Consider the following 144179-nt stretch of genomic DNA (forward strand, 5'->3'; position numbering starts at 1 on the left):
TGCACGCGCGCCGTGTCTTGAGACGGATTTTTAGCAGCAACGTGCTATTTAAGCTCGCACATCGTAAGCAACGCTACCCTGCATTACTGAAGTCATTTCCCATCCCAAGTGGTTTCTGCGTGCTTCTAATGAGAGGCGTGAGCGGCCCTGAGCTCCTGGCACACGATCCGCGATCCACGGGGAAGGTTGGCCAGGGTGGGGGCCGAGGGAGGAGGTAATGCCGAAGGCCGGCCCCTCCCCCACTGCTCCCCGCTCACTCCCCTCTGCTCATTTCGTCGTTCATCGGCCTCCGGTTTCTCAGTCTGCGAATACTCCCCTCCCCACGTGCTCTGAAGTGCCCAGGCGGGGACGTGACTGTGCCCTGTCGCTTGGGTCTTGGTTAGAAGCCTCGGACCCCGGAGAAAGTGCCCATGTGATGATTCAGCTCCTGCGGGAAGTCCAGGCTGTGAGGCCTCTGCCTCCCGCGCCTCTTGCCCTGAATGCTACTGTTGCGGCTGAGGATGTAACGTCTGAAGTTTCAGGTTACCTACTAGCCTAAGCCCAGCAGTCCCCGAAACCGCAGGCGCCGGGCACCCTGCGCCGATTCTCGATTCTCACGGGCGAGGCTTGGGAGAGGCCCGCGCTCTCTGCCTGCAGGCGGATGGGGCCCCCAGCCTTGAGGACCCCACGGAACTAATGTGATGCACAGCGACAGCCGTGTCCCCGCGTGGCACACGGGACATCCGAGATGGCGACCGCGGTCCTGGGGGAGCAGCAGATGACAGGACAAACACTGGGGGAGAAAAAAGGTCACGAGCGTGGCTTGGGTAAGTATCGACGACGACAGCAGGACAACTTGACGGGCGGCTGGCACCGGGGATGTCTGGAGTCCACGGCTGGGAAAGGTGCTTGGGGTCGAAGTGGGTTTGCCGTTTCACAGCCCTTCGCCCGGCTCGCCTGAGCGGCAGGGGCCCGTCTGTGGTTGCGGCCGTGGGTGCTTCTTCACCCGGAAGCCCGGGGGTCAATGCGGTCGCCCCGGCTGTCGCCTGCTCCCTTTCTCTCTGACAGCAACAGGCGCTGTAATGAAGTCCAGACGCAGTGAGCGTCTGAATTGCGCAGAACCTTCCAAAGTAACGCCGTGTGTCTTAGCAGTCGCTTTTGCCAGCAAGTTCTGAGGCCTGCCGTTCTCCACCTATCACAGTCCTAGGCCTGATGCAGAGGCGGTCTCTTCTGCGGAGATTTCCACGTGCTCCCCTCCCCCCACGAAGCTGGGCTTTGCCCTCTATTCCATAGCCCGTTTGTCATAGGCTGAATAATGGTCCGAAAGACGTCCGTGTGCTAGCCGACCCCAGGGGACTCCATGCAATCAAAGGGCACTTGTCAGTGGGATGCGGAAGATCGAAGCGAGCCGCCCACCGTGCGACCTAGAAGCAAAAGGCTGCAGCGATATAAGGAACAGGATCACAGGCACAAGAAAAGGCAAGGACACAGATTTTGCCCGGAAGCCTGCGGAAGAAATGCAGCCCCACCAACCCCGGACCTCCACAGCTGTAGGCGGATATATTTGTATGGATTGAAGCTACGAAGTTTGTGGTGAACGTGTTATGGCAGCAGCAGGAGACAAATACAACATATTAAATCATTATTTACACCCATCTAGGGTATTACCACAATACTGACTGTGAGCCACTCAGTCTGGGCTAGTACAGCGGGGGGGTCCCACCGTGTTTACCATTCTCTGTAGACTAAGCACATTTTCTAGTGCCCCCTGGTCCCAAAGTTGCCTTTTCAGTACTGAAAAAGTAAATCAGTGTTTATTTGGTAAGATCACCTCTAATTACTTGTGGGCACCACCGGATCGTGTCCAAGGCCAGATAATTCAATGGGAGATATAACTGGCACAGAATACCCTCGCTCTAAGTCCCGAGTGGTTAGAAACCACAGTAGGTTGTAAGACTGATAAACTTACGATCCTAGTTTTCTGCACAGACTCGTGACAGAGACTCCTTCGAGTTTTGTTATTTGATCCTCAACCAATATACACTTTTGCAGCAAGAAGGGCAGGAAAGGAACTCCAGTGCCGTAACTAATGTTTTCTTTCGTGCTAAAAATGCACCTGAAATGGTAGAGAGGAAATTAACTATATTTGATGAGACCATCATTCGTTCCCTGTCTTACTTTTCAAAAATGTAATTTAACTGATCTTCATATAGGACTTGGCATTCTGAGTAAGAAGTACCATTCTATTCTAAATTAAAAGAATCTCTTTCTATATCTCCATTCAATTCTATATTAAATCATAAAATAAATTATGACTTCATAGAACAGTCGTGTTCCAGCTGGTTTTGGAATAGCAGTGATGGAAGAAACACTTGAGAGCTTTATTTTAGAAAGGTTTCAAAAGCTTCTAAGACAAAGATATAGACACAGAGACAGAGAGACAGAGAAAGAGCAACAGTCCAAATCGTGAAGGCTTTCTCTTGTGGCCACAAATATCACAGGACAATTTAGAATGCATATAGGCGTGCATTAAGTGCACCTTAATGCATATAGATGTGCATTAAAACACAGAGCCAAAAAAAATTAGACACAGCCATATAACGCATATTGTATTCATATCATAGTGGAAGAATATGAAATTATTATTATAGCCCCTCTTCCGCAGGAATGTCAATGAAATAACCTCTTCAAAGTTCTACTGATGTAGGACTTCTTGTTGTTCCCATCATCAAGAGACAAAACAAAGTGGATTTGAATATGAAAAAAAATTACAAAGTATGAAAAAATAGATACATGCTGCTGTACTTTTAAATTAGGCCTCTGGGGCACCTGGGTGGCTCAGTCGGTTTAGCAGCCGACTTCTGCTCCGGTCCTGATCTCTGTGTTCCTGAGTTCGAGCCTCACATCAGGCTCTGTGCTGACAGCTCGGAGCCTGGAGCCTGCTTCGGATTCTGTGTCTCCCTCTCTCTGTGCCTCTCCCCTGCTAGTGCTCACACTCTCTCTCTCTCTCTCTCTCTCTCTCTCTCTCTCTCTCAAAAATAAATAAACATTCAAAAAAATGTTTGTAATTTTTCAAAACCCCAACTACTTTCTTGGAAAAGGTTGGATTTTTCTACTTTTTAAATTACCTGTAAATGTTACTTCTATTTTAAGAAAAATATAAGTTTGGAGTTTCCTTTTCTCATATTACATCAAAATACATTTTTTTCAATAATGAAGAAATGACGTTTTTGGCATTATTGCCAAATTGAATATGATCTTCAGACTCATTCCCTAAAGACAGACTATTCTGGACCCTTAAAAAGTAAGCATCACAGGAGAGAAGACAATGTGTATTTATATCAGAAGGTCTTCCGGGATTCCTATTAGAAAAATCAATAATTTTAGAAGGTGACCTCCTGTAAAATGAACTATTACTGTATTTGTCTTAGACACGGGTAGAAACAGAATCTTTAAAGCGAAGCCTGAATCTTTCCATCTGACAGCATAGGAAATGAATCCCCTTTACCTGAACACCTATGAGGCACACTCAAATTCCATTTCTTTGAATTGTTTGTGCAAGAACTTTTCCATTTAGGAATAACAAAATGCATGTGTTTTTTTTTAGCATTTATTTATTTTCCAGAGAGAGAGAGACAGAGAGAAAAACAGAGTGTGAGTGGGGGAGGGGCAGAGAGAGAGGGAGACACAGAATCCGAAGCAGGCTCCAGGCTCCGAGCTGTCAGCACAGAGCCCGCCGTGGGGCTTGAACTCACAAACTGCAAGATCATGACCTGAGCTGAAGTCAGACTGAGCCACCAAGGCTCCCCTAAGATGCATGTGTTTTTGTTAAGTAACAAGACTCTTGAACAAAGACTGTGAGGAATTTAGATCTGGGGCATCGGAGAACAAAGTTACATTTCCCAAATGAGTTGCCTAATACTGTCAGTGAACAAACCCCTACGGAATGTTCCAGAGTTGAGCCCTACTTCAGACAGATAACATCTTTATCTTCAAAGGGGAAATCTTGGACACCGTATTAGCTCCAAGTTGAATTGGTCCCCTAATTGTCCCTTTTCGCAAAAAGTCACGGAGGAGTAAAGGCCTTAATTGCATTCTGTGTAGCTCTGGGATGCTCAAAGGAGAGAATATAGACTAGAGCATAGAGCCTACACTTATGTACATCATGGAGTAGGTGACGTACTAGATAGACACATTTAGCTCTCATAACTGTGTATGAGGTCACGGCCATGAATTAGTAACCAAGTCAATCAACAGCGTCTCAAGTGAAATTCTCTCTGGCCCCCTACATATATACAATTCATGAGAAACATATCTTTGCCTTCTGAACATAAAAAGTTTGGCATATTAAGCATGTGACTCTTTCCAAATAAAATATAGGAAAGATAACGGGTAAAAAGGAGAGTTTCAGTTCAGTGGATATAAAGTTTCTGTTTTGTGACAAAAATATTCTAGCTTTGTTGCACAGCAGTGTGTATGTAGTACAATCCACTTGAAATCATTAAAATAGAACATTTTAGCTTATGTGTTTTTGATTACGGTAAAAAAAAAAAAAAGATAATAAAAGTACAGAGAATATTTAGCAAATACCCAGGTAGCTGTTAGCCAGATGTAGCAAATGTTACAAATGTCCCTTTTGTGGATTTCAGTTTTTCTAAAGAAGCAAAATGCAATCGAAGTTCCTGAATCCCCTCTGCTCTCCAATAGCATTTCCTTTTCACCTTCCTCAGAGGTGAATACAGTCCCAAAGCACATATCAATATTTTCATCCGTGTTCTTATAGTTTGATTCTAAATGTGCATAAGCCTAAGTACTAAATGAGACATGCATTATACAGTATTTCCTAATTTTTTAAAAAATTATTCCATAACACTTTTGAAGAAAAAAAAAAACTTCCAATTATAAATTATGAGGAAATGTTGCCCTAATTTTCTAGAGTTTTGAGCTGTCTTTTGCCCTTTCCAGGATAATCGCCATGTTATTTCTCTGTAGACTTCTCGGCCAGTGTGTTAGTTCCCTAGGGCTGCGGTAACACAACATCACAAACCGGGGTGGGGGTGGGGGGTCGGGGAGAGCAAGAGCTACTTATTGCCTCCCGGCTCTGCATGTCCGTAGTTGGGGTTGAAGTTGTGGGCAGTGCGGGTTCCTTCCCAGGACCCCGAGGGAGATTCTGCTCTGTGCCCGGCTCCCAGATCCCGGTGGTCGTCAGAAATCGTAGGTGTCCCTCATAGGTGCTCCTCAGCCTGTAGATGTGCCCCTTGGTCTCAGCCTTCATTTCCACATGACCTGCTCTCTCTGTCCCCTGCACACCACCTTCCGTCTGCACATGTCCACCTCCGTGTCCAAATGCCCCCTTTTGTAAGGACAGCAGTCCCATGTGGGGCCTCCTCTAGTGACCTCACTTTCCCTGGGCTACCTCTGTAAGCCCTCTTTCCAAGTGAGGTCACGTTCTGAGATCCTGGGGTTGGGTTTCAACACATTCCGCTCCTAACAGCCCATACGGACTTGTCCATAATTACGTAGGAGAAATCAACCCAGGGCTGACCCTTCACGGGTTAGGTATCAAACACTAAGGCATATGGCCTTAAGGAGGACCATCTTTAAATGTCACCAAAGTTCTGTGCCTGCCACAGGCCGTTTACATGTTTGCAAAGGGCGTTTTCTAACCCATCACCATCCATCCAGAAGATCTTTCTGAAGCAGAGCACAGTTTAAGACATGTTTTCTCCCCTGGAGGGGCAGGGACTGCACACGCTGGCCAGGATGGGGGGAGCATGGAACGTAGGATCACTTCCACCGAACCTCTCGTCTTCCGGACTCTTACACGTGTCAGGAATTACTGGGGCAGTAAAACTGGAGGGGCAATCGAGAGCCCCGCAATTTACGATCCGTTGGTCAATACAGAACCACTAGTTAAGGAACGCAGCCCTAAATTCAATTCAGTTGTGCATTAAAGTAATAATTATCCAAGAAATTAACATCAAAAGCTTTTAAACTGTGAAAACTGAATAGGCTTTTAAAACGTCACTTTTTAAAATTAAGGCATAAAACTTTTTATGTCAGAATCATATTTTCTGTATTTCTCCCATGTGTCAAACGCTGAAGTCTATCTAGGAATGCAGTTTTCACACATGATCTTGTACAAGTTAAGAGACTATGTCCGATTGTGGAAAGCTCTCACCGAGTTGCTAAAAAAGCATTGTGCCTGGAGGAATTCTCATACAAATGGCAATTTTGATCTCACTTAGGTAATTTTATGTAATTTACTTCCTAAAAGGTTTTACTAAAGGTTTTTATAAAATGTCAGATTTTAGAGGCATGGCCAGGTTCTTTGACAATGAACCAAGTTATAAAACCCTACACAGATATTGTCACAGAGGTGAATATAATTAAATTGAAATTATTTTATTATAATCGATAATAATCACCAGTAGCTATCCATTCTTATATGGCAATTAAATTATAGCTCCTTGATGTAACTAAAATGGATCCTTCCCAAATTTAGTGACATTGTGTCTCACTAGCTTGCACATCACAGGAAACAGAGATGCCCGCAAGATGAGGCTATGATTTCAGTGGTGACCTTGGACTTGAATCCTGATCATTCTAAGGCAAAGACAGACTGTCTATTTGTAAATAGAAGCAATTGAGCCTACGGATATCTAACTCACTCGCAATCCTGTTTAGGGAAAGCCTGACTCCCAGGTTATATTCATTCAGCTTCATTCACCTGTCCAACCAGCTAGCCATCCTTCCATCCATCCCTTGACTCATTCATCAAAAATTTAAATTATTACTATGTGTCAGGCTCTGTGCGAGAGGCCAGAAATAAAATTTTGAACACTCCAAATGGCGTCCCTTCCATAAGAACACAGGCTTGGGGTTTTATCATTTCACTGCTTCTCCAGTAGTCAGACCACCGATTGCATCGGCAATCTGTTCCAGCAACAAATGGAAAATCATTGCTTCAAATTTACGTTGGAGTTTAGGCACTGCCCTCTCCTAACACCTGCTTTGCTCAAGAAATTTGTAATGGTTTTGAGGTCAAAGCAATGCTGCTTTCAATGACAACCCTCATCACTTACTGTTGCTATTTTAACATCGCTCCACGGGATGCCTGGATTCCCCACTCTCTCCTCACTTCACACAGTCATGTTTGATTACCTTGCACACCCCTCTTTGCCTGTTGCCCCCCTCTTGTACACAGGATGCCCTTGATTTTGGAATCTCTAAGTCTTTGGGCCCCATTTCAGGTACTGCCTGACCCCACGGTGCTGTGATCAGTCCTGTTGTCTCTGCTCTGTTCAAGCACCCTGTAAACAATCACGAGCCCGGATGTAATGCTTTTCTTTTTGTTAGCCCGTCCGGTCAGTCAGGTAACCTGCTCAAGGTAATACCAGAGGTATGATTATTAATGAGCAAACTTTTAATCTTGATCCATCGCTGAAGTGATATAAAGCAGCCAAAGTGAGAATATTCTCCAAAACTCAGATAACCCACTCACAGACTATGAAGAATGAGGTCACTTTTGGCTTAATGTGTCCAGTCATTATTTGTATCAATCAGGTTGGATTCTGTTCAGCCTCGCACTCCATTACGCGGGGGCATAAATACGGACCAAGTGGCCTAAGTGTTCCAGAACCAAAGACATCGCAAGGCCTTTAAAAATTAGGCTGCATTAATGGTTTTATCTAGAACTTGGTTGTTAAGAGCCAGAAAATTCTGTTTTTAATTTTTTTTCCTCCAGTGATGACTATGTCAGTGATTTGGGGAAGTTACCATAATTTTCTGACGGTCGGTTTCTTTATCTGTAAAATAGGGGCAGACGCACTTAGTTCATAAAGTTATTTTCACAAATCCACGGGCCACCGTTTTCGGATCTCTCATCAGAGGGCTCAGGAACGTTCAGGCCATGTCATCAGTGGGCACTCTGAGTTTACAACTTTAGGGATTCATTTTTCTTTAGCTCTTCACTTTGAAGCAAGGGTCAGCAAACCATGGGCTGCAGGCCAAATCCAGCCACCCACCTGTTTTGGAAATGTTCTATTGGAACACAGCCGTTCTCTTTGTTTGGATATATTCTGGCTGCATTGGCACTACAATGGCAGAGTTGAGTAGCTGTGACGGAGACCTGACAGCCAAAATATTTACTACCTGATGTTTTCAGAAAGTTTCAGAAAAAAGGAGTAGAAAAAGGAGTTTCCAAAATAAACTTTGAGGTCAGCCTAATAGCATCAGTGACCAGGAAGGCTAAAAACCCCACAGTCCGTTTCTGAGGCGAATAACCAGAGGTAACATCTCTTTGAATATACTGATGGATCAGAAGTGAATTTTTTGATTACTGATATTGATAGGCCTTACCTTCTATAAACAAGCAGGATTACTTCTCAACATGTATTATTAAATTGTCTCTTTTTCAAGAGAAAGAGTACAAATGGAAAAAGTTACATATGCTAGGGACTTTGATGTTTGCTGGGAAATATGACCATGGAGGCGACAAGTATGTATCTGTTACAGAAGAAGTGGTTCTGAATTAATTCAAGAGGGAAAAATATCCTTTTGGATTGTAACTCAAGTGTTAAATGAAACTGTTCATTTTTATGTCCGGGAAGAGGAGCCAAGTTACACGTTTTCATTAAGTCACTTTCCCTCTCCATGTCTGCTGGGCACACCTGTTACAGGAAAGGGGTGTGCTCAATGGGTTCTATGCATCCTTCAACTTCGGAGGTTTTAAAATGCTGTTCTATTTTTTTTTTAATTTTTTTTTAACGTTTATTTTTGAGACAGAGAGAGACAAAGCATGAATGGGGGAGGGTCAGAGAGAGGGAGACACAGAATCCAAAACAGGCTCCAGGCTCTGAGCTGTCAACACAGAGCCCGACGAGGGGCTCGAACTCGCGGATGGCAATATCATGACCCGAGCCAAAGTCAGCTGCTTAACCGACTGAGCCACCCAGGCGCCCCCTATTTTTTATAATTTCTATTTCAATGATTTTACTGAAGTACAACAGACGTTATAATAAACCATATATTTTTAATTATAAATGTAATAAGTTTTGACATCTGCACACATGGGTGAAATCATCACCACGATCAAGATATACAACATATTGGTCACCCAAAAAAGTTTCCCCGTACAACTGTGAACTTCCTCCTTCCTGCCTTCCACTTCCTTCCAGGTCTGTTTTCTGTCACCATAGAATAGCGTGCCTCTTCTAGAACTCTTAAAAAATTGAAATATACAGTATGTACTTTTTTCCCCTTTTAGTTTCCTTAACTCTGAATAATTACTGAGAACCAACCCCCCTCTGTGTCATGTACTGATGGTACATTCCCATTTATCGCCAGGTAGCATTCCATTCCAGGAATGAGTTGTGGTACGTCTATTCCTACAGTGACGGACATTTGGATTATCGCAAATTACAGTTCTGATTATTATACAAGTCCCTCTGTATACGTATAACTTCATTTCTCTTGGGTAAACGTCCAGGAATGGAATGTTCAAATTTGTAAGGTCACTGCAACACTACATATTCCGATCAGCACTGCATGAGTGTCCCAGCTCATCCATAAGCTCATAGAAACTGGGCATAACAAGTCTTTTGTTTTTAGTGGTTCTAATAGGTATGTAGGTGTATTTCAGTGTGGTTTTAATTCACATTTATTTAACAAGTATTGTGTCGAGCATCTTTTCATGCACTGATTTGATGGGTGTATGCTCAGTTAAATGTCCAAATCCTTTGTTTTATTATTAACCCTTTATATTTATTAATTATTAATAATTTATTATTATTTTTATTATTATTTTGATCGTATATTATGGGTACAAGTTCTATATCGGACATATGATTTTCAAACGTTTTTAGTAGGTTCATGTATTCTGTGGCTTTAATTTTTATTCACTTAAGAGTATTTTTTTTAAGTTTATCACTTTGATGAAGTCCAATTTATCAATTTGTTATTTTATGAATCATGCTCTTGCTTCTAGGACATTTTTGCCTTATTCAAGTTCACAGAAGTCTTAGTCTCCTTTAAAAAATGTATTTGCTTTAAGTTTTATATTTAGGTGTGTGTTCTAGCTTAGGTTACTTTTAACATGAAGTGTGAAAGATGCATTAAGGTTACTATTTGTCCACGGATTTTTTATGAACATTTTCCATAACCAATTTTGCCAGAACGATTTATAAAAGGCTAATTCTGTCTACACTGAGTTGCTTTTCAATCTTTGTCAAACATGAGTTGTCCATACACAACTTAGTCTATTTCTGGATTCTCTACTATGTTCCATTGATTTACCTTATGTTAGGTCTACACCTTCTTGATTGTTCCTAATAAATCTTAAAGTCAGGTGTTGTTAGTCTTCTGAATTTGTTCTTTTTATCTAAAATGTCTTGCTTGTCTAGGTCCTTTGAATCGCCATTGGAATTATAGAATCACTTTGTAGATATCTACCGTAAAAATCACACTGGTGTTTTGATGGGATTTAACTTATTCAAACACTTTTGGGAAAACAGATGCCCTCATAGTACTTACTGTTGCAATCTGTGAACATGGTCTCCATTTCTTTAAGCTATTTTTAAAGTCTCTCAGCAATAATTTGTACTCCTATTGCGTGTTTCTTTTATGTTTTTTAAAGTTTTAACTGAAATTTCGGTTATTAACCTACAGGGTAAAATTAGTTTCAGGTGTACAATGTAGTGACTCGACACCATCACGCAACACCCAGGGCTCACCACAAGAGTACTTTTAATCCCCATCACCTATTTCACTCATCCCTCCACTCACCTCCCTTCTGGTAACCATCAGTTCATGCTCTGCAATGAAGAGTCTGTTTCTTGGTTTGGGTCTCTCTCTTTCTCCCCCATTGCTTGTTTTGTTTCTAAAATTCCACATATGAGTGAAACCATATGGTACATGTCTTTTCTCTGACTGACTTATTTTGCTTAGCGTAATACTCCCTAGGTCCATCCACGTTGTTTCAAATGGCAAGATTTTGTTTTTTGGGTTGTTTTTTTTTTTTAATAGCTGAGTAAAATTCCATTGTGTGTATATGTATACATCTTTACCCATTCATCTATTGATAGACACTTGAGCTATTTCCATAATTTGGCTATTACAGATAAACCTGCAATAAACATCAGAGTGCATGTACCCCTTGGAGTCAGTATTTTTGTATTTTGGGGGTAAATATTTAGTAGTGCAATTGCCAGATCTTGGGAAATAATAGTCAACCTTTTGAAGAACCTCCCTACTATTTTCCAGAATGGCTGCACCAGTTTGCATTTCCACCAACAGTTCAAGAGGGTCCCCCTTTCTCTACATCCTTCCCAACACCTGTTGTTTCTTGTGTGTTAATGTTAGTCATTCTGACAGGTGTGAGGTGGTATCTCATTGCGGTTTTGATTTGCGTTCCCCTGATGATGAGTGATGCTGAGCATCTCTTCATGTGTTTGTTGCCCCCTGTATGTCTTCTTTGGAAAAATATCTATTCACGTCTTCTGCCCATTTTTAAGTGGATTGTTTGGGCTTTCAGTGTTAAGTTGTATAAGTTCTTTATAGACTTTGATTACCAACACGTTATCAGATATGTTATTTGCAAATATCTTCTCCCATTCTGTTGGTTGCCCTTTAGTTTTGTGGATTGATTCCCTCACTGTGCAGAAGCTTTTTATTTTGATGAAGTCCCAATAGTTTCTTTTTGCTTTTGTTTCCCTTGCCTAGGAGACTTGTCTAGAAATAAGTTGTTACAGCTGAGGTCAGAGAGTTTACTGGCTGTGTTCTCCCCTAGAATTTTGATGGTTTCCTGTCTCACATTTAGGTCTTTCATCCATTTAGAATTTATTTTTGTGTATGGTGTGATAAAGTGGTCCAGTTTCATTCTGTTGCATGTTGTTGTCCAGTTTTCCCAGCACCATTTGTTGAAGAGACCGTCTCTTTCCCATTGCCTGTTCTTTTCTGCTTTGTCGAAGATTAATCGACCATACAATTGGGGGTTCCTTTCTGGGTTTTATGTTCTATTCTATTGATCTATGTGTCTATTTTTGTGCCAGTCCCACACTGTTTGATCACTAAGGTTTGTGATATAACTTGAAGTCCAGATTTGTGATGCCTCCAGCTTTGCTTTACTTTTTCAACATTGCTTTGGCTCTTTGGTTTCTTTTGTGGTTCCATACAAATGTTAGGATTCTTTGTTCTAGCTATACGAAAAATGCTGTTGGTATTTTGATAGGGATTGCTTTAAATCTGTAGATTTATAGGAATTTAATATAATATATTAGACATATAATATAGACATTTTAACAATATTTGTTCTTCCAATCCTTGAACATGGAATGTCTTTCCATTTCTTTTTGTCGTTTTCAGTTTCTTTCATCTGTGTTTTATAATTTTCAGAGCACAGGTAGCTCACCTGTTTAGCTAGGGTTATTCCTAGATATATAATTGTTTTTGTCCAATTTTAAATGGAATTGGTTCCTTAATTCTTCTTTCTGCTGTTTCATAACTGGTGTATAGAAACGTGACGTTACTGAATTGATGCATCCTAGCAATTTTTTGGTGGTGTCTTTCGAGTTTTCAATACAGGATATCATGTCATCTACAAAGTGTGCAATTTGTATTTCTTCCTTACTGATTTGGATGCCTTTTATTTCGTTCAAAATACAGAACGCTTCATGAATTTGCATGTCATTCCTGTGCAGGGGCCATGCCAATCTCTGTATCATTCCAATTTTAGTATCTGTGCTGCTGAAGTGAGCACTATTTATCTTCCAGTGAGCTTGGTAATGAGTATCTTTCAAGGAGTTTATCAATTTTATATATAAACATTTTTAATGTATTGGTATAAAGGTTTTTATAATATCCCCTTAAACTTATCCTGTCGGTATATTTTCTAGTGGTGTCTCCTTGCTCATTCCTGATTATCGGTTAAGATTGTCTTCTCTGTTTTGCTGATCAAAGTGGGTAAAGATTTGTCAACTTGACGCATCGTCTCAAATACTAGGCATTTAGTTTCACTGACTTTCTCTACTATTTTTCTGTCACATTTAACTTATTTCCACTTTGATCTTCACTGCTTCTATTCGTCTTGGCTTCAATTTGCTCATCCTTTTCCAGTTCCTTAGAAGAGGAATCTACGAGCCTTGATTTGAGACCTATCTTTTCTAGAATTAACATTTAATTCTACATTTGCCTCCAAAGTGTCACTTTAGCAACATTGCACACATTTTCATATGCCACGTGTCCATTTTTACTAAGCTCAAATACGGTTTTAACTTAATCTTTGAATGTTTTCAGTGGACAGTGAGTTATTTCGAGTTGTGCTATTTAATTTCCCAATTTGGGAGATTGGCCACAAGTCTTTCAGTTATTGATTTCTAATTCGGTTCTACTGTTTAATAGAAGGGTACTTTCCATGGCCTTAAATCTTTTTCCATTTTATAGACGCTTGTTTGAGGGCACAGAATCTGATCTATCTTGAATGATGTCCTGTGTGTACTCGGAATACGGTAGTAATAAGGGTTTTAATGTGATTGATAATCATAACATCTGTGTCACTTTTGATAGACACATTTTCTCTTTTTATGGTTTCACTTTCCTCCTTCCTGGCAGCTTAGTAATTTTTAATAGGATGCCAGTCACTGGGAATTGTATCGTGCTCATTGCTGAACATTTTAGAAAGATACTCTCAGTTCGTTTTCAGACATAGTTATGCCAGTTTTCCTCTAGAGTCTTGCTTCTAAGATTTGCAGGGAAGGCTGGAGCTGTTTTCTGTCTAGGGCTAATCACTCCCTTTACTAAGGCCAGACCTTTCTTTACACCCTAGCCACTGCCTGCTGGATCAAGAGGTTTTCTAGACTAACAGTTGGGAAGAGGCCCTACTCCAAGCCCTGCACCTCTGGGGGTTTACACCTTTATTCCTTTTTGGTGGTTCTTTCCACCACCTTGAGGGCTTTCATTTAATGAACATGTTAATCAATACTTCACAAAACACCTGAGGGTGTTTCTGGAGATCTCTGGAAGTCTATCTTTATACTTCTTTCTCAGTTACTTTGTTGTGGAAACCCTGGTTGTCCGATCCCCCCGCCCCCAACCAGACTCTTGGCTCTGAGTTCTCAACTCAAGGAACATACTGGATTCACCTGGGTCCCTTGCCCATACGCCTGGGCAATGATAAAGCTCACCTCGTTTTTATCTCTCATCTCTCGAGAAACACTGTCCTTTGTTTCCTGATAGACAGCATCCTGAGAAGCATCAGTTCATATACTTTGCAGTTTTTCAGCAGCCCAGTAAATTCCGACGCTAATCGCCTACCTTGCCCAGAAGTGAAAGTCATACATCTTATTTGTCAATGCTTGAGGTTGAGATAAACTGTTGAAATGATTCCATTTAAAGTGTGAAAACATTGAGAGAAGCTTCACTCTAAAAATATTTAGTACAGTAGCTTCCCTTATTCCACTGTAGGGAATACTGTAAGGGGTAGGAGGAGGGAATTAATCTAATGAGTTAATATGTTTCTATTTCCAAGTGCTCAACTGTATTAATCTTGCAATGCATGTGAAAGAAATCATGTATTTTACAAGTACTTGGTGCTATACAGTTAGATGCATTCTTGACAATATGCCAAGTTACAAAAATCTGGTGTGTTTCCTACCTGAACGCATCTTTACATAGCCTGAAAACTTTGTAGAAAGCAATTATTGTATGTTAATTGTATTCAATTAAATAAGGTATAATTATCTATTTCTAATTTGTATCATTTATATTAAAATAATATACGGATGATGCTTTTTAATTGTTTCTTGACTTGATGTCTATGTATGTTATTGCTAGAATAATTACGAGTATTCAGATGTGGGTAAAGATGTTAAAATATACCGAATGAATTCAGATGTTGAAGCAATTAATGGTAATCCAATTATTTCCTTTAAAAACTGAAAAGATCAGATCCAAATAAATAAAATGTATCCTTTTTAAAACTGCAGTTGCCTAGTTTTCCCATTGCATCTTACTGGATATTATGAATGTTCTTTTGAGGAAGTCAGTGCGATTTCCAGTAACATGAGACATCAAACCAGAGGAAAAGGGAATCATCTTTGTTTCTCGAGCTTTTGTTGATGTTGTCGCTGCCGTTTTGCGTATTTCTGTTATATGCCAGGGGACTCAGCCAAATAGCTGCCTCAGCTGAAAAGGGGAAATGCAAACGGTTCAGCCTTGGTAAGAAAACTGAAATCCCACAGCACAATCGACCCTCTATCTTCCCGTGTATGGACGGCGAGTAGGTCATCTCTAAAAGCTACAAAGAATCATGGGGACTATTAATAAGCCTTAGTAGATGGGGGGGGGGGATCATATAAACTTATGCAAATAAATAACAACTTAAGTAAATACTGAAGTGTGGTTTTAGTTGGCAACATGGAGTATTATTTCCTTTCTGAATACTCATAACTTGAATCTGAAGCATCTAAAACTGTTTAGCTCTTGAATATCAACCTACCGGCGCTCTTGAAAAAAACCAACTTTGGCATTAAAAAATTAAATGAACATATGTATAAACTTGTGACTGTGTGGTCAATTCTGAGAGCTCAGTCCTTGGCTATAGTTGTACCTATCTATTCCTGCCTTGCATGTAGATCATGTTGGTGTTTGGAGTTTTATGCTATAATTAAGTCAAAAATATATATGATTGTTTAAAAAGGCTTTCCTGAAAAGAAAATAATTTTGTATCCCAAGAATAATATAATGAATAAATTCATTCAACAATTGTTTTCTGGAGCTTAATATGATTTCACATATTGCATATTAATTAATTCTACTATTTCCTATGAATAGCTTAACATGCCATCTAAAGTGCTTATTTAGAAGTATGTCAAAACTACTATATTTAGATATTCTCACCTCTCTTCATATAAATTTTTTTATTATCTTTAGCCAAAATACCTACCATTTACTAAGTGCCTAATATATGTCAGAAGATTTTATCTTTACCTCAATTCATCTTTAAAATGAAACATCTTACAGAAGAGGAAAGAGAATAAGAATCTGTCTCCACTGGATGCCCTAGGAGGCACCCTGGGGGAGATCATCCCATTCCAAGAACAGCTCACTGCATCATCAAACTGCCTCACTAATGCCTGAGGACAAGGAGAGGACAACGTGGGGACCAAGAGAGGACGATGTGGGGACCAGGAGAGGACGATGCAGGGACCAGGGGAGGACGACGTGGGGACCAGGAGGGGATGACAGACGTGGGGACCAGGAGAGGACAACGTGGGGACCAGAGAAGGACGACGTGGGGACCAGGAGAGGACAACACGGGGACCAGGAGAGGACGACGGACGTGGGGACCAGGAGAGGACGACATGGGGACCAGGAGAGGACGATGGACGTGGGGACCAGGAGAGGACGACATGGGGACCAGGAGAGGATGACACGGGGACCAGGAGAGGACAATGTGGGGACCAGAGGAGGACGACGTGGGGACCAGGAGAGGACGACAGACGTGGGGACCAGGAGAGGACGACACGGGGACCAGGAGAGGACGACACGGGGACCAGGAGAGGACGACGGACGTGGGGACCAGGAGAGGACGACATGGGGACCAGGAGAGGACGACGGATGTGGGGACCAGGAGAGGACGACATGGGGACCAGGAGAGGACGACGGACGTGGGGACCAGGAGAGGACGACATGGGGACCAGGAGAGGATGACACGGGGACCAGGAGAGGACAATGTGGGGACCAGAGGAGGACGACGTGGGGACCAGAGGAGGACGACGTGGGGACCAGGAGAGGACGACAGACGTGGGGACCAGGAGAGGACGACATGGGGACCAGGAGAGGACGACGGACGTGGGGACCAGGAGAGGACGACATGGGGACCAGGAGAGGACGACGGACGTGGGGACCAGGAGAGGACGACATGGGGACCAGGAGAGGACGATGGACGTGGGGACCAGGAGAGGACGACATGGGGACCAGGAGAGGACGACACGGGGACCAGGAGAGGACAATGTGGGGACCAGAGGAGGACGACGTGGGGACCAGAGGAGGACGACGTGGGGACCAGGAGAGGACGACAGACGTGGGGACCAGGAGAGGACGACACGGGGACCAGGAGAGGACGACACGGGGACCAGGAGAGGACGACGGACGTGGGGACCAGGAGAGGACGACATGGGGACCAGGAGAGGATGACACGGGGACCAGGAGAGGACAATGTGGGGACCAGAGGAGGACGACGTGGGGACCAGAGGAGGACGACGTGGGGACCAGGAGAGGACGACAGACGTGGGGACCAGGAGAGGACGACATGGGGACCAGGAGAGGATGACGCGGGGACCAGGAGAGGACGACGGAGGTGGGGACCAGGAGAGGACGACATGGGGACCAGGAGAGGACGACGGACGTGGGGACCAGGAGAGGACGACATGGGGACCAGGAGAGGATGACACGGGGACCAGGAGAGGACAATGTGGGGACCAGAGGAGGACGACGTGGGGACCAGAGGAGGACGACGTGGGGACCAGAGGAGGACGACGGACGTGGGGACCAGGAGATGACGACGCGGGGACCAGGAGAGGATGACGCGGGGACCAGGGGAGGACGACGCGGGGACCAGGAGGGGATGACAGACGTGGGGACCAGGAGAGGACAACGTGGGGACCAGAGGAGGACGACGTGGGGACCAGGAGAGGACAACACGGGGGCCAGGAGAGGACGACGGACGTGGGGACCAGGAGAGGATGACATGGGGACCAGGAGAGAATGACACGAGGACCAGAAGAGAATGACATGAGGACCAGGAGGGTGACGTGAGGACCAGGAGAGGGTCAGCTCACTGTGGAATAGCTTCTGCCATTCTCACAATTATTTTTCATAAACACGAAATAAAACACTGTGACAGACACACGTCAACAGTGAACTGTCAAGTAAATGGGTACCCCCGTGCTTCTGGGGAGGTAATTTTTACCTAAGAAGGAGATAGGCGAGGACTTCCGACTCTATCCTTGCCAAGCCGTCTCCCCGAGATGCATGTTTCGACACGAGTCAGCACCGCTGTGGCATCCAAGCTGCTAGGTGCAAAGTCCCCTGCTTTGGGCCGGGCTGGGGCTCTACGGCACAGCCAAGCTTCCTGATTCCCAGGGTGTCCCCGAGATTGTGGCCACTTCCGTGAATGTGCTCTGCCGTCTGTTTCTTTACCTCTGCCCCCGGGCTCCACGTGCCCAGCATGATGTACCCGTGCTGCAGTGTGACCTGCTAGTGAGGGGGTGGTGAAGGATCTAAGAATTATTTTCTCTCACTGTCGATTTTATTTCTCCCACTCAGGATTAATATGGTGTCGAGTACTATACTGAGCAACATGAAGCCATGATCGCATTCGTTCCTCATGTCTTTAATCATATAGTGACGATCACAACCCATATCTTATGACTGAGCAAACTGAGGATGGATGGACTCAGTCACTTACATCAGGTACGTGGCTGAAAATGCCGGAGCAGGTTTTGAATAGGAACCTCGGACTCCAATGTCAAGCTCTTAAAGTTGACATATTGCTTCAAATTTTCCACGATACTCGCTGGTATTTTCTTAAGTACAGTCCAAACTTATGCGTCTATGATTGCCAGGAATAAGAAGTTCCATAAAAACCCTATCCTAAAGGACATCTTTAATTTTGCAGTATATAATACAGTCCAGTCAAGTTGTTGCGGATGGCGGGATTTCCCTTTCTTACGGCTGAATCATATTCCACCTCATCTGGTACACTGTTAGCTGCTCATCCTCTGACAGACTCTTCAGTTGTTTCTTCATCTTGGCTGTTGTGATTAATGTGGCAATAAACATGGGAATACAGATATCTTCTCCAAACACTGGTTTTATTTCCTTTGGATATATACCCAGAAGTTGGATTGGTGGGATAGACAGTAGTTCTGTTTTCAATTTCTTGAGGAATCTCCACACTGTTTTCCATAGTAACTGAACCAGTTTACATTCCTACCAACAAGGAACAAGTTTCCTTTTTCTCTACATCCACACCAACACGTTAACCTCTTTTCTAACGACAGTCATTCTGACAGGTGTGAGGTGACACCTCGTTGTGGTTTTGATTTGCATTTCCCTGACGATCAGTGACGTGTAGCATCTTTTCATGTGTCTGGTGGCCATCTGGACGTCTTCTTTGGAGAAATGTCTATTCGGTTTCTCTGCCAATTTTTTAATCAAATTTTTTCTTGAGTTGTAGGAGTTCCTTACATATTGGGGATATTAACCGCACGTCAGATCTATCATTCGCAAATACTGTCTCATTCTGTACGTTGCTTTTTCATTTGGTCAGCGGTTTCCTTTGCTATGTAGAAGCTTTTGGGACTGATGTAGTCCCACTTGTCCATTTCTGCCCTTGCTCCTTATGCTTTTGGTGTCATAGCCAGGATATCACTGCCAAGACCAATGCCAAGGAGCTTTTCCCCTGTTTTCTTCTAGCAGGTTTATGGTTTCAGGTCTTACATGTATGTCTTTTAATCCCTTTTGAGATAACTTTTGTGGGTGATGTAAGATAGACACTAGATTTCAAATGTTCTCACCACAAAAAGAAATGATAGCTACCTAAGATGATGGAGGTGTTAGGGAACCCTACACTGGTAATCACATTGCAACATACACATGTATCAAATCAATACCTTGTGCACCTTAAACTTACATAATGTTACATGTCAATTATAGATCAATTTGAAAAAGACATCATCAGCTCAATAATCTTACCTCATTTCTTAGACTTAGGGCCTCAATTTTTCGTTTTGTAAAAAAATCAGTTCCTTATTAATTTATATTAACCTCTGGTGGAGTTAACATCTCATATTTTAATAGCAACAGTAGATAAAAACCACTGACTATTTTTGAAATATGGGAAATTTTAAGTTAAATTTAAATCTCAGGTATCCTCTGCTGTCACAAATGAGTACTACATGTATCTTAATTGTGAAGCCTGACAAATGATTCTGAATTCGAAGAGTCTCTAGCAGTTTGTTTCTAACTCAACCGGGCACAAGAGCTTACTTGAGCCAACTGAAAGTCAACATTACATTATTGGAATAATTGTAGCCGCGTATCCATAATAACAGTTTTGCACAGAAGATAACACTATAAATATCCAAGAGCTTTGTATATTTTTGTTGCATATGACAGCAGTGTTGCCTTATAAACAAATCATGAAATAGCTGAGCTTCGGAGTAAAGATCAAAGCACCCTCATACTTGATCGTCTCTCTCCTTCGATTCTCCATTATGAACATTATGTAGAACCACATGCATGCAGTTAATTCCTTTTTTTTTTCCTTGATGTTGCTTTTATCTCAACTTCAGTAAACATCATTAGGAAAATTTACCCTACGGAAATGGGTATTGACTAGATGAAGACCGCAGGGATAGAAACATGTATCAGGTGTGGCTAGACTGAAAGATGTCGCAACTAGCAGTTCACCTGTAAGGAAGGTAAAGCTCAAGCGAGGACAAGCTCAGTGATGAGTCAGGCTGAGACAAAAAGCCTTCTGCTCCTCCTCCCGGGTTACGAGGACGAGGACGGCCCTGCTGTCAACAGAGAAAGGGGAGACTCTTCCTCAACCCACCCATTGTTTCCATTCCTACACAAGCTGAGGAAATGTCACTAAGAGAGTTAATGGTCTCAATGTCTTAAAACAACTCAAATGTTAAAGGAACTTGGCAAGTATCGCTGGGCAACTATAAGGGGGGACTGGAAGATACACAATGGGTGTGAAGAACATGGGTGTCTTCAAATTATGGAGGAATTTTCCTCTTTGTGACTCTTGAAGACAGAGGTAGACTCTGTTAGTTGTATGAACCTATATGGAAGCTATTTTTGAGACCAAATAAAAAAGCCCTCTGATTTTTACTTTCATTTTCTCTATGCACTTTACTGGCGCATATAAATATGACATTTAATACTCAAACAGGTCCATAGATATATTTTTTCATATTTTTTATGGACAAGAAGAATGTAGTTCAGACAGGCTAAGTAAACTGCCAAAAGTCACACAGCCTTTAATCATTGTTAGTGAGTTTGTACTACCTGTGTCCCGTTTCTTTCATTACACGAACTGCCCTCTGGTAGAGTATGTTATACTCTGATGAATATTGTATGGATATTGCTTTCCTTTTAGGTTCATAAGAAAAATCAAAAGGTTTTGGTTTCTTTTCTTAAAAAAAATTTTTCCTAATGTTTAATTATTTTTGAGAGAGAGACAGAGTGAGCACAAGCGGGGAAGGGGCAGAGAGAGACAGAATCTGAAGCAGGCTCCAGGCTCCAAGCTGTCAGCACAGAGCCTGGCATGGGGCTTGAACTCACGAACCACAAGATCATGACCTGAGCCAAAGTCAGATGCTTAAACCACTGAGCCACCCAGGCGCCCCAAAACCCTTCGATTTCAATAAGCTCCTTCTGCACCTAATTTAGCTGTTTGAAAATATCTTCCAAGTATACATATTCTTATATCAAAATTTAAGAATTTTGAAAAAGTCCTCAAATTTCCTCACAATGAATAGGATTTTCTTTTGAAAGAGATAAATTCAGAGACTCTTTGAACTCTCTTATACACTGTCCACTTCTACACTGGGTATTAGGTTTCTTTAAATTAGGTTCGTAAGACAAATGAATTAAGTCAAAGAATAACTATTTAGTCCTGTTGTTGAATATAATGAATTTATGTTTATTTCTATAACTTTCTCTCTCTAAATAGATGGCTTAAGACATAATGTACTTTGTTTTCATATGTTCTAGGTTACAAAATCTGAGTTAATTCCTCTGCCTACTTTAATTCAGTCTTTAAGCTAACCCTAGGGACTGACTACAACAGTTTATACAAATTCTACAGCCAATATTTGCTCAAATAAACAAAAAAATGAAGTCCCATACCCAATACAACATGCGTCACTGGCTGTTCTCCAAGGTCTCTGATTCTTTTCAAAAATTAATTGTTATATGCAATATGATGTGTGTATGTGTTGTGTGTGCATGTAAAATAGGGTAAAAAAAAGTAAAAGGAAGACAAGATTAGAATTGTTTTGACCAAAGAAGAAAAACTAAGTCAATATTAGGCAACCACGTTCATTTTGCAATTGTTCCTGCTGACTGATTTTAATTGGTTGGTTCTTTGTAAAAGGCCGGCTAGATTTGCAAACAATGACTATTTTAAACAGATGACTTTCTAAACACCCTCTTCCACTTGATAATTTAGAGCAAGCTCAAGTTGCTAATTTGGCCATTTACTTGATTGAGGAGAGAAGAGACTACTGTAAAAACTCTCATGCAATTCTAATTTTTTTAAATGTTTTTCTTTGAGAGAGAGGGAGAGAGCGAGCGAGCAGGGGAGGGGCAGAGAGAGAGGGAGACACAGGATCTGAAGCAGCTCCAGGCTCCTGCAAACCGCAGGATCATGACCTGAGCCGAAGTCCAACACTGAACCAACTGAGCCCCCCAGGCGCCCCTCCGGTGATTCTAACTAAAACAACACGACGTGGCATCCCTGCATAGCTCTGATCTAAAATGTCTGGGAGAAAAGGCTAACCTGAAGGTAAACTAACTGAATGATGTATGACTATAGAGTTCAGAACACGGACGGACGTTGGGTTTGCTTCTGAAACCCGAAGCTGCCAGAGATCGGCACTATACCCCAACGGCACCCTCGTGTTATGTAATGTACGTTCTATGCACTTCCTGTTCTGCACAAGGCGTTCCTAAAGGGCAGGGCACCTCCGGCAACAAAACACACTGCGTGTTCCATCTGAAAACAGTCACGTATTCCAGCTATCCTGCCAGTCACATAGACTAAGCCACGGTTTATACTTGAGATTGTGAATACATAGTACCTATATTCAGAACTGTGAATCTACTAGGTTGTGTTATGCAAATGAAAATTATTTATGCACCATGGGGCGACTGGGTGGCTCAGTTGGTTAAGCATCCAACTTGGACTCAGGTCATGATCTTGCAGTTCAGGAGTTTGAGCTCTGCGTCGGGTTCTGTGCTGACGGCTCAGAGCCTGGAGCCTGTTTTGGAATCTGTGTCTCCCTCTCTCTCTGCCCCTCTCCTGCTCATGTTCTGTCTCTGTCTCTCAAAAATGAATAAACGTTAAAAAAATCTTTTTAAAGATAGCAGCCATCAAGAATAAATTCATAAAAGCCTCTATAGTGTAAAAAACCAATTTTGTGTTTATGTCAGTATATGCTATACTAAATGTGAATCCGTAGCAAATCTTGAAATAGCCTGTTATAATTACTATGACAGCATACTTATACAATCAAAAATATTCTTGGAAAATCACTGGTTGTTTAACTTTAGTTATCTTTACACCTAAATTAACCATCTATGGAACAGAGGTTGGCATAGTGACAAATTTGATTGTGATAGACAGAATTCTAAAACGGCTCTGCCCCCTGGTATTTTTCCGGGGTTATATTATATCACAGCATAGAAAGCATTTTCCAGATGGAACTAGGGTCATTTATCAGTTGATCTTAAAAAAGAGAGAGTGTCTGGGTAGTGCTAACCTATCACATGATCCCTTTCAAAGCAAAGACTTTCGCCTGGCTGGTAGCGGGTGAGGAAGTTTGAGATTCTAGGCCTGAGACGGATTCGATGTTTTGTCTTTGCTGCCGAGATGGAGGAGGCCAGGCCAGGGATCTACAAGCAGCCTCTAGGAGCTGAATGGGGTCCCCAGCTCACAGCCCGCAAGAAAAGGGGGGTGGGGACTTCCATCCTAGGACGTCAAGGAACTGAATTCTGCCAACAGCTTAAATGAGATTGACAGGGGGCTCTTCCCCGGAGCCTACAGACATGAGCCCAGCCTAGCCAAAACGTTGCTTTGGGCTTCTGGTATCCCGAACAGACACCACGGCCACACCATGCTGGCTAGCTGACCTACAGAACTGTGCACTAATAAATACGTGCTGTTTACAGCCACTTTTGTAGTGACGCTCTGTTATGCACCGATAGAACACTAACTCGTTGGCCCATATTGATTCTCAATTAATTGTAATATAATGTGTACCTTGCACCTGATTATCTGAAAAGCTCTACATAGACACACAAAAACCAAAAAGTCAGAAGAAAACACTTGTTTTGGAAACCTGACTCTTGCAATTCCAAGATCCTCACGAGATTTTGTTCATCCATCCATCTATTCTCTCAAAATATTATGGGGAATTCTAATCGTCTCTACAAATTCAATGCTGAACAACATCACAGAGACATTGCCTGCCCTTACTGTAATTTGTAAATAACTTAAAGGGCACCTTTGAAATATATGAACTAAGGACACTTTAATAGTCTAATATCTCTCTGTACTGCAGAAAATTAAGAACGTAAGAGTGGAATCTTCAAAATGTTTTTCAGAATTTGAAATTTGACATATTATTCCTGGATTCTTGGAGAAGGGAAGAGCAAATAGGGGATACTGTGATGTGATAACGGAAATCTATTTTGAGAGGAGAACAAGATTCTAGGAAGCATAAAACCACTTGCTGGAAGATACCAAAAAGTTCTCACTGACACAATGTGCCTGCTCATATTGCCAGCGCACCTCACCTGATATAAATGGTAAGAACCAAGCACAAAAGATCATAAGATGGTGAAGAAGAGGAGGAAGACCAAGTAAGTAATGCTATTTATTATTTTTTGGAGATTCTTTTATGTGCCAAGACCCCTGGCAAGAACAATATATGTTTTGTTTTTATTCCTCACTACGTTAACAGCGAGTTAAGAAAGTTATCCCTATTTTAGAAATGTTCCTATTTTATAAATCAGCAGTATAACTATTGAAGAGCTTAAACAATCTGTCCTGCTTTTGAGTAAAAGCATTTCAACAAGGGATCTGAACAAAGGACCATGCTAACATCTACGCTTGTAACCAGTTTCAAAGAGATTCCCCCAAAAAACAATAACCATGAAATTCCGTCTTCCAGAGCCACCTCTCTGTGCAGACCCATCCAGATTGCCTAGGTCAACTTTGTGAGAATGGAAAGGTCTCCAGCTCTGTTGACAGGGGACAGAAACTTGAGCAGACCAGCTTCGTGTGGGATGAAAGTCTGTGGCACTGACATCCCAGACCCAACTGCAGCCTTCTCTTCCTTTTGGGGGATCTCTGTTTGTAGGACCACTTTGTTTCAGACTTGTACATTCCACTACGTACCAAAGATCTCCCCCTAAGTTTACAAGGTGTCCGCGGAAAGTACCACTTTCCTCCTTTATCTTTGCTTCACCACATTTATGCTCTGTCTCTTCATAAACACAGTAATGCAGTTTCCCAGGCAGCTACGTGGGCTCCTTCTACCAACTTCTCCTATCTTGCCCCATCCTTCCCATCTGCCGCCCAGCCAGGCCTAATCGTTTCTTCCCTAAGCTCCTCCAGGAGGCTTCTGATGCACTCTCTTTCCCCCACCCCCTGGAACTAGGACCCACACTGATTCCATGATGGCCCTATTGGAACATGTGTCCAGTCCTCTGCATAAGACCTCTCCATGTGGAGCATGGCTCTCACGAGATTCAAAGATGTGTGCTTATGGCACGGCACAGTTCAGATCGCCTTTCATTCTCTTTAGACTCTCTCCCATCATCCCTGCAAACTCACTGTTTCCTCCCATTGTACCTTAGATCCGAGTTTGGGGAAGATGTTATCTGTTTTACAACTTTGTTTTTTGAACCATTTGCTCCTTTGTCTGCCATGGTCCTTAGTCTCCTATACTCTAGACATCGGCTTACTTACTTCTCTCTGCCAGTGGATCCTGAGTCTCTCGAGGTTAAACTAGCACCAAGCAGTTTGATATATGTGGTTACTTATCAAATATTTGAAGAGTCAAGAAAAGAAGAAAAAACAGTATTTACATTGAGCTTTCTATTATACCAAGTGTTTTCAATTTGCATAATTGGTACTTTGAAAGAGAGATTCAAGCAAAGTATCATTACAGTTCTGAAACAGAAACAAAGATGCTAGAATAACATTCATGAGAGTGGTAGACAGTGACTTAACACCAAAGAAGAATTTTTAGTAGTGTGAGTGATATTGTAGGGCATAGGCAAAGGTCTTGTGAGGAAAGCATAGACTGTGGTCAGAAATACAAATCTAAATTCTATTTTACTGGGCATTTACACATTGTTTGGGGCAACAATGGTAGAAAGCTTAGGCCATGACATAAAACACTTTTAGAAACAAGTGATTGCTGAGGCTAGGACTTCCAACACTATGTTAAACAGCAGCGGTGAGAGTAGACATTCCTGTCGTGTTCCTGATCTCAGGGGGAAAGCTCTCAGTTTTTCCCCATGGAGGATGGAAAATCTATAACTAATTCTGAAAGCAATAGGGAGTTAGTAAAGATTACTTCTGATTTCTCTGAGACCTAATTAAATCTCTATTCAAGAGGATCATGGAAAGTTCTATGACTCAAAAATGAGATTTATCAATATCCAAACTCCCAATCTTATTTAAAAGAAAGAATATTTCAAATTATTACTATCACACAAATATATAAAATAGTTGTATGTTTACTTATTCCCACTAATAAATTATAAGCAAGCTGGATGAGAAAAGTACCTTAACTTTTTCTCCAAATCACAAAGTACCTTGTTATGTACAGAAAAGATAGCTAATAAATGCTTGCAGCATTAAACAGTCCTCAAAATATTGGCATTCAACAAAATATAGTTAACCCAGAAAAGAACCTAAATCTAGTTTATTCCTCTTTTTAAATTTCTCAAGACACTCTGCAGTCATCTATATAATCATTGTAAAGATCAATTCTCACTCTTTAGAATTAAAAAAAAAAATGCATTATGTGAGATATTTTTTCCCGTGTTCTTTTTTTTTTTAATGTTTTTTTTTTAAATGTTTATTTATTTTTGAGACAGAGAGAGACAGAGCATGAACAGGGGAGGGTCAGAGAGAGGGAGACAGACACAGAATCCGAAACAGGCTCCAGGCTCTGAGCTGTCAGCACAGAGCCCGACGCGGGGCTCGAACTCGCGGACCGCGAGATGGTGACCTGAGCCGCTCAACTGACTGAGCCACCCAGGCGCCCCTCCCGTGTCCAATTCTTAATACACTCAGTGCCTGGTAGTAAATGTTTGTTCAGGATCCGCCTCAAGTCAGACCTGTACTTACCAAACATCTCCATTCAGATTTACCTTATTATACCACATATGTAATCCATTTAAGAAGCTTTCAGTGTATTTATTATTGCACTAGACAATTCAAAGAGTTTTCTGTTGAAAGCACCAGCTTCCGTGTTATTTAGAAGATATTTCCTATACTGTCATATTCTGTTATTCCGTAAGTATTTTTGTACTTGTTCTTCTGCGCATTGTTGTTCCTCGCTGTTAGGAGGCTGAAGAAGGAGATATATACATTTGCATCACAGCTACACAGGAACTCGGTAGCTATTTTACAGTTAACATAATTCTTATAATTTCAAATCTTCTGTGTTCTTGGCTGTATTGGACACAGGATGATACAAGGGGACACAGAGTCTACAAAAGACAAGACCGAATATGATCACTTGATACGATCCAAAACACTCAAATAGTTCTCCACGTGCAGATTATATGATCTTCCAGGGGGGTCAGTGTTGCTTCGTTAACTGGCTTCCTTACATAATCGCCATCAACTAATTAAATTTAAAAAAATTTATTGAGCACCTTTTATTGTGCAAATTACTTTCCTGGGCATCGGGAGTGAGATCTGTTTTCAAACAGGGAGTGAATATACTCTCTCCTTTGTTTTAGCTACAATTATTTTCAAAAGATCACTATTATGTCTTTAAGTCTCTTTACACATTTGCACATTTTCTTGTGGCCAAAGCTTGGGTATTTGAGAAAGTCCAGCTTAGTTTGTTGAGGATGTAACAGGGCAAAAAAGTTGACAGGTGGACTTTTTCTTTTCCTGTCCAACCATCCGCTGTGCCTCCAGCACTTTGTTAACAGGCCGACGAGTTGAGTGAAATTCCCAAGACGACACGTGGAGCATGTTGCCTAGTGCCGGGCGACATCACAGGAAGCCCATGAAGCTGTCCATACTCTCAAGGCGACTGCCATTACTTGTGACTACAATGGAGCACTTAATTCGGGGTTATGCATTACTTGAGTGAACTAGGTGCCATTGGGACCCACATCCCCATGTTATAGATGCTATAACGCCCTCCCCTTTATAGATGGGAGTGTTCTGGAAGTAAACGTGTAAAGGGCAGGCTGCTAGACCTCAAGTTTCTAGCTTAGACTCCAGCTCTGTGCTCGGCTTCTGGTAACATACTTGCTTCTGAGTCTGGAGCCAGAAGAAAATGAGCTGGGGGTCCCACAGTGCCCAGATACCCTATTCACAGTACATCGTGTTAGACACACACACACACACACACACACACATGCACACGCACACGCACACACACACACATACAAAATCTATTCTTTACCCACTCGAACATGAAATAGTTCAAGGAAAATCGAATCAAAGTATACTGTGTGTGATATAAGAGCTATTGTCAGAGAACAGCCTGGAGAGTTTGGGGAAGAGTGTAGTTTCCTTCCTGACCTGAATTCCAGCAGAACTATCTGGCAGCTGTAACAATATCCCTACGAGAAATACTGGATGTCTGCATGGCATTTAGCCTGAACTCAGTGAAAATGAAACTCCTGGAAAGACGTGTCTCTGTCGTGTGTCGAGGCCCAGCGGTGACAGAGTCTGATATGATCCGAACCGTTAGAAGAGCTTGCTGTGCTGAGGATTTCCGTACCGAGTTAACTTACTGCCGTCATCTGCTTCCTACGCTCATTTGCAGTAACCAGCTTTGACGGGGAGTTCTTACATTTAACACCAGGAAACATGCATCTGGAAGCCAGATTTCTTGTAGTTTTTATAGACATCAATAATACACTATTAGAAAGGAGAGAAGCCGTTCAGTTTTAGTTGTACAATTGAGTCACAATATTTATTATGGATTTATTTTACGTGTATGTTTATGTATTGCTTCACAATGTTTATTATGGATTTATTGTGTGTATGTTTGTATATGTGTATGTACATGCGTGTACATATAACTTTAGTTTCAGATGGCCTCTCCAACCCATAATTCATAATTTTTCATTGGTCCTAAATTATAGTCAGTGAATTTTTTCCATTTTTTTTTTAACATTTATTCATTTTTGAGAGACAGAGAGAGAGCATGAGTGGGAAAGGGGCAGAGGGAGGGAGACACAGAATCCAAAGCGGGCTCCAGGCACCGAGCCATCAGCACAGAGCCGGACACGGGGCTTGAAGATCTCACGAGCCGTGAGATCACGACCTGAGCGAAAGTCGGACGCTCAACGACTGAGCCACCCGGGCGCCCAGATATAGTCAGTGAATTAAAAAAAAAAAAGATAGAGATTGCTATAAGTGACTGTAATATAGTTTATATATTGATAGGCTTCTGTTATCTGGTAATGAGTTCATCAGTAGCTGTGAATTTTCTATATAATGGAAAGCAAAATCTTTAATGGCCACTACAACAATTTAACTTTTTCAATGAAAAATACATTATAATAGATTCTTGGTGTTCTTAAGGGAAAAGATCCCGGTAACATTGTTAACCTTACATTTTGTTAACACTTTGATAAGTAGTTAGCCGATCCAATGGGGTAAGGTATATTCTGAATCACTCTACACTTACCAACCCAAGAAAAACAAGGTGACACTGAGTTGTGGGTGGGACGAGTGGGCTTAATCTCTTGCTGTGCCTCCTCCTTGAAATATTAATCTTGCTTAGGTTTTGTGTTTCAGGGAAATGCCAAACACTTACATAGTATTAAGCTTCAAATTAAGCCTTGAATCATAAATTCTACATCTATTAAACCCAAAAGAATTACTCTGGCTGTTTCTCTTCTCTTTTCAATTATTTCTTATTTTTGAACCATGACCTACAAGTTTTAAGTTATGATGGCATAATCTTTAAGTAAGTAAAATGTTGTTACTCTAAACACATTACAGACTGAAAATCGTCAGTTGGGCCATTTGTGAAAAAGAAGGGCTGAGGAATACAGTACTGTACATACATCCTTAAAAATACAGCCTGCTTTAAAGAAATTCAGTACAAGATAATCTGAGAGGCACGTGTATTACTTAAATTATGATGATCTAAAACAGTATTTCTGAGTATTCCATAAAAGAAAAAAATTAGTTTAAAAATGATTGGAAATACATCAACTAAGAGCTACCACTTTAAGTATGGTGATTAAAACTTCATAACATAGTTAATAAAAAATCTTTTAGAGTCAAGTGCACATGAGTTCAAATTCAGATTTTAGTTCTCCCTTGCTGTATAACACAATATTTCAACATCTCTAACTCTCAGTTTCTTCACGTAAAAATGAAGATATAATTGTACTTTCAACGTAAGGGAGATTGGGAAGTGTTAGAGAGAGCTTCATGCATTATCAACAACCTCAGCACTCCAATATCTGCTTACAAAATCATCTGTGTATATCAGATTATGGTAGTTTTAGAGGAAATTATTAAGTAGTAGTAAAGAAGGGATCTAACTTTGTTAACCTTGATGTCTGACCAAGGAAGTAAAATAATATACAAAATACCAGGGTGCCTGGGTGGCTCAGTCATTTAAGCGTCTGACTTCAGCTCAGGTCATGATCTCACGGTCCGTGGGTTCGAGCCCCGTGTCGGGCTCTGTGCTGACAGCTCAGAGCCTGGAGCCTGCTTCGGATTCTGAGTCTCCCCCTCTCTCTCTGTCTCTCCCCCGTTCATGCTCTGTCTCTGTCTCAAAAATAAATAAATAGTAAAAAAAAATTTTTAATAATAATAATATACAAAATATAACTTACCATATGCTTAGAAAATACATGTGAATAAAATAATGAAAACTTAGCATATGTCATTCTACACGACTGCCATATTCTCCCTTTTTTTGGGCACGGTAACTTATTTATAAATTGGTAAGACCCATAGGGCACCTGGGTGGCTCAGTAAGTTAGGCCTCCATCTTTGGCTCAGGTCATGATCTCACAGTTCGTGAGTTCGAGCCCCGCATCAGGCTCTGTGCTGACAGTTCAGAGCCTGGAGCCTGCTTTGGATTCTGTCTCCCTCTCTCTCTCTCTCTCTCTGCCCCTCACCCATTCATGCTCTGTCTCTATCTCTCAAAATTAAACTTAAAAAAATTAAATATATATATATGCAAAATATATATATGTGTGTGTGTATGTGTGTGTGTGTGTGTGTGTGTGTAAGACCCTTAGTTCTCAGACCAAAGACATATTAAGAGAGAATTCAACAAAAGAAAAGGAACAGGACTATAAGATTTTCCTATAATCTCTTATTTTTTTGTTTCATTGTAAATTATTTAATTTGTTTAATATTTTTTGTATAATTGACATATAAAATAATATTACTTTCAGGTATAAAACATAATAATTCAAAAAAACCCACGATGATTCCATTTTTATATATATTGCTAAATGATTGCCACGATAAGTCTAGTTAACATCCTTCACCAACATAGCTACAAATTTTTTTAAATATCTTTTTAAATATATTTAAATATCAATTCTCTTAGCAACTTTCAAACATGCAATAAAGCACTATTAACTATAGTCACCATGTGTACATTACACGTACATTACGTTACATCCCCATGACTTATTCATTTTGTAACTAGAAGTGTGAGCCTTCTCACCCCTTTCACACATTTTGCCCAACCCCATGACCTGCCTCTGGCAATCACCCAGTCTGTTCTTTGTATCTATGAACTTGTTTTTCCTTTGTTTTTAAAACTGTACATATAATGAGATCATACAGTATTTGTCTTTCTCTGTCTGACTTATTTCACTTTGCATAATGAGCTCAAGGTCCATCCACGTGGTCACAAATGGCAAGATTTCTTTCCTTTTCATAGCCATATAGTATTTCATTGTGTCTCATTTACACACACACACACATTCAGTTGTTTCCACATCTTGGTTATTGTAAATAATGCTGCGTTGAACACGGGGACGCACATTATTTTTTAGAATTCATTGTCTTCTTTTCCTTCAGGTAAATACACAGAAATGCAATTGCTGGGCCATGTGTTAATTCTAGTTTTAATTTTTGAGGAACCTCCCTACTGTCTTCCAGAGAGGCTGCACCAGTTTGCATTCCCACCAACATTGTCAAAGGTTCCCTTTTCTCCACATCCTCACCAGCACTTGTCATTTCTTGTCTTTTTGATAATAACCATTCTACCAGGTATGAGGTGATATCTCATGGTGGTTTTAGTTTGCATTTCCCTGATAATTAGTGATGTTGAGCACCTTTTCATATACCTGTTGACCATTTTTATGTTTTCTTTTACTTTTTTTTTTGCTATTGAGTTATATGAGTTCTTTATGTATTTTAAATACTAATCCTTTAAGATATCTATAATTTGCAAATATTTTCTCCCATTCCAAAGTTGCCTTTGCATTTTGTTGATGGTTTCCTTTGCTGTGCAGAAGCTTTTACTTTGATGTAGTCCCACTTGCTTATTTTTGTTTCCGTGTCAAATTAAAAAAAAAAAAATCATCACCAAGATGGATCTCACAGAACTTTTTCCCTATGTTTTAATCCAAGAATTTTATAGTTTCAGGGGTACACTCAAGTCTTTAATCCATTCTGATCTGATTTTTGATTATGCCGTAAGACATAAATTAATTGACCATATAGGCATGGGTTTATTTCTAGACTCTCTATTCTGTTCCATTGGTCCATGTGCCTATTTTTATGCCAGCACCATACTGTCTTTTATTACTATACCTTTCTAACGTAGTTTGAAATCAAGGAGCATGATGCCTCCAGCATGTTCTCCTTTCTCAAGATAACTTTGGCGATTTGGAGTCTTTTGTGGTCTTACTATCTCTTCTGGAGAGAATTCTTGAATCCCATCTGTCTGTTATTAATCACGATAGCTAATGAAGGCAATCCGTGTTGCAAAGTAAGAATTAATCTCAAACATCCCTGTCATGTAAAATTTTATCAACCATTTTTCCATCCATCCTCATCTGCCAACAAGTGAAAGTAAAATACAATAATGTATATTAATGATGAAGAACTAGGAGACCAGGTATTATTTTTAGTAGTATCCTTATAAGTGTGCAGAATCCATAAAAATTCTCCTAAGTAAAAAATAAAAATCACAAGAACCTCTAGGGTCATCCTCTGATTCCTTTCTTGGCTTCACTCTAGATGCTGCTGCTGGACCATCAATGACCACAAAACACTGAAAGAAGATGGGGATGTGAGGCAAGGTCTTAACACCCAGCCAAGCCCATCCAAGCTGGTATTACTATCTATTTAACATGCAAGGTATTGCTGTGGTGATAAGTTAAAAATAATCATTTTTAAGTGAAAGTAGCTAGAGTTTTGCTTTCATTAAACTCATAAAATGGAAAAGACAAAATTGATCATCAGTAAGGGATTATGTAAAATACTGAATCCTTTTTTGATTCAGAGACAGGTACCTGAATGAGTGTCTGACTATTTGGCACTGGGGCGTAAGGGGTGTCCTGAAAAGCTGTCAGAATTTGAAGTGGACTGAACACGTTTAGTATAGATTGTGACATTCTAGAAAAGACAGCAATTTATTCCACACAAAAAGACACAGATGTGTAAGTAGAGAGAAAAGGAGGATGCTGATAAAGATGATGGAAATGATATTAGAATCTATATTGCATTATTTCAACAAATTTATTTATTTATTTATTTATTTAAAATTTTTTTGGATTTTTTTTTTTTTTTTTTTTTTTTTGAGAAAGACAGGGAGAGCATGAGCAGGGGAAGGGCAGAGAGAGAGAGAGAGAGAGAGAGAGAGAGAGAGAGAGAGAGACAGGATCCGAAGCAGGCTCTGCGCTGACAGCAGCAAGGCCAATGTGGGGCTCAAACTCACAAACCACGAGATCATGACCTGAGCCGAAGTCAGACGCTTAACTGACTGAGCCACCCTGATGCCCCTCACCAAATTTACGATGCAGGTATTGATAGCTATTCCCATTGGACTGCTAAAGGACTTATGTCTCAGAGAGGCTGAGTTTTGCCCAATGGGACTGGTCAAATCTAAAAATTCTAAAATCTACCCTTGTAACACTGGCTGGAAGAAGAGTTTGAGTATTTCTATGACAGACAAAAACTACTGGGAAATAAAACTCATATATCCATATATCTTTTTAAAATGTTTATTTATTTTTGAGAGAGAGAGAGAGAGCGTGTGCACACAAGTGGGGGAGATGCAGAGAGAGAGGAGAACACCGAATCCAAAGCAGGCTCCAGGCTCTGAGCTGTCAGCACTGGTAATATGACGCAGGGCTTGAATGCATGAACCGTGAGATCACGACCTGAGCTGAAATCGGGAGTCAGATGCTTAACCAACTGGGCCACCCTGGCACCCCTCCATATATCTTTATGAACTCTGTATTTAACAATGCATATTTGAAAGGAGTAGCTGATACAAATGAAAGACATTCCATGCTCATGGATTAGAAGAACCCATATTGTTAAAATTTCCATACCACCCAAAGCAATCTACAGATTTAATGCAATCCCTGTCAACATACCAACAACATTTTCACAGAACTAGGACAAATAATCCTAAAATTTGTCTGGAACCACAAAACACCCTGAGTAGCCAAAGCAATCTTGAGAAAGGAGAACACAACTGGAAAGTATCACGATCCCAGATTTCAAGTTATATTACAAAGCTGTAGTAATCAAAACAGTGTGGTACTGGCCGAAAAATAGACACACAGATCAACAGAACACACAGCCCAGAAATACCCACACTTAGATGATCAATTCATCTATAACAAAGGAGGCAAGAATATACAATGATGAAAAAGCAGTCTCTTCAATAAACAGTGCTGGGAAAACTGGGAAGCTACATGCAAAATAATGAAACTGCACCACTTTCCAACACCACATATAAAAAAAAAAACACAAAAAACAAAAATAAACAAACAAAAAAACCCTCAAAATAAATTAAAGACCTAAATGTGAGACCTGAAACCATAAAACTCCTAGAAGAAAACATAAGTAGTAATCTCTCTGACATCAGCAGTAGAAACATTTTTCTAGGTATGTCTCTTTAGGCAAGGGAAACAGAAGCAAAATTAAACTACTGGGACCAGAAGAAAATTAAAAACTTTGCACAGCAAAGAAACCATCAACAAAACAAAAAAGCAACATACTTTTGGGAGAAGGTATTTATAAATGATGTATCTGATAAGAAGTTAATATTCAAAATATATAAAGAACTTGTACAACTCAACACCAAAAAGCTCAAATAATCCAATTAAAAATGGGCAGAATAGACATTTTTCCAAAGAAGACCTACAGATGGCCACTAGCCACATGAAAAGATGCTCAACATCACTTATCATCAGGGGAATGTAAATTAAAACCACAATGAGATACCACCTCACACCTGTCAGAATGACGAAAATCAACAACATAAGAAACAATAGGCGTTGGCGAGGATGTGGAGAAAGGGAAACCCTTTTGTACTGTTGGTGGGAATGCAAACTGTGCAGCCAGTGTGGAGAACAGTATGGAGGTTTGTCCAAAAAGTTAAAAATAGAACTACCCTATGACCCACTATTTCCACTATTGGGAATGCACTCAAAGAAAATGAAAACAGTAATTTGAAAAGATATATGCACCTCTATGTTTACTGCAGCTTTATTTACATCAGCCAAATTATGTAAGAAACCCAAGTATCTATCCATGGAGGAATGGATAAAGGAGATGTGGTATACACACACACACACACACACACACACACACGCACGCACGCACACACACTGGAATATTACTCAGCCATAAAAAGAATGAAATCTTGTCATTTGCAACAACATGGAGGGAGCTGGAGAGTGTAATTTTAAGTGAAAAAAATCAGTCAGAGGAAGACAAATACCATATAATTTCACTCATATGTGGAATTTGAGGAAAACACAATGAACAAACAAAGGGGAAAAAAAGACAAATGAAAAGACTCTTAAACATACAGTGCAAACCGATGGTTACCAGAAAGTGTGGTGGGGATGGGGAGGGGAGTGATGGATTAAACAGGTGATGGGGATTAAAGAGGGAACTTGTTGTGATAAGTACTGAGCAATGTATAGACGTGTTGAATCACCACATCATACCCTTGAAACTAATATAACACTGTATATTAATTATACTTAAATAAAAAAGAAACAAAAAATGAAAAATCAAAAATCAAAAAAGAAGAGATCAACTGGTAATATCAGAATTAATTAATGTGCTTATTTGCCGGCTGACAGGTCACTTTTTTATTTAAATTTCTTAGTTCAATAGACTTTTTCTCACCCTCTGAAATATAGAGTAGCTAAGGTAAGTCATTTTGCCACCTAAAGTCACTTTCAACCAGTTCCTAAGCAACTGAATATTTGGGGGCCATGCCTGCTTTGTGCCTGTTATTTCAGTCCCTACAGGTAAACTATTAACACATAATGGAAATTACATAGTTTTGGCACTTAGGTAGAGCTGGGTCTGAATCCTGGTTGAGACCATCACTATGTTGTGACTTAGAACAGGTAATTTGTCAAGATGAGGCAGGGTGAATGCAAAGTGTGGTACATCCACAATCCACGTCTGGCATTCTTTTGCTACTAAATAGACTCAGTTTTTCTGCCTGACATTCTAACCCCCAGGGAGATAACTCCTGCTTGTAGCCTCACCGCAGTTACTTGGAATCCTTCCTTCTCCATAACTCTTCTCCACCCGATTCTGTGGGAAGCTGGACCGTGGCTTCATGCTATATGTGGACTTCTCACCAAGGACCATGGAAGACTATGATGGCTGTTGGTCACCTGAACAATGTCCACCATGATGTTAACCTGAAGCTTCATGGATATGGCATGTTGTTTGATATACAAGAGTCTTATTTTCCTCATCTCTACACAGGAAACAATACTATCAACTCAATGGGTTGTTTTAATTAAATGTCTATCACCAAACATTTATCACAATGTGTCTGACACATAGAGACTATTCAAAATACAATAGCTAGAGTTATAACTGTCTTTAGTATTATACATGAATGGATATTGTAACATTCCTAAACCAAGTTCAGGCCCCTCATGTCCCTTTTTTCTCAAGCCTTAGATGATTAACTGCCGTAATAGAGGGAAATTCCACATTTCAGTAATTTTCCGTGGGCCCTTACTCCACTTGGTTTTGCTTCTTTTTCTTGTTATTCATTCATATTTGTGCAACATCAGACTGTAGCTAATTTAAATAAAGCAATGTATCTTGTACATTTGGGATTGCTCTATAATTCTCATGGTAGAAAAGAGACTTAGAATATGGTGCCCAGTACAGTGAGACTTTGCCCCACCATAGGCCATCTGAATTTGTTAAAAATAATTTAACTCTAAGTGATACCTTAGATCTTCCAATGTAAATCAACCCTCTTTTATTTTTATTTATTATTTATTTATTTATTTTAAATATAATTTATTGTCAGATTGGCTAACATACAACCCTCTTTTAAAGTTAAATTATAGGAAAGGCTCGGAATAGTCTATTCATGAAATTCTTACATTTCACCTTCATATATTCTCAAAATCTCTGATTCTTTTGTAGCTGACTGAACTCAGCCCCTGGAATTCTGAAGAAGCGCTGCTCTGAGAAAACACAGGGAAGAAGTGATACCCATCCATACATACGGTTCTTTGATTGGGTGTATGATAAAACCTCTGGATTATTTTAGCATTTGTTCCACAAAGTCCTAGATGTTGAGGCAGTGGGGTAGAGTCTTCGATCCCTTCTATGTCTCCCTTTGTCAGAATGCTTGATCTAGAGCCCTGATGATCTGCTGTCCACTCTTTCCCCCAATTCATGCTACACTGACAATGAGTCCAGAATGCGATGCCTGAGTTCTAATCCTTTCTGAGGGCATATTTTTTATGACTAAATGTTTTAGCTCTAATTAGCTTACCTAATGTCTGTCATTGCAAGTAGAAAATAAAATAATGATGAAATTCGAATGTAAAATGTAAAGTGATGGAGATAATTGTTCAACATATATCTTTAGGTCTTGTTGCCACAGCTGAATGAACGAATCATATTGTACCAAATGAATGTGATTTGAAGACCTAAGCAATGATTCTTAACTGTCACCAGTTAATCAGGACCATGTTAAGTATAATAAGCCCCACTACTTACTGGGATTTAATGTCCAGACACATAGACTTCAGAGTCTTTGGATTCAACAGGCACCGCCTACAGGCAGGCTAGCTCCGTACAAATCCACCCCGCGACCCAGCTGCTCGACGCAGTTGTGTTTTAGGTCATTCAAATTATTTTATTATTTATTAAGAAAAATCGACCTAATACAAAAACTGCTATGTCTTTTAATCTTTGCTCCCATCCCATGATCACCAGTCATATGCTTTCAAGGGAACGTGGCCACGTGAACTGAACTGTAAATCGCATTTACACCACTGCCACTTGGGTGGTATCACTGTAACTAATAAAGCATTCTCTGTACGTTGTCAAGATTACCCTAAAATATTTTAATGTTAAGTAACGGTAAGTTTATGGAGCATATTCTTATATTTTTAGATACATTTTTTTCAATAAAGTATCCGTATTACTTAATTACACAGGTAGCATAATTCCTCCTGCTATGGACTAAATTCTTCCTTGCAAAGAGATGTGATGAAGTCCTAACCTCCACTACCTCAGAATGTGACTTTATTTGGAAATAGGGTCTTTATGGAGGTAATCAAATTTTAAAATAAGGTCATTAGGGTGGGCCCTAATCCAATATGATCGTGCCGCTATGAAAAGGAACAACTTGGATATAGATATGGATACATACAGAGGGAAGATGATGAAGAGACACAGGGAGGAAACCATATGAAGGCGGACGCAGGGATTGGGGCTATGTTGCCACAAACCAATGAACGTCTGGGGCTGCCGGAAGCTGGAAGACACAACCCCGTGGGGTCTGGATGGAGTAAAGCCCTATCAACACCTTGATTTCATACCTCTGGCCTCCCAAATCGTGAGGCAGTAAGTTTCTGTTGTTGTGAGCCACCCAATTTGTGATAGTTTGTTACTGCTGTCACAGGAATCATACATCTTTCTTCCTTCACTTAATTAATTTTATTGTGTAACACTTTGGTAATGAGTCTATTCCTTTATAATTAGAGCCAATTAAGACTTATGAATTCCCTTTCTAAGTGCAAGGTTATGTTCTAAATGTTTTGCATATACAAACTCATTTAATACCTACAACAATCCTTTGAAGTAAATGCCATTATTTTGCCTTTTCCAGACGAGGAGGCAGAGTCACACAAAGGTCAAACAACATGCTCAAAGAAACACAAAAATTTCTTGGATACATTACGTGTGTTTGTCTTTCACATTGATGGTGGTGTATGTTTCCTATGGACTTCACTTTGCTTGATACATTACCAACCACTCAAAATAAATGTGAATTACTTGGGACTCAGGTTGCTTCATCCAAGTGGTTACAACCTCTCAAGCATGAACATGTAAACATGGAAAATGACCTCATCTTGTTATAGTTGTCATTCTCCACTTGCTCAGAGAAAGAGACCAATGGAAAGACCCGAAGAAAAGGAAAAGTCAGTCCTCTTTATCCAAGAGGCTATTACTTCCTGCCACTCCTTATGTTTTGATATGTCCCAGACAGAATGGTAAGGCAAGCAGTAAAAAAATTCCTCAAGACTCACTTAGTTTCAGTGAATTTCTTTTGATGCATTGATGTTAAATTTGACTACCAATTCAGGAAGTGTGCCAAAATGTTTCCTTTGTTCCATTTACTCACTTTCAAGAGATGTTAGCATGATATGTCATAGCACACCAGTGTGGCCTAAAACACCCTTTTTACATAGCTGTCACACATTAATAATGATTTAAAACCAGTAGAAGAAACTTATTGCCACTAGTAATTCTATTCAACCTGTGTTTGCAAATTATTTGCAAAAGCGCCTCAAAACTGTAAAAAGTCTGAGATTTTGCCCTTCTTTTAAATGAGAATTTACTCCGCCACAGTATCATGAGCATTGGCAGAAGACATAGGACTCCTTGGTCAGAGACACAGGATTTTATGACTCTCAGAAACAGCAGCAGTCAGAATACTAACAGTTTCTTGTGCTGGTTCCCTAGGCGCTAATTCCCAAAGGGCTACAAGGAAAGGGCCAGATTACAGGTGGGTAGAGAGTACAAGAGAGGAAACCTGAAGTCAGATAACCCGAGTGTTTTATAAAGGGCACTAAACATGCCTGCCCTTTGCTCTGGAGGCACAGGTTATCTCTATCTTCCAAGACTGTAAGCAAACATGCCCTTCGCTTTACAGGACAATGTCATCTCTGTCTTCCAAGGACAGTCTCCACGCAAACATCTTTGAAAAGATAATCAAGAAGAAGTTAGTTCCTCTGCTTACATGACACGCAGAAACACGAGAACCCATAGAGCTGTCTCCCAAAAAGCATGCAATTAATTCATCCTGACTGACCCTTAGAAATAAATGACTTAGTTGATTTATGGAGATCTAGTAATGTATTCGCTCAATTCCATTGACAACTCTGGAGTCAACAGTAATGAGGCTAATGAAGAAGCACATGTCACAGCAGTAAGAGCGGGACAGCAAAACGACTATGTAACAGACACGAGATTAGGAAAGGGGAACGAAATAAGTGGATGTCAGGTCGACACCACTGGGTCTTCCACTTCTGGCTGAGACAGACTAACAGGGATAGGAATCACCTAGAACGAATGAACAACTACACAAAGACACGAAACAACGGTGGTGAGACTGTATACAACACAGATCGCTGAGGAAGGGGAAATAATGACGGTATCCCCACGATTGCCTCACCTGGCTGCCTCAAGACAGCTCCCAGGCTGTGGCCCCAGCCCAGAAGTCCCCCTGAATTGAGGGGATGGAGCTGGAAGGCCAGGAGGCTGAGGAAGCCAGGGCACACGGTGAAGAATACTGGACAGGAAAGAAGTGAACAGAGAGAGACACCAGCTTGGGGATGTGACAGTCCTCCTTGTGTCAATGTGTTCTGAACATGTGTGTGAAGAGGCCACTGGCCTCCAGAGAAAGAACCACCGGATCAGAGCACAAGGCGTAACCACAGAGCCACACAGGGCTAGGAACGGCCAGGCCAGAGACAATATTTGGGTGGGGCAAAGGTTTCTTATAGCACCACATGCATGGGCCGTAAAAAGAAACAACTGATCAATCATAATGCATCAACGTCAAGGATCTCTGCTCTTCAAAAGTCAAGGGAATGGAAAAGAAAACAAACCACAAATTATTTTCAGATTGTACATTCAATAAAGAACCTATATCCACAATATATAAAGACTCACAATAAATAAGACAACTAATTTCTCACAAAGAGGCAAATGGTTTGAGCTGGCCCATCAGCAAACAGGATACATGATGGCAAAAATGCACTTGGAAAGATGCTCGACATTAGTAGCTGCAAACCAATTAAAGAGTCAAACTCAAGGACACACCTGTTAAATCCCCATAAAAATGTCGAAAAATAACAAAGCTGCACCAAGTGTCGAGGACAGGGCACAACCGGAATTCTCGTACACGACTGTGGGATTGTAAAGGGGCAGAAACACTTGGAGAAGCTGTCGGCTTCTTCAAAAGTTCCTGACACTTCCATGTAATTCAGCCCCTACAGGAATGGGGATTTACCCTTGATAAATACGAGCACATGTTCACACAATGACCGTACACGAAACGTCACAGCAACTTTACTCGTGGTAGCCAGAACCAGGGACAACCCAAACCACAAGCCCATTAACAAGTGATGGAAGAAGAGAATTGTGACAGGTCTATAAAATACATTAGAAATAAAATAAAATAAGCCAAAATGCAACAAGCAAAGGATCCACACAACGTGGTACCTCAAACTGACTACGCTGAGTGGAAGCCAAAGAAAGAAAGAGCGGGTATTACATGATTCCGATTCTATAAAATCCTAGAAAATGCAGGCAAACTCAGGGTGACAGACAGCACATCAGTTGTGCCTGGGGACATGGTCAGTGGCTGGCGAGGTGGGCTGTGAAGGAGCAGGACAGTATTCCATGTGGTACATTCGTCATCGTGACCATCATAGTTTCACCTGTGTACGTGGATGATGTGAAAAGCAACCGGATAGTACATTCTCAATATGTGTCGTCAATTGCTCATTTGCTCATAAGGTTGTAAAAAATATGGGCAAAAGGGTCCTACAAATAGTCTTGTTGATTAAGAAACAAAATGCAAACAGCGAAAACGGTTCATTTTGTAAAGTTGAAAGCCACAATATCCCCTTTATATGTCACTTTTACATGATCTCAGTTTAGATAATACATATATTTTTAAACCAAATCCAGAGGGAAAACAATAGTCGTTTTCCCGCCAAAAGTACTTTAACGGGATTGTCATGGTGATTTTAGGAAACAGGTGTAATACACATAGATATAATTATGGAATTTTCCAAGCGAATTACTATAAAGGACTTTGGAAACTTAAAGCAGGTAGTAGGATCGTAAAAACGCCATTGAAATACCAGCGAAGACAAGGGGTCCTTCCCCCCTTTGTAACATAGTTGGCCGCGTACTATTTGCCCAAACCGCCTGGAGGTCCGGTGTGGTGTGTGCTGTTTTACCCCTTCATGTTCCTAAATTCTACAAAGCACTAAACAAGGCCAAGCAACACAACGAACTTTGCCGAATAATAATAATGAAAAAGCAAACACTATTGATCACTAGGTAATAGAGACAAAAGTTCACATTGTCAAGTATATGACTCCAGGTTTTTGACAGAAAAGTGTAATGAACATAAATTCGTGTAAAAGGAAGTAGGCGGACTGTATTTTTTCGCAGTTTTGACTTCACGTTAAAATTGAGTGGAAGGGACAGATGTTGTCTTTTTATTTCCAAATAATGTAAGAAACCGACATACTTTTAAAAATATATATATCATAACTGTGAATTAATTAGAAGAAAAACCAACCTTGAGGCAACATTAGTGGAAGTCAAGGTTTGTAATTTGTGTGAACACATTATAATTTCAGTCCAAATAGTCTTTGTTTGGAGACTCCCACACGGCAAAGTGCTTACTTTGGGAGTATATTTCGATGCTGTTTCTGAGGTCTGAAATCCAAGAACACAACCCATTTTTAAAGTTGCCATTTGCTACGGACCTTGAAATTCTGATAAAAGGTTATGTGCTTCAGATATATTCCCTTTGAAAAGCCACATCCTTTGAGGTTAATTTTGTTTTATGATTACCTCCTTCTGCTTTTTATAGCTACTTCCAGAACCTTCCTTGGTCCCCCCTCCTCCGTGGTCGCCGGTCACACACCACAGTAAACCCCATGCTCTCCTCCTTCCCCACTCCGTCCTAACGTCATCTCCGCACCCGACACTTACGCCCTCGCGACTCCTGCTGACTTAAATCTTCACAGGCTTCATGCTTCTACATCTCAGCATTTCTGCCCTCGTCCTTCCCCTGACCTCAGGCACCTGCTCTCGCAAACATGCCTGTTTCTCAGGCAGGACACACCAGATGACACGTGACAACATCACCAAATGCACAGCAGCTAGAAACAACAGAAGGTTAATTCCCGTTCTCATAAAAGTTTCCATCAATCTAAGTCCTCAGGGGGGCTCTCCCCCTGCACTCGGTCAACATCCGAGGCCACCTCAGCTCATACCAGGTCCTTTCACCAACATGACCCTTAGGTTTGTAAATGCTTCAGCCCAGAGGGCAGAAAACCACTCCCAGCTCTTCCTTTGGCCACAGCCAACCACATGGTCACGCCAATCCCCAATGGAATGATTTGCTGAATCATGCTGTTTTCTTGGTCGAAATCATAGTTCTGGGTAGATTCAGTCGTTAGCCCACTGCGTATGCATACGTGTGCACCACGTATGTGCACAACACGGCCAAGCGGAGTAACGTGGCCCCTCGGTGAGGCCATCTTCCCATATCCCGGGATTCAACAGTGCTTACCTGTCCCACACAACATCTACAGACCTCGCTCTCTCCTCAAATCTCCAGCACATCCATCAAATTCTCTTTCTCAGCGGATAAAATGCTTACCTCCAGAACCATACGTTTCTTATTTTTTCATAAACCGTAAGGTACACAAGTCACTGCGGAAAAGGGCGACGATACTGCCCCACCGAACGAATAAAAGGCCTCAGAAGAGACCATCCCTCCCTCAGCGCCCACCTCCCTCCTGTGCCCTTCACTGGCCGCCCCCAGATCCTCTGCACAGAGATCTTGAAACTCCCGTCTTTAAATGCTGGCCTCCTCCTGGGTTTTGCTTTTTTCTTCCTACCCTTGCCGAGCACATACACTCACTCTTATGGTCACAAATGATGTCTACCGCAGAAGCATCCAAGGTTTTATTTCCACGTGGACCGCAACCCGACTGCACACTTGTGAATGTAGCTGCGAACTGTCCAGCCCTGGATCTCAAACCCAACAACCCCTCGTTGAGGTCCTAGAAGGTGGTACACATCTTCACACCACACCACCTGCCATATCTCAGTGTGAGATGGCTTCATGTCTCCAGCTCCTCAACACAACTGTCAGAGCCCCTATTTAATGACTCTAACCAGCACCCCACCCATGATGACCCCCTTTAACCAGCATCACACCCCGTGATGATTGCCTTTAACCAGCACCCACCTCATGATAATCGCCTTTAAACAGCACCCCACCACATGATGACCCCCTTTAACCAGCACCCCACCCCATGATGATCCCCTGTAACCACCACCCCACCCCATGATGATCCCTTTTAACCAGCATCCCAACCCATGATGATCCCCTTTAATGAGCACCCACCCCATGATGACCCCTTTTAACCAGGACCCCACCCCATGATGTCCCCCATTAACCTGCACCCCACACCATGATGATCCCCTTTAACCAGCACCCCACCTGATGATGACCCCCTGTAACCAGCACCCCACCCCATGATGATCCCCTGTAACCACCACCCCACCCCATGATGATCCCTTTTAACCAGCATCCCAACCTATGATGATCCCCTTTAATGAGCACCCACCCCATGATGACCCCTTTTAACCAGGACCCCACCCCATGATGACCCCCTTTAACCAGCACACCACCCATGATGGTCCCCTTTAACCAGCACCCCACCTGATGATGACCCCCTGTAACCAGCACCCCACCCCATGATGATCCCCTGTAACCACCACCCCACGCCATGATGATCCCTTTTAACCAGCACCCCACCTGATGATGACCTCCTTTAACCAGCACCACACCCCATGATGAACCCCTTTAACCAGCACCCCACCCCATGATGATACCTTTAACTGGGACCAACCCCATGATCCCCTTTAATCAGGACTTACCCCATGATGATCCCTTTTAACCAGAACCCACCCCATGATGATCCCTTTAACCAGGACCCCATCCCATGATGATCCCTTTAACCAGCACCGAACCCATGATGATCCCCCTCCTCAGCTAGTTATCCTCTCCCCAGTGCTGTATTTTTATTCTCAGCACTTTTTGCTGCTATGTTTTATTTATCAGTCTGTTCAACACCTGCACTGAAGTGTAAGCAGCGGAATAGGGTAGAGGAAAAAAGAAGTCCTGAGCACACAACTACCACGCAGGGACGTAGGGAATTTAGTGCAATGGGCTCCTCGGATTAGGAAGTGATAGGAGCAAGGAAATAAAGCTGAAAAACAGGAAAAACAAAACAAACAAAAATCACATATCTGCAATGGTATTTTGCCTCAATACTTGTTGATTGGAGTTCACTTCGTATAGTTATGCGTCGTACAGAAAATACCAGGAAAGCGAATGGAGTCTAAAACCCAATACCACATTATGCTAATACTTACAGTTTATTTTACGCAGTTACCTCCATCTTGCAGTGTTTATTTAGGCCCAAGACATTTTGGAAAAAGCTTTCTGGCATCGTAAAAAGAATGTGAGTTTGGGGAAAAGAAATGCTGACATTCTCTGTATCTGACTTCTTTAACAATTCTGAAAGTAGTCTCTCATCTGAATTATTTTTATAAATCGCTACTGGGAGAAGTGTGTGCTATTGTGTATGACTGGCAAGTAAGCATGTCCTGAGACGCTGCACAAAAGAGCAGAGTCGAATGTGAACTGGAGATGATGTGTACCAGATGCGCCGACGGCCACGCTGGACGAGCCCGGGCCAGCGCGGTGCTTGGCAGGGAGGCCTGGCGTCCCGTCCACACCTGCTGTTGGCTTCTGGTGATGCACCAGGTTCTCAGGATGGCTGCTTGTGCAGCAGCGAGGGAAGGACTGTACGGTGGGCACATTTATCTGTGAGTGCCTCAACGTGCCTCAGTGGGCTGCATCACTACTTGGCGTCCAGCTCCTGGACCGTCCGTGTTTACGAGACACAAAGGGGAAAACCTGGCTAAAGTCAGTGCTTTTCTTCCTAAACGTTTTGAGGAAATGATGCTCAACATCACTCATCATCAGGGAAGCACAAATCAAAATCACGATGAGATACCACCTCACACCTATCAGAATGGCTAAAATCAACAACAGGTGTTGGTGGGGAAGTAGAGAAAGGGGAACCCTCTTCCACCGCTGGTGGGAATGCAAACTGGGGCAGCCGCTCTGGAAAACAGTGCGGAGGTGCCTCAAAAAGTTAAAAATAGAACTATCCTATGACCCAGCAATTGCACTACTGGGTATTTACCCCCAAAATATAAAAACACTAATTCAGAGATACATGTAACCCAATGTTTATAGCAGAATTATTTACAACAGCCCAATTATGTAAACAGCCCAAGTGTCCATCGGCTGATGAATGAAGAAGCGTAATCTATACACAATGGAATATTATTCACACATAAAGAAGAATGAAACCTTGCCATTTGCAACTACGTGGATGCAACTAGAGTGTACGATGTTAAGTGAAATAAGTCCGTCAGAGAAAGATAAATACCATATGATTTCACTCACGTTTGGAATTTAAGAAACAAACGAGCAAAGGCAGGAAAAGAGAGGGGGCAAACCAAGAAACAGACTCTTAACCACAGAGCACTGATGGTCACCAGAGGGGAGGTCGGTGGGGTTTGGGTGAAACAGGGGATGGGGACTGAGGAGGGCACTTGTCTGATAGAAAAACATAAAAACAAATAAATACAAAAGGGAAAAAAAGAACTCAATTTGCACATTCCCATTCTTCGTTTTCTTAAAGCCCCACAAAGGCAAACAGAAATAAGACTTCAGGGAAACTGCAGCCATAATAACCCACTCCTAAAAACACGTACTTGGCACGAATTTATATTTAAATCAACCATCAATCCATCAGGACATAATTTCTAAAGTTAGTAACATATAACCTTCCCAGTTTAACCTCCCAACCACCATATGCATAGCGTCATGCTTTTTACCAAACAAGGTGCATTATTTGATGTTTAACCATATAAACACCTTGGGATTATGTTCCTTCAGCCCACGAATTATATTTTAAATACCAAAGACAATTCTTAGGGGCACCTGGGTGGCTTAGTCGGTTGAGCGTCCAACTTCGGCTCAGGTCATGATCTCACAGTTCATGAGTTTGAGCCCCACGTCGGGGCTGGAGCCTGGTTCGGATTCTGTGTCTCCCTCTCTCTCGGCCCCTCGGCCCCTCCCTAGCTCTCACTCACACTCTGTCTCTGTCAAAAATAAATAAACTTTAAATATATAAATACATACATACAAACCAAAGACAATTCTTAAAAATGGGGAACAGTGCTGGTAACCCATAAATACTGAAGGGCGAAAACTTAAACAGTGAAAACAACATCACTGTCTCAGCAGTTCTAGAAACACACAGCTAAATTCTCTCATTTATAGTGTATTTGGTATAAAGTATATACTTTCGTGTAGTATGTGATATTTAAATACAAACAGTTGACTTGGGAAAATTTTGCTATGGTCTAACACTCAACCCATCGAACTTTGCATGACTTTTTATACAAATCAAAATAAACTTTTAAAATATATGAGTAATACATGCAAAGAGTCAAATGTTCAGACAATAACAAAGATATCGAGATAAAAAGGCTATGATGAAGGAAAAAAAAGTTTTGAGAAAACTTTTAACCCTGATGATAAAATCTTGGGGCGCCTGGGTGGCTCAGTCGGTTAAGTGTCCAACTTAGCTCAGGTCACGATCTCACAGTTTGTGGGTTCGAGCCCCGCATCAGGCTCTGTTTTGGCACCTTGGAGCCTGAAGCCTGTTTCGGATTCTGTGTGTCCCTCTCTCTCCGCCCCTCCCCCATTCACGCTCTGTCTCTGTCTCTCAAAAATAAACCAACATTAAAAAAATTTTTTTTTAAAAATCTTAATGTGTGAGTCACATGGGCTGGAGAGGAAATAACATCTCTTGCCCTTAAATATCACACTTCATAGGTTCTGAGGTTTTTGAGGGAAACTGTACCAAACGTCTACCTCCTCAAGTGGAGGCAGCCTTCATGAGGGAAAGGTCTCATGCGTACGTTAGAAATCTGCAAGAGAAACTGAATGGCAGTATCTTTGGGAGGAAAATCCAAATGAGGTCATTTGAGAGTGGCTGCTCCCGTTTGTCCTAAGATCCGAGATGAGAACTGAGTTTAATATAAGAACCAGAAAAAAACTCTCCTTTTCCTCGCAAAAATACGTTTCCAGGAGAGGATTAGAAAACGAGTTTTACTGTCAGCAGCTCCGACAATTACTGAATATCCAGCTTTTCAGAGACCAGCTTCTTTTCCGTCCAGACCTCCTGGCGCCCACTGCACAGGGCGTCGGGACCTCGAGCTGTAAGCTCTCCTTTATCAACTAACCAGTCATTTTCAATCTCGCTGAGCCTCAGTTCCCCTATCTTTAAATTTTTTTAATGTTTATTCATTTCTGAGAGACAGAGAGAGACAGAGTGCAAGCGGGGAGAGAGGGAGACACAGAATCCAAAGTAGGCTCCAGGCTCTGAGCCCGACACGGGGCTCGAACTCACAGACGGTGAGATCATGACCTGAGCCAAAGTCGGACACTTAACTGACTGAGCCACCCAGGTGCCCCCTAACTATCTGTAAAATAGGGTAAAGTGTCTTAAAATCTGAACTCTTGACAGATAAAATGAAAGCAGTGTATTTAGCACGGCGTTTGGTTCCCAGATAGCAGCCTGGATTAACAAACGTAAGGGAGGACATTCCTTTGTGGTTTCAAATGTTCCTCATCAGAACCAACGTGGCCAATGCCTGGCCTCACACATCACTGACGGGTCACTAATTACAGAATCAGCATGAAGGAGCAAGACAGCAAGGAGCCCAGGCCACCCGGGACGTGCGTCCTGGGCGACAGTCACTTCCACGCTCCCCCACGCGGGCAGCTCTTCTCCCGGTCTACACCACCCCCAGGTCTCTGTTCCAAAGGCTGGCTGCTCACGTCTTTGATAACAACGTGATTTCTGCAGTCAGTTTACCTGACACAACAATTTCAAATGCAAGTCACGTGGAGGCACACGAAAAAGAGACAAGGCACCGGCAGTTGCCAATGTGAGTTGGAGAATCACTCATGATCAGAAGCCACGCGAATCGTCTGTGACACATTATATCACAAAGGCGCACAAGTGGCTCTGACAAACCAGAGTGTACATGGATCATCAGGACACGAAGAAACTAAGTCACGTTTTTCCACACAACGCGCTTGGAAAAAGTACCTTCTAGGAACTCTGCATGGGCAGAAAGGAATCCCAGAGGGGGTAGTATTCTCATGGAGACTTCGGGCAAATTATACTAAAGTCATCATTTCTCCCCTTTCTCACAGTTGACTGGCCAAAACTGGGCTGATAAAAATTTCCTACCTAATGTGTATGCATTCACTTTATATTCCAATTCTCCACACAAAAAAATAGGATTTATAAATGTTTACTATGAATTTTCTGGAGACCTTACATACGGTTTTCTAGAATAGAGTTTTGAACATTGTTCCTTCTTTTTGTGTTTGCTTTTTGTTCAGCTTTGAGAAATAATTGACAAATAAAATTGTAATATATTTGAAGTGTACCGTGTGATGATTTGATACACGTGTACATTGTGGAAGGATTCCCGCCAAGTTGATGAACACACCCATCATCCTACCTATTGACCTTTTTATGGGGGGAAGGGTGCAAAGGGGAGAACACTTATGTTCTAGTCTGTTAGCAGATTCCAATCATGCAACACCGTCATGTGAACTCCACTTATCAGTGCACATTCGATCATGAGACCTTACTCGTCTTGTAACTGACAGTCTGAGCCCTTTTGCCAACTTCTCCCTATGTCTCTCCTCCCCAGCCAGGCAACCTCTATCCTAGTCTCTGTTTCTACAAGTTTGACTTTTTTAGATTTCTCATGATACCTCATGTTCTTCTTAAGATTGCTTTGGTATTCACGATCTTTTGTGGTTTCATAAGAATGATAGGATCATTTTTTCTCATTTCTGTGAAAACCGCTTTTGGGATTGTGATAAAGATTGAATGCAATTTGTAGACTGGTTGGGCAGCATGGATATCTTACGATATTTATTCTTCCATTTATCCCAATCCATGAACATCTGTATCTGAAGCTAAAATGTACGGGTCAAGGAACCAAGGTGTGGTGGTTAGGAGTGACCTATCTCATTATCATTCTCAGGATCCAGCGCATAATCTATACTTCTCTCCCCTATTAAATCAGTCTATGTAAACAGGTTCTGTCTTGGAGGAAGGCCGGGTGGGGGACATTCTTCGTAGCAGAGACTTGAATTTCGACAAATAGAAAGCTATGACAACCAATGGTTATTTGAGTTTCTCCTGCCAGTAGACCGGCAGGTGGCCAAGAGATAAAATACTCTACTACCGGAAGCCACTAACCCTTCGGTCGGGAGGTGGGATTGTGACAAGCAAGGACAAAGGTGGGTGTATCCGGAGCTCAGGAGATTCACTGGGGTCCCTCTTGGGCCATCCAGCCTCCGCGAAGACCTTCAGTGGGCAACTGTAGGAATCACGGTCTGGGAGCACAGAACCCAGATGTCCGTACACACGAATATCTTGATCACTTTGCGGAGCGGGCAACCTAGATCATCACGTGTGTTGATGCTGGCTGCAGTAAATCTGGAATCTGTGGTACAAAAGGGAAAACCTGAGTGCAATACGAGAACTCCGTGTTATTTCTTAACAGTGCATGTGATTTTACAATTATTATTTAAAAACAAAGAGTTTTTGTAGGTGTGTAGTACAATCCTGAGTGGCTGTGACCTTGCTAAAGCAAGGATGAGCCCTGAGGAGCGGAACGTGAGACCAAGGCGGGCATGGGGTGCCGAGAGGGGGCCGCAGAAGCCGCCGGTGCCCTGCTCGCTCTGCTCTAGCGCTGCCTTGTCTTGTACGGAACTCTGGCAGCTGAACACACTGTGCAAGCAGAGAAAGGACCAGGAGGGTCATCCTCTGAGCAACCCGAACGCAGGACGACCGGCAAACACATATCCAGCCTGGCTTTCCTGCCGCCTGGCACACCGTACACGTTTTACACACTGGCCCAGAGATGCGAGCGGTGGTGCCCTGATCACCTGCAGCGGCAGTGCAGGAAGGGCCTCCCTCCTTTCCCTCTCCCGTGCTTTCCACACTCAAGGCCAAAGCTCCAGAGAACCGCCTCCCGAATTACATGTGCTCAGACCCTTATGGCAGGTGGTCTGCTTGAGCCAAAGACAATTTACGCTATGACTGTATCTGAGGGGACTTACTTTTGCCTCCAGCACTTTAAGGAATATCTGGAATAGGAGACAAACATGTTTGACCACACGGCATGTTGGGAAACAAAATTAAGAGCACAGCACTATCGCTTTATTCCTGTTTCCAAATAGGTGTGCGGGACTTGTAAGTATGCTCGCCCCCTTATTAAGTCCCCCAGTTTTGCTGACACTCTTGGCAGCTCTGAAGGCTGGAAGTGGCCCAAGCCGTCTGGTGTGTCCCCCAGCCTTCATGCTCATCCCCTAATTCTTCCATGATCAAGAAGGTGATCTCTCTTGGCTCTTCTGAGGACCCACAGGCGCACGGGAATTACCTCCCCTGGGGCACATTCTGTCCTGGAAACATGATCCCAGGTCTCTCCATGTGTGACAAAGGGAATAGATCGGGATTTTATTTTTTTTAATGTTTATTTATTTTTGGGAGACAGAGACAGCGCGTGAGCAGGGGAGGGGCAGAGAGAGGGGGAGACACAATCTGAAGTGGGCTCCAGGCTCTGAGCTGCCAGCACAGAGCCCGACGCAGGGCTTGAACCCACAAAGCGTGAGATCATGACCTGAGCCGAAGTTGGATGCCCAAGCGACTGCACCACCTAGGTGCCCCTCCAGTCGGGATTATTTTTGTTAGGGTCATCATATTTCCTCCTCTTGCATCCTTTCTGTCCAGGCCAGAAAGCACTTTATTGTGCAAAATCATTGCTTCCTGACATTCTTATCCCGTTCAGTTCTGCTACCTTAACTGTCTACATCCACCACTGTGAATTGATCTTATTTCTAATAGTATTTCATTGAAACCACAGAACATTAGAGTTGGAGAGACCTTTGGTTCCCCCAGCATATAGATGAGGACAGCGCGGTTCTGACGGCCTAGTTCACGGATGAAGACGGTCGCTCACATAACCTCAGGGAATCACTAAGGAGGACAGTAAGTTCACGACAGAGCTAAGACCTGAACAAATCAGAGTCTGACTGTGTTCCAGGGACGAGACAGACAGAACGTTAAAACACTGACATGGCATGCATATGCAACATGCAGTCAATTTTTCACTCTTAACCAAGCCAGAGGACAGCTGTTAATTCATCAGCGCAATACTTCTAATTGCATTGGTTGTAAGACTCACATGATTGTGAAGATATTAAAGTGGGCATGTTAGAATTCCGTGATGATTGACATTTACAGAATGTCATGTCCAAGTGGCACACGTATATTACCGAATCCTCACAACTTTTGTTGGTCTGCTCTATTACAAAATTAATTCCTCCTCTATACCAGTAACCCAACACTGAACTACTTGGAAATTATTTCTTCACTCTTTTAAAATTAAGAGTCCAGGGATGCCTGGGTGGCTCAGTCGGTTAAGCGGCCGACTTCGGCTCAGGTCGCGATCTCGCGGTCTGCGAGTTCGAGCCCCACGTCGGGCTCTGGGCTGACAGCTCAGAGCCTGGAGCCTGTTTCAGATTCTGTGTCTCCCTCTCTCTCTGACCCTCCCCCGTTCATGCTCTGTCTCTCTCTGTCTCAAAAATAAATAAATGTTAAAATAAATAAATAAATAAATAATCTTTAAAAAAATAAAAATAAAATTAAGAGTCCAAATAAGTCTTACCTGTCATGTCACTACAGAAAATAAATAAATAAATAAATAAATAAATAAATAAATAAATAAATAAATGCCACTGGTTCACACATTTTATTTTGCATTAACATTATCTGGAGTATTTATTAAACAGAGATTCACGTGGGGTGCCTGGGGGGCTCAGTCGGTGAAGCAAACGACTCTTTGATTTTGGCTCAGGTCATGATCTCATGGTTCATGAGTTCGAGCTTTGCGTCGGGCTCTGTGCTGGCAGTGCGAGGCCTGCATGGGAATTTTTCTCTCTCTCCCTCTCTCTCTGCCCGTCCCCTGCTCATCCTCACTCTCTCTCTCAATAAATAAAATCAACATTTAGAAAAATCCCACAGACTAACGGCCTTCACTCAGTAATCGGGGGCGGGAACTCAGAATATTCTAAGAAGTTCCCTGCGGATGCTGCTGGTCTTCAGAGGATGCTTTAATTGGCATTTGCTTAACTGTCCTTTTTTACATTTTGTGTACATTAGTCTTTTGAGAGTTAAAAAGTCATCTTGCACGAGCGAGTTATCTAATTTGCGTGTTCTACAGTTTACATAGAGCTCGAGGGAGTATCAGTCTGTGTGCTCTCTGGTCACAGACACTAATAGGTGCCGTGATACGGGCACCGGGGTTCACAGTGTGAGCGGTCGCCTGAGGAGAACGGGGTGCAAACTGGTAAAAAGGGCCACCAAACTTAAGCCTCCAAAGCGCAGAGCAGGGCCCCAGAGGGAGTCGCCTTGAAGCTGTAATAGCAGAAAAACGAACAAAGAACAAGGTGCCGCTGTGCTTCTGCCACGTTTCTGCAACTGGCGGCTCTTCTGTTCATGCCCCATGACTTCCTGAGCGGGTGCAATGTGCCCACCGTCTTGCACGTGCAACAGGCCCCTTTATCCCTTATTTCCCACCCACCACCCGCAAAGGGGATCACATAGTAGAAAGCACACTCTTCTCTGTAGTCACTGGCATTAGGGTGTGAAAGGGAAAACTGTCACCAGAGCTACAGGACCCAGAGAACAAAGGACTCCCTCATCACAAGTACAGTAGCACATTCTTTAGGCCTTCTAGCCTCCTCCTCTCCCCTACACATACCTTCCAAGACCACTGCAAAGGATGCAGCGCTTCTGACATTAGATAATCTTGTTATTTAAGAAACGGTGAGGGCAGAACACCACAGAGAATAGGTTGGAATAATTTGGTCAGGTCTCCAAAGCTAACATGTAATGAGGCCTTTTCTATTTATCATAACATCCTAGGCAGCTGCCAAATGATCTCATATTTATTAAGTTACTTGTAACTAGTGTATGAATAAGAGACTCAAAGACAGATCCGAAAGTGTAACAGCTTTGGAGTTAGGAATAGGATAGGAAGAAAGAAAAGGACGGAAGGAGGGAGGAGAGGAGGGGTGGAGAAGGGAAGGAAAGAAGGAACCAAACACGCAGACTGAGTCCTAGTTGGGCCACATGTTCTAGGCAAGCTCTTGAGAAATTACTCGAATGTTCACAGCTCCATTCTCTGCTTTTTAAAAACACCTGGTTTTCGAGTTTGTTGTAAACCTTAAATAAGATCAATATGGATCCCATCTGGCGGCATTCTAACAAGATCAACTGTTTCGAGTTTGATGAGAGCTTACAAATATTAATATAGCAGGATACTTTGTGTATATTAAAATTTTACAGCTGCAGCCTAATTACTTGTTTGATGCCTGACCGCTCCAGGATCTTCATCACTTGTCCTGCCCTCTAATAGCAGTGTCTCTGGTATACGTCACAGATCATTTTAAAATTCCTTCTCAAACTGCTGCATCTTATCAAGTATATTTAGTCTATGTAAATTTTTTATTAGCAATTATCTGGACTAATTTCTATCTTATTTTATACATTCCTTTACTACGTATTTATTTTTCTTTTCAGGCTTCTATTGGATAGGATGTTTTTTCCCAGAGACAAAAAACTTTATTACTCACAGCACACTGAGTAGCAAAAGCATCCCGCTCCTTGGGGCCCAGTCCCACGGGGCCAACGTGGAGGGCCCTAGTGTGAGCTACACATACAGTGGGTTTGTCACATCGGAGGAGCACAGGCCATGGGAGGCCATGGGGGTCATCTTTTACAGAAGACAGCGAACAAACCCACTTTCTCCTAGAGAGGTCACTTCCTTCCTCAAGGTGGCTGGCTGCACATACAACCCTGAGAAATCGCCCAGGCAGGGTGGTCGGACTGTGCATTCTTGCCATGCCCAGCAGTGATGCTCAGGCAAGGGCTGTTTGCCTGCCCCAATATCTGACCCTGCACATTCCTGGCGGAACTTGAATATTTCTTCACATGAGTATACAGCTCCATCTGTCATCCTGATCAATCTGACCAACAGAGAGTCGGGCTAAAGATATTTAATTTGTCCTGCACAGAGTATAATTATGGCTATTATCAATAGTACTTCCAGCAGCAAGATGAGGCCAACCCATGCACCGGCTTCAACCAGGCTGCCCAGTCACTTGTGAGTCCCAAGGGGACGAGTAGGTCTTATTCAGACATCCAGGATATAGTCCAAGGCAGCATTCAGGGATCAGAACAAGACTGTGGATATTTGGAGGGCAGGTTCTGACTGCTCACCCTGACTTCCTGCCAGCTGGGGGCAAGCTACTCCGGGCGCACGCGCACGACTGTTTGCCCCGTGGCTTGGGCTTCAGCAAAAGCAAAAGTTGCTGAGCTTAGAGATGAAATTGACTGAAATGAATTGCAAGGCATCATCTAAGCCATCCCCTGCAAGTTGTAAGGTTTCAAGTCTCCAAAGTTCCAAAATAGGTGCAGGAGGCAGGTTCCATCAGGGCAATGTGTTGCCCTGGTGGGCCGACTGATTCCTGGTGCCTCCTACTCTGCCTGCTTCCCAGGGTCCTCTCCCTCAAGTGTCTGCATCAGCTACGTCTCACGGGGGAGCCAGGACGAAGCCAGAAGGACACCCCATGGGGGCTCAGAAGGATGGGGCCAAAAGGACACCCCACTGGGGCCGAAAGGACAGAGGCAGAAGGACACCCCGCAGGGGTGGAAGGACGGCACCGGAAGGATACCCCACGGGGGCCGGAAGGTCAGAGGCGGAAGGAAACCCCTGGTGGGCGGCAGGATGGAGACGGAAGGACACCCCACCGGGGTCGGAAGGATACCAGCAGAAGGACACGACCATACTTTCTCACACTTGGGTCTCTTGTATTTTGCTTGAATCCAACTTATGCAAATGATAGAATTCATTTCTGAATGAATGATGGATTCAGCATTTATACTTCAGCATTTATACTTCAGTTCTCTTTTCTCTATCGTTGCTGACATTAATGAGCAGAAGTGACATAACCAACGGTGCCACATGCGTGAAAACATGAGCTAAAGAACTATCTGAAAATAACAGAAGATAGTGGCATTTCACGTTTTAATAGGATAAGGAAATAAATGGCAACACCTATTACACATTTATAAAGTGTAACAACCTTCAATTATGTATAAATTATAAGCAAACAGAACAGCATATTGATCAAAAGAAATATTTGTGGCTACTATTCATGAACATTACATTTTAACACGGAAAGTAAACTATTTATAGAATTTTGTTTCCTTTTAGAAGCCTCTTCAAGTATATTCTGTGTTCTATTTTCCATGCTATGATTTCCGAAAATAAAGAAGAATCTCCTTTTGTACACAAATTTTCTTCATGGCAGTGTTAAACACACAGGCCTCAAGTCCTAAAATAACCAATAATAATTTTTTTTCGGCAGTAAGCAATATTAAAGCAAACTTATTTTCTCTGGGAATTGAAGGGCCAGTTTGTGAGTTTTCTGGATGGTTCTTGCATTTGAATACCATTGAGTTCCTTCCACCTTTATGAGCCTAGTTTATTTTTCTAGTGACCCTGAAGTTGTTTGTGGTGAGTAAGTTAAGGAATTCCCTGAGCTTGCACCAATCAGTTAACAAGGCCCAGGACAAAAGCGCCCGAGAATAGATAAACAGGGCAAAAGTGCCTCAGCATAGTATAAAAGCAGAAAGCTGCTTCCACAGGACTAAAGCCTCCAGAATAGGTAAACAGATAAAACAGGGCATACCACCACAGCAAGGTGAAACTTCCAGGAGCTAATTAGTGAAAGAAAGGAGCCTTGTTGACCCTGCAGTAGCAGGCACCATCTGTCTTAGCCCCTAGACCAGTTAAGATGAACAGATAACGCGCCTGGTGTCTGCTGTAAACAGCCATGTGCCCCGCGCCAGGATTTTGTTTTGGACTGACCCAAACCCCTAACACCGCATATCTTCGTAACCCCCTTTCCCTCACACAAGAGTTAATGTTCACGGTTTCACTGTCTCTTTGTGCATGTCCATCACGCTTGTAAGCCTTCTGATCCTAATAAAGACGGAGCAAGGACGCTTCCTCCCGGCTCTTGTTTCCTCCTGGACATTAGCCTCCCTCACAGTTAATTCTGCACCCGATCTCTTGCCGGACAAGAGATTACTCCAGCCTCAAAGTCTGCAACAGTTGTTCACTGTTTTTTTTTTTTTTCCTTCCATATTTTCTTAGGTTACATTCCTTCCATATTTTCTTATATTATGGCTTTTTCTGCCATATTCTTATAACCTTATTTATCAAAGAATTTGAGCCATATTCTCCTAGGCCAGAATCAAAGGATAGTTGAGGTATATCATATAGTATTATTCTCCAAAGATGCTCCCTGCCAACAATGAGCCTTTCCTCCAGGAAAATGTCCAGAGATGGGTCTGTTTTACCCTCAGGGGAAAGTTCACAGACAACCTGTAACACTCTGTGAAAGGCTGGGGCAGGTGCATATTGATTTAAGAATCAGATTCTGTTTCCTTAGGTCCCAGTAACTTATTCCAGTGCCCTCTTCACTATTTTCACAAGGGCTGCCTGTTGACCTAATCCAAAGTGCTCCAGGTAGCTGTGTCCTGAGCAGGTACAAGAAAACTCTTCTCATGCTCACTTATACTGTATCAAATTTTAAATTACTATCTACACTATAAAACCATAGAGTTAGATAAAACAGAGCCTTTAAAAAACATTTACTTTAACATTCTCATTTTACAGATAAGATGACCGAGTCTCCAAAACACTAGTGTTGTTATTCACCAGGTTTGGAACATGAATCCATGCTTCTCGAAAGCAGAGTCACCACCCCCTGCACTAAGACATGTGCCTTCAGGATGAAATACAGTCTTCAATCACAGCAAGGGAACTGATACGTCCTAGTCATCAATTTCAGTGGTGTAACCATATGTACGCCACATGCAAAAGTGAGAGGGAACAGCTGGCTGGAAAAGAAGGAAGCTCTTACTGCATGAACAGTAAGTGCTGCTGCCGATGATTTCCAGGACAGAACACAATGTAAACAGAGTGCAACAGACAGAGGTATAAGCCAGATGGGGGACTGAGATGTTCCAGGCCCTACTTCCCTCCCTTAAACATTAAAATACACACGCACACACTCTACCAAGACTGAATCGTTAAGAGATAAATCTGAATAAATCTCTAACTAACAGGTTGATTGAATCAGTAATCAAAACCTCCCAACAAAGAAAAGCCCAGCCCAGTGTCTCCAATGAATTCTGCCAAACATTTAAAAAGGAATTAAGCCAATCCTTTTCAAATTCTTCCCAAACATTGAAGAGGAGGAAACACTTCTGCTAGAGATTGTTTGTGTCCTCCTAGAGTTTATATGTTGAAATCTTAACATCCAAAGTGATGATATTAAAAGTTGGGGTCTTTGAAAGGCAATTATTAGGTCATGATGATGGAGACCTCAGGAATGGGATTCTCGCCCTTATACAAGAGAACCCACAGAGCTCCCTCATCCTTCTATCATGTAAGGACCTAATGAGGTCAGGGGTATGAACGAGAAAGAGGGTCCTTGCCAGACACTGAATCTTCCGGCACCTTGATCTGGATTCTTCAGTCTCAACAACTGTGAAAAATAAATTTCTCTTGCTTATAAGCCACCAGTTCATGGTATTTTTGTTACAGCAGCCTGAACTAAGACAACTTCCTAATTCATTCTATGCAGCTAGCATTACTCTGATATCAAAGTGAGACAAAGAAAAACAGTAACAACAAACCTACAGACAATTATTTCTCATGAACATCGATGCAAGAATCTTCAACAAAATACCATCAAACCAAAATTCAAATTATATATTAAGAGAACTATTCACAAAACCAAGTAGGATTTACTCCTGGAATGCAAAAATGGTTTAACATATGAAAATCAAACAATGACATAAACCACATTAACAGAATGGAATAAAACAAATGATTATCTCAATTGATAAAAAAAAAAAAAAAAGCTCTTGACAAAATAAAACACTCCTTCATGATAAAAGCACTCAACAAACTAGAAGAAAACCCTCTAACAAAATAAAGGCCATATATGAAAAATGCATGGTAACCACCAAATTCAAAAGTAAAAATCTGAAAGTTTTTCCTCTAAGATCAGGAACAAGGCAAGGATCCCCTCTTTCTGCTTTTATTCAACATAGTAATGGAAGTCCTAGCCAGAGCAACTAGACAAGAAAAAGAAGTAAGAGGCATCCAAATAAAAGAGGAAGAAATAAAATTATTTTTGTTCACAGATAACATGATCTTACAGGCAGAAAACCCTAAATATTCCACACCAAAAAAAAAAAAAAAAAAGAATAAACAAATTCAGTAATGTTACCAAAAAAATAATAAATCCTCACATGTATGGTAAAATATTAGACAATGGTACCATGACCATTCGATGGGAAAAGGGCCCTTTTCAACAAATGGTGTTGGAAAACCAGATACTTGTGTGCAGAAGGATGAAGTTAGACTCTTACTTATACCATATACAAACTGACTCAAAGTGGATCAAAGGCTCAAATCTAAGAACTAATTAAACTCTGAAACTTTTAGAAGAAAACACAGAGGGAAAGCTTCACTACATTTGATTTGGTACTGTTTTCTTGGATAGGACACCAAAATCAAGGCAACAACAAAAAATTAGGTAAGTTGGATTTTATCAAAATTAAAAACACTTAATATTAAAATATTTTTTAAAAAGGTGCATCAGGGCACCTGGGTGGCTCAGTCAGTGAAGCATCTGACTTTTGATTTCAGCGCAGATCATGATCTCATGGTTCATGAGATCGAGCCCCTCATCAGGCTCTGTGCTGTCAGCACAGTTTCTCTCTCTCGCTCCCTTTCTCTCTGCTCCTACCCTGCTCTCTCTCTTAAAATAAATATACATTAAAGAAAAAATGTATTTGTGCATCAATGGCTGTAATAGAGCAAAAAGGTGACTCATGGAATGGGAGAACATATCTGCATATCATATATCCAATAAGAGATTAATACAGAAAATCCAGAGCTCCTACAATTCAGCAGCAAAAAATCAAATGACCTGATTAAAAAACAGTCACAGGACTGAACAGACATTTCACCTAAAAAATGACCAACTAGTTAGTATATGAAAAGATGCTCAACACTGGTCACTGGTAATTGACGGGGAAACGCACATCAAAACCATGAGATACTACTTCATACCCATTAGTGTGGCTATTATCAAAAACAACAAAAAAAGCTAGAAAGTAACAAGTTTTGGTGAAGATGTAGCATAACTGGAACCTCTGTGCATAGCTGGTGGAAACGTAAGATGCTGCACCCACTGTGGAAAACAGTATGGTAGTTTCTCCAAAAATTGAGCCTAGGATTACATTATCCAGCAATTCCACTTCCGGAATTTCAGGAGAAGTGAACACAGGGACTCCTATGGATATTTGTACGTACACATTCATAGCAACGTTGTTCAAAAGAGCCTAAACGTGAAGCAACTTAAGTGCCCACTGATGAATGAACAAACACACAAAATGTGATACATACATACAGGAGGAGAATGTTATTCAGACTGAATGAAGAAAAATTTGACATTGAAAATACCGTGCTAAAAGTAAGCCAGCCACAGAGGAACAAGTGTTGTGGGATTCTACTTATATTCAGTCTCATAATAACTCTAAATATATTAAGTCTCATAATAAGTCTCATAAATTCAGAGACACAAAGTAGATGGTGGTTGTCAGGGGCTGGCATACTGTTACTGGGTAAGGAGTTTCGGTCTGGGAACATGAAAAAGTTCTGGAGGCAGACAGTGGTGACTGTTGTACAACAGTGTGACTGCACTAAACGCCACTTAATTGTACACTTGTAGTTAGAATGGCAAATTTTGTCATGTATGCTTTTCCACCATAAAAAAATTCCAACATCTGAGACGCCTAGGTGGGTCAGTCGGTCAAGCATCCAACTCTTGATCTCAGCTCAGGACATGAAGTCACAGTTCACGAGTTCAAGCCCCGCGTCAGGCTCTGCACTGACAACGTGGAGCCTGCTTGGCATTCTCTCTCTGCCCCTCCTTGACTGTCTCTCTCTCAAAATAAACATTTTTTTAAAAATTGCAAGATCTATATATTTCAAAATGTTACGTTGTAGTACGAATAACCTCTCTCCTTCATTTGGAGATTTCCTGCAAGGCTGCATCTGCCCTAATTCGTGTGCAATTTTAAACATATCTTGACCCGTGCCTGGCTTGAACCGAGTCCGAGCCCCTGAGAAATAAGGTTCACAGGTTATAAGAAGAATAAGGAAAGAAACAACTCTCAGGTACCTGTAATGCGAGGGGCAGTGTATTCTGTAGTAAGAATACACAAATAAGGAAGAGAGAGTGTCAGCGATAATTTCCCTAAAACATGGGGAGTGCCAGGTGGAACCGGGCCCGGGGTGCGGAAGGTCACAGGAGCAATCTTGGGGCTCTGCTCTGAGATGCGACAAAGATTGCTGAGGTAAGAACAGCTTTTCAAAAGGTTTGTCAAAGCGTCGCAAATATATTACATATTTTTAAGGTAACAATCATAAAGTTGTGATAGTTTCACTGTCTATAAAACAACTTCTAACTGCTGATAAATGTGTACTCCACTGAAGTGTTATGAAAACATCAGTGGAAACACCAGAGAGGAGAGAGTACCAATTAGGAACAGACACGATCAAAACATTTCATATTTAAAGTTTTCTTGCATTTCCACCGCTAACAGGTTGCCATGGCAACTCAGTCATCTGGAGATCCTCCGAGATTAGATTAAAACACCATACTGTTCAAAGTCAACATTTTCACTTTTACTAATTATACTTTTAACAAAAAGATGACAATTATTTGAGATTCATTAATTTTTTTAAAAGATACTGTTGCTCATAGGGAAAGTCTTGGAGACCACTGAGGTCAGGAAGAGTCTGTGACAAACGGCCGCCCCCGAACCCTCACCACCACCCCCCCCCCAACAGCTCTCAGCCCCCCACCCATGCGGGCTGCAGGGGGAGTCGGTGTGGGCTGGCTGAGGCCTGGGGAGCGCAGAGGGGGCAGAGACTTCATCACAAAGGAAATATCAAACAGAACAGGACCAGGACCGCAGGTGAGACACGTGACTTCCGGAAATCAGAGCAAGGAGGAAGGAGCTCCTGGCTTTCAGAAGTCTTCCCAGGAGCCCCCGAGTCCAGGCCGAGCACGTGGGCCTGGGGACCGTCGGAGGGAACTCGCGGGGCAGAGGGTCACAAGCCCCCCGGGAGGCTATACCTGTGTCACCGTGGGGGAGACGCAGCGACGGAGCAAGCCCGGGACCCGAGGCGCCTGTCACTGGTGTGTCACTCGGACGTGTCGCCGGGGCCCCAGGTGACAGGTGAGCACATCACACACCTGGTTGCAGGGCAGGGCCCGGCCGGGAGGGGTGGGGTGCAGCCGTCCCTCCGCTTGGTTCCCCTGGGACGCAGGGACGTCAGAGGCCCCACGCGCTCCTGGCTGTTCCCGAAGGGGCAGGGCTGAAGGTTCCGGGGGGGGGGGGGTGGGGGGGGGGGGCGCACCTGCCTCCCCAGGTGAGGAGCCACAGCGGCATCCGAGCCCAGCGTTCCAGTGCCGCCCGCAGGCTTGTCTCCCAAGAGGAAGATGCGTGGAGTGACAAGGGACAAGTGGCCGTTTCCGGGCACACGATCCTGTCACCGCAGACACCTGCCCGGGCACCAGGAGCGGATGCAGACGGCGGGGCCAGCAGGATCACGTGCCTGCCACCTGACACAGCTCTGTCCTCGCTCGGCGCAGGAGCACGGTGGGGGCCTGGGCAGGGCCACCGGCAGGCCTGGACTCCCGTCTCAGCCGGGCTGCACCCGTGGGGCCTCACTCAGCGCAGACGAGCTTCAGGTCCGGGGACATCTCATCACGTTCTACTTCTGCCTACGACAAACTCCGGCAAGTCGGCTCTTCGGAGACGGAAACGTGCACTCCCCGATCAGGAGGTGTGCCCGTCCTGCACAACTCCGCAGGTGCGTGTGTTACACACTGCGCTCGCACAAGCCCGCCGTCACACCTCCTCCAGCACAAGTTCCACTGCCTCAGGACCACCCCCTCGGCCTCAGGCTGCGTCTCCTGCCACCACCGCGTCCTGTCATCCCACCAGGCCCCAGCCGTCCCGGGAGACCAGGCCCTCCCTTCCCTCCCGCCTCCCCAGTCCTGCTCAAAACGGGTCTGTCCATGGCTTCCGGGTCTCCAGCCCGGCAAGCCGGTAGCGCCGAGTGTGCCAAGATCGTCATGGGAATCATGCAGCGTTTCTCACGAAACAGCCCCTAAATCCACTGCGTCATAATCACGGGAGGGGGTTGGCAAATTTGCAAAATCTGAACAGGGGATTGGGAACTGGAATCTTCAGAGACAGCTGAAATCGACATTTAAAAAAAAACACGTCTGGGCCACTTGGGTGGCTCAGTCGCTTGGGCGTCTGACTTCGGCTCAGGTCGTATCTCACAGCACATGAATTCGAGCCCCTCCACGGGGCTCTGTGCCGACAGCTCGGAGCCTGGAGCCTGGAGCCTGCCTCGGATTCTGTGTCTCCCTCTCTCTCCGCCCCTTGCCCGTTCCTGTTCTGTCTCTGTCTCTCAAAAATGAATAAATGTTAAAACAAAACAAAACAAACAACAACAACAAAAACCTCAACATGAGTTTACTGCACATCACACTTTAAGGTTAGCTATCTGTCTCCCCAGATAACACATCTGGGTCACTGCAGGGAGTCACTGTATGTGCCAGTGACCCGTGGAAAGAAACTGAGCTCCATGGCCCCGAATATCCCGACTGCTGCTACAGTCGGTTTGTTTCTGTAGGTGAAACCACAGATCCTCAGTTATTTATACTATAATCGGTAACAACGCGATGTAACTAGTTAATGCCTAAAACCATTAAATGTCTATTACCTATGAACTGACTAATAATCCTGATTTAAAACTGTACACCACAGGGGCACCTGGGTGGCTCAGTCGTTAAGCGTCCGACTTCGGCTCAGGTCATGATCTCGCGGTTTGTGGGTTCGAGCCCCGCGTGGGGCTCTGTGCTGACAGCTAGCTCAGAGCCTGGAGCCTGTCTTCAGCTTCTGTGTCTCCCTTTCTCTCTCTGTCCCTCCCGTGCTTTCTCTCAAAAATAAATAAAACAAAAAAAAAAAATTAAAGTTTATGCTGACAAAACTGCTATTTTCACTAAGATAATCTAAAAGATGACAAAATCAGTATGAAAATAAATGGATAATAGTTTAAACATCTATTTGCTTTTGTCTCTTACCTTCCAACTCCTTTTTTAAAAATCTTTTTTAATGTTTATTTTTGAGAGAGAGCCAGAAACAGACAGGGGGAGGGGCAGAGAGCAAATCTGCATGCAGAGCGTGGGGCCTGTGACCCGGGAATCATGACTCGAGCAGAGATCAAGCATCAGATGCCCAACCCCCGGGACACTCAGGTGCCCCAAGGATGGAGAGTGTTCATCCACATTCCTGCCAAGCATGTATACTTCTGTGGGGACAGAGATGCCTGGAGGAAGACAGATTTTTAATTTTTCTGTAATTTTTTATTATATATAATTTCATATACTTAACCATCTAGGAAATATTAGATAGGCTTCACCTGACATTGAACAAAATGAGTGCACTCTGTTCTTAATACAAAATTTAAAATGAGCCAGGCTGTCCATTCAGCTTCCTTAGAGGTAAACTAGATTCACAGATAAAAAATAGCAGACCATGGATAGCAATCAGTCCTACGATGAAGTGAGGAAGGTTTCCCGTAGCTTCCGGGTGACTTCATGATTGAAATAAATGACTCCTTAAGAAATAACACAAGATAAAATTAAGCTATAAAGAAAGAACAATGCCTGCCTTCAGTTTAGAATTTATGTAAATGCACATACACTTAAAAAATATGACACTCAAGATACTTCGCCAGGAAAAACAAAACACAACACTAAACAGCTTTACAACTTAAGTTTCCAAACTAAAATTAAATATTATAACCTGTCTGACCACAAAAACTGATTTTATGGATGAGTCACTTAACAAAGACATCTCCCTTAAATCGCGCTCTCGTTGACTGGGAACCAAGGTCTAGAGACAGGTGAACTACAAGGCAAAGGCCACACCTTCTCCCCCGTGGGCAGAGTGACCCCCGCAGCAGCTATACAGGCTGCCGAGGAGGGGCCCTGTCTCCAGCAGCACCTGCACGTCTGAGGACCACCCAAGACCGGGGGAGGGACAGGACAGGGAAAGAGGAAGACGACAGTGGCAAAGCGCCGTGAAGAAACGGGCCTCATGCCATCTGCTTCAGGACGTCAGCAGCAGGATGGCCCTGGGCCCCTGGAGGATACCACACCAGGCCCAGAGGGACCCCCAGAGCCCCAGGCGCCTAGCCCACAACTGCCCGGGCTCTGCCACCAGCTCCCTGTGCGCACGCGTCTGCCAGAGGAGTCAAAGGAGAAACCACGCTCCAGCTACGGAGCCACCTTCCAAAAGAAACAAGGTTCCTAATGGCCAAACCGTTGAACTGTAAGATCCACAGTCAACAGAAAACCCTACTTAAGGACGGTGACTGATACTTCAGAGGCTGAAGCACAAGTGCATGTCTCCCAACACTATGAACGATCCCAGACACGTGGTGTCACAGACAGTAATCCTCCAGCAACACAACTCAATGGTATGGAAAACTGCAATCCGATAACAAATTCAGAACAGCAGTCATGAAGAAATTCAACAAGCTCCAAGAAAACTCAGAACAGTAATTCAGTGAACTCAGGAACAAAATTAATGAACAGAGCACTTCTTTACAAAAGACAGTAACATTATAAGGCAGAACCAAGCAAATTCTGGAACTGAAGAATTCAGTAAAGGAGGGGAGGAAGGAAGCATCGCTCCAGACAGAAGAAAGAACAAGTAACCTCGAGGACACAGAGAGAGTGCAGCTCAATGAGGAGGCGAACGAAGATTGTAAAGTAGGGCAGAAACCCTACAAGAGCCATCAGTTTCCATCAGAAAGGTCAAAAAGGCAAATAGAAGAGTGACTGGTATACCAGAAGGACAAGAGGAGAAGGGGACAGTCTACTTAATAGCTGGGAACTTCCCAAACCTGGGAAGAAATTGGCACAGGTTCACAAAACTACTAGAACACCCTATTATCTCAATGTGAAAAGACCTCCAAGACACATTACAATGAAACTGTCGAAAATCAACGATAAAGAATCTTTCTTTAAAAATTTTTTAATGTTTATTTATATTTGAGAGAGAGAGAGAGAGAGAGAGAGAGAGAGAGAGAGAGAGAGAGAGAACGAGCACAAGGCAGGGAGGGACAGAGAAAGAGGGAGACACAGAATCCAAAACAGGCTCCAGGCTCCGAACTGTCAGCACAGAGCCCGACGCAGGGGCTCAAACCCACAAACCCTGCGATCATGACCTGAGTCGAAGTTAGATGCTTAACAAACTGAGCTATCCAGGCACCCCTCAATGATAAAGAATCTTAAAGGCAGCCAGGGAACGTAACCCTTAAAAAGAACCCTGTTAGGCTCTCAGCAGAAGCCCCACGGGCCAGGAGAGAGTGGAATGGCACATTCAAAGTGCTGACAGAGAAAACTGGCCAGCCGACTATACTTTACGTGGCAAAACCACCCTTCAGATACGAAGGAGAAATAAAGGCATCCCCAGATAAATAAAAGCTGAGGAAGGTTGCCAACCACAAGAGTTGACTTGCAAGAAATGCTAACAGGAGTTCTTCAAGCTGAAATGCAAAGGTGCTAATCGGTGACACGAAAGCAGGACAGTGCACTGCACTTGGGTAGGTGAGAAGTAAACAGCCAGAATTAGAAAACTAACTCTGTATTGGAAAAGCACCGTGGCCACTTAACTACAGTAAAAACACTCTATAATGTAATAAATTCACAGCATAAAATAGGTAAACTGTGACATTAAAAACATAAAAGAGGAGGAGTAATAGGGTGGAGCCTTTCCAGGGGAATGATGATAAGCTGCTTTCAGCATCAAAGAACTTTTATCTGAGATGTTTTACATAAACCTCATGGTAACCACAAAGCAACAATCTAGATTCACAAACCATTAGAAAAAGAGGGCACTGAACACATTACCACGGAAAACAACCAGAAGGAAAACAGTAAGATGGCGTTTCCAAGTCCTTACACATCAATAATCGCTCCAATGTAAGGAGACCGAATTATCCAGTCAAAAGACACAGAGTGACTCAACGGATAAAAATAATAAGACCCAACTCTAAGCCGCCAAAAGAGACTCGTTTCAGCTCTCCACACGAATGGCTCAAAGTGAAGAGATGGAAGAAGATACTCCGTGCAAGTGGAAATCAAAAATACGGCGAGGGCAGCCATACTTACATCAGACAAGACAGACTTCAAGCCAAAAACAGTGACAAGAGACAAAGAAGGCTGCTATATGATGATAAGAGGGTCAATACATCAAGAAGATAAAATGATCATAAACATATAGGTACCCACCATTGGGACACCTAAGTACGGTAAGCAAATACGAACAGATATGAAGGGAGAAATAGACGATAATACAAAAATAGTAGTGAACGTCACTACTCTGCTGTCAGTTATGGATAGATGATCCAGACAGAAAATAAACACTGGAAATGAACCACACTTTATACCAAATGACTTAACCGACACAGATACAACATTCCATCCAATAGCATCAGAATACACATTCTTCTCAAATGCACGTGGACCAGATTGTGACAGGACACAAAACAAATCTTAGCAAATTTAAGGAGACTGAAACCATACCAAGGTTTTTTTTTTTTTTTTTCCTCACCACAATGGTATGAAGTAGGAATCAACAAGAGAAAAGGTAGAAATTCTACAAATATGTGGAAACTGAACGACACACTTCTGAACAACCAGTGGGTCAAAGGAAACATCAAAAGGGAAATAAAAAATTATCTTGAAACAAAGGAAAATGGAAATATATCAAATCTTATGGGATGCTACAAAAGCAGCTCTGAGAGGAAAGTTTAGTGTTATGTGCATCTGTTAATTAGATCTCAAATAAAAACCTAATTTTACACCTCAAGGAACTAGAAAAAGAACAAATTACGTCCACAGTTAGCAGAAAGGAGATAATAATGATCACAGTAGAAATCAGTGAAATAGAGACCAGAAAAACAATGGAAAGGATCAATGAAATTAAAAGCTGGTTTTTCAAAAAGGTAAATAAAATTGACAAACCTTTTGCTAGACTAATTAAAAAAGGGAGAAGACTCCAATAAAATTAGAAATCAACTGACACTACAGAAATACACAGGATCTTAAGAGACTACTATAAACAATTATATGCCAACAAATATAACCTACAAGAAATGGATGAATTTCTAGTAACACAGCGTATGCAAAGACTGAATAAGGAAGAAACAGAAAATCTGAACAGACCAATAACTAGTAGTAAAGTAATTGAATCAGTAATCAAAAACCTAACACAGAAAACTCCAGAACCAGGTGATTTCACTGGTGAATTCTACCAAAATTAAAGAAGAATTAACACCAAGTCTTCTCACACTGTTCCAAAAAAATTAAAGACCAGGGAACACCTCCAAATTGATTCTATGAAGCCAAAATTACCATGTAACCAAAGTCAGAAGAGAACACTACAAGAAAGGAAAATTAAAGACTAACATCCATGATGAATATAGATGCAAACATTGTCAATAAAATATTGACAAACTAAATTCAAGAACACATTAAATAACATAAAAATGATTATATACCATGACCAAGTGGGATTTATCTTTGGATGCAAGGATGGTTCAAACACATACAAATCAATAAATGTAATACAGCACATTAACAGAATGAAAGATTTAAATAATCACATAATAACCACAATAGATGATGAAAGGGCATTTGACAAAATGCACCATCCTTTCATGATAAAACTCTTAACAGATTGGGTACCAAAGAAACATGACATATAAAAGGCCATGTATAACAAACCCATAGCTAACATTACACTCAATAGAGAAAAATTGAAAGTTTTCCCTCTGAGATCAAGAAAAAGACAAGGATGCCCACTCTCACCCCTCTTAATCAATACAGTAATGAAGTCCTAGCTAGAGCATTTAGTCAAGACAAATAAAAGGCATCCAAATTGGGAAAGAAAAAGTAAAACTGTCATTATTTGTGAATGATTTCATTTTGTATATACAAAATCCCAAAGACTCTACCAAAAAAACTGTTGGAACTTCAGTAAAGTTGCAGGATATAAAATCAACATACAACAATCAGTTGCAACTCTATATACTAATGATGTAACATCCACAAAAGAAATAAAGAAAACTATCCTATTCACAATAGCTTCAAAAACAATAAAATACCTAGGAATAAATTTGATCAAGGAAGTGAAAATCTGTACATTCAAAAATACAAGACCTTGCTGGAAGAAGTTGAAGAATACACAAACAAATGGAAAGACATCTTGTACGTGGATTGAAAGAATAGTTGAAATGCCCGTACTACCCAAAGCCATCTATAGATTCAACACAATCCCCATCAGAATTCCAATGGCTTCAAGTAAACTAAAAAGAAAAAAGAAAAAAATCCTAAAATTTGTATGGAACCGCAAAAGGCCCTGAATAGCTAAAGCGATACTGGAGAAAGAACAAAGCTGGAGGCACCTCACACGTCCTGACTATACTACAAACCACAGTAATGATACAATATGCCACTGGCATAAAAAATAGACACGTAGACCTAGAGAACAGAATACAGAGCTCAGAATTAAACTTCCACACGAAGAGGTAACAAGTGTGGCAAGGATGTGGAGAAAAGGGAACCTTTCCGCTGATGGTGGGAATGTACATTGGTTCAACTCCATCTCTGTGCGTACACCCAAAGGAAATGAAAACGGGGTGTCCAAGAGAGATCTGCACTCCCCTGTTCACTGCAGCATTCGTCACAATAGCCAAGATGTGGACATAACCTAAATGTTCATTGTTGGATGAATGCATAAAGAAGCAGATACGTTACACGTTATATAAAATAGTCTCCATATATATCGTACATATCCAGGTACCTACACATATCATTATCTATTATCCAGTGATGTTAAAGAACATCTGCCATCTGAGACGTGGATGGACCTTGAGCAGTTAAGCTAAGTGAGGTATGTCAGGCAAAGGCAGGTAATGTACGGGATCACTCATGTGGAATCTAAAAATGCCGAACTCATGAAAACAGATCAGAATGATGACTACAAAGCACAGGGGCGGGGAAAACAGGATGGACACTGTTTGAAGGGACAGACTTGTAACGGGTAGTAAAGAAGCCCTAGAAATCTAATGCACAGAACAAAGGAACCCAGACAACACTGTTATATAATCACCAAGCTTGCTAAGAGCCTAGAACTTAAGTATTCTAACCACTGAAAGGAATGATTATTAATGTGACAGAGGTACTAATTATGGTAGCTTCACACAACAATGGCAATCATACTACAGTATATAAACACATCAAATGAACATGTTGTACACCTTAAATGTATACGTTACGTCAAATATATTTTTATTAAAAACAGAAGAGTAACTGACACATAGGTACTCTGAAATGTTCGTTAAGTGCGTGATCAATAAATACTAACAGAACACAACTACCAGGGAGTTAGTACAATTCTGAATCTGCATGTAATTAACAACTTAGTCTCAAAACATAAAGGAATGAATGAATATGACTGCGTATGTGTGTGTGTGCGTGCACACACACACACACAATTTCAGAAAAAGAACAAACAAGGCAAGAAATTTGCCAGAAATTGTAAACCTTGTAAAGAAAATCTCACCACCACTGGCCAGGCCATCCCCTGTTCGAGCTGGACAATGGCAAGGCTAAATTGCAGGCACTGTGACTCACACCAGTAACACTGTTGTATAATGTCGAAAACAAGCAAACCCAATTCCATTATTTAGCTATAAAACAAATTGTTTTCCTTGAGGCACATGGAACTCCATAGTTTCAGTGTTTCGCCTACATAAAAGATATACCACATGCAATAATGACTACTAGAATTACCTGAATATCTACTAGCCCTTTCTTTCTGTTGTTATAAACGTAACATTGTTTTTCACTGCCTACTTCTTTAGACCACTGCCACCACCACCCTAACAGAGTTAATTAGTTCACTGGATCCTGAAAACTAAAAATCCCTGAGATGGGATAGAGATAGATGGAAGGGGGAAAATGGAAAATCTCTTCTTACGGTAGCAACCACACTTCTGTTTTAATCAAACAATATTTGTCTTATTCTTTCTCAAAAGAGTAAGAACAGCCTGTCGCCGGCACCAACAGTGACAAGACTCCTAACATAAAGCTCCTCTCATCTTTACATTCCGGAAGTCTCCGAATATTGTTCAATGTAATCATTAACACCAAAGTTATGGTAGTCACAGGGTAGTGTTTAAAAACCACAGTCATTTTGCTAATTGATGGGAAATAGTTCACCATTCTTTATCACAAACATTTTAAATTATGGCTGAGGATTTTTCCCGTTTTCAACTGTAAGTCCCTAAAACCTTGATAAGTAGCCTACCCCCGAGGCACAGTGAGTGATGTTGCGTTGTGATACTTTCCAAAATTCTCACGGAGTCATGAGCCTCCAGTAACACACCAAACAACAGTGACTGTGGGACAGGCCATCCATCAGTCTAGTTGTTCTGCACTTGTCCTGACGGTAACTGTCACCAGCCGAGAGCACTACGTCATTGAGCTGCTCTAGTGACGGTCTTCGTGGGTAGAACATGAGAGCTCGTAATCGTGATCACTACTGCACTTAGTGTGAAGCACCAGCATTCTAGAACAGAGGTCCATTCTGGAGCCTGAATGGATTTCAGCCCTCTGCTTGCTGCCACTGTGGCACGTGCAGGAGCAGGCAGTGGATGCTCAGGGAGACTGTTCACCTCCACACAGTGAAGGCAGCGGTACCGCTTGCTACAAGGGCATGTGCCAGGATTCACAAAGCCCTCCCCGGGGGCGGGTCTTCCCTGAGAGTTTCTATTTCAATGGGTTAAAAGGGGCTTGGAGATTTTTTGCCAAAGGAGGAAAAAACCTTGTTCAGCAGGTTTCCTTGGCTCCTGGGTAAAGGCTTGGCCTCCCCCAGCCATCAAGGTAAAGGCCTCCCTGACAGTGTGATCCAGGCTCTGCCTGGCCTCTTGTGCTCCTGAGGTCACTGGGGTCACTTTCTGTGCTTTACTGAGGACGTGGCCATCCCGGTGCTGCTGAACATGCCAGCCCTCACTCCATGAGAACAGTCAGTACTGCTTGTTAGAGTTAGTTTTTCCTTCCTGTCTCTGAATGTAAACTCAGATTGTCTTTATCATCTTCCTTTTTTTTCTTTTAATTCTCAAAACTTATGTTGAGCACACAGCTGACATTCAATAAATGATGAAATCTGCCTCTGGATAATTGCATTTGTTTGAAATTGAGTTCAACAGGCAGCTCTTTGAGAAATCTTCCCTGAATATAATGCAATGAGCATTTCCTAAGTCCTTTTAAATTACGAGGGCACTGGTGTGAGTTCATTTGTGGACGAAAGTTACGCATATTCCTAAACAGAGGAATCAGAGCCAGTGTGAATGACAGGACCTGTGTCCGAGAAAAGGAGCCTGAAACCACTTCCCCCATCTGATCCGCGAGTTCTCCACCTGTTTTAGGTGTGGATGTGTACGTGTCCACGTGTTTATTTGACAAGTATGACGTACTCTGAACACACCCCTCCTTCGCGTGTTGAAAAAGGCACACCGGAACAAGGATCAGCATCTCGGTCGCCATCAAGAGCAGAATCTAAACACGAAATCTGCGTGTCTTTCCCACACAGTCCTGACTTCATGGTGACCAAGCAAAACAACCAGAGATAACGCTCTCCTATAGTTCTGGATTTACTCCTTCTCTTTCCTATTTCAAAATGCAATTTTAGGTATATAGTAATCAATCCATTTAAGTAATTATCAACTCCTCACTAGGGCGTGACAAAGAAGAAATGCACGATGAACCAAATCACGCGTGTCCACATAGGTGTGTCTGCTGGAGTCCATCTGACAGTTTAGAAGTTATAGGTACGTGGGAACAGGCATCTGACGCCTAATCTGGTATACTGAGAGCCCTGTGAAGATTTTCCTAACTACGTCAACAGTTATATAAGTTCAATTTAACAACATAAATAAAAGAATGTACATGCCCTCAAAAAACTGTTTAATAAGTCCTGAAAACAAACTAAAAGATATTGATTCCTGAGACTGAGATCTAATGCCTAGGTTATCCCAAATTTCAAAAGCAAAGTTTATCAAGACCCCAACACTAAATTCCTCAGAGCCCAGTGCTCAAAGTACCAAAAGGGGCATTTAAAGACTGGGTTAGGAATAATAATGAAATTAATTTATTTCATCCTGTGTATTTAAAAAAAAAATTTTTTTTAATGTTTATTTGAGAGAAAGACGGAGACAGAGTGTGAGCAGGGGAAGGGCAGAGTGAGAGGGAGAGACACAGAACTTGAAGTAGGCTCCAGGCTCTAAGCTGTCAGCACAGAGCCCCATAAGGGGCTCGATCTCACAAACTGCGAGACAATAACCTGAAGTCGGATGCTTAACTGACTGAGCCACCCAGTGGCCCCTCACCCTCTGTATTTATTTCTTTTAACATTTATTTTTTTGAGAGACAGAGGAAGACAGAGCACGAGTGGGGGAGGGGTACAGATAGGGGAGGACACAGAATCCAAAGCAGGCTCCAGGCTCCAGGCTCCAAGCCATCAGCACAGAGCCCGCCATGGGGCTCGGACCACAAGATCATGACCTGGGCAGAAGTCGCATGCTTAATTGAGCCACCCAGGCACCCCCTCATCCTCTGTATTTTAAAACTTACGCATAATTGCCTCAAAGAAGACCCATAAAAATTACAATACAAAAAGTTGCATAAATTCTGTAAGATAGGAATGGTGTGTATTAACCAGAATGGCCAGAATAGCTTTCTTTAATTATTATGTAATTTGTTATTATTTAACACATATCATATTTTATATTATTCTATTTTAGAATAGCTTTCTTTTCACAGTAGGGTAGAATATCCAAAGTGAAATCTCGGCTTTACAAATTTTAAAATTGTAAAGATAGAATGCAAAGGATTAACTTTGCTGAAACCATCCAAGTGTTGACAAGAATTATCTTCCTGGTGGAAACAGTCACATAAAAATAGAATTCAATAAAGAATTGTAGGGTGGCACCTTGGAAAGGAGGATAATGAAAGAACATTAAAGCAGTATTAAAATACAGCCAAAAGCTTGTGCTTTTGAAAGAGAAAATAGAAAAAAGTCTTTGAGAAATATGAATGAAAAAGAGTCTTCAACCGGCAAGAATGAGAAGTAGGAGAGACACAAGGAACATTAGTGCGTCCACGAGCTACTAAACGAAAACACACCCACGCTCTCCCCCTGTGACCAGCCACAAAGTATTCGCAACAGCGAAGTTCAATAAAAATGGACACTTGGTAGTAAAACTACATAAACCACACGAAGAAACAAGAAGCACATGAGGAAGGTGAGGACCTAGGCAGGCCCGCAAAGATGGAAACTACGCACCCTTCCAACGCCGGGGAAAGACCGGAACATGTTGTATGAGGGTCAGAAAGGATCAGCTCTAACTGTAGGCCAGAATAACACAAAAACTCCAAATAACGTAGACTGGGGTCTAACAGAGCTGCTTAAAAATTAATGACAAAAAATGAAATTAACGATTATCCAATAGGTTAGTAACATAGTTAACAAAAGAGATTTAAACAAAGAAAATGCATCCTAGAGAGAAAAAAGTAACTATAAATATGGAAGAACGTTTATATAACATGAAGAACAAAGTTAGAAAATCTAATTGATGTCTAACTCGTATGGAAGAAGCTTATACAGAAGATACTGAAAATACTCCTAAACTGTTGAAAAGACTGGCGATTTCAGATTTAGAAAGCCCAACAAACCACAAGCATTGTGAGTGAACAAATGAACGAACCAGATGTACAGGAAGAAATTTAAGCGGCCAGCTGACTTCCCATCAGCAACAGTGAAAGCTAGAGTCATGTTCTAAACGAAAGCCCTTGTGCCCTAAGCATTCTCTACGCAATGAAAACCTCTTTCTAGAATGAGAACAGAATAAAAGGATTTCACAGTAAGAAACAGTGAAGTGTTGCACAGCCTACCGACCCTATAACTAAAAGAAAGTCCGACACATGTATTTCAGATGGGAAATCACCCCATGTGAAAGCTCTGACATATAAAATCAGGCAGGCAGAAAACCAAAGTGAATGAGTAAACATGACCAGAAAATGTAGGGAAGAGTCAGTCCGCTTTGTGAGGAGAGAACAGGCTGGAAGTAATGAACCGAACGGAACCATCTTACTAGTCAAGAGTGTGCTGACCCATCAGTGGTGCCAAGCTTCCTTTCTTGTTCAAGATCGAGACTCTTACACTTAACTTTAGACGTTAACTCAAAAGCTAAACTGGGGTAGCAACCAGTGACAACCTTCAGAAGAAAAAAGATAAAAGGAATGAAAACAAAATGATAAAAAAATAAAACCAAAGATAGAAAAATTATGAAACTGGCTTTTAAAAAATCATTCTTTAATGTGGTATAAAAGCAATAAAAATAAAAAGTGGGGGCACCTGGATGGCTCAGATGTTTGAGCGTCTGACTCCTGATTTCTGCCTCAGATCATGATCTGCTAGTTCATGGGATCGAGCCCAAATCAGGCTCTGTGCTCACAGCTCAGAGACTGCTTGGGATTCTCTCTTTCTGCCTCTCCCCTGCTCTCGTTCACTCGCTCTCTAAAAACACAGCACGACACAAGGACGAAGAGAAGTTGAAACTCACAAGGCTGTCAGAGAGGCGGACGAGGCAAAGGTACACAGGGAGCTGCAGTTTCCTTGGTACCGACGCAGGCAGATCGCAAGGCTAAGAGACACTCGCCCGTCAACAGTGGTACAGCCCGGCTCAGAGGAAGACCCACATGTAAACTTGTGCCCTAACACAGTAGGCGCAGGGCAGGGGAAGCAGAATCTACCAGAATCATAAGGAGATCATACTCGGAGACCTGAACACACCTCTCAGGAGATGACATTCAGAAAACAAAAAATTTGGTATCCGGGAGACAAAAACTGAAAAAATAACAAGCAAAATGTGACAGACACATAGAAACCACCACAAGGGACAATTCCAAAACAGACGTCCTTTCAAACCCCTGTGAAGCACAAAAAAAGAAAAGACAAGAGACCACATTCCTGGTTCTACCCGCATCCCTTGCCACCTTCCAAAGATTTCTTATATAGATGACATTCTCTGACCAAATTAGAGTAGACTTAGAAAGATTATCCTCCCATGCAGAGAAAACTGCAAAAGTACTTTTCTAAGAAACTCACAAATCAAACAATGGGAAATAGAAAATTCTATGAACTGAATGTGAACATATTTAGAGAAAGCCACAAGAAATGTGTAGCCTTACATTTTATTTGAGAAAACAAAGAACCAGATACACAAGTGTATTACCTGATAGAAATTAAAAGTTCACAAAACAAGTACATCTTCTCCACCTAGAAACAGAAGGTAGGAAATGGCCAAGCCAGGCCTATGGGCCAATGAACCAGAGCAGACACAAACAAGAGCAGGTCACAAAAGGCAATTCTGAATCTTTAAATATGTGAAAATGAATGCACAGCTGAAGACAGATCAAAGGGAACATCAGATACGGCACAAAAATATCAGGAATACACATTAGGCCACCCTGCAACAGTGTGCACACGTTAAAAGAATAAAAAATATACTATGACGGTACACCAATATGCTTGAGAAATGAGAAATTCCTAGAAACACGTAACAGTAGCTGGGAAGCGGGAAATTAAAGCTAGCAAAGAAAAAGCAAAGCAGTGTTTCGCCACAGAAGAATATCATGTTTAAAAGGAAAACACTATTCTTAACCAGAAGAGTTTCTCTGGTGCTGGACTGAGCCGATGGTCCGTGTTAGTTACCATGGAGACTTCGGTTAGGACAGCGCAATGGCATCCAGACCAGCGGTTCAGGGACTGGCCTCCGTCCCTCCAGCAGGTGGAAAAGAGAGCAAGTCCCCGGCAGGCAGCAGGCCCGCAGGCCCGCAGGCCCACAGGCCCAAGTGCGTGTATGAGACCAGGGTCCCAGGATGGTCCGTAGGGGACCGGGAGCACAGAGCACCGCTACAGCCAGACCCTGCTCCTCTCGGCGAATAAGGCCCGGTCCCCTAGCTGGTCGGTCAGTCTTGCAGCCACACTGGCCGGTGCAACACCAGCCCGCCCTCCCCTACGCCTCACGCCTCACGGGCGCACTGGCCCCGCCCCCACTCGGGGAGGGAAGCCTGCTTGCCAGAAGTTCGGGTGTGCTCGTGTGATCACTGCTCGTCCACCCAGCTCTTCCCTGACTGGACTGGGAGCGGCCTGGGGGGCTCCGGGGACTGTGTCTTCCTGTCCCTGCGGGCTCCATCAGCCACCAGCGCGAGGCACCGGGCAACCCCACAGCATCCCAACCGCACCCCAGCGCCCCTTAGCAGCTCTTCTCCCCAGGGCCGATGTGCCTGCTGTCCCGTGTAGAAATCCCAGGGCCCACAAGGCCACAGAGATAAGGCAGAAGGTCGGGGAGGGAGCCCCCCAGCAAGAAGAGGGGTGCGTGGGACTGGGCACCTGGGAGCTAGAAGCCTGCTCCCTCACACATGGTAGACGGAGAAGCGTCCTCAATCCCGACCCCTCACTCAGCCCTAAGGGGTCTTCAAACACCTCTGAGATCAGACCTATCTCACACCTAAACAACGGGGCCAACACGTCTGAAAGAACACTAGGGAACTCGGGCCCTCAGAGAAGCAGAGCCCAGAGCAGGACTCAAAGACCTCCCTCCGTCTCCACCTGCCGGAAGGCGTCTGAAAACACAGCCCCCGAGGCTCTTCCCAGAGCCGCTGGGGTCCCGCTCACGCAGGAAGGTCCCGCCCTCATATGGACGACGGGTCTTCCGCTGGGGTGGTCGCTGGTGTCTCTCACACGGCAGTCCTCACACTCCCCACAGGGACGCGCTGTCCCCCAGAGAGCAGTGCCCCCAGTGTGCCCACACCAGCCACACACTCAAGAAAAACGGAGACAGTGAACACGGAAACACACACCCAAATACGGACAGAAGTAGGAGCTCAGGCAGACACAGGGCTTCTCTCTGCTCTCAGGGCTGCTCTTCATCCCGGTTGGTCTGTGCGGACCACAGTCTGCGGGCAGGTGTGCGCGGCCGAGCCAGACCCGCGGCTGCCGGCCCCGGCTCGCAGCAAGGGGCCAGCCTGAGGCAGGGACGCCATCACCACTTCCGTCACTGCGCCACGTCCGACCGCCTTGCACGAAGCATCCTCCTCCTCCAGTGAATACGCTCGGCGAGCTGGATTCCCGTGGGTTTGGACAAGCAGCGTCAGGGCTGCCAGCCAGGCCCCTCCCCACCCACTCGCTCTCTGTCCACACTGGTCCCGGCACCTGCTGTACCGCTAGCTCCACGTGTGGCTCTGCCCACCGACCGACATGTGACCATGGACACAAAAGGGGGAACAGACAGAGCTCCAGGCTTGGGAGCCCACCCCACCCAGGTCCCGGTCAGAAACCAGGCTGCACTCCAGAGCCCCGAGCATCCCGCAACAAGGATGGGGGCGGGGCACGGTGAGAAGACAGACAGGGGTTCGCCCAGGGCAGGCTGGGCACAGAGCGAGGTGCTAGGCCTCAGCCACAAGATGAATCCTTGCTCCTTCCCACTTCCAGCCCCCGAGGGACAACAGCTCAGACACAGAGAGGAGGTGGACTGAGGCCGCCCCTCCCTCCATACCTGCAGTCCGGGGACGCCGTGCAGCTCTAGCTTCCTTTCCCGTGGCACTGCCCCTCAGGGAGCCACAGCGAGCCTATGTCCACAGCAGGCGGTGGGCCGTCAGCCTTGGGGACACACGGTGCGGGTGATGGGTCAGGCCTGGCTCCCAGCTCCTCTGTCCACCGCCCTGCCCCCGGCCCACCTCTCACTCACCACGGATGGCCCAGCCCCGTCTCTCCCCACGGCATCCCCGGTGTTCCGCTGCTGGGGCTCATCCTCGGCAGGGTCCAGCTTCCGTGGGGGCTCCGTCTCTGCCTCGGGAAATGGCAGCTGACCCTGCAGGGTGTGCAGCAGCTGGAGGAAGGTCTGGTGCCTGCAGAGAAGAGGTGGCTGGTGAGGGAGGAAAACTGGGCCACACGGGGGTGTGCAGCCCACTCTCCCAGCCTCACCTCTGTAGCCTGTCCCGTTCCTGCCCCGCCTGCTGCCGTAGGGCTCCAAGCTCCTGATGCAGACGCCGGAGCTCCTGCTGGGCCCCCGTCTGCCGCAGCCTCACCTCCGCAGAAGCTTCCGCCAGCTGCTGCAGACGCTTCTCCTACCGGAGTGAGAGCAAAACGCCTCAGCAGGTGTGGAGGTCCTTCAGCCACACTCTTAATCCCCAGCCTAGGCACGACTTGGGGTGCAGACCCACAGAGGGAAAGAGGAACTCTACTCACTTTAGGGGAAACAGGGGCCTAGAGAGGACTAGGGGTCAGAACGAGCTATTCTAGTGCAAAGTGTTCGGAGGAAAGACTAACACAAACGAACGTTAGTCTGTGATGTGCCAAGTACTGTTTTAAGCACTTGCTATACTGATGACGTCATCCACCTGGCTTATGGAGTAGACAAAGAAACAGCACAGGAAGTCAGGGGACACCCAAGGTCCTAACACTGTCAGTGGCGAGGCTGCGATTTAACTCCCTGCTGGTGCCCGAGCAGCGAGGCCTCACAGAGAAGGGGGTGAAGGTTTTCCAGGCAGAGGACATGGGAAGAGGACCTGGCCCGTGGGGGGAGGCCTCACAGAGAAGGGAATGGAGGTTTCCAGGGCAGAGGACGTGGCCAGTGCCGTGCAGGGGTGCAGAAGGGACACTCCCCCAGGGGCCTGGACCCACCTGGTGCAGCCGCCACTGCTCCTGGGCTGTTCTCAGCTTCTCCATGGCCACTTGCTTCTGCAACGAAGGGGAACAAAGAAGGAAGAGTGTTTCTCTGGTTGGATTTGGGAGGTGGCCAGGGGTCCACCCCAGCATGCCTGCCCTCCTCTCCCTCCTCCTGGCCCCACCTTGGCCTGGAGCTGTTCAAGGGCTTCCTGGAGCTGCGCCCGCTTCCTCTGGGCCTCCTCCATCCTGGGCAAGGCCAGGCTCAGGGCCCTGGTGATGGCCTCCACATGCTCTTGGTAGGTGGCCTTCAGCTCTTTCCACTGCTCCTTGGCAGCAATTGCCTTCTGCCCTGAAAGGAGCCACCGAAGACAAGAACAAAGGTGAGACTAGCCTGCCTGTCTGCCTGCCACACTGGGGCCTCTGTCCTCCCATCAGCCAAATTGCTGACCTGACACACCTCCACCCCAACCCCCTTCCTGCTCACGGCTGGCGTCTTCAGAAGCCAAGGGCTCTGGTCCCTGGGCAGTGTCCTCCCGAGCCAGGAAGTTCTGCAGGAAGTCTACCACCTGCAGCTGGCTGCACAGCAGCTTGTCTTTCTTCCGGGAGTCCTGTTCAGAGAGAGGGCAGAAGAGGGACGTCTGCCGAGTACCCCCACGAGGGGACCCCGGAGCTGCCCTAGCTCCCAGGCTTGCCCATACCATCACAAACTCCGCCAGGAGCTGGGCCGGCAGCTCCGCCTCCTCTTGCAGGCCTGTAGGCTCCAGGACGTGTGCCAGCTTGCCCAGGGCCCTGCCGGGGCAAGAAAAAGGGGAAAATTGGACACTCCTGGGGCGCTAGTCCTGGCCGACCTGTGCGCACAGACGCATTCGCAGGTGCGCAACAACGCTGGGTCTTGCCCAAACCAAAATCTACAGGAAGGTCTGCAGTGCTGTCTGGGGACGGAAGGGATAGTAAAAACAAGCAGAGCAGGGGGAGTCAGGATAAGGGGCTAGGATCTCAGGCAGAAAAGGTCTCACGGAAGAGGAACCACTGGGTGGAAGGTCTGAAGGCCATCAGGGAATACGGGATAGGGAAGGAAAGGGGCAGCGCTCCGATGGGCAGCAGGGGGTCTCGGGCAGGGGACATTTGGGGGCGGGGATCGGACAGAGAGCTGGGTGCCTGCTCTAGGCTCTGCGAGCCGCCTCACCAGCAGGCAGGGGTGTGGGTAGAACAGTCCCCCGGAGTGCGCGCTGACACAGTCCAGACCAAAATTAAAAGACCCTCCCAGACATCTGATGCCTGGACGGTGTTACCCGCTAGGGGACGCGGGGTCCTCAGGGATGGAGCGGCCTCCAGGACCCAGCTGGGTGGCGTGCAGGGAGGGGGGAGATGCCTGCCTGCACGCCCCGCGGCGAAGTCCAGGGACTCGGGGTCCGCAGGGATGGAGCGGCCCCCTGGACCCAACCGGGGTGCGTGCAGGGAGAGGGGGGTGCCTGCCTACACGTCCCGCGGCGAGGTCCAGGGACTCGGGGTCCTCAGGGATGAAGCGGCCCCCGGGACCCAGCCGGGGTGCGTGCAGGGAGAGGGGGGTGCCTGCCTACACGTCCCGCGGCGAGGTCCAGGGACCCCGGGAGTACGCGGGGTCCCACAAGGTCCTCCCAGCCCGCCCCCGGCGGCCACCCGGCAGCACACACTCACTCTAGCGCGGGGCCCCGCACCCCGTCTTCCGCCACCTCCATCCCGCCGACAGCGCGCTCCCGCTCTTCCGCGTCCAGCCCTCAATGAGCTTTGAATTCGCCGCTGTGAGCACCGGGGCAGGCGATTGGCTACCGGGCCAGTGGGCGGGAAGCGAGGGTCAGCGTGCACTCTGATTGGCAGGCGCCGACGAGCCGTTGGAGTGACGGCTGTTTGGCGCCGGCGCGGTCTTGGCTGGGCGTGGCCGGCGCGCCGGCGCTCTGCGCCTGCGCGCCCTGCCCGTAGGCGGTGCTGGAGCCTGGGGGCGTGGCGTGGGCCGGGCAGCGCAGTTGAGCAGGTTTTCGTCCAGCGGGAGACCGAGGGCCAAGTTTGAGTTTGGGCTCTGGGGAGACACTCGGCATCCAGTTGGCTTAAACTATGTTGGGGTGAAGGAAAGCACTGGGTCTACCTCACCAGATGCTTGGCCTTAGTCGGGAAGAACACGTATCCCGGAAGCGCAGCGGTCTTCGGCCGGGGGCCGGGGGCCGCCCAGGAGGTGGGGGTCCGCCCCCCGGGCCCTCCCGGAACTGGCTCAGGGAATGTGGAATAAACAGCCGGGGCAGTTTCCTCCCATCGGGATGGGAGCCTCAGCGGCCGCGGGCCCTGCGCTGAGAGCTCAGACCCGTGTGCCTTCGCGGCAGGGAGCAGGTAGCGCTGGACTGCGAGCACATCACCGAGTAAGTGGCAGGCCAGAGCAAAGTAATATTTATAGAAACAAAAATGTCCAGCTGCCAGCGTCACACAATTTACAGTGTCCAGCAGCCAAATAAAAACTACCAAGTTTGCAAAAAACGAGGTAAAGAAAATCCATAGTGAGAAGTAAAAAAAAAAAAAAAAAAAAAAATCACTGATCAGAGCAAATAGAATCAAACAGGCAAGGATATTAAAAACAGTTATGTTCAAAAAATAAGAGATAATGAAAAAGATGATAAAAGGTGAGGACGTGCGGAAAGCGGAATGTTCACGTTGCTGGTGGGAATATGAAATGATGCATCTGGGGGCGCCTGGGTGGCTCAGGTGCCTGTGTCCCATTCTTGATTTCAGGTCAGGTCATGATCTCACAGTTGGTGTGTTTGGGTCCCCCCCTCCCCCACTCTGCTTTGAATTCTGTCTCCCTCTCTCCCTGCCCCTCCCCCACTCACTCTCCAAAAAAAAAAAAAAAAAAAAAAACCATTAAAGAAAAACTTACAATGATCACCTAGGGAGCACCTGGGGGGCTCAGTCGGTTAAGGGTAGGACTTCGGATCAGGTCATGATCTCATGGTTTCTGGGTTTAAGCCCCCGTGGGGTTGTGTGCTGACAATTCGGAGCCAGGAGCCTGTTTTGGATTCTGTGTCTCCCTCTGTCTCTGCTCCTCCCCTGCTTGCACTCTGTCTCTCTCTGTCTCTGAAAAGTAAAACGTTTAAAAAAAGTTTTTTTTAAATGATTCATCTGCCTGGGGAAACAGTATAGTTGTTCCTCAAAATGTTAAACATGAGTGACCATATGGACCACAGTTCTTCATGTAGGGGTAGATCTGAGAGGAATGAAACTGTGTTCACAAAAACTTACACACGTGTGCCCACAGCAGCATGATTTACAAAAGTCAAACAGTAGAAACAATCCAAATGTCCATCAGCTGGTGAACTGGAAAACATCTGCATCCACTCAATGGGGTATTTTCAGAAATAAAAGAATGAGATATACTTACTGAAGCATGGATGAACGTCGAAAACATTGTGGTAAGCGGCAGAAACCAGTCACAAAAGAGTACATGTTGTATGATTCCATCTACATGAAATACCCAGATTAGGCACTTGTAGAGAATCAGAAAGCCGGCTAGTGGTCATCCAGGGTTGGGGTGGGGGCAGGGGAGCAGGAGGGTGGGGAGATGGGCATTGGTCGCCTGCTGAGAGCAACTGCAGGAGGACATGGGGTTTCTTTTAGGAGGTAAATGTGGAGAAGGTTACATTTTCTAAAATGTGGAGAAGGTTACATAATTGTATATAAAAGCTATTCAAGGGGTGCCTGGGTGGTTCCATCTGTTAAGTATCAGACCCATAATTTCTGCTAGGGTCACGACCTCAGGGGTCTTGGGTTGGAGTGGTGCACTCTGCTGACAGAGGCCCCCCCCCCACCCCATACTTTCTCTCTCTCTAAACAAATAAAAATTAAAACATTGAAAAACTATCCCAAGACGTACCATGATTGCACAGCTTGAAATCATCCATAGGAGAAAACCTTGAAAGCAGCTTTGTGTGGGAGGATATGTTATATACAAAGGAACAACAATAAGGATTGCAGTAACTTTCTTATTGCAACCATGGAAAAAACATGACACTAGAGCAGCATCTTCAAAGCACTGCTAGAAAGTTACGGGAAACATACCTTCCAAAAACAAAGGTTAAGTAAAGACACTTCAGACATACAAAAGCTGAAGGAATTTGTCATTAGCAGATCCATGCTACAAGAAATGGGCGAGGCATCTTTTAACTTAGAAGGAAACATTAGATTGAAATCCGAATGTATACAAAGAAATGGACAGTGCCAGAAATGGCAACTACATGAATAAAAATGTCTTTTTTTTACCACTAAATCTTTTTTTTTAAAGTTAATAAACTATATTAATAAAAATAGCAATCGGGGGAATTATATGCGCAAGTAAAATGTAGCCCAAAAAAAAGTGTGGGGAGAAAAGAAACACAAGTAAACTACACATCTTTGTTGTTTATTTAAAGTTGTGTGTGAGGTGAAAGTAGACTGGGCTAAAGATAAAGCTGTGGACTGTGATCTCTTTAAGAAGCCGTGTGACCCGCCCCAGGGAGGCCACTAGTGAGTCACTCCCTAGTATAATCTGTTTGAGTGAAGGTGAAACTTGTGACTCGTTTCTAAACAACAGAATATAGTACTGGTGATGGGGTATCAATCTGTTGATTAGGCTGCATTAAGCAAATCACACACTCGTATGATGCCCTTTCGTTGTATAATGTTCCCCAGCAAACCAAAGGAGAGAGCTCTCCTGCCGGCCTGGGAGAAGCAAACAGGCGGGTTGCAAAGGCCAGCGGCGAGGATCACGTGGGATCCAGGGCTGGAGAAGAGATCCTAGCAGATAGCTTGGCCCTCCGTCACACAACCACGAGAGGCTGAACTCTGCCAACAGTCTAGATAAGCTTGGAAGCCGATTCTTCCCTAATTGAGCCTCCTGAGAAGAACGCTGCTGGGTTAACATCTTGATTGCAGCCTTAGAGTCCCCCGAGAAGAATGTAAAAATCCTGTCCCAGAGAAACTGCCTGAGATCCTGACCTACAGAAACTGAGACATGACATGTGAGTGTTGTTTCAAGATGCTAAATTGTGGTGATTTGTTGTACAGCAATAGAAAACTAATATAAGCAACTCCTAAAATATGAAAGTAAAGAGTCACAGCTAATAACCCCCCAAAAAAGATAAATTTGAATCTGAATAATACCACATTTGAAAGAAGGCAGGAAAAGGAAAGGAGGAAAAGATGAGGGAAACAGAAAACAAATAGCAAAACGATAGACTTTAAGGCTAATTGTATGAATAGTTACATTAACTGTAAGTGCCTTAAATACACAAAAGGCAGAGATGATCAGATTGGATCCAAAAACAAAACAATTACATTAAGAAATGCACTAAATATAAAGACAAATAGATAAAAGTAAAAGGGTGGGAACACTTTACCGTGCTAATGCTAATTAAAAGAATGTTAGGGTGGTTATTTTAGTATATATACATATACTCAAAACAAAACATACTACCAGAAATAAAAAAGGTAATTTCATAGTGATAAAGTGGTCAGCTCATCACTTGAATTTAATAATCATAAAAGTTTATGCACACCTAATAAGAAACCGTCAAAACATATGAATCAAACCTAGCTGATTTGCAAGGAGAAATGACTGAGGTTTAATACATCTATAGTCACAGTTAGAATTTCAGTAAGCCATTTACAATATTTGATAGAATACTACCCCTAACAGGAGACTATCCATTCTTCCCCAGTGTACATCACATGGTCAAACAAGTCCATACTATTGGTCATAAAATGCATCTTATAAATGAGTAGAACCATGCAAAGTGTGTTTTTTTTTTTGTTTTTTTTTTGTTTTTTTGTTTTTTTTTTTAATTTTTTTTTTTCAACGTTTTTTATTTATTTTTGGGACAGAGAGAGACAGAGCATGAACAGGGGAGGGGCAGAGAGAGAGGGAGACACAGAATCGGAAACAGGCTCCAGGCTCCGAGCCATCAGCCCAGAGCCTGACGCGGGGCTCGAACTCACGGACCGCGAGATCGTGACCTGGCTGAAGTCGGACGCTTAACCGACTGCGCCACCCAGGCGCCCCGCAAAGTGTGTTTTATTTCTGTAAAGGATCTAAATAATTTCCTCTATGTTTTAAAAATGATGATGTACTCTAAAGAGCAACTGTTTTTAATTTTTTTTTTAATTAAAGTTAACTCTTAATCTTTCTTTAGATTTCTGCTCAAAATCCTTTACCTATGAGCCTAGATGAAGACTCTTTATCATAGGTTCACAAAACTCTGTGGACTTTTTAATACTGACTACAGTTAATTGTTACATTTCATTACAGAATTATTTGAAAATTTTTTTTAACATTTATTCATTTTTGACAGAGAGAGAGAGACAGAGCTTGAGCGGGGGAGGGGCAGAGAGAGAGGGAGACAGAATCTGAAGCAGGCTCCTAGCTCTGAGCTGTCAGCACAGAGCCCATCGTGGGGCTCAAACGCACCAACTGCGAGATCATGACCTGAGCCGAAGTTGGATGCTTAACCCGCTGAGCCAACAAGGCACCCTGAATTATAGAATTATTTGATTGATATCTTTCTCCTTTCCTAATCAGCAAGCTCACTGAGGGTGTGAGATGGATATATGTTTGCTCATAACCAATGGTAAGCAATTAACAATAATTTGTTACATGCACGTTATAAGAGAGGTAGTTTATGCCAGGTCTTAGTAGGCTGTTTTAAGGTTGCTGGTTTTATCATAGGAGGAATTAAAAGCTATTGAAGGTTTCTTGGTTATTAGATGGCAAGTCAGATTTCAGTATAGTAAATTTAAACCTGAATTCTGGGTAAAAAAAAAAAAAAGAAAAGAAGAAAGAAAGAAAGAAAGAAAGAAAGAAAGAAAGAAAGAAAGAAAAGACTGGGAGATGATACCATTCCATTAGTTTTAGAAAAGATGAGAACATTTGTGGAGGATGACTCTGTCTGGTGCAGGGGCAGTGGAGGTGGGAATAACTTGATGTGTTCAAGTGGACTAATCCATACATGTTATGATTGAGTGGATCTGGATACACTGAAATTGCTAAACTGTGTGTCAAGTATGAGCTGAGATTTCTGACTCTGCGACAGGATGAATTATGTTATAATTTCTTAGATAATGGTTCTAACAAGAAGAGAGTCCTGTGTGGGGAATGACAGGGAAAGATCCTTGACTTGTTCCTGTTGACCTTCTAGGAATTTTGGCTAACTAAATAGGTATTTTTAAGGCACATGGACAAGTAAGCTTAGGATGTGGAAGAAGGTCAGAACAGGAAATATATGTTTCATAGTTGTAAATATACAGGAACTCGAAACCGTGGAAATGGATGCCATTCTCTAGGTTGACAATATATAGTGAAAAGGAACAGATGGCTGGAACCAGTATAGTTGAGCAACCCTGGTAGCTTATGGATTTATGGAGAAAAGATGGTTTTTAATGAAAGAAAAGTCTAGAGTGATAAAAGAAAATGCAATCAAGTGTGGTGTGCTGTTAGTCAAGGGAAAAGATGGTTTCCAAAAAAGAGAAATACTGAGAGGTCGAGTAAGATGGGGTGGAAGTTATCAGCTGGATTTAACAGCAGGGTGATTGTTAGTATTTATTGAGAGAAATGTTTGATAAAGCGGTAAGAACCTAGAAGCCAGATTATATAGAGTGAATACAGAGCAGATTATATAGAAGCATTAAAGCAAAGAAATGGAGGTATGTACTATGGAAAGTTCTCAGAAAAATTTTGGCAGAATGCATTGGGATGCATTCGTGCCAGCTCTCAAATCGGTAGTTTTGCACTGAGGTTTTAATAAAGCTCCCCTGTGATTTGTGTTTTGTACGTACTTCTAGTCTAATGAGAAATGCTTTCCCTGTGCTAGCAGTAAGGAATCTTCCTGGGGGGCCTGGTGGCTCAGTCGGTTGAAAATCCGACTCTTAATTTTGGCTCAGGTCATGATCTCACAGTCGTGAGATCGAGCCCCGCATCAGGCTCTGTGCTAAGCAATGAGCACGGAGCCTGCTTGGGATTCTTTCTCTCCACCTCCCTCTTCCCCTTCCCCAAATCGTTCTCTCCCTCTCTCTCAAAATAAATAAATGAACATGTCAAAAAGTTTTCCGTGGAAATATTGACTTTCGAATCATTTTTTCCCCGAATATAGTAAATGACCTCACTTTAGGTCTAAATTTAAATATTGTTAGGGTAAACTAAGTAAAATGAAAAATTTAGTTTCTAAATGACATTAGCCACATTTCAACGCTCAGTGGCAATGTATGCCTAATGGTTTCCATACCAGACAATACAAATTTTATAATCTTTCCATTGGTAGAAAGTTCAATTGGACAGTAATGGTTCAAAGAAACTTTTAGGTACATTAGATATGAATACCCTGTATTTTAAGTGCACAAAGTTTACATTTACATTAATTTCAACATAACCAACAGGTTAAAATAATTCCATAGTTTAGAAAACGTCACATTTGCAGCAAAGAAGTTGCAAATACACAAATTGTGTTTATAGATTTAAAGAGTGCTTGTTTGCAGCTAATCAAACTCTGATGCCCTCCATAAATTATATATAGAAATTTTGTTTCACTCTTCCTCTGTTGCAGAAAATAATAGCACAACTAGGAAGGAAGTGAATTCCCTTCCCATGTAATTGATATGGGCATTATATTTTCATTATTAGGATGGTAACATCTATTCAGTCACTGAACAAATGGAAGATAAAAAATAAAGCATATGTTCCTGGAAACAAAATTTCCTCACTCATGTTGAAGCTTTTATGTAGCGCATGTGAAATGGTTTTGAAAATAGTACTTATGTTAGCATTCAAATGGAACATCAACTGTTTTATTGGGATGCATGAAGTGATTATGGGGCAGATTCATCTGAAATTCATAGAGCATTAAGTAAATATAAGTAATGTCATAAGACAGATCTTTGCAATTGTCTACAGAAAAATGCCTCTAGTACTTTATAAAACATTAAAGACAATATATCATATTTTAGAGGCTGATTTCCCATTGCACAGAAACTTCTGGTTGGTATGTCCAGCTCTCCCAGCATTGTTTTAGGACTTGAAGTTGTGTTTCCAGACTTTGTCCTGTGGCAAGTTCCTCTAAGTGAGTCATGGGAAATCCAATGAATAAAACACTATATATAAATAGGTCTGTATATTCATATACACATTACCTATCTATCTCTCTATCTATCTACCTTTTGATCGATCGATCTCTATCTTCACACATATCTTCATATGTGTGTTTGTGTATCTTACACCATAAACATTAGCTGAAAAGTAATATTTTAAAATCTCTTAAATTTTCTTCTATAATTTTAACACTAGCCTTTTCTCTACAGAATCACTGACTTTTTTGCTTTCCATATCACATATCACACACAGATTACTAAAATGTAATTCCATTGTGATTTGCATTAATTCAGAGGCTGCAATAATAGTGATTTAGGTAAATAAAGCACATGCGCCAGGATATTTTCAAAAAATTCCTAAATATGTATTAAATTTTATTCATTATGAGTGATATAACTGTCAAGAGTGTTTTCTCTTTCCTATATGCCTAAACATAGGAATATTTCTATGTTTATATCATTTTAGACCATTGGCTGATGGATTTTTTTCTATGTCTCAAATATTCTCCAAGTAGGACCTCAGAACTTACACAATTTAGCTTGCTGAATTTTTTTAAGTTATTTTGGTAATAGTAACTTATAGGGTGTTTTTCAGTAGCTAGTATTATGAAATACATAGTGAAAATTTTATTTAAAAATTTGATAAATGTTCCTTTGGTGCAGGTGTTTTAATGCATTAAGGCAAATTGTATATCTGATTGGAACATCTACGTAGTAAGCTAATCATATGGCAGAATACAGTTATTCTAAAGGTGTTCATAGCGGCTCAAAGTCTTGAGGAAAACTTTTGTGTTTATCAACCGATAAACCAATAAATATTATCAACCAATAATATTTGAAGTGTGTGTTGTGTGCGTGTGTGTGTGTATGTGTGTGTGTGTCTTCACTTTTGCTCTAGGAATAAGGACTTCCAATTGGCTTACTTAATTTTTAAAATAGCTTTATTGAAATATGACTTATTAATTAAAATGTAAAATTCAATGATGTTATTATATTTACAGGATTGTACAATCAGTTTTGTCATTTCCTTCGCCCCTACGAGATCTGTTTTGCCTGTTGGCACTGAATCCCTGTTCCTGCCCAGAGTCCCAGACCAGCAGTGATGTATTTTTTTGCCTCTATAGAGACTTGCCTTTCTTGGAGAGTCCAGAATCATAGTATACGTAGAGTTTGCTTGCATCTGGCTTCTTTGCCTTAGCACAATGTTGTAAGGGTGCTCCATATTGTAGAATGCATCGGGAATTTGTCCCTTTTTACTGATGAATGTATTCCAATGTATAGACATACCACATGCAGATTATCTGTTCACCAGTGAAATTGGAAATTGGATTGTTTCTAGTTATTGACATTTATGAATAACGCTGCTCTGAAAATTCCCCAAAAAGTTTTTACGCAAACAGGTGTATATTGCTCTTGAGTAGATACCTAGTAATGGAGGTGTGCCCAGTAGTTTCGAGTATAACCATCTAGTGGGTATAAAGTGGTATCTTGTGGTTTTAATGTGCATTTTCCTCTAAAGACTAATGAGGATGACCATCTTTTCATATCTTTATTATCCATTTGCATACCTTCCTGGGTAAAACATCTTTTCAAATGTTCTGCTCATTTAAAAAAATGGTTATTGGGGCGCCTGGGTGGCTCAGTCGGTTGAGTGTCTGACTTCGGCTCAGGTCATGATCTTGCGGTCCGTGAGCTCGAGCCCCGCGCTGGGCTCTGTGCTGACAGCTCAGAGCCTGGAGCCTGCTTCCGATTCTGTGTCTCCCTCTCTCTGACCCTCCCCCGTTCATGCTCTGTCTCTCTCCGTCTCAAAAATGAATAAACGTTAAAAAAAATTTTTTTTTAAATAAAAAAATGGTTATTTGTTTAGTTAGTGTTGAGCTGTAAGAGTTATTTCTATCCTACATAGAAGTCTTTTCTATCGGGCATATGATTTGAAAATATCTTTTTCCCAGCCTGTGGCTTGTCTTTCATTTTCTTAACCGTGTCTTTTAAACTGTTAAGAATACTTCGGCTAGCAGAAGTTATAAAATGTTTTTTTTTTTCTTTTTTCTTCTCAAAGACTTTTAGTTTTAATCCTTGCATTTACATTTATGATTCATTTTGAGTTAATTTTTGTGAACAGTGTGTGGTACGAGTCTAAATTCATCTATGTGAATACAGACGCCCCAGTTATCATACCACCACTTGTCAAAACAACTATTCTTTCGGCATGTAATTGTCTCGGCACCTTTTGCTAAAAATCAATTGGCCATAATACATTGTGTTTCCTGAACTGTCGATTCTGTTCCATTGATCAACTTTCTTATTCTTACAGTGGCACCACATTGTTCGGACTACTGCACCTTCCTAATCCATTTAGAAATTGGGAAGTATGTGTCTTGTAGCTTTTTCTTCATTTCCAGAAACGACTTGGCAATTCTAGATCCTTCGCATTCCTAGATATGCGGTGGCTGATCTATTTCTCCCAAAAGGCCTGGTGGGGAATGTTATGGATTGCACTGAATTAGGCTGGAAGATATGTGGTCTGGTTTCCATTTGCCTGGTTTTTCTTTTGTTTTTGTTTTTTATTTTTGTTTGTTTTTGGGGGGGTTTTGTTTGCTTGTTTGCTTGCTTGCTTGCTTTTTTACCTTGTTGGTACCACTGTGTGACATTTCATAGCTTGGCTGCCAGTAATTTTTAGAGAAGACTTAGTCCCCTTACTCAAGAGACACGGGATCAACCGTTACCAGGTGTCCTGGAGCTGGTGACACCAAATTCCAGGCCAGTAAACTCTTGTTTCTCCGGATAAATATCTTAAACACAAACAGGGTTGGACCAGTTAGACTTCTGGAAAGAATTTTATATTCAAGTCAAAGAACTTGACACAATTACTCAACTTGTTTAAAAGAAAGTAGGCATGGGGGCACCTGGGTGGCTCAGTCGGTTGAGCATCTGACTTCCGCTCAGGTCGTGATCTCGCAGTTCATGAGTTCAAGCACCGCATCAGGCTCTGTCCTGACAGCTCAGGGCCTGGAGCCTGCTTTGGATACTGCGTCTCCCTCTCTCTCTGCTCCTCCTCTGCTCACACTCTGTCTGTCTCTCTCTCAAAAAAATAAACATTTAAAAAATTAAAAAAAAAAAAAAGAAGGTAGGCATGAAGATTGAATACTTCAGTAACAGGACACCAATATATATTGACAAAGTCAAGACATATGAGGTACTTTTCTCCTTCATAAAAATGTAAAAAAAAAACAAAACCCTACCCTCTCTGAAAATTTCATGACCCAATCATCTTAGTGTTTTGAAAAAAGCAACATCAAATTCTAAACCAAGGTGCATATTTTGAGATTTGGAAAAGAAAATGGACCACACCTGGCACCTGTAGAAACCTTGTGCCGGATGGATGAAGTTCACATTTATTAATCCGAAAGCTCTAAACTCGAATTTTAAAAGTAATAAATATGCTCTCACTTAACTGCCACCCAGAAGCTCTCTGAACTTTTATTATTCCAAACTAATAGGACACAGAAGCTCAAGAAAGCATAACCAGAGTAACTTAACCAAGCCCACAGAGCTAGTAAGTTGCAAAACTAAATCTGGAAAAAATCCGTGCAACACCAAAGTCTGCTCTTTCCGTTACCTGCGCTCAGTGGAGTTACCTGCACCCACCTGAGGGGTTTGGGCCATGACAGCAGGCTTTGTGGAAGACTGTCTTCCCTCCAGGCATCAGCATCTTAAGCCCTCCCTGGTTCTCAGTAAAAGGTTTAAAGTGGATTTGAAGTTGCTTTGCTCTTTTGTTCCTGTCCCCTTCTACGTACTTGCATTAGTAGTGGTTTCCCCCCAAAACACAGATGCCTTATATTTTGGTTTCTAGAACTTTAAAAACTTTATTTACTGATAGCTTCAGACACTGAGAGGGTGGAGAGGGCCTATGTTAATCACCTGTCAGTTACAGCGCTCCAACAACCAGCTTATTCATCATTTTATACCTTCAACTATATTTTCTATACATTTCAGATGATTAAAGATATTTCATCAGAGGAGATTAGTTGTTCCCTGAGGTGCTGAAAACCAGGTCTCTAACAGCACAGTTCATAGCAAAATGCAAAGAACGTGGTCTTTGTACTAAGAGATTGGGATTCAATCTTAGTTTAACTATTTGGGAGATTTGTGACCTTGGACAATTTAAGTAAAATCAAGAATTTGATTTCCTCATTTATTAAATAGGGATAGTGATGAGCAGCTTTCTTGTGAAAAACCAAGCTAAATGATTTTTGGAAGGTGTCCTGATGTGTGTCTGGCACAGAGGCTAATGTTAACATGAGCTCCCACTTCCATAACCCTCCTTTGAGAGCCATATTTGCACAGAGTCAGAACATGACTGGCTGCAGGAACTCTTAGGAACAGCCTGTCGTGTAAGTGCTCTCAGTAAATGCTTCAGTGTATACCACATGGATTAGACTTGTTTTCCAGTGAACTCTCTCTCTCCCAGCTGCATAAATGTTCAGCACGATTTACAGTCTTTACCTCTCATGGTTTCCCATCATTCACTTTTTAATGTCGACTTGCTCAATAAACTTCAAACTCGAATTTTGGTTTCACTAAAACAGCAATTAAGAAATAACCTTCCCCAGGGCGCCAGGTGGCTCAGTCCGTTAAGCGTCCGACTTCAGCTCAGGTCATGATCTTGTGGTCTGTGAGTTCAGGACACGCATCCGGCTCTGTGCTGACGGCTCAGAGCCTGGAGCCTGCTTCCGATTCTGTGTCTCCCTCTCCCTCTGCCCCTGACCCACTCGCGTTCTGTCTCTGTCTCTCTCTCTCTCTCAAAAATCAATAAACATTAAAAATTTTTTGGAAAAACAGAAAAAAGAAACACCCTTCCGAGCCTTACCCTTGAACTCATAAAGCTATTATTACTACTTGCCCATGAACTGTGGTGTTGAGAGTTGGCAATAGTTTAGAGTCAGCTACAGCCGGGCTTTGCTGGAGTTTTCAGATCAACACACGACTTCTCATTTTAGAGGAAGCTCCATGTGTAGCGTGTAAATTGAGAATCATAAGGCAAATCTTACCTTGCTTTGCTAGTTCCAGATGCATAGATTGTCACTGGCACCCTGTTCTGTTCCTTCTTTTAGTCTGTCATTCTATCAAAACTCAGCATCCGTGCTATTTGGACACAGACCATCAACCAAACTGCGAGACCTCCATAAGGAAGGATGTCTCGCTAGGAGCCAAATGCCCACGAAAGCCTTTTGAATCGTTTCTAATCATGATCTGACCGTCCAGCTTCCTACGCTTTGTTTTCTGACAGTCATGAACCAAAACACGGGGACAAAAGCCTGAAAGCTAAAGGGATTATTTTCAGTTCTCAAACTCATGTTTATGGCTCTGTTGCACTTCTAATCATGTTTAGATTGTCCCTGTTGCTTTCCCTCTAATTTTCAAGGGAGAAAATTTCTCTTCATATAAATATTTTCCTTTCATTTCAACAAGAGTTATGTTTCCCTTCGCAGATGAAGCTGAGTGCTGGGCTGATTTGGTTTTTACTGCTCAGTAACCACGGAGATTCACCGAGGGATTGCTGTGTCCCACAGGCATGAAAGCTAGGGGCTTGGGGAAGCCTAATTCGGGGATTTCCCCCATTTCATTCATAGCCATCTACTGTCCAATATTGCAATATTTCCACAGAGATTGCCGATCCCTGTGAAACTTTTTTTCTGTTTAAACATGATAATGGGGAGAAAAGTCACAAATCTTCAGGTAACTTTACATTTGCATTAAATAAGGTGCATTAAATGATGAAACTCAGTCTCTCCTGGCCGTTTCCAATATCTCTTTGTATCGCAAAGAGACACGATTTCCAAAACCAACATGATTTGGACAGTTTTTTGGTTTCCGAGGAAGTGAAAATGTTTAAAAATCTTGGTGATTGCAATAAAGGCTTTCACTATTTCAATGTCACAGTGTACTGTGCCATTTTAAAAGTAGCAATTTACTGGTATTTTTGTCAGTTCTAAATATATGGCTATCAATATTTTTTAAATTAAGGTATACAAAGGTACTTATTTCCAGTATTAAAAGTTTTAAATGAATAAAGGTGCATCAAAAACTCTCCACTCATTAAAAATTTCCCAATTATTGTGTTACTTTAATGCTATTTCCCTTGGTATCTCTAGAAATTCTATCACTATAAACTTTGTCAAATACAAACAGTATTGTATGTGGGAAAGGGAAAGATTCTCTACATTTGAGAAATTTATTACTAATTAATAGCTGACCGTGCCCCTTAGATATGGTGAAAATTTACCACGTTTATTCCTTTGAGAAAGAAGGAAGCACACTACAAAAATGACGTGATTAACGCGTCTGTTGTAAGTGTTCATCCAGGACATAACTATTCCGCAAAGCTCCCAGGTGGGGTTGACACCTCTGAATACACCATGGAGTGGGAAAAATAACACCAAGTAAGCCATACGCTGAAAACAAAATAGAAATTAAAGACCGAAAAACAAATCCAGCTATTCTAGATTTCAAGGGTGACTTAGCTGAGTTCCCATACCCGAGTCACTCGACCTCTCTGGCTCTTACCTCTAAAATGGGAATAATTCTTTCTGAGGCTAAAGGCAAGGGGCTGTGAACGTCTTTGTGGGCTTCATTCCTACCGTTATTTGTGTTCATAAATTCTGGAAGCCTGGCTCTTCATCTTATAATTGTTACGATTATTCACTTTCTTCTGCTGAGACGGTTTAAACGTTGAATTCAGCCTATTTATTTCCTTGATTTTTTCCCATAATCAAAACGAAACCAAACTGTGTTCCAGCCATAAGTCCTTTTTACCCTTTACTCTCCTTCCTGGCTCTGGTTTTACACAGACAAATTCCTGCATAACTGCAGATTTTAATAACTAATTACAGCAACGCAGGATATGTATGCATCATATGGTTAGACACCCACTCACCTCTTAATATCTGCCAACATGTTTACTTTGTTTCTGACTTCACTGATTTTGATATCTTCTCCAAAACTGACTCCCCTTCTCTGCAGACAGTGTATATTCTCCATGTTGCTAAGCTCAGGACTCGTATTTGCACGTTCAGAGTCCCATTAGTGCCCCTGCTAAAGGGAAGACTGTATGTCTGTAGTCGTTTCATTGCCTTTGGAAGTGAGAGGGGCCGTCAAGAACTCAGAACTTTCAGTCTTCCGTCTCCCCCTTCTCTCTATGTGTGCAAATAGACATTTCGCACAGATAGGAATTTTAGCTACCTTCTCTTTACACTGAGCTTGAAAAGAGGTTTGTGGGGTCTGGGCTTGCGTGGCTGTGGCCAGCCTTCATGGATATCTAACTTGTTTGTATGTTATAAGTTTGTTTTTGTCTTTTTTGGTGATCATCGGTTGCTTTGTGAAAAGATAAATATTGGAAACAAAGGTTAGAGAGTAAGATGATGTAGAGTTTTTCAGCATTTTTATTCATGGGGTTTGTTTTCTGAATCTTCCTTTTCCTTTTTCCTTTCTATTTTATGGTGAAGTGTAACTGTTTTCCCAAGTTTTTAAAATTGAAGATTCATTTTCCATTATCAATCAGATGGAAGGTCTTCGCATACTGTACAGATCATTTTGTGACCCATCATAATTTATTCATCAGTGTTGTATGTTATTTTTGCAAATATCACTTGTAGTATATTTCGGAGGTCTTTATTATTGTACATTGAGATTCTCAATTTTTACCATTATGAGTAGAACATACGTAGTTGCTTGAATATGAATTGGTAATAAAATTAAGAGGGGAAAGAAACAAACTGCCTGAAGAAAAGTTGAAAGATGGTATCCGCTGCTGGACACACTGTCGCTTTTGGCCGTTTCGGGTGTGGTGGTCGCAGAAGGGGTAAAGCGGAAGAAAAGGAGGCAGGTGGGGTCAGCCTGAGGACACGCTCAGACCTGGACGGCTGGACTGGAGGGAGCTACACATCAGCTGAAGACAGAGAGCGCGGGGCAGGGGGGGGGGGCGATGGACCCTGGAAATGGCAGCACGGCAGCCAGGGTGACCTGGTTACCTTCTTGACATTGTAGCAAGACCAGGAGCCGCTTCCCTGCATCGGCTTCCCTCTCCCAATCTCCACAAAGGTGGTCCAAGCGGTCCAAGCGGTAGGGACTTGACTTTGGAGTTGGGAAGTGGTGATAGATCAGATAGAGGGAGTTGGGGGTGGGGTAGACTTGAGGAGGGTGAGTTCAGAGAGGAGAGCTCTCCCCTGAGTCTGAGGAAGAAGTCGGAGAAAACAGTATTCCCTTCTCTTACTCAAAAAACACAACGTAGAATGTGGACTTTGCCTCGGGGTTCAGGTTTGAGTGGACGTTCTGAGAGGGCTCCAGAGAACCGTCTGGAGAGGCTGACAGGTACTTTGCAGGCCCAGTGCCTACAGGCTGGTGTGTGACAGGTGCGAGGCTGGTGTGCCCAACTGGTGGGAGGCTGGTGTGCCAGGTTGCAGGCTGGCCTCTGACAGGTGCGAGGTGGGCGTGTGGCAGGTGTGAGGCTGGTGCCTCTGAGGGGCAGTGTGCAGGCAGAGGCAGTGGGTGAGCTCCGCATTTGTGGGGGGGGGAACAGTGCCCTTTCTGATGGCACGGAAGACATGCGTGCGACTTAAATCAGCTCCATAGTGACCCTGCCAAGGGGGAGAACTGCAGGGGACCATGTCCCCCAGCAGGAGCGCCTATCTTGGAGGGGAGTCTGGAGAGAGGAGCAGGAAGCAGGCACAGGGCAGGGGGAGAGAGTGCCCGTGCCCTCCCCCTGGCCCCCATTCAGTCCCTTAGGTGCCCGGAACGCAGGGGGACAGGGAGGAGTACACGTGTGTGTAGGAGCCCTGCAGCTACAAGCTCCCCCGTCCCCACACTTTCCAGAGCTGTATCATCCAACCTGGAACATTAAATCCACAGAGGCACTGAAACTTTAATCACCAAACTGGGCTCTTCAAAGCCAAAAAAAAAAAAAAAAAAAAAACGAGAAAAGGAAAAGAAGGAATGCTTGTCCATCTCTGATGTTCATCTGACTTGCACCAGGACAGCAGTGTTGGTTGTTAAAAACAGAATCCCTCTGTTGTGGCAAGAGTGTGTTCTGTCCCAGCCGCAGCAGGAACCTCCCCCGATTCTCTGGATGCCCCTGACCCCCCACCCCTAGTCCCCAGCCCCCAAGCAGCACTGAGCAAGTCCTGACACAGAGCCTCACATGGCCTGGGGTCTCTAGAACTGCAGGTCCTGTCGGCTCTGACCGGGCAGTGCCCACACAGGACGTCTTATCCCATATGTGAATATGGCTCGGGCCAGAACAACGGAGAAAAATGCGGCTTTGAGAAGCAAAGGTTTCCAAGGTACGAAACTAACAGTTGGTGAGCTTGATTCTCACACCCCGTTGTGTCTCCAAGGCCCGTTCTCTATCTTGATGTAAACAGGCCACCTCGTTTTATGACATTGCACTTTGTTGTGCTTCACAGATAGTGCTTGAAGATTGTGCCAACGCGTGTCGCACAAATTGAAGATTTGCGCCAACGCGTGTCGAGCAAGTCTATCAGTCCATGTTTCTGTGACGTGTTTGGGGAATTCTTGCAATATTTCAAATTTTTCCTATTATTTATTTGTTCTGCTGATATGATCTGTGATCAGTGATCTTTGAAGTTACTATTCTAATTGTTTTCAGACACCGCAGAACATGCCCATATGAGATGGCGACTTACTTGACAAATGTGTGTGGGTTCTGACTGCCCCGCTGACAAGCCGTTCCCCCGCCTCCCTCTCCTCAGGCCTCTCGATTCCCCGAGACACAACAATACTGAAATCAGGACAGTTAATACTCCTACAGTAATGGCCGCTCGGTGTTCAAGTGACAGGAAGAGTCACGGGTCTGTCACGAATCACAAACTAGGAAGGAGTCAGCTCAGAGAGGAAGGTGTGTCCAAAGCTGAGACAGGCTGAGAGCGAGGCCAAGGGATGCACCAAACATCAGCCAAGTGGAGGACCCAGAGGACAGGCTCCTGAAGCAAAGGACAGGTGCTTCTCCAGTGAGCGCACGGATGGCAAGAAAGCCACACAGCCTACTGCTGATACGGAGAAAGGTTGTGTGGTCTGGACTTACGATCGAACCGGCCCCGACGTTCCTTCAGGCAAAGCCTAACCCGGAGCAAGGCCCTTCACTTCTGTGCAGGCTGAGAGGTGAGGAGACTGCAGAGGAGAAGTCTGAAGCGAGCAGAGGTTGGTTCGTGACCTTTAAGGAGGGAAGCCGCCTCCTTGACACAAAGGCCCCAGGCAAAGCCGTGGGTGCTGATGTAGAAGCTGTAGGAAGTCATCCAGAAGATCCAGCTGAGAGAGTGAGTGAAGGTGGCCACACCGAACAAGACTTTCAGTGTAGATGAAACAGCCTCCTGTTGGGAGAAGATGCCATCCAGCACTGTCATAGCTGGAGACGAGAAGTCTGTGCCTGGCTTCAAGGCTTCAAGGGACAGGCTGATGCTCTCGTTAGGGGCTGATGCAGCTGGCGACGTGCAGTTGAAGCCAGTGCTCGTGTACCGGTCCAGAAATCCTAGAGCCCCTAAGGATCCTGCTAAATCCCCTCTGCCTGGGCTCTATTGACGGAGCAGTAAAGCCTGGACGACAGCACATCTGTTCACAACATGGTTGACTGAGTGTTCAGAGCCCTCTGTTGAGACCTGATGCTCAGTTCAAATACAGCTGCTCACTGGCAATGCATCTGGTCACCCATGAGCTCTGATGAGAATGTACAATGAGATTAATGCTGTTTTCATGCCTGCTAACACAGCATCTGTCCTGTAGCCCATGGATCAGGAGTCCTTTCAACCCAAGTCTTATTATTTAAGAAATACACTTCATAAGGCTCTAGTTGCCATAGATAGTGATTCCTCCGATGGATCTGGGTAAAGAAAATGCAGAACCTTCCGGAATGGACTCATAATTCCAGATGTCAATAAGACCATTCATGATTCATGGGGAGAGGTGGTCATCAACATGACCAGGAGTCTGGAAGAGGTTGATTCCAACCCTCATGGAGGACAGTGAGTGTCTCAAGACCTCAGGGGAGGAAGTCACTGCAGATGTGGGGAACCAGCAAGAGAACTGGACTCAGCAGTAGAGCCTGAAGGTGGGACTGAACGTCTGCATCACCTGACACAACTCCAATGGACAAGTTACGTCCTACGGACGAACCAAGAAGTGGCTTCTTGAGATGGAATCTAGTCCCGGTGAAGGTGCTGTGAAGACTGTTGAGATGACAACACAGAACATCACGTGAACTCAGTCGAGAAAGCAGTGGCAGGTTGGAGAGGACAGACTCCAGTTCTGAGAGAAGTTCTACTGGGGGTTGGATGCAATCAAACCATCACCCGCTACAGAGAAATCGTTCACGAAAGACGAGTCAATCGATGCAGCAAACTTCTCTGTTGTCTTACTCTAAAAACTTCCCATGGCCGCCCCAGCCACCTAGGTGCCCTGAACAATCTCCTTTCTTAATTTTGCTTTTTCAAAGTGGACTTTTCTAGTGGTGGTTTCACCTTACCTTCACAGTAAACTACCTTCGTGGAGAGTAACAGAGTTGAGTGTTTAAATGACTTTATCACGAGGCTTAGCAACCGTCAGTAGAATGTGCAACATTGAGTGAACGTCAAATATACAGAAATTACTAGAATTCGATCTGTTAACTCTTGATTCTGCTTGAGAATAGGGGTTTCAAGTTCCTGTTGCCAAATATTTCCATTGCGCAGAATGCTAAAGGTATTTTTCTTTGTGAGTTACCATCTGCTAAAATTAAGTCAGTTAAAATTCTATCTCTTATTGTTTATTAACAAAGTGGATATAGTTTAAAAAATGAATTAGCAAACAAGCAATCACTGGCTACAGTCCATGTAACAAAGCTTTCACTTGGTCGTTCTAGCTACAAAATCCTATCGTCTGAAGGTCAAAAGACACATTTGGAAGGTACAAATACCAAGTCCAAGGCCAGGCAGTTGAAAATTATAGCCACACACAATACCCAGTGTGACATTTTGGATGTTAAATGCAATACGATTCATTTGAGATTGGATGGCCATTGTCAATCCAGATCGCTGTTTGATCTGCAATTTATATTGAGATGAAGCAGAGAGAAATTTTCTGCCTCAGCTTCCTGGCTTTTAACACAATGTTTCACAGATGTCTGACCTTTGGGTTCTAATGTGATAATGCGGCTTCCCCTGAACAAAAGCCTAAAAGCTGATTGTCAGACAGAAGTTGTTTTTCAAAGAATGATCCCAAATTGTATACAAAAAAAAAAAAAGATACCATGTATTTTTTTTTTTTTATTATTAAATGCCTACACATGTCAAACATAGTTTCTCCCAGGGACATTTCAAGAATAATAGATAAATATAAAATGTTAAAAGCAGAAATTCATTTCTTTTTAAAGTTTAATCACTTGAGAAAAATGTTTGCTTCTTCTTGGGAGGTACTTTCATTCTTTATCACTGTCGTCATTTTTCTGGAAGCTTCTTCGCACACGTTGTTGTCACACGGGCTCATGGTTTCTTTTCCTTCTGTATTATTTCTATTCCACATCATTTGCTCACTCAAGTGTCTGGGTGATGCCTTCACACCCTTCTCCACAGTCTCGCCCTACGATAGCCGACACGCTGAGCTCTGATCGCTTTCCCGGCCTCCTCCTCAGACATTCCCAAGTTGATTCACAATAGGAAGATGGAAAAAAAGCCATTGTCTATATTTGACAGCTTTTTATCAACCAGAATTAACCAATATCCTCAATATGAGTGAGAGCTGTTTTTTAGCCCTTAAGTGAAGTGTTCATGTTGGTGTCAGTGTCTTTAAAAAATTTTTAGGTTTGTTTATTTATTTATTTTAAGAGAGAGCAAGCAAACAGGGAGGGGCAGAGAAAGAAGGGAGAGAGAGAATCTCAAGCAGGCTCCACACTGTCAGCATGGGGCCTGTGGTGGGGCTTGAACTCATGAACCATGAGATCAAGACTTAAGCAGAAACCAAGAGCTGGATGCTGAACCGACTGAGCCACCCAGGTGCCCATTGTCGGTGTACTTGAACTTGTGGTTCTGAGCGGTATCCATTCTCTACCCTCTTACTTGGTAAAGGGCCTGGGGGCGGCAGGGAGCGTGTCTTCACTCAGCTCGTAACCCTGTGGAAGCGTCCTTCGAAGTAAGAGAATGTTCCCTCCTTGCTGTTTGCGTGCTCTCCTGCTGTTTTACGGGAATCTCTTCTAACTCCGTTGTTGGTTAGTCTTTTAACCCCCTTCTTATCTGTTCAGATACATCTTGCCTTGGAATTAGCAAATATTCCTCACCATAGAGGCTCCTTCTTCTTCTTTTTCCCCACCAGCGGCTGTAACACTCAGAGGCCAACCATCAGCAAAGGGTGAACAGAGGACACCATGTTCTACCCTCCGTGCAGCCAGATGCTCCCGCTTGACCCTCCTAGAAGCTTCCACCTGCCTCGGTTCCCCAAGTCACCCGACTCGGCTGCCATTTCCCCGCACCTGTCCTCGACCTTGAATCCACTGCCCCTGTGTGCATGCCTTCTGTCTTCCTGATCTCTCCCCGACTTCGGACTCTTTCCTCCTATTCCACATCCTGATGCTACATTTCCTTTTCTGTGCTTCCCGGATAGCTGTGCCCCCCAAGATGCCGCCACAGGCATGCCTGCGTGAAAGCCACTTTCGCTTATGCTGATGCGTGAGCTTCGCTCTTGCAAACTCTCCCTTCAGAACCTCCATGGAGGTAGTTCCTCTGTGTCTTGATCCCAGATCCTCTTGACTAGCTTTGGTGCAGAATTTACTTGTGCACAGAAATGCCAAGGCCTCTTTCTTCTCACTATCTTCCTCCTTTATCCTCCCCAACCAAACTCAAGTCTCTGTTTTCTTGGAAGCATTTCTTATCCGTAGCTTTCTGTGCTGAGTCATCATCATTTTTCCCTCGCTGACGGATGATACATCACCATTTCCCAACAGCATTCATCCATCTTGTAACATTCCATCTCCAAACTGTGACCATCCAGGTAATAACTAGACTCTTATAGACGTTGTTAATGTCTTCTGTGTTTCACATGATTTCTCTCTGGTGTGTGTGTGTGTGTGTGTGTGTGTGTGTGTGTGTGTGACAGATCTTTAGTACAGTTTTCTCTTCTCGGCTATAATTTATGCTCTATTCTCTAAGGTTTTTCAAAGTTTATATTAATTCTGTTTTTATATGTGAAGTCCCAGTCATAGCCTGTTGTTTTATAATCCACATGTTTTATGCACATGACAATTCTTACGGATTTTCAAAACACCATAGAGGCACTTCTAAATTCAACAAACTTTATAAAACCAAGTCACGACGCTGGGAATAAAGATGCAAACAATTTTTATCTACCCTCAAGGAGCTGACGGTACACTGGGATTACGGGGAAGTACGTGAGATAGTTCTATTTTGAGGAGAGTTACGATGGAGGGAGGGAGGCAGAGGATGTTGGGAGAAGCCAGAAAAGAAGCACTAAGTGCAGTCAGAGGGGATGAGCGCCTGGTTGGTGAGTTAGTTCCCCGAGGACAGAGATTCTGAAGGCCTACTGTGCCCCATCCGGGCGATTCTCGGTGCACACTGCACCTGTGTGCCTAGGAAATACCCGGTGAATGAATGTATAAATTGACACACGTGCAGATATCTGGAGTGTGCGTAGTGGCTAGAACTGTGCCCAACATCAGCAAACCAGGGATGGAGAGGGCACTGAGGGTTGGGGGGCCGCGGGAAGTTTGCCGTGACACATTTGTCAGATTCTGACCTGCCATGTGAAAAACGGATGTGGTTGGTAGAGAGGAGGTGCAGAGGAGGCTGTGAAGACCCTCAGGTGCTCGGGTGATGCAAGGAGAGGGCGTGGTGGCCGGGTGGACCGGACACGGTGGTGGGGAGGACAGCCCTCACCCCGAGTGATGAGCATGCGGGGAACGAGTACAGGGAAAGGAGAGTCCAGATTTGTGGTCCCTCTGAATAACTTCTTCTCCCCCTAAGGGGATTTGGCATATCCTCTGGGGAACGTGCCAGAGGAGGGTCTGTTCCCTCCTCCCTGGGCAAGCCCCCCAGGTCCTCGGCGTCTTCTCACTCCGTGTATCCGTCTACACTCAGGCTCTGTGTCCCTGAGATGTTCCTCCCCACCTCCAGTGGGGGAGAGCCGAGATGTCACCCTCTTCTGTTGCCCAGAGGGAACCATGCCTAGCTCCCCACCCCCGTGCGTGGAGTCTCTCTCCAAACCTTTCCCGTCCCCATCCCTGCTCGGTCTTAGCCACTTCAGCAGCAGATTTCTGTGAGGAGTTTTGCCTGTGATCGTATCCCTCAGTAGAATCCCTATAAACAAAAGCTGCTACTTCAAATGAGATGGGAATTTTTGGAGTTAACTGCTCCCACTTGAATTCACGTTTCAGATAGTTGTTGACAGTTGCCAAGTACACGTATGCCTTTCTTTGGGGCTCCGGGGGGACTTAGTTGGTTAAGCGTCTGACTCTTGCTTTCAGCTCAGGTCGTGATTTCCCGGTTTGTGAGTTCAAGCCCGGCATCGGGCTCTGCACTCACGGCACAGACAGAGCCTGCTTTGGATTTTCTCTCTGCTCCTCCCCTGCACTGTCCCTCTCTTTGTCTCTCTCTCTCAAAACAAATAAGCAAGCTTAAAGAATGTATTTATGCATTTAATTGGCCTCTGGTTTTTCCAGATGTTTTGCTGCTTTGATGTGGAGAGGGTCGACTATAGCAGTGGCTGCTTACAGCCAGAGCGAGCTCTGGGCTACAGCCCCTCCGTGAGGGTACTTTCTCTCCTCTCACCCTAGAGATGCTTTCCCCCTTGAAATTGCAGCGGAGTGTTTATCAAAAGGCGATACGCAGATGAGTGTATTTATGATTAACAGACCGATATCCCAACAGCAGGATTCAAGCAGACGGCAGGGATTCACTATTAACATGTCAAGATATCTCTTTTGACTGAATAATACATTTATAGAGGAAAAGGACATCAATTTAGTCAGTTGGAATACACCTGGATGAGAGATCAATGTAAATTTTTGAGTGAGTCGTTTCTCACTCCAGAGAAGCTGAGACCAAAATGTTCACATTATTAACTTTTAAAGGCAAGAAAGGACATTCTTGAGATTTCCTTCTTAGGGGCACGATGACAGAATTTCAGAGCATGTGAAAATATAAATATTTGCTTTTATCTTCTTACGGAAATTCTAGCTGTGCTCCATTTTGTAAATGAGGAAAATATGCAGCCAAGTATTTATCATATTTTTGTTTCTAGTGTATTTTTTTTTCCAGCGAATGAAAACAAACAAGCTTCGTGTGATAGAAAATGCCCCTGCTTTCTAATCAAACAGAGCAAGCTGACAGTATTGACGCAACCAGCCGTGAACGGTTTTTGTCATCTCATCACATGCTCACCTGAGGGGGAAAACACAGATAATGAGGAGAGAAGCTCCTGGGTTACAAATAGATTTCAGATCGAGATGCGGCTAGAATGGTTCTCAACCCGCCACGAGCATTGGGGCCGAATAAGTCCAGAGAGGAGGTGCTGGCATCTGAGCGGGCGCCCTGGTGTTTCCACGGGCAGTTTCCCTCATCCGCCTGTGCTGTCTTGATGTCCTGACAGGCTACACATCTTTTCCTCCCTTTCCCACTTTTAAAGAATCCCAGTTTAGACAAAAACTTATGTTGTCACCCCAATTATGGATAGAAATGCAAAAAAATAATAGCTGGATAACTTCAGTTTTACATCAGTTACTCTGATTCTTTTTAACCCTGGAATTCGATAGCTAGGGTGAAAGGTAATTGTTTTTAAAAAGTATTTGGCTCTTGGGGCGCCTGGGTGGCTCGGTCGGTTAAGCGTCCGCCTTTGGCTCAGGTCATGATCTTGCGGTCCGTGAGTTCAAGCCCCGCGTCAGGCTCTGTGCTGACAGCTCAGAGCCTGGAGCCTGCTTCAGATTCTGTGTCTCCCTCTCTCTCTGCCCCTCCCCCGCTCATGCTCTGTCTCTGTCTCAAAAATAAATACACATTAAAAAAAAATTAAAGAAAAAACTATTTGGCTTTTCTTGACCTTTGATTCACACATGCTCTGGCAAATTAGTCTTTCTTTCCCATGGTGAAAGTCTTTGCTAAATGTTACTCCCTTACCAAGACAAACACTTTGGAAGTAACAGATTGGAGAGCAGGTGCATCTATTGTTTCCAAGACAATAGAATGAAAGATTGTCCTTGGTCGACTCAAAATAGAAAAATCGTGGGTTTTTCCTCCAGCACTGGGAAAAAGATGAAAGGATATGGATGCTCTCTGCGAAAACTGAGGGTTCACTTGACCTGTTAGTCAACCCTCTGCTCCTCTGGAATCTTCTCCGGTCCTCTGAGCACTTCCTTCAAATGCCCCAGCCTCCCGACTAGCTTCCACCTCATGGGCCACACTTTTGGGTCTTTGTGCTCTGACTTCAGCTACAACCCTTGCAAAAAAGTATCCAAAAAAAATCGCTAGTCAAATTTTCCTCTCCTTCCCTGAATTTCTAGCTCTAGTGTATTTCTGCAGTGGACGTGAATAGCACCCTACCCTCAGGGTGTTAAAATGTTTTTAAAGACTGGGGCGCCTGAGGGGCTCAGTCGGTTGAGCATCGACTCTTGATCTCAGCTCAGGTCTTGATCTTAGGGTCGTGAGTTCAAGCCCCACAGTGGGCTCTGCACTGAGCATGAAGCCTACTTTGAAAAAATAAAATAAAATAAAATAAAATAAAATAAAATAAAATAAAATAAAATAAAATAAAAATAAAAAATAAAATAAAATAAAATAAAATAATAAAATAAAATAAAATAAAATAAAATAAATAGAAATATTTTTAAAAGCCCAATATCTTTTATTGCTTTTTTCTTGATCCTCTGGATGTTTGAGTCTTTATTCAGGATGTGATAACATCCTGAACTATACAAACCTCAATCGTGATCACATACAAGTATGTCTGAGATTTTGCGTGTTCTAAATTCCAGTACCCAAAGCCTCAGTGCCCAGAAAACCCAGTCTGTCCTCGAAGTCACTGCCCGCATTTGTCCCAGGATATCACTGGGGAAGGATGTGGGGCTGGGTACACGGTTTTGTATTTTCTAATTGGATTCGTTCAGTTCAACTGCTGCCAGATTTACCTGGAAATACACAGGCAGCCTTAAAAATATTTATGCTAACGAGAGGTCCATAAATAATTTGGCAATTATGTTTTCTATATTTACATGTTAATTTTTATGGGCTCAGTAAGTGCAGCTAATGGCTTTTTTCTTTTTTTTCTTTTTTTTTTTTTGGTCTATGCTTTAATGTAGAAATTTATTAGTCACATGAATGAATCAAAATATAATTTAAAATAAAAGCCATGAATAACCCATCTGCTTACCCTTAATTACCCACACACTTAATGTGAGTTTTTAATATTCATGTGTTTGTGCAGAAAGTAGAGGAAGTCAGTGCTGACCAAAGAGAAGCAAATATTTAGAAGGAAGCAATGAGAAGTCTGTGCATTTATTCTGTTATTTCCTTTTAGACTCCTGTGAAAATCTTCCCATAGCAGCGAGATGGTTCTCTGGGTTCTCTTTCGAATAGCAAACAGTATTTTTTATGACTTGAGTCTATGTTGGATGAGCATTACTCTGTGTGTCTAATGGAGGCAGGAGGGTAGTAAAATATATAACTAGAAAAAATATATTTGTATATAAAATCTAAATCAGAAAAAGTATATGTGAATGTATATATTTAAAGTCTGAGCAGCAAAAGTGCTTTTCTGGAGAATGTATGCCCAGTGCGCGCGCACACACACGTTATCACAAAGGAAAAGTTAAAATACACCTTCTATTTTTCGAAGTCTTTGCCTTGTCAAATCTAAACAGAGAACATATGCTTTCAGAAGATATAATTTGTGGGAAATGGCAGAGCTAGGAAAGAATCTGATAGGATTTATGTAGCTAAATAAGATCTTTACGACAACACAGCAAAATTTTAAGGAAATTAATTTGCTTTGAGATTCAATGAAACAAAGGAAAACTATATTAAAATAAACTGTAAGCAAATAATTTCACAACAGAGAATTCTTAGGAAGTACAAATTGTTATTACATGAAAAATCTACATTTTATTAAATTATCAGTTGAATTTGTCCCCTTGGATAAAAGACGTAGTTTGTTTGTTTTTTTTCCTTATTTTAACCCCATATCTAAACTACAACTACACAGGAGAACTGTATCTGAAGCTCTTTCTTCCTTCCCGCCTCTGTGTCTTTGCAAATACTGCTGCTTCTACGGAATCCTACACGCCTGGTACTTGGCTGTCTGGTCTTCGTCATTTGGCCCAGATGACATCTCCTCGAAGCCAGAGCCTCTCAGGTTGGCCGCTCCCTGACTGTTCCCGCTGAGACCGACACTGTCGCCCATTATTAGCTCATCGATCTCATTCAGTTTCTCCTCTGTACTCACTAAGAATTTGTTGAAGTATTTATTTCTTATCTGTCTGCCTACACTCTAATGTAACTGCTAGGAGAGTCCATACTTTGTCTGTGTTTTTACATCAGGGGCTAGTTGGCACAGGGCAGTGCTGGTCCTCAAGACCCACTTGTTGAAAAGTTGGGGTTAAGATATTCTGTAGACTCAAAAGCTTTCTCTTTCATGCCTGCTCGCAATTGTCTACCCTGTATAAAAACTTACAATAACATGAAATGAAGTGGAGAAATACTGGAATCGATAGCTTTGAAAATTCTCAGCTTCTCCAGACAGCAAATGACGCTGAGGTTAGGAAGTGATTTTTGAACACAGGTCAGACCCAGGTCACGGGTCAGATACCGGGAAACTACAGCAGAAAGAGGAAGGCCAAGATGTAACTAAAATTCTCCCGTTAGATTTCAAACAGATCAAAGGTGGTGCTTGGGGAGGCAATGCGGATAGACGGCAGGTTGTCTACATATAAAATGCGTGATCCTCGGGGCCTGACCGCAGGCTGGGAGGCCGTCCCCCAACCTCCTCCACAGAAGCCAGACTCCAGGAAGATTACTTTGGAAAGATCGATGGGTCCGCGTTTGTTTAACAGAGCGAAGCCCGGTGAGGATCACAGTGAAGTCCGAAAGTTTTAAAGCAAATTGCAAAAGTACAAACTGACCGCTTGGCCTGAAAGGGGAAGGAGACATTCCAAAACGGACCCCTGAGAATTTCTGGAAGCAAGTGTCGGCTTCGTAGACTCCTCAGAGCCAAATGTGCAAACCCCCGGGAAGAGAGAGGGATGGCTCAGAGATCAGAAACAGAGCCCAGAGAGGGGCCAAGAGCCCCGGAGAGGCATCCCCGGGCGGCTGGCATCGAACCCCGAACAGGGCGATGCCAGCCCTCGCCTGGCTGGATGTCAGCTCTCAGGGACCCAGGACGTCTGCGGGCCGTGTTGAGCAGGAGGCCTACGGGCATCATTGCACGCCTGCCTCTCCGTGGCAGGGTGGACGTGGGACACTTGTGTCTTCGGCCTCGCACCCTGCAGATCGAAGGAGACTGTACCCACGAAGCTGTGCTTGAGCAGCTGGACCCACGGAGCCGTGTCCGCGGCCTCGCTGATTCACATGACAAGGCCCCGCGCTTCAAGCAGATGCTGCAGTGGACGAGTTTCTCCGGTGAGAGCAGTCGGTGTCCCGGGCGCAGGCGGCGGCGGCCCCCGGGACCAGCGCCTGCTGGTTCCCTCCCCCGGCACAGGGCTGGCCTGTGTGACCAACGGCAAGTGCCAGCAGTGCTGGGTTGTCCCCTCCGAGGTAAGGTCGGCCTTGGGAGAATGTGGGGTTTCGGGTATGAGATTCAGAAACTGAAATAGCTTTTCATTTGGTAGCTGTATGCTCTCATTATGGGTTCTTTCTATATATTTCTTTGGGTTTCAATAAATACTATCTGATTCTCTCCAAACCACCTTCTTCCATATTCTTATTTTCATTAAAAAAAATTGGCTACTACAGGAGTTGAGTATCTATGTGATCTTTCTGCACATATGTGTATATGTGGGTGCCTGTAAGTTCACAGAGTGATCCCACAGCTTCCAAATATGCAGCTACAGTCATTTCCAAAGTTAAGTAATGCATTTTGGGGCCAATTTGACCCCTCTCTTCCTATGAAAATGTCCAGTGGTACGTATTAATTTCCATATTAATGTATACTCATGCATACTACTTTTAATATCCTTGATTTGCATACATTTGGCCTATTGTCCTCTTGGTTTTGTGTTTTAAACTACTCGAGGGGCTCCTTTGTGGCTCAGTAGGTCAAGCATCCGACCCTTGATTTTGCCTCAGATCATGATCTCATGGTTTGTGAGTTTGAGCCCCACCTCGGGCTCCGTGCTGACAGCATGCAGTCTGCTTAGGATTCTCACTTTCACCCCCTCTCTCTTTCTGCCTCCTGCCCTTGAAATAAATAACCTTTATATCTATCTATCTATCTATCTATCTATCTATACACTTGAATGTTAACACACGCAGCTTAGCTGTGACCCCTCCAGCATTTCCATATAAATGCATGAGCATATGGCAATAATGAGTTCGTACTGCCTTCCTAAGGAGGTAGGTGCATTTAAATTCTGTACAATATCTGCTGCCCATAGATTTGCCCGGTGAAGTTTTACATCAAATAAAGGTCTCAATTTTATTTTGCATTTTTATATCAGTTCCTGAAAGCACAGTTTTTACATTGGATTTAGGAGCAAAGACCCCCATAATCTGTGCTAGAGAGAGAAGATAATTGTTTGATTCTGGTCTCTCAGAATTCCTCTTGGGAGTGGATTAAAGTGCTTGAGGATAGGACTTTTATTATATCAATTTTCTTTATCCTCTGCAGTTTTTCTCGTTTAATACGTATTTAACGAATTGGGCTAAATCCACCTGTGCTCTCAAAAGTAGCCGCTTCCTACTCCTCAGTCCTTCTAGATCAGCAGGGAAGACTAATTTGAAAAGGTAGGAAGCAAGCAAGAAGTGATTTCTTGTCTGCCTCTCTGATACCACACCCTTTGTCAGAATTGTTGTGGCCACAGCATCCAGCCTTGTGTTTGTGACATCAGGACGTGTGGCCAGGACAGTGAAGGGGTTGGAGGAAGGAAGTTACATGAACCAGTTCCGGAAGATGCAAGAATCTCCCTTAAAACCTTGTTTCTTCCACACTTTTTCCATTTCACAAAAATGTTGACAGGCCTGCCCTATAATTTAATGGATATATCTGTCAGCATGTTCTCAGGAGACCTAATTAGTCGAATTAAGATTTGTTTTTCTTGTTTCAATACCACTAAACTTACTCCCCTCTGTGGTAGTAATGGAAGAGGAGAGAAAGACACTTGAGATGCTGTAGCAGGTGCATAAGTGCTAAGGACGTTCGTCCACCTCCCCCTAAATAACATCCGTGTAGCCCTCCCGCTCTGCAGAACTTCCCTGACTTTGCCAACTTGCCTCTCTCTCTCTCTCTCTCTCTCTCTCTCCCCCCCCCCCCCCCCCTCGTCCCCCTGGGAATACTAACCCATTTACGGTAAACACCACCAAAGAAAAAGCCAGAGTGAGCAGTGGAAACCTATTCTAGCTTTAGGATTTTATCCCAGTTTCCTCCAGGATTCACATTCCCAGGGAAGGAAGATAATCCTGTAACGGAAAGGCCACGACGGCCATGATCAAGTTAGGGTGTGCTTTGCGGTTGTAAAGAGCTTCCCAGCATCTTTTTCCTTCTTACTGCTTTTTAAATAATCATAGAAAACTTAGGCGGTGTGGACGATGCTCTTATGCCTTATTGTGATGTGCAGTGTGAGTATGGCTACACTCGCCTCTTGGTGGATACCGTCCACACCCAGTTTCGATGCCAGGTGTTTTGCCCCTCACACTCGAACAGAAGTCGACTGCTCGCGTGTTCCTGTTACCTGCACCCTCACAGCCAGTAGTGAGTCTCACCAGCAGGTGGGGACTGACAGAAGGGGAGAATAAACAACAAAGCCGCTTGGCTCACGGAGCCAAGTCCCTTTACTCCGGATCAGTGGCTAAAAAACTCCTTTTTCTGAAGCAGCGCTCTGCGGGGAAGTATTAAAATTCACCTCCGTTGTCCTTACGCTAAAAGCAATAGAGTTGAGTTCTTTCTGTAATTTTTAACCTTGTTGCAAGAGATGCTCTATAAACTCAACTGGAACTTTGGCCGCCTCCAGAGCTTGGAGATAAGGCTACCCGCAGGTGGGTTGGGTCCTAGAGGGGACAGGGCGCAGGCGAGGCGGGCCCTGCAGGGTACAGGGCAGAGGCTGTGGGGGGGGGGGGTGTCCTACAGGGGACAGGGCAGAGGCAGGGAAGACCCTACAAGAGACAGGGCAGAGGTGGGGGGGTGTCCTACAGGGGACAGGGCAGAGATGGGTGGTTCCTACAGGGGACAGGGCACAGGCAGGGAAGGTCCTACAGGGGACAGGGCACAGGCGGGGAAGGTCCTACAGGGGACAGGGCACAGGCGGGGAAGGTCCTACAGGGGACAGGGCACAGGCGGGGAAGGTCCTACAGGGGACAGGGCACAGGCGGGGAAGGTCCTATAAGGGACAGGGCACAGGCGGGGAAGGTCCTACAGGGGACAGGGCACAGGCGGGGAAGGTCCTACAGGGGACAGGGCACAGGCGGGGAAGGTCCTACAGGGGACAGGGCACAGGCGGGGAAGGTCCTACAGGGGACAGGGCACAGGCGGGGAAGGTCCTACAGGGGACAGGGCACAGGCGGGGAAGGTCCTACAGGGGACAGGGCATAGGCGGGGAAGGTCCTATAGGGGACAGGGCACAGGCGGGGAGGGCCCTGCAGGGGACAGGGCACAGGCAGGGAGGGCCCTGCAGGGGACAGGGCACAGGCAGGGAGGGCCCTGCAGGGGACAGGGCAGAGACAAGGGTGGGTGTCCCACAGGGGACATGGGAGAGGTGGGAAGGGCCCTACAGGGGCCAGGGCAGAGGCGGGGCCAGCGCTGGTCCAGCAGCCCCCGCCCCAGGGAGGGGTGGCAGAAGTCGCCCCTCACGTGGCTGAAGGAACAGAAGACTGATGCGATGGTAGGCTGTTACATCACATGCACGTTTGCTTGTACTCACGTGAGTTGTGGCCCCTACACAACCACAGCCAGAGGCCCACGTGGATGTCTTGCCAAAGCTAAAAACCAAAATGCCGTAATGCCTGTCTAAACAGCTGGGAAAAGCCATGCCCTGTGTTTCCACAGAAACCTCCTTTTCTAGAGATTACTGTTGCCTGAGAGCCGCTGCCTTTATGAAGGAAAATGTGTAGATCTTAACCAGCTCTGAGTTACAGTGTCATGTTTCGTGAAAGAAACACGTGTTTCTATACAAAAATCAAATAACGAAATCCAAATGAAATCTTTCAAATTAGCATGTGGATCAGGGAGGGACTTTCTGTTGTATCCTAAGGGTTTTGTTGGTTAAGAGGTCAGGACCCCATGGCAACCAGTGAGAAAGCTAGTGCGTCCTTGCAGGGGGACAGCTCAGAGACATACAGAAGGGACCTCCAAGGAGCCTGCAGGCCATGGGTCTCCTCGCGGCTGGCACGGGGAGGGGACCATCATCTGCTTCCTCTCTCGTGTCAGGGGGAGGCGGGCAATGGCAGCCAGTCCCTGCCCTTTGTCGCTGGGGATACCAAAGCGCTGGCCCTTGAGTTCCAGGACCCTACGTTCTGTCTTTGCCCCGTTACCCAGGGAGCTGCGGAGATTTGTTTCTCCTTCTAGAGAGAGTAGTTTTTTAACTTCTAAATCCTGGAGATCTGGAGCCAGGGTCTTCACTGCTTGTGTGGCGTCTTCAGATACGCTCCCCAGGGCCTGATGGATTGAATCGTTAGATTTGTTGTCTGGTTCATGTTCCCAGGATCACACAAATTAAGCAGATCGGGCCCTTGCAATTATTTCAAAAGATAGACAGCTACAGAACGGAAACAAACTTTGGGAAGTCGGGAACTTGAGTAAGTGCATTTCTTAGAAAACATTCACAGCAGATGGTAACCAGTCTTGCCGTTATTGATGAATTTCAAAGACACTCAGAGCAGCCTTACAAAGTTTGGCCGCAGTCACCGGTGGCAGTCGACCTGCGCAGTGAACGCACCAAGCACCGTGCGCACCTCCTTAAATTAAGTCCGTTTCTGCTTCTGCAGAAAATCCGTGTGTGGTGATGCACTGCTTAGAATACGAAGCACTTCGCAGGGGAGGGAAACTTTCCTATTCTCCTCTTCTAGGCTCTTCCACCGGCCTGATGATTAAATCGTCACAAGACAAGTTAACAGGAGAAAAACCAATTGAATTTCATGTGTCTGGGTGCCCCGAGATATGAGTCTCAAAGAAGGGACCCAAAACGGATGGCTTTTTTGCCTTTTCAACAAAGAAACAGTAAACTCGCAGAGCACTGAGAAGACAAAGGGGTTTGGGCTGAGCTGGCTAATGAGTGAAGATGCCCACGGTCTACACGGCCTTCTCAGCCCTGAATCCTCTACTTCTGGAGACAAGGATGTCTCTCTGCCTCCTGGTGCAGGGAGAGGACCTTCTGCTCTGGAGATTTATTTCTTGTTTTCAGGGGACAAAAGAGGGCCTGAGTGTCCTTCCTGCACCTGCTGTTTCTTAAGCAATTTTAATTCACAAAAATCAAATCAAATAAATAATCAATATGCCACCCTAAACTGGCATGTACGGGGGGGCATATTTTTCTCCCCTTCAACACTATTCTAGAAGGCTTGGTAAAAACTTGCTTCAGAAAATGTCATAAGATTCCCCTTGTGAATGATTGTCTTTATTGTTTTTAAATTATAAGATTGTCTTTTATTCAATCCCAGAGCAAGAGAAGACTCGGGCAGTTGCTGGAGCTGTGCACTGTCTCACCGCACATGTGCACACTCCCTGGTGACTCTGGAAGCTGAGGCACAGATGAGATCAGAGCTGGCGGATGGCTGGGGTCCCAACCCAGTGCCTCTACATGTTGGCCATGGGATCTGGCCATACTCAACCCCTCTGAGGCTTAGCTGACTCATCTGTTAGACGAGGTTACTAACCTCATCACCTATTTAAAAAGACTAGAACACTTCCCGAGTCACAATAAATCATCATAAAGGCAGCATTTATCAGTAGGTAACTTTAAAGAAGTTAATACTAAAAAGCATGTCATATGGTCAATATTTGAACCCCAGAATTAAAGCATCATCAAGTCAACTTTGCATGGGAATCAACTGCAAAATGAGTCCTATAATTACTTTTGGCATGATTGACTCACGGGATGGACACATGACCTGTTCCAGGGTTAGACATACATATTTGTGCAGTTAATGGAAGGCTTGCTAACCTGGAGCTTTAGCGGCTTTGTGTTCCTTGGCAGCTGTGTGTTCTCAGACAAGTTGCTCAGTCTCTGTACACCCGCCTCCTCATCTGTCAAATAGGAGTACGTACCTCAGAGTAAGGAGGTGAGCATTTTGTGAGAGAATCCACAAAAACAGCTTAGCGCACCCGCAGGCCCTCAGCACACACAGAGCAGGTGCTCCGCCAACCTTCGTTGCCAAACCGTTATTAACGTGTGGAAGCCCCGAGTGGACTATGATCTCTAAAAATACATGTCTTCACCCTTCTCATTGCATTTGGCCCAGTGTCGCCAATGGATCAGGCATTTGTACATATTTCTTGACTACTATTTTCCTCCCGGGCATCCCCGTAAAATTCTGCCGCCTGGATGAACAACATCACGTTGGAGAACAACCGAAAGCTTGTTTCTGTTTTACTGAATTTATACGGCGCTGAGCTGACGCTTCTGTGCTCTCCAGATGCTCTCGCACACCCGCTGCCCCGAGTTCCGTCTCCACACACGCCCTGCACTCCCTCTCCAACCCCAGCCCTCCCCACGGCGCACACCAGTTGTAAACGTCCAAAGAGGCGTGTAATTCATTCTCTCTCGCTGCTTCCATTTTACTGGGGCCCTGGCCTCAGCCCTCGATGGAACAACACAGGAAGATAAACCAGTTCCTACAAAATAGCAAGCTTCTCAATTCTTGGTACATTTTTCCAAATGACTCTTTTTAAAGGATAAGGCTTTTATGTATAACAAGTAAAATTATAATTGTAGAAATTAAAACACTATGCCCAACAGACTATTGATTCGTTTCCACAGACAAATAAATCAATTGGTTGGGGATATAGGAAAGGCAACTGTTGCATCTATATTTCATTTGTATGTTTTTTTCCTATACTGTTGGAATTTAGTATTCGTATCCGTGGAGGGTTTAAGGCTATTATGAAATAATTTTCTTTTTTTTTAATTTTTTTAACATTTATTCATTTTTGAGAGACGGAGACAGAACATGAGCGGGGAAGGCGAAGAGAGAGGGAGACACAGAATCCGAAGCAGGCTCCAGGCTCTGAGCTGTCAGCACAAAGCCCAACGCAGGGCTCGAACTCACAAACCGTGAGATCATGACCTGAGCTGAAGTCGGACACTCAACCAACTGAGCCACCCAGGCGCCCCAATAGTTTTCCTATTGTAGTTTCCTCTCATTCATCACTCACTTAAAGCAAGTTGGTAGCACCACTATATTTCTCCATTTATAGAACATTTAAAATGTATTTTGACCAAAGCAAGGGTGCATTTCACCAACCCCACATAAAGTACGATTGCCTGTCATGCGTCGACCTTAGGCAAATGCATTGACTTTTGGGCCGTTGATCTAGTCAATTTTCCTTTCATCCCATGGTATTTTTTGAATTATTATAATATGGATGAAATGGGGAATGAGAAGACCTTTTCTTACAGCTTGTGGTTGTTTCTTTATTTCTTTAGTTTGTTTGATGGTTTGAGCTTGAGGTATCGGGTGGTGTAATGTTTGCAAGTCAGTTCCAGAGATCAAACCCAAGTTCCTTGGCCGCTCTTGGCGGCAGCTTTCTCCTTTGTAAAACCAGACTGAAGTGGAGAGCCACTTTTTAGGGCTGTCATAAGAGTTAATGACATAAAGCTGGCACACAGTTTATAACACAGAGCCTGAGCTCGCCTGTGCCAATTTATACTATTATTACTAAGATTGTTCTTCTTTATGCCTAGGCCATTTTCTGACAATCAGGTTATTATTCATCACTTTCTCCAGGTAAAAATATGGAAACATTCAAAATTGAAGAACTACCTTTGAAGTTTAGTTCTCAGAGCCAATATAACGCATCCGCGGGGCAGAGGTGGCTGGTTAAGGATGGGTGTAGAAACCATTAATGTTCTAAGGGTGTGAGAATGTGGACCATGATAGGATATCACTCATGAAGATGGTGAAATAGAAGTCATAATTATATTTGTTATGCGATAAAGTAAAACTCAGCATTGCTTTACTAAAGGAGAGATTGCACCCCTCACCCTATCTACTTAACTCTGGAAAGACACCCATTGAGCACGTCATCACCTTAGATGACTTCCTGCATCTCAGCTACTGCAGATACCACCCCTTGTGTGACGGGGAGGAAGGAGTGCTGAGGTGTGGGAGAGTATCTTCCTTGCTTGCTTCCTTCTGGAACGAGCCAGGTGATGCTCCCAAGCAACAGAAGGGCCGGAAGGGCATTGAGCATCCACACATGACCATCTACGACAGTGGTTAACACGGAGCGTGTAGGTCAAGACAACAGAGATGGAAATTCTGACTCTTCCACAAGATGACCTTGAGTCGACAGCTTGAATTCAATAGCTTGAATACTCAGCTATTCTGTAAAATGATCGCTTAAATGGCAAGTGATCATACTTACAACATAGAATTGTGGTAATTAAACTAATTAATACATGTAAAGAATAGTGCTTGGCATTTTGTTTAATATTATGGCACTTAGCGAAAACACTACCTACTTTTGTTAGCTAGCGACTCACAATTATACCTGAGGCTGACCCTGTATCTAAGGTTAGGTTTTGTAAAAACAAACAAAAAAAACCTCTGAAAGTTATCAAGGAAAAGCTAAACAAGTACAAATATTGTAACACAGGGATGTCTATCTACACGGAACACATTTGGAAGCCCAGGCAGGTAGCGTGTGTGGTTTTTGGATGCGATTCTATTTCTCGTGGGTTGCTGCACTGTCTTATTTTCAGAAGTTTCCAGGGAGGCTCTTTTATAGTTCTGGTCATGCTTACAGTCATGTCCACTCACTATGCAGGTGTCTTCTTTACTGTGAAATTGTGTGCCTTTCACTTAAAACCGAAAGGCTTGCGGCGTCAGCCTGTTCCAGAGGGAACATGGCTGACTTTGTGACCAGGCAGACCTGTCTGCATTTTGTAAGCATTAGTAAGCTCTGCCACTTACTAATTTTGTGACGTGGGCAATTTACATCCTTTCTGAGCCTGTTTTTCATCGACAATGTGGAATAGTAATTTCTGCGTTGCAGGATTGTAGGGGGGTTAAATATAAATTACTTTCCGGTTCCTAATGTTGGTACATAGTACTCAATGAATAATAGTTAATACTATGAATATGATTTTAACAGTAAGCCATAGGAAAAAGCAATGCAATACGGATTCTTATAATCCATCAAAACAAGTTGTAAAAATGACTTAAAGAAACACCCACCATGGCAATGACTACCATTTTGAAAAGCTTTATTTTTCCTTTGAGAACCCTAGCCCAACACACTGTTCTTTGTGCGGATAATATCCGTGATACATTGACTAACTCTAATGAAAATTTTTATTCGTAAGACACAAAGTACTTCCCAACCCAGAACATAAGGTCTTTGTGCTCATGTCAGCATCAGAGACAAATCTCTGGGGGAGAAATAGAAAAGGCTGCTCCTTCCACGGACACCAAAATACTAAAGTAAAAATGAAAATATAAGTACACAGAAGAAGTTTTTTTAAAAAATGCCTGAACTGGGAAATATACCGATCAGGACACATCCAGCCCATGAATTACAAATATTTAAAAACTATTTTTTTAATGTTTATTTCTGAGAGAGAGAGAGAGAGAGAGAGAGAGAACGAACAGGGAAGGGTCAGAGAGGGAGGGAGACACAGAATCCGACGCAGGCTCCAGGCTCTGAGCGGTCAACACAGAGCCCAACGCGGGGCTCAAACCCACAAACCGCGAGATCATGACCTGAGCTGAAGTTGGATGCTTAACTGACTGAGCCACCGAGGTGCCCCTTAAAAACAGTATTTTTGCTACGTAACAACAGATGCATGCAGTTTACCTGTGTAGGGTTTGGTGCCACGCTTGGGGACATTGGCAAGAAAATGGTTTCTTCTGTACCAACAAGAGGAGAACAAATTGACCATTTGTTCCCTACACCTTGGGGGGGCTTCCTGCAGGGGGCTCGGTGATCTGCAAATCATGTCAAATAAGCCTTCTTGTTATTTTTGACACTATATTGTTCCTAGCTGGAGGTAGGCAGCGATTCCCAGGGACTTGGCTCCCACATAAATTCAATATTGTCTCTTTTACTAAAATAGTCAAGCTGTTTTTCCCCAGAGTTATTAAGTCTGTGTTTCATCTTACACATACATGTGGATACAATGGGCCTTTTCCTAGAACTGCTTAAAAAATAGTGTTCATTAAAAGTCCCATGTTTACATTTTTAATGCACCAGATGGGCAGATTATTCATCACAAGAACCAAATTTGAGATGAGGAGCTGAGATCAGAAGGGGCTGTGAAAGAAATCTGAACTAAATTTTCAAGTAGTGGGGGAACGGCTACTTTAAAATTACTTTATCAAAGAAAGGAAGCATCATTGGGTTGCGTTTTACAAATTAATAGCTTCAGAATGTGTGCACATGTATGTAATATAAATGTAATCTCATTAGGAATTCTTGTAGCTGAAGGACAAGTCTCTTCTCTGCGTCTGGAAGGGCTGAGCGACCTCACTTTTGTGACTCTCTGATTGTGACTGGCCAGGCCACCCCCCACCCCCCGCCCCCCTAAGACTGTGCAGGAAGACGCGCTCTCTGTAGAAACAACCCTTTTCATTTTTGGACACTTCTAAATATTTGACCGTTCTGGCTGATTTTAGTCAAAATATGCCTTGCTGTGAAATTCATAATCTCTGGGTTTACATTTAAAATTTTCCAGGTTCAGACCCACTCTTCCCTCCACATGATAGAGCCCCCAAAATGTGATGCAATTTCTTTGCCAGAATTATCCTGCCTAACCGTTCCCCGTTTCTTGAGGGGAAACACCTCCAGTTTAGTTTTTGCTTTCGGCCACAATTGGAAATACTATGTTGAACCTCCATACCGTTCTGCTGTCTTGTTTTTGGACACCGTCTAGTTTCTCCCTGTTAAAATATGCATGAAAACGATGCTTCCAGTAAGTTCTCACTAGAGAAGAGCAGGGTTCCCACAAACTGTCCAGACACCAAACTTCCAAGAAAAAGTCATCATTGTCCTTGTAGGCAAATCACTCCGCTGACTTGGCTTCAGTCTGGGATGATAGACATTTACGACAGAGGGCCAGAGAATGAATATTTTAGGTTTTGTGGGCCAGATAGTCTCTGTTGAAATTATTCAACTCTGCCGTTGCAGTGAGATCAAGCCCCTGTAGACGATACATAAAAAGATATGCCAACAGTCAATAAAATTTTATAAATAAAATTGGCCGTTGGCTGGATTTGGCCTGCGGGCCACAGTTTGCTGATCCCTGCTTTCAGTCTAGCTAGGAAAATACACAGCGTGCGTTGCGGTAACATCTGGGGTGTGAAACACTGCCTATAATTGTACACTGTGTGTGTATTAGCCTGAGTAGGTAATAGTTAAGGGTCCTCCGTTTCATTTAGTAAAAGCTGATTGGTAATTGCAATCCACTAACATTTGTTTCGTGTTTTATCTTACTACTCATCCCTTTAGCTGCTGGCCCTCATACCTGTTTGGCAATTAAGCAAATCACAGATGAAATATTACCAGAACATGGGCAAGAATGAGTGTTTCAGTTTAAAACGATCCTATTTGTGAGGATCTTATGAGTGTCTCCCCCAACCGTTTCATAATTTATGAAATTATTCCATCACCTGGTCCATGTTGGTCCTTGTCATCCCAAAGAATAGCACGAGGCACATTTCCAAACAGGAAGCTGTGACGTCAGTGGGTATTTCACGCATTACTAGAGGATCCTTGTGTCAGCCAGCCTTGAAGAGCTGAAGCTGATACCTACTGGTTATTGCTTCTTCCTCCAGCCTCAAGCTTAAATACTCCACGCTGGGAAATGACATCAGGAGGGCCCCAAGCACATGTCTGAAGAGAAGACGCTTCTTCTCTTTATGGAAAGGTCTAGGAGAGTTGGGCAAGTCCGGATCTTGAATTTCTATCAGTCGAGGAGCTATTCCCAGCACCCCCTTGGTCTCCGCACCCAGATAAGAGAGGTTGCGGCAGGTGCTTATTTGTTTCTGAGCGTAGCGGTTAATGGCTTTTTCTGCTCCCGGAATTTTTTAAGCCATTCATTTTATCTCGGCCCTTCCCGCCTTCCACAGCTTGCTGCATGCTAATTAGGTATGCACATTTCCCTCACGACCGTATCTCCTAACCTGCCCAAACCCATCCCTTCCCTATACACATCTTCAGGCTCAGAGCCGTCTTCTGTCACCTCGGTGACAAGTTGACAAAATACAAGGCTTTGCTCTTGCCATTTGTTTCTGGCGGCGAAGTAGTGACAGGACCGGTTTAGATCCTCATTTTAGCCATCACTGGGTCGTGGGTGGGTAGGCTCTCCGAGAGCTCAGAGGGCAGGTAGCGTTCAGCCTTGTCTCAGGGGCAGGTGCCGTGGGCAGAACGAACCTGCAAGCACACTGTAGGTAAAGCGGCAGCAAGCACAGACTTCGTTCTTTTCCAGGAACTTACACCGTGTGTCGGTGAAAAGTTGATGAAAGTGAACAGATGAAAGTTGATGAGGGTGAAGTCGGTGCTTTCATGACCCAGCCGCCTCTTATGGAGGGACGAGACGAGCAGCTATTACAATAAAACCACTCTGCAGTGTTCTCGAAACCTTCTTCGTCCCCATCCTGCATTCCATTATTGAACTCCGGTACTTTAGCTACTCTCCGCTGCCCGGATTTTACAAAGGTGCAGTGAAGAGGCTACTCCTTTTCCAGTGGTCCTCAGGGGCTCTTAGGTCCTCAGTCCCCAGTATAGATGCAGAACTACACACCCGTGCTTCTCTATCAAGATTCCGCTGAATGAGAGCAAAGACCTAAAAGTAGTATACATCTTCATTTCGGGAAGGAGTGGAAGGAAAATGCAGCACACCGGAAATGTCACTGTGTCTAATGGGCAGGGAGAGTAACCAGTGCGCTGGTAATCAGTAGAGCAGGCCGGAAGAATGCGAGGAAAAGGCTATGATCGGGGAAGAGCAAGTCCTTGTGGCAAAATCTCAGAGGGTCTTGGTGCTCCGAAAAGCCAGGCAGGAAACAGGTACGAATGAAACTTGTGGCTGCAAATATTGGGATTAGCTTAGTGGCCAATATTGGAAGGTATGAAAAAATGTATGCACGTACTTGACCTCCAGAATTTCTCCTTATGTGGGTGTGTAAGCCATAGAAGGACAAAGCCTTCTATTCTGGCCTTTGTTACCCACATCGTCGGTGAAGCTCACTCAGGAGTGAAAACCCCCACGTTGAACTCAGAGCTGTCAAGCACCTTTTGGCCCCCCACTCCCCCTGCTTGAAATGCAGAAAAAACATGTGGCAGAAAAAACTAAATCGTATGCAAGGAAACATCTAAACACATGTTCCATCCGCAAAGCAAGAATTGAGTATTTTGAACAACAGAAAACATAAAAGAAATCCTCTAGAATTTAAAAAAAATGCTGAAAAAGTATTTAATCAGATGTTTTGAAAAATAACTTTGATAATCCATTGAAAATCATGAGACAAAGAGGGAGAGAGAAATACGAGTGAAAGATCAACCCAGGGGCTCAATTCAATACTAATAAATATGTCATTAAAACAGAGAACATTGAAGGGGCAATTAAAACAAAAATACAAGAGAATTACAAAAACTAAGTGCTTCAGAATGAATGTGTTCATCTATTGCCCATGACAAAAAATACACGCAAAGATTCATGAAATTACAGAATATTAAGTATAAAAAGATTGTAAATGCTTCCAAAGAATGCAATGTGAACTTTTACTTTTAGTGATGGCCAACTAAATTTACATGGACCAAACGTGTCACAAAAATAACTAAATAGTCAGGATAAAGAGATTAAAATATATATACGTCATAAGAGATAAGTGGATAGGAAGGAGGTAGATTAAATTCTGACATAAATCTAAACAACTCAGTAGTAGCAAAATGGCAGACAACTCACAAAAATAGATAAACCTTGAATAGACATTTCACAAAAGGGGAAATCCATACGGCAATGACGGTCTGAGAAATCACTTCACTCTATAAATAATCAGGGAATTCAGTGTTATGTGCCTGGTGAGTACAAAACCTGTGTGCGAATTGTTTGTGTTCCTGACGCTGAGAGTCAGGGGTCCGTGTCCCTGCTCCTCTGTCTGGCCTGGTTCGTGAATGCTGTGATACGAGTACGGCACAAATGAGGCCACGTGTTTCTGCAAGGCTAGGTGCTGAAATGCCAGGACGCCTTCAGTCTTTACTGGAGCATCACTTCTCAGAGCCTCCAACTTCCATGTGAGAATTCTGACTACCCTGGTACCAGCAGACTGGCTGGAATCCCAAGCCACATCTAGGAAAGGCCACTTGCAGGTGCTTTGGTCAAGTCTGACTGAGCCAAATGTCTGTGTCATCCCCACCCAGACACCTTCCGCATAAGCAAAGAGGTGTTCACGACTCCAGCCTCTAGCTGGTCAGCTCACTCCAGGTTGGTTGACTCTTTCCAGCTGAGTCTCCAGAGATAGAGCAGAGACAAGGCATCCTCGCTGTGCTCTGTCTAAATTCGTAAGCCACACAAGCCTTGAGCATCGTAAGATGCTTGGTAATTTATGACACTAAATTTGGAGAACTTCGCATCCACTAGTAAACAGGACACAGTTTGGTGTGAGGAAGCAAAACCTAAAATGTGTGGTGTTGATTGTTGGACTGGATATTGCTGGAAGCATAATGGACCTTAAGGAAACTACTAGAAAGGGTTTGAGGGAAAGTGCGGGAAGTGTGAGAAATGACCACTGAATTCAGGAGGAGAGGACCCGTGGAGAAGTAGTGGAGGGCGTTGTCACTTGCGGTGATGTGGAAAGTAAGAAAAGCATCTCACAAATTTGCTGACTTAGCTAAAGACATTTTTTGAGCAGAATGTTGAAGATGCCGTAAGGCTTATTCTACCTTCTGATTATAAAATGAAAGAAAAAAATAAACAAAAGAAAAACAATTCATATTTTAAGTAGAATATAGAGAAAATATATCAGGCAGGTAAACAGCAAGCCATTAAAGAATTCTCAAAGTTAGAAAGGGCATTGGGATTCTTAACTGACGTTAATGAGAAGATTAAGGACTACACAGAGCTCACCAATTATAATTAATTTCTTGAGTGGCGATCATTCGTATTAATACTGTTTCGTATAATGTTATATCTGGTTTTGTCTACCACTTTTTAAAATTCTTACTTTGCTTTTATAGAAAGCTGAAAATGTTTATTTTCTTTTTGATTTTAAGCGTTTCTAACATTTATTTGCAAATCCATGTGGAATTAATTTTGGAGTGAACTTCTTGGTTTGAAATGTATTGTCTTCCAGTCAGTACATTCTATTCTCTTGCATCTTTGAATAAAGCTCTTGTCTTCTTATCACATAAGATGGACCATCTGGAGACTGGTTCTCTTTTCTCTAGTCTATGCTCGTGACTTTCAGTCTCTTCATGTGTGTACCTTTATTATTTCCTGTTAAACATCATAGAATGTCTTAAGATTCTCCTCGACTCTATGTTTTCTGTACTGATCATTATCAATTTTTCTCCCTGGAGAACTTGCCCAATCTGGCCATGTAAATGGGTTTATATTCCTTTGTCTCCTTACTCAGTTCCATTTCATCACTTCTCTTCAACCTGTCCTGAAATCACAGTAAAATACTTTCGAAATTTTACTTCTGTTTTTATATCAGATCATTTCTATACCATGAATTTGGTCTTTAGTTTGAATGTAGCACTAGGTAGTCAAATAAACAGAGATTGTGACCAAGGAGACTTAAAAACATATAGACAACCAAGGAGCAAGGATCATCAACGTTATTAGTTGTGGAATTATTCCTAGAAGTCCAGTAATGACAAAAAAAGGGAAAATGATATCTTTTTGTACTTTCATATGTTGATCAAAGAGCAATATTGACAGCAGAGTGTTTGAAATTTCAATAATTTTGATGTGAAACTGCTTTGTGATTGGAGAAAGAGTTGGTAAGTGGGTCCCCATCAGTTTGGAAAGAGGTAAGTAGGAAAAGGAAACAACCATGTCGATAACCTACTTTGTGCCACCTGGACAAGGGGACAGGCTTGTGAGCAGGGTGTGTTCCTTGACCTCAGGGGACAAAGCCTCTGTTTGGAGGAAACAGTCAATTAAATCAGCAAGTACTGTGCTGAATAAGGGGTAATAGTAAAACCTGGTAATAACATGGCACTCAGGGACCACGTGGGATGGACATTTCCTGTCATGGTAAATGCATCAGAACAGGCTTGGGCTGGTGGGGACGAGCAGTGTCTGTCCATGGCACTAGAATAGGCGTCACGCTCATGACTGACTTGGGTGGAAATGAAAAGGCACGCCTATCCAATCCGTGAGTGATTCAAAACTGAAAAAGATAAATTTTGTTACATATAATTCGAACTCAAAATGACATTACCGCTCTAAAATAGATGGTCAACGACACAATGAATTGGAACGGACAAAAAGCAAAGAACTACATTCATATTTAAGAGCACTAAAATAACCAAAAATTGTATGCTGACAATTTGGCTGAACAAGTAGAAACACGAAGAGAAGGAGGGCGTTCAGATGACAAACAAGAACATGCGAAGCACTTACCTCATTCAAGGTGCTGTTTTAGGTGATTTCATACCTGTTACCTTTGGTCTTCAGGTAAAAAAAAATTTTTTTTTGATGTTTCTTTATTTTTGAGAGAGAGAGACAGAGCACAAGCAGGGGAAGGGGCAGAGAGAGAGGGAGACACAGAATCCGAAGCGGGCTCCAGGCTCTGAGCTGTCAGCACAGAACCCGATGCGGGGCTCGAACCTACGAACCCTGAGATCATGACCTGAGCTAAAGTCAGACGCTTAACCGACTGAGCTACCCAGGCATGCCCTCTTTAGTCTTCATATTAAACTAAGTGATGTATATTCCTAATCACCATTTTATGGAATTAATTGTCCATGGCCATCTTGCTGATGGTGGTGTAACCAGTATTTGAATCCAAAACTAATAGTGAGGGAACTAGGTGGTTAATACTGGTTTAGATGTAATTTATTGTAACAAGAGAGGGAAGTCATTTGGTCACCTTTTAAATGTATACATTGTATTTGGTGAAAGATACTATGAGGAAAATGTTTATATATATTAATGCAGCATGTTTAATTAGCTGATACAAAATATTATGACGTGCACGAGGTAGTATTTGTCACAGTCCAAAAGGTACTGAGAAAAGGTATCTATGAAAATCTGTTACCAACAGATGCATGACCTGATACTCTGAACTCACAACAGCTCAGGGAAGGGCTAACAGGTGCCCAGGAGCCCCTGTGCAGGGGAGAAGGGGAGGGGTCAAAGGGGAAAGCTCTGGCATGTCTACAAAAGGGACTACGGCAGGAACCTTCGTGTGCGTAATTTCTTAACTACCTTGGGCATGCTTCTCATTTAAGAACAGTGTCAGTGAATCAAGTGCTCATGAATCTATATCTGACTGATTGGAATCGCCACATAAAACTATCCCTTGCTTAGAAATAGTGCTCATTCTCCTGATAGCTTTTATGAGTTGGCTTGGGTGCTACCAATTTGTGAGCCTATAAACTTGATTGTTTTCTCTGCCTTGCTGGGAGGAGCAAGCTGGGAGCCATGTACAGGGTGCAGAATAGGCAACTGAGTGCTTCAAAGAACCAAGAGGAAGAAGCCATGAGGAAATGAGCCTTTGGGGTGAAAACGGGGTTTGAACACGTAGGATCGGATGTAAGCGTAAATACATTGGTCTTCCTCCAGAAGGTTGACCCGGACACGACGCACAAGATTTCTGCTAAAATAGGAAGTAGATTTCAAATAATTGTAGGGGTTCGATGGTAGAAATGGCTGCAGTGAGTATCATGTTTTATCCACCACTGATGAAATTAGGTGAAATAGTATGGTGCTTGGGCAGGGACACATCACGGGTAACTTGTGGGACAACCTGGGGACAACCTCGTATCACGTGATGCAGAAGTCCCTGTCAGCATTAAATTCTTTGACACTAATCATCACGAAAAAAAGCAATAAACAATTCAACAAATAATAGATAATGAACAATGTGGATACATAGAAAAATTGCCATTTAGTTAAATATGCTCTCTGATGAAACCCTTTTGCTTTATGTAAGTCTATTGCCAAGGGACCTTGTAACATCATTTGTAATAAAGAAACAATTTCTCCTTTAGTTATGACTCAGTCGAGAACTATTAAGTAGCAAGAATTGAAGAGTGTATAATGTATCTGTAACTGTGAAGATAATTGGGGCAAGGAAAAGGCATTTTATGGAATTAATTTCTCCATGGCCATCCTGCTGATGGTACGAGATGAATCAAATTACCAAACAATCACCTGAGGAAAATCTGCACACAGGTAGCAAGACTAATGGTTCCTTATTAGTAATTAAACAGTTATTCCAGAGCTGTATTCCAACCCTAATATATAAAATCAATTTAATGTGGTTCTAACTCCCACCTCAGAAACAGCCAGAAATTTGTATGTGGATGATGTGGTTTGTGTGAAAGGTGTGTGTCCTGTGGCTTGTGACCCCGGTAAACTGGGGCTGGGAATGTGAGGGGCCAGGAAGTTTGAATTAGCCTGAGGCAAACTTCTCATGATTATCAACAGTATGAAACAAGTTCAAAAACTGAAGTGCATAATTTGCTTAAAACGTAACTTGAATTATAGGCTATCTCCATCTGTGAACATTAAAACGATGGGTGAAATCGCTCTTTCAAAATTTGCTTAATAAGCAATTATATAACCCCATTTAAAACATTTTAATAGGATGTACATTCAGGTATAGAAGAGTAAAGAGTAGTAAAGAGTAAAGAAGAGTAAAGAGTAGTAAAAAATACTCCTTCAAAGTTATTGGATTATTGTGAAAATGGCTTGTGTGTATATACGCATAGAATATACAAAATCATTTTGATTTTTTCAAGTAAAATACATCGGTGATCAACAGAATTGTAAGATGCCTCCAATGACTCAGGGACTCTCCGTTCCCTTTCTCTTGAGTGTGGGCAGAGTATGTAAATATGATGGAATATCATTCTTATGACAATTTTACATTCTATGGCAAAGGTTTGCAGATGTTATCAAGATTTCTGATCAGTCTGCCCCTGAGTTAGTTAGGATATCCTGGTGCGTCTGGCCTGATAGATGACCCCTTAAAAGGGACAAGAAACACTGGCAGACACTCTCCAGCAATCTGGAAGAAGCGGTAAGTTGCCATGTAGTGACAGGCCTCTGGAAGCCACGTGCAGAGGAATTCTGAGTGGCCCCTGGACACTGGGACCTGCCAACCAGAGAGAAAATGGAGCTCTTCGGCATCCCCCTCAAGGAAGCAAGTTCTACCGGCACCAGTGAGTCTGAAGGAGGACCTCAAGCCTCGTACCAAACTGTGGCCCCAGCCAATACCTTGATTTCAGCCTGGGGAGACCCTGGGCAGCATATTACTATGATTTGAATTCTTTATCGTCTTCCTACTCTTAGTTTTCAGAGAGTATCTATGTGTATTGCTCTATGACTTGATTTATCAGAGTATCGATGAAATCTGTTCGTAGCTGACAAAGACGAGAAAACCAGCCTCGCTACACAATCTTCCAACTTTCCTCCTCACCTTTCAACACAGGTGGTCTGCGTCTTCTCTGTGGTGAGAGTTTACACATTTAACGAAATCCTCACGTTTGTTTTCGTCTTGGTTCCGCCAGCAAGGGTGTTCGCTGCTCACTCCTCTGATTGTATCTCTTGCAGAACCCTACCAGTTGGGTGAATCCCTTCCAGCAGGCTATTCCAGAAGGACACAGGATAATAATATTCTCTGGGTTATTGTATACAACAAAACTTCACCGAGTTTACATTTTTTAAAAAGAGTTTGGGTGTGTATGAAACGTTTGGCCTCAGTCTCTTCACTTGAGGATTGTACAGGTCTTTGACTGTTTTCTGATACTTCGTGGAAGTCTGAGACCCTGTGTGAATAACCTGGTGCAAAAAGAATTCTCGATCTTTTGAAGTTTAGTAACTTCACCAGTTTATGTCCTCTTTGTGTGTGTGTGTTTTGTTTTGTTTTTAAAGTGTATTTATTTCGAGAGAACCCGTGCACGCACGAGCAGGGGAGGGGCAGAGAGAGAGAGTGAGAGAGAGAATCCCAAACAGGATCTGTGCTCTCAGCACAGAGCCTGACTCAGCGTTTGAACCCACAGACCACAAGATCATGACCTGAGCCAAAGTCAAGAGTCTCATGCTCTACTGACTGAGCCTCTGGCACCTGTGCCCTTCTGTTTCCATCACTCCCAAGGTATTTTGTGCTCCTGGAACATGCACTCTCCAGTGTTCTTTTGATTCTGAAACTTATTTCTTGACTTAAGTCTTTGTGTTAATTATTTTTCTTTCATTGTTTTAGTTATTCCATGGCCCCTACTATTTAGATAGTACTTCTGGTTGCCTCATTTATGTCTGTCATTTTCTCTATAGTAATTTAAACCTTTATTAAATTTGATTTCCTTTTGTTAATTTTTTCCTAATTTGTACATTTTCCTACATTCTCCCTCTGCACACCCCTCCCATTTGCGCAGCCCTCTCCTCTGATCATTCCACGTTGCTCTTCATTTCCACAACTTTTTGTTGTCCCCTTTTCCCCATCAACCACCCTTTTACCTTTTTCTGTTGTCTCCTCATCTCTTCTCAGAGATGTTAAATGTCTAACTTGCAGGTAGAGGGGATTAGTATATACTTAAGTAGTGGACTTTATCACTGATTCTGTTTTTGTGAACAGGGGAGATTTGATTAAATATTATCTGTGGAATACTAGCTTATCATCTACAGACAACAGATGCATGTTAAGGCGTTGATGGACTGCAGAATGGAGGCCACAGAGTCACAAGTCTGTGGAGCTGAGCATTGTGGGAGGAGGCTCAGTCCTCCCACACACCCCTGGGGAGGCAGACACAGAGATTGTGCACGGGAGGGAGGCCGGGAATGTGAGGATTGCTTATAATGTCAGTGGCCGTTCGCACTTCCTCCTTCCACCAGATAATGAAACTGACCGTTGGCCAGACCCTTTGTTTTGCACCTGGACAAAAAACAAACCAAAAACAAACTGTGTTTGTTTCTCTAAGGAGATTAAACAAACTGACTGAGGGGCATTACCATTACTTTGTGGGATAAGACCCTTCTCAATGTGCTGTCTTGGAGCCTGTCCATCCTAAGAGCCACCTCCCTACTCTCCTCCCTGTAGAAGACAAGTTTCACTGGCCAGTTGACTGCCAGATGGCCAAAGGCCCTCTCCTAACCCAAGCTCTTGCTAAGTGTGTCCATCCAGAGGGGAGAAGACAACGGCATCACCACTCCACAGCATATTTATCCTTCTTATTATGTTATTACGTTGTCAGAATTCATGGCTTTTAACTTCTAGTGTTCATCTAAATCCACGTGCATATTTTGTCTCTATGGGACTTAACACAGTGCTCACCCAGTCCTTCTCATGGTAGCTGCCCCATTGCTAATCGGTCTACTAATGCCTCTCTTGGTGATTTGCTCTTCATTCTTAAATAATTTCCCACCTCCTAAGCTCCCAGCAGTTCTGATATTCTTTAGACCCTCCCATTACATGTGAGTCTTCCACTGTGTCTTGAACTGTACTGCCTGTTCCATAGTACAGTCTCAAGGAGACTATCAAATCACTTGGATTCCTTTCTCCTCGTATGTCCCCCCCCCCCCCCCCCCCCCCCCCGCTTGGAGCCCTCTGTTCTCCAGATCCAGTCTGGACCAGTCACTCAATGTTTGGATTTAACTGCTTCTTTGATTCCAAAATGTAATCAAAGAAAAAGTTAATCCGAATCCCGAAAGTAATGAAGAAAATTCACAGAATGATGAATGTTTAGGTTCTCTGGGGAGGGATTGTTCAAATTAGTTTATTCGCTTTTTGAGAATTTACTGGTTTATTCCTGGGTTTTTGGAGCATATCCTGAAGTAACTTTATAAGTATAGATGCATGGAGAGTAATTTTTGTGTTCTTCCATGGCTGAAAACATTTGCATTTGACCCTAACACTGACTGATAATTTGGAAGTGCATTTTTTTTAAAAAAAATTCCTCCTTCCTGGGGTCTTTTAGGACTTTCTTTCTTTATACCATGTTATTTTGAAATTTCCAGATTTTTGTCGCAGACACTGAGTGACCCAGTCAGTCTCGCCAGCTCTCATCTCTATCCGGAATATCCGTGTGTCTGATATTGGACACTCTTGCAGATCTGTTATATTTTTTCTTATGTATCCATCTGTTTATATACTCCTAATAACGTAAATGCTATTAATTCAATGTTTAATTTTTAGCAACATTCTAGAGAAAGCATAGAAAAAATTGTCACTTGTACAATTAAAGATACAAGTGATGGAAACCAGGAAATTTAAAGGGGAAAAACACAGAAGGCAATTTTAGGAGGCACATCTCCTCTTCGCATAAAAAGAGATTTAAAGACATCAGCTAAAATGGATGGCACAAGAAATAGAGGTCTAAATGCAGTATTTAGATCTATAATCGCTCAAAGAAAAAAAAAATAACAACATACTCCTGAAAATAGGGTGAGCAGGTGAAAGTCAGGCCAGGAGAATATAAGCAAACTGAGTCGTCATCTCACAGCTGATGACAAGACCTGAAGCCTATGCTTCACAGATCAAAAAAATTAGTTGAGTAATTACATTATTTAGTATTTTAAAAGCAACCATTATATTCCTCTAATGATTAAATAAAAACAGAAATAATTAAAATTATGAAACTTGGGGTGGAAGGTGTGTATGGCAGCTATGAGAGGGAATATCAGTTTTTGTTATAAACCTCCACGGTCTCATAATGTGAAATATGTATTTTTAAATTTAATTGGAAAATGTATATCCAGTTTGGATCGAATCAACCTAAGATTACTTATTATTAAAATATAAATAAGTTTATTTAAAAATATATATAAATAAGAGTGAATACTCTTACAGGTGATATATATAATTAAAAATGCAGCACTATTCTAAAACTCAATTTTCAAGAATAATGAGAATTTCACGCAAATATATACATACATGATTATTTGTTGTAGCAATTCTTATAGTAAGATTCTTGGATGCAAAAATTGTCCAACAGTAAAGAAATGAGGAAATAGCTTCTAGAATATTATGATGGTATTGAATACCATGTTTTTCAAGAGTAGTTAGACATATGAGAAAAATTAGAATTACGAATACGTTTTTTAAAAGCCTGACAGGAAGTTACATGTGTATTTAAAACTAATTGATGATTAAGGAAAGTTTGTTTATACACAAGAGAGAATAATGCAGAGGAGGGTGGCATTGTTCACTTGTATCTTTCTAGTTCTATAAAACTGTGTACATAATTTTCATTTTTATATCTATAGTTACATAAAACTACATGTGCAATTATGTATGATACATGATAATATAGACCATGTTGCAGATTAGATTACGTGTAATTACGATGTTATAGCTACATATACTTATACACCATTATCAGATATTTGTCATAATGAGCAAGTAGGAAATGTTATGAAGACAGCATATACCGTGTGGCACTCAAGGCTCAAATGATACAGCCAATGAGTCTGCCTTTCCCATCACCACACAGAGATGCCGTGGGGTGCTGCCTGCCTGCCTCAATTCGGTATGACTAGGTAGTTTACGATCTCACTTTTTCCCAAGTAACTGATTGATTTTCTTAGAAAACTCTCTGCCCTTGTTAAATGTGAAGTTTCAAGTTGCAAAAGAGTCTGTGGTTTAAGCGAAGATTGTTTTCTAATCCTCCCAAACCAGGACGCAGAATTTGGATTAGATTCAGAGAGCTCTGGGGCATGCGTAAAAATGAACTCTTTCTGAATTTGAAATATAAAAATTGATTTTTCCCAGACACTTGTGTTGAGGAAAGGCTGAGGAGAGCAGGTTGCATTTAAGTATTGAAGTGTTTATATATGCACGCGAGGCTCTTTCTAAGAAGAACAAAGACACATCTGTATAGATACCTAAAAAGTCTTGTAAACTTGTTATTATTCTAAATTCTCTAGATTATTCTATAACTTGTATCTTGGATTGCCTAATATAAATCCCTATACTTATTTACCTAAGTGAAACATCATTAGTTATTCTTATACATTCAGAAAAAATCCTCCAAATTTTCTTCTCTGCAGTAACTGTAAGTGAAAACGCGCATTAAAAGAAGTCCCATATATTTGTTGGGGCTCCTGGGTGATTCAGTCGGTTAAGCATCCAATTCTTGATCTTGGCTCAGGTCATGATCTTATGGTTCGTGATATCGAACCCTGTGTCCGCCTCTGTGCTGACAGCAGGAGCCTGCTTGGGACTCTCTCACTCTCTCTTTCTTTCTTTCTCTTCCTTCCTTCCTTCCTTCCTTTCTTTCTTTCTTTCTCTCTCTCTCTCTCTCTTTCTCTTTCTTTCTTTCTTTCTTGCTTGCTTGCTTGCTTGCTTGCTTGCTTGCTTGCTTTCTCTCTCTGCCCCCTGCTCACACACACACACACTCTCTCTCAAAATAAATAACTTAAAAAAAGACATCTCATATATTTGTAGTAAACCGTTGGTTTGCCAAAGTGTTTGATAATTACTGAATCTAGCATATTGCTATCTAAGAATTAAAAAGTATAACATAATAGCTAATAGTTAACACAATACATAACATGTTACCCAGCATTGGGTTATTATCTTGTCCACTATGCACAGCTAGGTTAACAGAAGCAAAATCTTTTTTTTTCCCTCTGAAGTAATGAGGCAAAATTGATACAGCTAACTAAAATGATACAAATATTCACCTTCTTGGAGTCACAGATCTTCTGTGAGTGTGCTGAACTTTACAAATTTCACAGGTCACCATTTACTAGTAACATCCAGAACCGGTTACCAAGCAAGACATGTGCACAGGACAGAGGGTGATCTTTGGAAGCAGGCTGACAGGTTCCATCATTGATTGGTGGGGTCACCGTGAGCAAGTGACCTGATGTCTCTGAGCATCAGATTCGGAGAAGGATGACAGTTCTGGGAATGAGGGTCTGACGGGGCAGGAAGTGTTCACATGTGACGTCAGCTTCCACTGCAGGCAGAACTCAGGGACGGCAGGCGTCTGATAGCTCTCGGTTCTCTCCCATCGAGTCAACATCTCTCTGTCTCTATATTGCTTTGGGACTTTTAAAAATATGCACTTTTGAATGATTTTAAAAATTGTTGATTCAAACACTTGAGTGCACTCTCTAGATGAACCAGTGAGGGGACATTATCCCAAATTTGTGACCTTTGAATAAATTATGATGATACAGCAGTTGGGAGTATGCTGTCTGGATTCTGATTTTACCCCCAACACTTACAAGATGTGAGGCCTGAGGCGTTTTCTTAAGCAATATGTGCCCCGGGTTTTCTACAAATTGAGGATAATTAACAATAGATAAGGTTGCTGTGGACTACACGAATTCAAGCAGGTTGAGATGTTCGGTTGTATGTTTCTCATCTCACTAGAAATTCATATTATTATTTATTGGTAGTTTCCAGGTCTAGAATCATTTTACCAGTGCCTGACGGATCTTTTGATGAGATGCAACTTCTAATTCTAATTCAGGCTCCTCACTGGAGGTGGTACTCCACAGATGAATTTCATTTCTGTGTAATGACTCTTTTGTGGAGGTCTAGCTCATTAGCTCTCCATCAACATTTTCTTCTTTCCATCCATTTGGCCTTAAAATGCCAGATTAGGCCCCACTTAAGTTATGCACACTTTGATTTAATCTCCTTCTGTCAGGAAAACCCCACCTTGCAGAAATGAGCGTGGTATTTACATGTGTGATGATGAATTGGAAGCCAAGATCTTCGAATTGGCCCCCGCCCTGCCCCCAGCAGCACTTAGCCCAACACGGTTCAAATTAGCTTCAGTTTTAGCCCCAAGGCCACACGTCTCAGCATAAGCTAACCTCAAATCCCACGTGCCTCCCCAAAGAGCATCTTCCCACCGAACCCCGTATTTCCGTATGAATCCATGCCTCCCTTCCTAACACACAGGGTTTTTAGGATTGTTCAGTCTTCATCAGTACTCTTTTCTGTCTCCTATTTTATTATTTTATTTTATATTAATATTTCATCGCCTTTTCCCTTCTGATTTTGTGAGAGTTCACTGCACTCCATCCGCCCGTCTCCTTAAGCTGCTGATTAGGTGATTATTTGCAAAGATGAGTTCTAAACCTTGCCTTTGGCAATCTGAGTAGCTAAACAGACACACAACACATTCATACGTACGTAATAAAGGCACCACGTTTCTAAAGATATTACCGATGGTGGCTGCGTGGGGATTTCCCCTTGTTGAGTGGAAAGGAAAATCACTATTTGTACCTATTTTCTCAGATAATTCTAATCCGCCCTCGTGTTTGGGTGATTTGGAGTGGGGGCCTCTGGGCACGATCCCTGCAAGGAATCTGCTCTCTCGTCTGTAGTGTCAAACCAGGTCTGGCCCTGTCCTCGCCCTTCCTTCCAGGACAAACTCTCTTCCGGGCTGATGGTCGCAGTGCACGGCTGCGGGAGTGTAGGTGTGAGGCCGGCGCAGCCCGTGGTCCCACATTCGAGGACGTAAAGGACAGGATCCCAACCCATCCGTGTGTCTACAACCACTTCCCTGCGGTCGTCCATCTGTTCTGTCTGCTCCCCGGCCCTTGTCCACCTGCCTCTCTGCCTCGCGCATCCATGCCCGTCTCGTGTGTGCCTGTGCGATACCAGCCTCCTCTGCAAGCTCAGATCCAGTGTTCTTCAGGGGCCTCCCCAGTCCTAAAAACTGGAACGATCATGTCTGTATAGTTAAGGTGACGCATGGGACATGGGCACACACAATCACTGCCGTCACTGCCTTATTAGGAGTTTATTTTCTGATTTTGATAATCAAGCCTAAATGTGGGCACCTCCGTGCGCTGCACGATTAGGTCAGCTAGCTTGCTTAAAAAGAGAAGCTGCTCAGTCTTTGAGAGGCAAGCAGCAGGCGAATGGCTTCACGATGTCCGTTTCGTTAAATACACAATGTCCTGTGTGTGTCTGAACAATCGCAGCCCCTGTCCCTATCAAGAGGAAATAAGAATTCCTGCTCGACCATGAACACGATAACCATAGGGAGCTCTTCAGGGATCCATTATCAGTGACGCTCCGTGTCTTAGTCAAGAGGAATTTTTAAAAAGGAAATCGGCCGTGGGTTAAAAATATACGATATCTATCAGCATGGCTCTGGCTTGAAAAAGAGCCACATAAAAAGGGAGCGACCACTAAGGCTTCAAAAATGTTAGACATCTGTTGAAATGTGAAAGGCAGCAGTATTCTGGTCTGGTGGGTGAAAGCATTTTTGTTAAGAATGGGCTCTGGACTTCTGAAGAAACATTCTTTGAGCTGTTAATATCATTGAAGCACCAGACACAAAGTAGAGAAACTACGTTTATCCAGGCATTTTATACACAGCTTACCTACTAGCATCTTTGGCTAGGTGGCTGATGATTACATTCTCCAGGGGCTTTTCCCTTAGCATTTATTTGTATTTTGATTTGTACCCATTTAAACCTCTACACTATCGCAGGTCTTTTTAGGGAACTACTTTAGATATATTATGTACTAAAGGGGTGTGAGCAGTAGTTCTCAATTTACTAATGTTATAACCACAGAGGCAGTCACAACAATAATACTTGAGGTTTTATTATTCTGCTGTTGACTTGTGGGATGAATATTTCAGACCCGCCCAGAAACGAAAATGCACATACATAACACATCTTACATATAACGTAGGTGATTCGTATGATTCGAGACGCTCGCGGGGTTCCCAACTATGACGGTTCTGCAGTAAACAATCACAAGTTCCTCGGTATCCTCCCTTTCAGAGATAAGGGGTCAAAACCCCTGCTCCTCGATTCTGAGCGGGCTGTGATTCTCTTGTGACCCATAGAATGTGCAGCAGTGACAATGGTTGGCCAGGTCATTAAACTTGATATGTTTTGAAGAAGACAGATACTGTTAGATTTCACTTGTATATGAAGTCGAAAACAGAAAACAAACACAAAAAACAGAAACAGATCACAGATACAGAGGATCAACAGGTGGTTGACGGAGGGGAGGGGGTTGGGGGCTGGGTGAAGTTGGTGAAGGGGTGAAAAGGCCCAGCACTTCCCAGCTATCAAATAAATAAGTCATTGAGATGAAAGTAAAGCGTGGGGAATATAATCAATCATATTGTGTGGTGTGGCTCCATCGGTTAAGTGTCCGACTCTTTTTTTGTTTGTTTGTTTGAGAGAGAGAGAGAGAGAGAGAGAGAGCACGCAAGTGCATCTGAGCCGAGGAGGGCAGAGAGAGAATCTTAAGTAGGTTCCAAGCCCAGTGCGGAGCCCAATCTTGCGACGATGAGATCACGACCAGAGCTGAAATCAAGGGTCTGACGCTCAACCAATGGAGCCACCCGGGTGCCCCAAGTGTCTGACTCTTGACTTCCGCTCATGTCATGATCCCAGGGTCATGGGATCTAGCCCTGCTCTCTGTGGAGCCTGCTTAGGATTCTCTTTCTCCCTCTGCCCCTCCTCTGCTGTGCTCACACTCTTTCTCTCTCTAAATTACAATAATAATAATAATAGTAATGGTAATAATAATGTTGTAAAGACTTTGTGTGCTGACAGACGGTAACTTGGTGGTGAGCATTTCCTAACATATATAATCACTGAGTCACTACGTTGTATGCCTGGAACGAACATAATATTGTATGCTAACCATACTTCAACTAAAAACCAAAGTCTTCATACATCTTCCACCTTGCTTTCTAGAATCCTCGTGCTTGAGACTCTGAACTGCGCTGTGAGAAGTCTGCCTGGCCCAGGCCATCAAACCGGAAGAAGGCCAATCCGCACAGAGTGGCCGTGTGTGGTAGGATCTGTGGTTGGGGTCCAGTCTTTGGGTGAAGACTAAGTCACCTCCAGACTCTAAATCTTCGGGGTAGAGGAATCTTGGGCAGAAACAGGTACTTCCTGGGGGACCTGGGGGCTCATTCGGGTGAACAACCGACTTGCCTTAGGTCATGATCTCACAGTTTGTGAGTTGAGCCTCACATCAGGATCTGTGCTGACAGCTCGCAGCCCGGAGCCTGATTCATATTCTGTGTCTCCCTCTCTCTCCGCACCTCTCCTGCTCATGCTCTGTCTCTGTCTCTCTCTCGCTCTCAAAAATCAATAAACATTAAAAAGAAAATTAAAAAAAAAACACAAAACAGGTACTTCCTCTCTGTCCCTTCTAAGTTTCTAATCCTCAGAACCTATGAACAAATACATCTATTTTCCTCTACACAACTAAGTTTGGGCATATTTATTATGCTGAAATGTAAGAAGGACAACCCATGTTAAGAAGCTCAAGTCTACAGAGAACAGAAATCCAGAAGCGCTGAGTTTGACTAAAGTCAGCTAGTCACATACACAATTGAGAATATGGACATTCTGTCTCTTCCTGGAAGTGCGTATTCATGAAAATGGGCCAAAATTAGCAAATCCAATCTACTAAGTTAGCATGTGCTAGGTAACAGACCTCCACTGTAATCTTTTCCAAGACAAGATTTCAAAAGATAAAGGCTTGTCGTAATAATTAGAATCAACAACGGAGGTGAGATTATCTTCAGAGGGCACAGCCCGAGATCTGGCATGTTGCCAGGACATTCCTTTCCTTCTGGTCAGGACACGTCTGGCTCAGGTGTGAAGACAATTAGCCCGAAGTCTTTGCCACCTCCCACGACAAGGTTTTTGCGTACTGTTCTGGTAGATGTTTAACGCGTGGCTGGCGGTTTGGGGAGTGGGAAATTGCTCTGTATAATCACCGCAGAGCCAGGCTGAAAGTGCTCTCGATGGTGGCTCCATCACTGGGGACACATATCTCCAAATTCTGGTGAAAATTTTAAAGAAAGAACTTAAGACTCATGTGAGATGTTAGAAGGGCTGAGTTTAAAAGGAGATAAGAAATTTCTGTCCATATCTTTTGCAACACCCAGATAAAATCTCAAATTTAACTACAAAAGAAGCTGGAGATAATAGACTGTATTCTCAGGAAAAGAAAAATGTGGTACAATTACAATGTCTTGTGAAACTTTGCTGAAAGCTAAATTCTAATAATTTTATTTACCTTATGATTTTTTTTATTACATATATCATCCTTTGGCTATCTGGTACATCTGACTGTAACCAAAATATTTGTTTTTAAGCCTTTCATGATATGAATGGCCCATTATATGGTGGATTAATGACAGGTAAATGTAGAGAAAAAACAAAATTTATTGGAAATCATAGAAAGTATGTTTTTTTGGACGCCTGGGTGGCTCAGTCGGGTAAGCGTCGGACTTCAGCTCAGGTCATGATCTCACTGTTCGTGGGTTCAGGCCCCGTGTTTGGGCTCTGTGCTGACAGCTCAGAGCCTGGAGCCTCTTTCGGCTTCTGTGTCTCCCTCTCTCTCTGCCCCTCCCCTGCTTGCACTCTGTCTCTCTCTCAAAAATAAATAAACATTAAAAATTAGAATAGTACGGGATGCCTGGGTGGCTCAGTCGGTTGAGCGTCCGACTTTGGCTCAGGTCATGATGTCACGGCTCATGACTTCAAGCCCCATGTTGGGCTGTGTGCTGATAGCTCGGAGCCTGGAGCCTGCTTTGGATTCTGTGTCTCCGTCTCTCTCTGCCCCTCCCCTGCTCATGTTCTGTCACTCTCTCAAAAGTAAACATTTTAAAAAAAGATAATATGTTTTAAAATAGTATTATTATATACTTTGGTTCAAATTTTAAAAATACCACTCCGTTTTATATTTTTTTGACCAAGGAAGGATATAAAGGGGAAAAAACGAAGAGTAATTTCTTGTATAAAAATGTGATTGATTTGTCAAATGCTGAGTGAAACAATTAGCACAAAAGCAGCCTATTGTCACGCATAATGTATACATTCTGTGCTGTAAGGTGGCATGCCTCGTAATGTCTTCAATCTTACTTGCACTGTGGAAAGTGATAATGCAAATGTATCTTCTGGTTCCAAATGCATTTAATTATTTTCAGTAGTGTTATTTCCCCAGTGAATCAAAGTAATTATTGATTGGTCTCTTTGAAATGACTGAGCAAGCAAACACTCTGGATGATTCCGCGCATATATCACCATCCCTTCCTCAAAATTATTAACGTCACTTTCCCTACAGAAATACACTTGGCAAAGTCGGGATATTGTTTACTCTTCAGAACTACTCTCTTAACAAGAGTGTGGTGTCACACGACTAAGATCACAAATTAGTCACCCAGCCACCCCAAAATCTTTTGGCTTTTCCTAAAAGTAGCCCCAGGTGAAATAATCATCATTCAGATACCAGTGTAATCTGGGCAAATGTTTGGGAAGCAACACTTTGAGGGGGAGACACTTAAAGCGGACGGCAAGTGGGGGCGGGGGCTGAAGGAGGGAATCTCCCGGTCTGTACTTGTGGCTTTGTCTCTTGCCCTGGAGACACCCAGCAAGGACAGCCTGGGGGTGGCAGCCGGACTCAAAAGTTACAGTCACTGTGCCTTCAGAGACCAGAGGACACAGATGGGGCTTCTCAGGGGGCTGATAACTGATGAAAGAAGTAAGATTTGCGGTTATAAGCCTTTTTGCCTAAAGAAACGTCCCAGGCTGGGCTGGGTGGTTGGGTGCGGGGTTTAGGGGGCTGGGGGGCAGCTGTACCAGGTACATAGAATAATCAATAGATGGAAGTTATTAGATTGTTAATAGATTGTTGTTATTAGTATTACATTGTGGATTCTAACTGTCTGTTACAAAGCATCAACCCGGCACTGAGAGACACCGAAGAGGGAAGACGCGTGCATAAGTATTTACAACACAGCGGGGTGGGGTGGGATGCCCACCTTCATTTGTAAAAACTTTATTACAACACGAAACAGCCAGAAAATCACAAAATGCGGACGTAGGAGCCTCACACTGTGCGAGCGCTCACCCCACCGCCCTGTGCAGACGCCGCACAGACCCTTCATGGGACCAGCCCTTCCTCCTCCCCAAATAACCGTTACCTGACTTTTATGGCCACGGCCACCTCGTGTTATCTTCAAAGTTTGTTTTTATGTCTTTTACGGCTCTTTTATGTTACACATTCCCTGTTCAACCATTTCTCCTTCAGTTTCATCCGTTGAAGAATCCAGAGCATTTGACCTGTGGGATTTTACAGAGAAACAGCCTCTGTGTTCTCTACAAACTGGAAGCCGGACCCACGGGTTTGGTCAGACTCCCATTTAATCCCCTTTGCCAAATTATTGTGCTTTTATCAGGAGACCTGTAACGTCTGGTTGTCTTGTTTTGTGATGTCAGCTGCTATTGAAGAGAGATGCCTGGATCCATTGTTCCACCTGAGATGGCTAGACACTGGTATCCTAAGACTCTCTCACTGATTAGCAGGTGTACCGGGGAATTCCTGCCAGTCTACTATTTGATTACTCAGTAATCAAATCATACAAGAACTCAGAGTTCTTGTATGAAAGGGAAGATAAATGCTTGATTCTTTCCCTTTATTCGCTAGTTTTCAAGATAAATGTCTCAATAATATTTCAAATTAGTTTTTAAACGTATTATTATGAATGTACGCATCTAAACCTGTTTGATGGGTTCCAATAAATTTTAATCATTATCCTTTTCTGAAGATTAAATTGTGGGTTCTTCAAGGTACAAATTCTTTACTGCAGATTGACACAGATTCACAGAAGGAATAAGATTGGTGTTGGAATTTCCTTTTGAAAAAGGAAACAGTTTCATTTTAATCATCAAAGCACCTTGTTAACTGTTTTGATGGAGTGTGATGTGTGTATGTGTGTGTGCGTGCATTTTTGTGTGTCCACTTCTGCACATACACACGTGTGCCTGTATCTGTGCAATGGAGAAACTCTGGCATTCTTCCTCGGATTATTACCACATCACCTCAGGGTGGTTTTATCACATTTCCTTCCCTTGGGTGCTTTAGAAATTCACTCCATTTTCTTCTGACCTAAACCATCACTACTAAACAAGACTGATAATTTAATTTTTTCCTTATAAATAAGTAGCTGTGTCAGCTACTGATCTAAAAAAATTATTTTACATTCCAGTGGTTTGTGTGAGTTGATTTTCTGTGTTACTATCGTCAAACACTTACTATTGTGAAGTATTTACTCTATATATACCTTCATTTTATAAAGAAAACCTTAAAATATTTTGTTTCCTTCTAGTTTGTTCAATTTTATGTTGTTTTTCTTCTTCAGGGACTCCTATTATCCATATGTTAGATATATTTTTCCAATCTTTAATTTTTATCAATTTCTCTCAAATCTTTTTTTTTTTTAATCTTTTTCTTTATTCCATTTTAGTTTTGGTCCATCTTGCCTTCTATCTTTCCAAAGGCCTTATGTGCTATGCTCATGTTTTTTAGTATTTTCGATGTATCTGGTTTGTTTTGAAATACGAATTGCCATTTGGACGTCTACCCTGTGTATGTGTCTTTAGTATGTTTCTATTGTCTGTATTTTTTCTTGTAATAATATGATATTGTATTTGATTCTCACGTGCCGTTTTTACTTGCAATTAATTTTTCTGAACGTTTACAGAAAGTTACGATTTGCAGTAACTTCCCTAACAGAACTTCTTCTGTTGTTTCCTCATAATGAAAAAAGGCAGCAGCTCTCGCTTGGGAGGCTCCCTGACTGTTCTGTCCCCTGCTTGTTTCTGAGCTTCTGTTTCCATCGTCTCCTTCCCTTCCCTGCAATCTAATTCCGTCCCCCAACATTGGTCCTCAGACCCTCAGACCCCCGGGCCCCGGACTGGACTGGAGCCCGGGTGGGCCGGGTTACCTCCTTCTGGTCGCTCACTGTTG

The 144179-nt window shown here is 43.2% G+C and overlaps 1 protein-coding gene and 1 non-coding gene across 7 annotated transcripts; both read right to left on the reverse strand.

Moving 5' to 3' along the window:
* Positions 1-12632: 12632 nt before the first annotated feature.
* LOC128772570 (U6 spliceosomal RNA) lies at positions 12633-12736 on the reverse strand. The gene has a single exon (XR_008416748.1). It is a non-coding gene; the product is annotated as a U6 spliceosomal RNA (small nuclear RNA).
* A 15867-nt stretch (positions 12737-28603) lies between these two features.
* ZWINT (ZW10 interacting kinetochore protein) lies at positions 28604-82561 on the reverse strand. Of its 6 annotated transcripts, none has more exons than XM_053910282.1 (9): positions 82450-82561; positions 81471-81561; positions 81257-81380; positions 80955-81121; positions 80788-80844; positions 80089-80231; positions 79853-80012; positions 79661-79764; positions 28604-30772 (listed from the first exon to the last, which is right to left on the reverse strand). In XM_053910282.1, the coding sequence occupies exons 1-8, from the start codon at positions 82488-82490 to the stop codon at positions 79687-79689; spliced, it is 861 nt and encodes a 286-aa protein (XP_053766257.1). In that variant the 5' UTR covers positions 82491-82561; the 3' UTR covers positions 28604-30772; positions 79661-79686. The 6 variants fall into 6 exon arrangements, with proteins under 6 accessions (XP_053766257.1, XP_053766259.1, XP_053766258.1 ...); XM_053910284.1 differs by having other exon boundaries at positions 28604-30776; XM_053910283.1 differs by lacking the exon at positions 28604-30772 and adding an exon at positions 34196-34364.
* Positions 82562-144179: the final 61618 nt, after the last annotated feature.

The sequence above is a fragment of the Panthera pardus genome, unplaced genomic scaffold (assembly GCF_024362965.1).
Source record: "Panthera pardus isolate Hobbes unplaced genomic scaffold, ASM2436296v1 HiC_scaffold_22, whole genome shotgun sequence".
NCBI lineage: Eukaryota > Metazoa > Chordata > Mammalia > Carnivora > Felidae > Panthera > Panthera pardus.

Coding starts and splice junctions, on each gene's coding strand:
- ZWINT (XM_053910282.1), bottom strand. CDS start 82,490: ATGGAGGTGGCGGAAGACGGGGTGCGGGGCCCCGCGCTAGA. Junction 81,562..82,449: donor GTGCGGGGCCCCGCGCTAGA/GTGAGTGTGTGC, acceptor TTGCCCCGGCAG/GGCCCTGGGCAAGCTGGCAC. Junction 80,845..80,954: donor TTGAACAGCTCCAGGCCAAG/GTGGGGCCAGGA, acceptor CCTTCGTTGCAG/AAGCAAGTGGCCATGGAGAA.